Raw genomic sequence first — 144,179 nt, forward strand, 5'->3', positions numbered from 1 at the left:
TTTGCCAAATGTACACATTAAATGGATTGGACAGAGAGGGTTAAAGTGGCACCAAATGATGCCATTGGTTGAATCCTTTTAGCATCTCCAACAACCTGAACTCATATTTGTGCACCGTGGTGGCAATGACCTAGGCATTTTGACTGTGGTAGGTCAGGAAATGCTTATGAAGGACACCTTTAGAGAATTGATGTCACTTTCCCCCAAACTGCCTTTGTCTATTCTAACGTATGCCAAAGGCAGAAATGGAACTGGTCCAATCACTTTGTACAAAGATTGAGAAAGCTGGGAAACATGTCAATAAATGTGTTTCTGCTTTGCTCCGAGATTATAGTATGGGGTCCATTTACCACAACAATCTGTGTTTCACTATGGATGGCATCTATAAGAGAGATGGTGTACATTTTACAGATGAGGGTAACAGAGCCTTCCTCATCAACTTCAGACTCTGCATAGGTACTTTCTTGTAGGTACCAAAATCTCTCAATAAATACAGCGGCTCGTTTTAGAGCCACCCAAGATCTTAACACATACGCCGAATGTATATCTGAAAAATTTAACTTTTTTTTGCTTGGAGTCGCGACTCAACTCAGTAGGAGTCGTGCACCCAACGTATAGAAGTCGTGCACCCAACGCGCTGGAATCGCGCACCCTACACGTTAGGAGCTGTGCATCCAATGCGTGCATACCAGGGGGCTGCGTTGAGCGCTGCACTGGGTGCGCGACTCCTAATTTTACCGTAAAAAAAAATAGCACCTATCACTAATTTCTATTCTCCCCAGGGACCCCATCCCCCGGGCTTATATACAATGTTGTGGACCATGGGAGGAGCCCCAATGCCCCCATGGTCCCAGCCGGCTCCCCGCGTCCTTCATTGCTTTTCAACATGGGGAGCTGCTAACATGCAGCTCCCCGTGTGGAAAAGCAATATGGTTTGGATTTTGAAAGAGAGAGCAGGTTTCCCTGCTCTCTCTTTCAAAATCCAAACCAAGTTTGCTATGGGAGAGCGAGAGCCGCAAGACTCCCGCCCTCTAATAGCAAACATTACATAGAAGGGTTACCCCAATGGTACTGGGACCTGGGTATTCAATGTTACAAGGAAAAGGGTCCCAGTAAGTGCGCTTCGTAATGAACACAGAAATACTTGAAACTATTCTATGTAAAACTAATTACACGATTTTCATGAGTGATGTTATTTATTCACATCCTCATCCACATACAATTTGTGTATAAGCATATTCAATATAGATAGACAATGTGCCCAAAGAGAGGTGTGGGAAGAGGTAGGGTGGGTAAGTGGTTTGTGAGGATTGGGGTTATGTGAAAAAGTTTCAAAGGTCAAATGTGGTCACAAAAATGAACAGTTGACATCACATACACATGTTGTTAGAGCCACATATATAACATTTGTAGTCCTATCCCATATGATAAAACACAGTAACAATAATCTGTTGTTCATGGGTAGGTGTCGAAGTAAAAGTCGACGTTTCGACGTGGGGTGGGGAGGGGCACCTCTCCGTTAGTAGGAGCCCACTGGCCCAACCCTCCATTATTGATTCTGCCCCACACTTAAGGTGGCTTCCTGGTGCCCCTCCCCATCCCACTTCACGCTCTAGTCCTGAAGAAGACCCCATAGTAAGGTGGAACTCAACCTACGCCAACCAGGGGTCGAGAGGTCAACTTTTACTTCCACACATACCCACAGATAAACAGATTTACACGATTTAAGCAAAAGGCACGACTCTGAACCAAGGTCTGCCTCTTTGCCAAATTTGGTGCAATTCTGTTCAGCAGTTCGGCTAAAGGTTCATATGGGAAATTGCATGGGGAAAACAAGTTTGGGACCCCACTTTTTCCTCGGCCCCCACTTGATGAATCTCCCCAAGACTTTCAGGATAGGAGAGGACTAGAGCGCCCCACCAGTTTTGAAAATTTTGCGAAGATTCATCAACCAGCGCCAAAGTTATTCCAAATAGAATGTTGTGGATTTCCTATGGGAACTAGGTCCTAACTATAACTACCTACTGCCGACTGCCAGTAGGTAATATATATATCTATATCTATATATATCTATATCTATATATATATATATTTATGCCGGAAGAAAACCGTGAGAAGAGTTAATAAATCATCCTGAAATACTTATTTGCTGCCTGGTGGTTCGTCATTCTGTGGTCCGAGAATGCCGTTTTTCAGAATGTGCTAAGATATATATATAGATATATATAGATATAGATATATATACTCTTCAAAGTGCTGCTCGAGCAGTCCCCTGCCTGCAACGTTGATGCCACAGCAGCCACCTCGTTACAGGACGCTTTCCCCTGCTTCAAACCAATTCACTGGAATCGAAGGACAGCACACAAGGAAACGACACAAAAAACTTTATTGCGCACTAGTTAACAAGGACGATGCGTTTCGGCATTTGCCTTTATCAAGGCAAACGCCAAAACGAGTCGTCCTTAAACATGACATGTTGCACCCATCTTCACAGTACTTTAGAAGTGGGGGCAATTTTTCCTCATTTTGTGCAAAACAGACAGATTTTCTAATTGGAGTGCAGAAGTCATCCACACATTCAGGAGGTATAAAAAATAATGGAGTTCGTTTTTTCAGCTCATATTGCAGTTTACTATCTGAAATATAATCCTCAGCTAAAGATGTTTTTAGATTTTTTTAGACGATTTACCTGGAAATTGTTTTAAAATCCAGAAGTTGAAGTGTTTGGATACATTTTAAACATTGAATCATTTGCAATTCAAGGTCAATTATTATTTTCGTAGGAATTCTATTCACTGTTTTAGATTTTACATCTGATATAATTTCATTGAAGTTTGAGAATTGTTTGTCAGTAAGTAAACCGTAAACTGATGGGATGATAGTGTTGTTAATGTTTGCATGAATACTATTACTTTGGGTGAATGGATTGAGAGTTTATTTAAAAGTTCCATCCATCATCCAAATGGTATAATTCTCCAAGGTTACTCTGTTAAGTACTGTACCAATGATTAGTATTCGATTTAGAGGGTTCTCATTATCAATCAATGTAATTGTCACAGTTCTCCTGAGGAGATATTCTTTGAGGCTACTCGCCTGTTTTTGAAATTGAAACCTTCTTAAATTTAAGATTTTAAGCATACTACTGGCAAATATACATAAGGATGTTCTCAGCTACCTGCCTCAAAACAAAGCCACAGGTTTCATTAGAGGTGGGTGCAAGTGTCTTTATTTGCTGAATAATTTTCCTAACGTCTACCTGCATTCCAGAAGCAGAGTGTTTATGCTCAGTAGTTTTTTTTCCACGGCCACTGTGTCACCTAGAGTAAACGATCTGCCTTTGAAACGGGATGAAAAATATTCAACACACCTCCAGTGACTCATCAGCTCAGCTAATCCCTCCATACAATAAATATAGCCACCATATTTTAACAGTCTATTACCACATTTCAATGTAATGCAACTGGGTTGTCTTGTGTTCTCCATTAATAAATGATCTGCAAATAAAACTGAGAAAAAAAATAGATGAGTATGATGTTATAATGTTGAGTATTATTTTCTTCTTTATGATTGGTCCTGCTGAGAAATATAACAATTGCAAGGTTAACTCATGGTGCCTATTGAGAAAAAAATATTAATTTGCACTGTTGGAACTGAGGCAATTAAATCTATGTTAGTTTGATGCTTAAAAAGAATGTGGTTATCACTGTACATTTATATTTTATGAAAAATACTTTACCTGATGATGTGTTCTTTTGCTGTTAGGGTTGTTTAGATGGTGTTATTTGATTGTTAAATGTTATTAGGTATTTTGTAATCTTTGCTCCTTTGTACTGTAGCTAAGGCTAAAAAGAAGTTCCAACATTATTTTCTGCTTTTTAAGCATTTCTGACATGTATGTGTTTACTTTGAACTTTTAAAGTGTTTACCTTTCTTTTGGTGCTTTTTGTTTGGGATGGAGCGATGATTTTAGGGCCCTTTTTGGTTCTCTCTCTTAAGTTTTGTTGTTTGGTTTTATTGTTATTTTGTTATTGTTATTTTTGATTTGTAGCGCGCTCAATCACCTACAGGCCTCTAAGTGCTCGGGAATCGATGGTAAACAACAACTTTGACAGTACAGAGGGCATCCACTAGCCTACGTGGCTCACAGGGCTCTCCTGAACAACAGCGTTTTCAGCCCCTTTCTGAAACGTAGGAGGTTTCCTTCCTTTCGTAGTGGCTCAGGTAGTGTGTTCCATAAATGCGGAACCAGCACCGAAAAGGCTCTACCGCCCTTGGTGGCAAGTTTGTACCGAGGGCAGACTAATAGCTGAGAGTCTGAGGACCTAAGAGCTCTCTTTGGGCTATACATTGCCAGGCGATCTTTGATGTAAGCAGGTGCCATGCCATAGATGGCTTTATGGGCGATGCACAGATTTTTAAATTCCACTCGCTCCTTAATAGGGAGCCAGTGGAGGCTTTGTAGCAGGGGGGATGCTTTAGTGTGTCTTGGCTGTCTAAAGAAAAGACGAGCGGCATCATTCATCACCACCTGTAGCCTGTTTATCAAGGTTTTTGGTAGGCCAAGGTAGAGGGCATTTCCATAATCTATGCGTGAAATCACAGTAGCTGCGACGATGGAACGTAGCATAGATTGGGAAATGATAGGCACTAATTTCCGTAGCTGTCGGATGATATTAGTACAGCTGCCCACCACTGAAGAGATTTGGCTGACCATAGAGAGGTCACAATCCAGTTTGATCCCCAGGCTCTTCACGTTCAAACTGGGTTTTGGGGCTGGACCTAACTCTGCGGGCCAGTAGAGGTCACACCATGGTGAGGTGGTAGATGAAATAACCAAGACCTCAGTCTTGTCTGGATTGATTTTTAGGAGGTTTCCTGTCATCCACTGGACCGTGTGTCTCAAGATATTCTGAGTGTGGAGTTGGGCGGTGTTTGTATTGTCAACACTCAGCAGCAGCTGCGTGTCGTCTGCGTAGTTATATACTGTGCAGCCCATACTCGCCAGGGAGGCAATCAGAGGCTGCAGATATAGGTTAAACAGCAGTGGGGATAGGGCCGAGCCCTGAGGTACCCCACATTCTATTTCTCCCACTGCGGAGATTTCTTCTCCGAGTTGTATTCTTTGTGTCCTTCCTGACAGAAAGGACTGCAACCACTCGAAAGCCCGGCCTTTGATGCCAAAGTCACTCAGCCTTTCCAGTAGCAGCGCATGACTGACGGTATCGAACGCCGCTGAAAGGTCTAATAAAATCAGGGCGCTCGGTTTTTTACCGTCAGCCAAGCCTCTCAATTCATCCAGCACCGAGAGCATCACCAACTCGGTGCTGTGGTGTGCTCGGAACCCTGCTTGTCGTTCGTGAAGCAGGGAGTGGGACTCCAAGTACATGGACAAAGATTTTAATACATGTTGCTCCAGTACTTTAGAGAGGAATGGTAGCTGAGAGATCGGCCTATAGTTTTTTAGTATTGCGGGGTCTGCGCCAGGTTTTTTCAACAGCGGTCTTACCCGCGCTTCCTTAAGTGCTGCTGGTAGTTGTCCTAATTCCAGGGATCTATTTAGGAGATGGATGACTTGCTCCTCCAATAGTGGACGGGCTGCCTGGAAAACTTTAGGTGGACAAGGGTCCCCTGGAGATCCAGATTTGATTCTGGCCATCAACTGCTGCAGGCTCAAGATGTCAATCTCTGGAAACAGTGTGATAGCACAGTCAGTTTGATTTTGGGGGATTATAGGTGTAGCCATTCCATTAAGCGGCCCATTTTTTATGTCCTGGATGATGGTTCTTATGTTCTTAAAAGAAAACAGGCCTCAAATATGCACCCTTGTAACTGCCCAGCACCTTCCCTGAGGTAACACCTGGTGGAATGTGAATAGAAAATCTGCACCGTCACATTTCAGCACCTTCCCTGAAGTAACACTTGATTGAGTTAGAATAGTAAATCGCCCCATCCCACTGTCAAGCACCTTCCTGGAGGTAATACTTGGTAGAGTTAGAATAGTAAATATGTCTCATAGACACTGTCGGGTTCCATCCCTAAGATAATACTTGGTGGAGTTAGAATAGTATCTGAATAGAATAGAATCTGTCCCCAGCCCTTGTCCAGTACTTTCTCTGAGTTAACATTTGGCAGAATTAGAATAGTAAATCTTTCCCCAGCTCCCTGAGGTAACAATTGACAGAGTTAGAAAAGTAATTTTCCCCCCTGCCACTGTCCAGCACCTCCATGAGGTAACACTTGGCAGAGTTAGAATACTAAATTCGCCATCTTCCCTGAGGTAACACTTGGTAAAGTTACCATAAAATTCTGATCAATGCCACTGTCCAGCACATTTCCTGAGGTAACTCTTGGCAGAGTTAGAATATTAAATCTGCCCCCAGCCACTGACCAGTAACGTTCCCTGAGGTAACACTTGGTGGAGTTAGAATAGTACATTTGTACCCCAGCCACTGTCTAGCAACTTCCCTGAAGTAACAGTTGGCAGAGTAAGATAGTGAATCTTCCCCCTAGCCACTATTCAGCACCTTCCCTGCAGTAACACTTGGTGGGGTTGGATTAGGAAATCTGCCCTCCAGCCACTCTCCTGTACCTTCTCTGAAAATAGTGCAATTCTTTAATATTTAAAAAAAGTTTCTAACATTGTCAGTGTCGGGGAAATATTGTCATTTATTTTTGTATTTTAACTTACATAATTGTCTATTTTGAAAAGGTCACATCCAGTGTGTGGTTTTAAGAATCCCCTGAATTAATGTCTCTTAATGTAAAAAAATAATTAATTTCTATTCATATGATATACCTTGGGATTAATTCACAAAAAAGTGTAAAATTATACTTTCATAATAGATGGCAGTATCTGTCACTCCTCTACATTCTGGTGCATGTAGTCACGTCAGAAGACAGTATACCACCGACTACAAAATGGTGGATACCTCTTTTTATATGTGTTTTAAGGGTAAACCATCATTTACATTACAAATAAGTGTTGTAAGCTTCATTGTTTTCTAAATCAAATCGTCACTAAAGTTATAATTATTTTTTGCTGTAATTTATTCTTTTCCAATTCTTGGGGAGAAATTGGACCTCGTTCTACCATATACTGATGCAACGTTTCTTCAATGCAATTACTTAATATGTGTTCTTTCATTAAAAAAAATATAAAGACAATCATAATCTTGCACTTTACTTCCAGTCAACCAGCCACCTAGTGTTTTCATTGAGTAGTCTACAAAGTACACCCAGGGCTGACTCTGTGTTTTCTGAGCCCCCCTGAATCTAATTCTATACTCCTCCTTAGTGAGTCTGAATCCCTCAATTAGTGTGCCCTTCATGAGTTCATAAGACTCTGCTTCTGCCCCACCAAGGGTCAGAAGTCTGTCTCTGCACTTACCAGACAACAGTTCCCAAAGGAGTGACCCCCAATGAGTTTTCTTCACCTTTCTGGCTTCACAAGCCCTCTCAAAGGCTGTGAACCACTTGATGATATCATCGCCATCCTCAAATTTAGGAACAATCCCTTTGTGGATTTTGGGATCATAAGATTGCTCTCTGACCCTATTTATTAAGTTGCAGCCACCATTGAGGTGTGCTAGGCCTATCTCTGCTCTTTCTTTTTCTAGAGCCAGGAGTCTGGTTTCTAGGTCCTTACTAAAAGGTTAGCCTTTTCACCGAGGCTGTGCTCAATGGTCTCAGAAGAACCACCTGTATGGGATCTATGTGCTGTGAGTTGTATTCTTAGAGTCAGTGGTACAGGGACCATGTTCTCCCTAAGAAGTGAGGGGGGTTGGAAGTTATCCTCATCCCCTCCTCCTTCTTCCCCCTCTGATAGGTCTTTACATTGGTCAGAGGTGTGGTCCTTAGCATACCCTGCCAACAGCTCCTGGGGCTTTTGTTTGGAGGGATGCGACCCCATGCTTATGTTTTAAAGTTTACATAGAGACCTTAACTCCCTAAATTGTAAGTGGAGATAAGGTGTGAGGTCGAGCTCCTCAACCATATTCTCTATTTCATTAGTTATATCTTCACTAATTGTTGGGATCTTGTTAAGAGACATCCTAAAAATTCTAACCCCTCTTATCCCTAACTATAGTGAGTTTTTATTTTTCTAACATTTTAAAGGGACCTAACCAAGGCCCTAACATGAAACAAGACGTTTAGTAATATGGAAAAAAAATTAAATAAAAAAATTCTGAATTTCTAAAGACAACTTAGGAGTTCTGTTATGTGATCATGTTGACCAATTCAGTCCAAAAAATGCAAAGTTGTATAACACAGTTGATAGCACCTTACTCTCTATTTGTGGTAGTGTGGGGGAGCAGTAAGGCTTTATCAGAGGGTAGTGTTAAGCATTTGTTGTACACATGCAGGCAGCAAAAGATGTCCCACACTCAAAGACTGAACTCAGACCAATGCTTTTGTATCAAAAATATTATTAAGTTGTTTTATTTCTAGACCCAAGCCAAGCCAAGTGCAGGTATGTGAAATAATACTTTGCAAAATCTTATGCAGTGTTTTACAATTAAATGCAGGTTCAAATGCAGTTGGTTGAATTACAGGTAAGTCAATATTTCAAATTTATGATTTAGTTACTCTGCAGATTACCATGCATGTTACTTTTTAGATTACTTTTTTAGTTACTTTTTCTACCTAGTGTGATATGCCTAGACATCACACTGGAGCATTTCCTAGAGAAAAGGTAAATAAATCAGTTTTTGTACATTTGCAGTTTTTCAGGGTTTCATACAAACTAACTCTACACTTAAAACAATTTTCAAGGAACAAAACTGTAAATGTATTCCTAGGGAGAAAAATTAAGTCAACGGTTTGCAGGTGAGTACTGATTTGTGGGAGTTGGTATTCTTGGGATAGAACCAGGTTTCTCCCAGGGTCAAGGATGTACTCTTGAAACACCCTCAGCGGCCCTAGGGTAGCTGGGTGCAGAGTGCTGAGGCCCAATGTTATCCAATTGGAGATAGAGGGTCTCCGGTTAGTGGCTGCCACCTGTAGGCCGCAAGGCTCTGGGACCCAAGCTCCTGGCCTTTAGGCTCAGGACAAAGAGGGATCCGAGTTAGCACACAAAGTGCACCGCAGCGACGCAGGGGCGGCTGGGTGCAGGATGCTGCTTTGGAGTCGGGTGTCCTGTTGTTCTCAATGGGAGTTCACGGTTTTGGGTTTTGGTTGCAGGCTCGGTCCAGGAAAACTTCCAGGAGGAACCTACAGCTGAGCCGGTTAGTTGGAGGACTTGGGGACGAAGGTGTACCTCAGGACTCTACTCCAGGGTGCAGGACGGCTGGATGCTGGGGTGTCTTTTGAGGTCGGGTTTCACCTTACTGGGCCACGCACCGTTGGAGGGGTCTCCATGTAGAGGCTGCAGGTGACGTCCCGGAGTCCTGAAGGGGTCAGACCACAGTGGACTCAGACTCCGGAGTGCTGGGAGACCTCGCTGGCACCAGTGGGCCACTCGCACTCGGGCCGTAGGCTTCGGTGCAGTGGTGGTTCCAGGCGTTGGGTTTCTTTGTCCTCAGCAGGCTCGGAGTCTTTCTTGGCTGTTTCTTTTTAACAGAGCTGCTGTTCACAGGAGATCCAGTCAATGTTTAAGGCAGTCAGTCCTCACAGGTGTTCTAGAGGTCGCTGGCTGCAGGACAAGAGGGCTTTTGGTGCAGGATCTCTGGAAACAGCAGAGGGGCCGGTAGGGCTAGGGCCAAGTCAGTACTTCTCTGCAGTCTCTTCTGCTGGGTGTGTTCTTTCATCCTTCTTCTTCATAGGTTGCGGGAATCTGTCTTCTTGGATCAGGGCTTCCTCTCCAATTACTGTATTTAGGGGGTGTTTTAGGGGTCTCGAGGTCAGTAGCCAAAGGGCTACCGACCTTAGGGTGACTACACCCTTGGTGTGCTCACCCCATGTGGGGAAGTGAACACAATCCCTAATCCTGATTAGAGAGTGCCTGCCATCTGCAAGATGGCGAGCATTGAAGAGTGGGCTTCACATCAACTTCCCCACCTGAGGGGCAGGTTGGCAGAGGTGGTACACCTGTTGGGCTGTGCTAATTTTTCCAGCCTGTATTCCTTCCAAAAAGGAGGGGAGAAAGGAAGGGGGCCTAGCCCCTAATAGCAGGAGAGGTTGGGGGGTCGCATTACAATGGTGGCAAGGCCTTTGAAGCTCCCCTGCCACAGCTGTCTCTCCCTGACCTGAGGGAGGTGTGACTACCTCTGCCGAGGAATAGCTTTGTTTCTGGGCTTAAAGAGGAATGGCTCCCACCTCAGGGGTCCAGAAGCATGTCTTGTGGTGGCAGGCTTGTGTGTACCAGTCAGGGAACCCACTATAGGCCTATTGTTTTTCAGAGGACATCTCTAGGGTGCCCTCTGAGTGCATTTTTCATTAAATCCCAAATTGTGTGGGTTTAATGTGCTGAGAGGTTTGATACCAAACTTCCCAGTTTTCAGTGAAGCCATTATGGTGCTGCGGAGTTCGTAGTGTCAAACTCCCAGCACCATATACTCTTAATGGCATTACTGCACTGACAATGTCTAAGAATGAGTCTAGACACTGTAGGGGTACAGGGCTCATGCAGCTGTACCCTAACCACTGGTACAGTGCACCCAGCTAGGGGACTGGCTGACTTATGCCAGGGCAATGGGTTGTAGGCATGGCACACAGGAATGTGTGCTATGTTGACTCTTTTCTTTGTTCTGCAACATAATACGCAGCCTGCAATGGCAGTGTGTTTGTGTGTGTAAAGGTACATGGCCTCTAAGGGTGGCACAATTAGTGATGCAGCCCATAGAGGCCTTCCCTGGCCACAGTGCCCTTGGTCCCAATGGTACCTTTTACAAGGGACTGACATGTGGCCAGAGAGTTGCCACTTGGGGGAAAAAGGTACAGTTTTGTGAAAGAACACAGGTCCTGGGAAACTGATTGGCAGGGACCCAGGGCACATCAAATCAAAGTGCATCAGTAGCTCGGCAAAAAAGTGGGGGGTTACTGCAACAGAAACCCAGCTTCTTACACTGTCTCAAAGTCTCCAAAATGTCAGTTATTGATGTCTTTTTTGATTGATTTATTTATTTTGGGAGTTTCATATAGTACGAACTTGATCCAAAGGTTTCAGAGCAGTTTACATGAGCACCAGTTAGGCACAGGGATCTTAAGTGATTTGCCGAGACTCACAGGATGTTGAGCATCCTTGCCGAAACAGGAACCCAGCTTCGAGTTTGTCTGCTGTAGGGTTAGGCTGCATCCTCTCGGAGGCAACAAATGTATAAATTGTCAATCATTCTCATGCATGCAATGGGTAGATCTTGGTGTGATCCTTCGGACTGGCTCAATTTCTGATAATGTGTCTGCTTGTCCATGTACAGCAAATGCTTGTCTTCCCCGCTTGAAAACTTCCTACCAGATCTTTCCGTCCTTATTAATGGTGTATGAGCTCATAGTATGATGTTCTGTCCCACAGGAAACATTCTCAACCTTGATCAACTAACTAGGGAAACACCAACAATATTTATAACTTGCTCTGTAAATTCTTGGGAACATATATGTTAGCAAAGGCTACACATTTAAGCCATTCTCAGAAAATACAGCCCTTCACATTTGCACACGCACATCGATTAAGCTAAATTAACACTTGTGTGACATTGAGATTCTTGCATTGACTAAACTCTGTATATTACAGCGACTGAACCAGTGGAGAACAGCAGCTCTAGAAGATACCAGAGATCCTGCCTTTTTAGATTAGAGGTGATGGGACATGGAAAGATCTTGCACCACAAAGTGCAGGGGCATCCTGTGATATTATATTGTTATCTTTTGTTATCTGTATTTCTAAAGTGCCAATGCATTTAGGTTTCTTGATGCTGTAGGAATAACACAACCTAGTGACAACACCTGGAGGTTATAAAAGCTTATCGATAAAAAAGCAGGGTTTTCAAGTTTTTTCTAAGATGTAGAAAACAGCGGCTATGGAAAACGCTTTTTCATAGCAGGAGACTAGTTTTGATATCGGGACAGAGAGGAAGACATTGTACAGGGCCCCAAGGGCTAGATTATTGGTCAATGGAGTCCTGACAGACCCGATAGAAATAACCAGAGGCACCAGACAGGGCTGTCCGCTTTCCCCTCCCCTATTTAACTTGTACATCGAGGTGTTTGCTCAAGGGTTGAGAGAGGAAGCTGACATCCCTCCTTTTGTATTCGGAGAGTGGGAGAAGCGGATAGCGCTCTATGCGGATGACATTTTGATCTACACATCTGATCCGGATAGAGCTTTTCCAACTGTAATAAAGAAGGCAGAGGAGTTTGGTCGAATTTCTGGATACGATATTAATGCCAGTAAAACTGAGATTATGAGCTGGAATGTCAATGATTCCCAATTAAAAGTGGTATCATCTATGGGATACTTGGGAATAAGAATAACTCAAGATGTAGGTATTTTTGCACAGACCAATCTGGACCGAGTTGCCAGTGAGTGTAGGAAACTGTTGAAAGCTTGGACGTTTCTTCCACTATCCATTCTTGGGAGAATAAACCTAGTCAAAATGTCCATCCTTCCAAAGTTTACCATTATTTTTAATACCTTCCCCTTGTCGTTCAATGGTAAAAAATTGGAAAAAAGTCAGCGCGAGATAAATTTGTTCCTATGGAATTATAAAACTGCCAGGCTTGCCTGGAAAAAGTTAAGAAGGAGGATGGAGAAGGGAGGGCTGGCATTGCCGGATCTGACATATTATGCTTGGGCATTTCAGTTGACTTATTCAAGGATGCTGCTTAAAACTCCAGTAAGTTCAGCCTTGGGGATTATGTACAGGGCTATGCCAACGGGATTGGATATTACATCGGACGGATTTCTATTTAAATTTGGAGATATGAAATACTTCAAGAAAGTAAGATTGAAGACTTTGTAGTCTGCCATAATAAATTGGGCGCAGATGAAAAAGAAAATCGGGTTACACTATTACTCTAACTTTGCCCCGGTATGGGATTCTCCAGGGCAGCCACTATGCATGTAGGACAGCCTGGCAATCCCGTTAAAAGTGGCTGGGATAACCAGATGGGGAGAGCTATTGGTTGATGGAAGGGTAAAGGACTGGGTGGTCTTAAGGGACAGGGTTGGGCCGGTGTTATCCAGGTTTAAATTTATACAGATGGATAGCTGGGCCCGAGCAGTAAGTAGGAGGGGTCCCCAACTCGGGAAACATAGCTATTTGGAACAACAACTGGTCGAAAGGCGAGGGGGGGGGTAAGGAGGTAGCATTCTGGTATTGGAATATAGTGGAGGAGGTGGATGGGGAATTAACCTTACCAGATGAGTTATGGGGGAAGGAATTGGCCCTTCAGTGCGAGGATTTATGGACGAGATCTTTTTCTCTATTGTATAGAATTGTGGAGCCAGTATGACTGAGGCATAATCATCTGTTTACCCTGCACCGAGCCTATTTTTCGCCCCTCAGGCTAGCAAAATTTATCCCGGGAAAGAAATGAAATAAGTGTGGTCTGGAGGCAGCTTCGGATATACATATGTTCAGGGACTGCCCCGCTTTTAGTCGGTTTTGGGAAGAAGTAGAGGCTACCCTGGAGTCAATCCTAAAAAACCTTTGAATATCACTCTCTCCTTAATAATTTTTGGATTGGAGGAAAGTGTAACCGGTCAGGCAAAGAACTTCCTTTTTTAATTCCATTATTCTGGCAAGAAAATAAATATGCAAACATTGGGTGGACTCTAACGCTCCACTGCACGCAGCCTGGCTAATGACGTTGTATGAAATTTCCAAGTTAGATCTAACCAGAGTGTATAGTAAAAGGAATCTGTCCTTTTGGGAATTGTTATTCAATTGGAGATAGGATTTCCGTGGTTCATTTATTTTTTATTTTTGTTTGTTTTCATTTTTATTTTTTTTATTTTTTTTCCCCCGGGTCCTATGATTATGCCGAGTATGCTCTAGGGACTTTGGGAAGTGGCCCCCACTTGAACAATACCCAAGTCCGTCAGGTTGAACCCCGTTGGCTGGAGCAATAAGGGCTACGCCCTCCCCTCTCCGCTCCCACCTTGATATACACGAGATTTGGTCTCCCGCCAATCTATTATTAAATCGTGCCTAAGCTGGGACATGAGGGATGAAAGTCCCTTATGCGCCTCATGGTGGACACATATGGTGGCTGGCTTTTTCTGGTGGATGGAGGTCATGGCAAATGAGGAACAAAAAAAAGATGTAGAAAACAGCAGCTATGGAGAACGCTTTTTCATAGCAGGAGACTAGTTTTGATATGGGGACAGAGAAGAGGAATACATTTTCTGAACACAAGTTTCTAGTGACATTGTGCAATGGAAATCCTAAATCAAAAAAACATTGTATAACTTTTGAGAATTAACTCATGCAAACGGGTCTTTGATGTGAAAGTAATTCTGTGATGTACAAGTGAAAGGATCTTAACATGAGTATAATATGGCCCCACCTGGTGCAGCCAGCCAGAAGGCAAGCTGCTGCATTTTGCACAAGCTGGAGATGTGGAATCAGATTGTTAGAATTTAGAAGGAGATAAGTAGACTGAAGTAGCTTAGTCCAGTCTTGACTAGATAAATGCATTAAATACTAGTATATAGTAGTCGGTTTCCAGAAAAAAAGGATTTTGTATAGAACTTTAGGCTGAAGGAAGCAGCTATACCCTAAGTGATGTGATGTTTCAGTTACAATTAAGTGTCAAGGTGAAACCCTAAATTCCTTTGGCATTTACAGGGTCAGGTTGGGGGCCTATTGTCATAGGAAAGGAGGTCTTGCTCCACTGATCAAAACTGTAGGAGGAGTCATCAGGACCTTTGTTTTTAGATGATTCACCTTCAGAAAACTGGAGGATGTCCACCATCGAATGAATGCTAGGCAACGATTAGGGTTGTCGTGAATAAAGTTTAATGCCTTCATTTTTTGAGATAGAAGAATACCAAGCCCCATTGGTGGCACTTTAAAGAAATACATGCCTGCCTCTTGGCAAGCCCTGGTCTTGTTTGCACTAGTGAGCCGAGATTACCAAGGGAAAAAGTAGTTATACACACTCCTCTACATTCTTACTTATACCGTAGCAATTAATTGGCTGGTGCATCAGCAACACGCCACACAGTATGAATGCGAGTTCCAACACTCAATGGCTGTCATGTATTAATCCAAAACGTGAATTACACTTTCAACAAGTAATAGCTGGGGGGTGGGGGCTGGATCATCGCCCCTCTCTGTAAATTATGCATTTAATGGATACGCACTAACTTTAGCCAGAACTGTCTCTAGCCAGGCCTAAAAACGTCAAACATATACAGTAAGCTAAACATTTGTAAAAATAATGGTTTGAATAAAAACAAATTGCATACGCTAGCATGATTATGCAGCTACAACACGTAAATCGTACTTTATTTGCTTGCTGCAGTAATAAACTACAAAGTTAAAAGAAGTGGTAAAATGAAGATGTAATCATAAAATACAGCTATTACTTCATGACAAATATAAGAGAAAAGTAGGAGATTTTATTTTTAAAAACAATCCTCCACTTTAGCTTCCTAGGTCAAGAGACACATTGTTTCAGAATCAGCAGTTTGTTCTAAATCATCCACATAGCCAGGGTGCGGATTAAAATGTCCAATAGTCCAATAGGTAATAAAGTGCTTAATCCTCATCCTCTAGCATTTTGATTCTGTTGGCACCAGGTGTCAGACAGTGAGAATCACACCTAGCTAAATACATAATAAACGCCTCTGTCTATGTTAATCATAAATAATTTTCACATATTTTATTAGTTCTTTACAAGAAGAAGAAACATTTTATCTGCTGAACATACCAAAATGTCACCTCCTTATTATGTGCTAGCAAATGAAAGAACAAAATACAATAATAATTTCTGTTTTCCTTTCAGAAACTCAACTGCTGATTCCACATGGGAATGTATTATTTACATATGGCAGGTATGCAAGTGACATGGGGCCAAATGTCCCCGGGCCAGTTCCCCAGTTGCCTAGAGAATGCTCGCCAATGCAGTGTGGGCTACCCCGGGCCCACACTGCACTTTCCATCCACCATCTTCTCTCCTTGTACCCCATATGCTCGTTCCCTCCCACCCTTCCTTTGATGCCAGAGGGCTTTGGAATGCGGATTATGGCCATTGCATGTGCCTCACCATTTGCTTGCGCTCCCCATCAGACTTGAAAGGCTGCCGCTCCATCTCCCGCATCAGACTTGAAAGGAATACACTCCCCGCTATCTTGTTCTTTTAGCCCTACCATCGCCATGCATTAGCTAAAGCTCACCAGTGGGCCTTTTGCCCCTCACTAAAAGCTCCTCTCCTCACGTCTCTTTCTCGCACTCGCATCCACGCTCTTTCTGTTTCTCCTTGCTCTCTTTATCTCCATTCCTCCCCTGTAGTTCTCTCTCATTCTTACGCTCTCCCTCACTCTCCCCGTAACATCCCTCTTGCTAACCTACTTTCCCTTTCAATGCTGAATATAAAAAATATAAGCTGTCGCCAGGCGTTTTTAACTCATTTTCTTCACTTTCTACGTGCGCACCACTCGTGTGTTATATTTTTTTCTCCTCCTACCCCTCTCTCTATGTCTCTTTCTCGCTCTCGCACCCACGGTCTTTCTGTTACTCCTTGCTCTCCCTCCAACTCCACCCTCCAACTCCAACTCCACCCTCCAACTCCAACTCCACCCTCCAACTCCACCCTCCAACTCCAGCTCCACCCTCCAACTCCACCCTCCAACTCCACCCTTCAACCCCAACTCCACCCTCCAACTCTATCTCCGCCCTCCAACAACGCCATCAAACTCCACTCTCCAACTCTAACTACACCCTCCAACTCCATCCCCCAACTCCAACTCCACCCTCCAACTCCACACTCCAAATCCACCCCCCAACTCCAACTCCACCCTACAGTTCCACCATCCAACTCCAACTCCACCCTCCAACTCCAACTCCACCTTCCAACTCCACCCTCCAACTCCAACTCCACCTTCCAACTCCACCCTCCAACTCCACCCTCCAACCTCCAACTCCAACTCCACCCTCCAACTCCACCCTCCAACTCCACCTCCACCCTCCAACTCCACCCTCCAAATCCAACTTCACCCTCCAACTCCAACTCCACCCTCTAACTCCAACTCCACCCTCCAACTCCAACTCGACCCTCCAACTCCAAATCCACCCTCCAACTCCAAATCCACCCTTCAACTCCAACTCCACCTCTGCCCTCCAACTCTGCCCTCCAACTCCACCCTCCAACTCCACCCTCCAACTCCACCCTCCAACTCCACCCTCCAACTCCACCCTCCAACTCCACCCTCCAACTCCACCTCCACCCTCCAACTCCAATTCCACCCTCCAACTCCACACTCCAAATCCACCCTCCAACTCCAACTCCAGGCTCCAAATCCACCATCCAACTCCAACTCCACCCTCCAACTCCAACTCCACACTCCAACTCCACCCTCCAACTCCACCATCCAACTCCACCATCCAACTCCACCATCCAACTCCACCATCCAACTCCAACATCCAACTCCAACTCCACCCTCCAACTCCACCCTCCAACTCCACCCACCAACTCCACCCACCAACTCCACCCTCCAACTCCACCCTCCAACTCCACCCTCCAACTCCACCCTCCAACTCCACCCACCAACTCCACCCACCAACTCCAACTCCAACCTCCAGCTTCACCCTCCAACTCCACCCACCCTCCAACTCCAAGTCAACCCTCCAACTCCAACCTCCAACTCCAAATCCACCCTCCAACTCCACCCTCCAACTCAACCCTCCAACTCAACCCTCCAACTCCAATTCCACCCTCCAACTCCTCCCTACAACTCCACCCTCCAACTCCACCCTCCAACTCCACCCACCAACTCCACCCTCCAACTCCACCCACCAACTCCAACTCCACCCTCTAAATTCACCCTCAAACTCCACCCTTCAACTCCAACCCCACCCGCCAACTCCAACCTCCAACTCCACCCTCCAACTCCACCCTCCAACTCCACCCTCCTACCCCACCGTCCAACTCCACCCTCCAACTCCACCCTCCAACTACAACTCTACCCTCCAACTCCACCCTTTAACTCCAACTCCACCCTCCAACTACAACTCCATCCTCTAACCTCACCCTCCAACTCCACCCTCCAAGTCCACACTCCAACTCCAACTCCAACTTCCATCTCCACCCTCCAATTCCACCCTCCAACTCCAACTCCACCCTCCAACTCCAAACTCCAACTCCACCCTTCAACTCCAACTCCATGCTCAAACTCCACCCTCCAACTCCAACTCCGCCCTCCAACTCGAAATCCACCCTCCAACTCCAACTTCACCCTCCAACTCCAACTGAACCCTTCAACTCCAACTCAACCCTCCAACTCCAACTCCACCCTCCAACTCCACCGTCCAACTCCAAACACACCCTCCAAATTCACCCTCCAACTCCACCCTCCAACTCCAACTCCAACTCCAACCTCCAACTCTACCCTCCAACTCCAACTCCACCCTCCAACTCCACCCTCCAACTGCAAGTCCAGCCTCCAACTCCACCCTTCAACTCCAACTCCACCCTCCAACTCCAACTCCACCCTCCAACTCCACCCTCAAAGTCCACCCTCAAAGTCCACCCTCCAAGTCCAACTCCACCCTCCATCTCCAACTCCACCTTCCAACTCCACCCTCCAAGACCACCCTCCAACTCCACCCTCTTACTCCACCCTCCAACTCCACCCTCATATTCCAACTCCACCCTCCAACTCCACCCTCCAACTCCAACTCCACCCTTTAACTCCACCCTCCAACTCCACCCTCCAACTTCACCCTCCAACTCTAACTCCACCCTCCAACTCTAACTCCACCCTCCAACTCCACCCTCTCCAACTCCACCCTCCAACTCCACCCTCCAACTCCACCCTCCAACTCCACCCTCCAACTCCACCCTCCAACTCCAACTCCACCCTACAACTCCACCCTACAACTCTACCCTCCAACGCCATCCTCCAACTCCACCCTCAATTTCCAACTCCACCGTCCAACTCCACCCTACAACTCCACCCTCCAACTCCACCCTCCAACTCCACCCTCCACCCACCAACTCCACCTTCCAACTCCACTGTCCAACTCCACCCTCTACCCTCCAACTCCACCCTCCAACTCCAACTCCACCCTCCAACTCCACCCTCCAACTCCACCCTCCAACTCCAACTCCACCCTCCAACTCCACCCTCCATCTCCCCCTCTAAATAAACACTCCAACTCCACCCTCCAACTCCACCCTCCACACTCCAACTCCACCCTCCACCTCCAACTCCACTCTCCACCTCCAACTCCACCCTCCGACTCCAACTCCACCCTCCAACTCCAACTCCACCCTCCAACTCCAAATCCACCCTCCAACTCCAGCCTCCAACTCCAGCCTCCAACTCCACCCTCCAACTCCACCCTCCAACTCCACCCTCCAACTCCACCCTATATCTCCACCCTCCAACTAGACCGTGCAACTTGACCCTGCAAATCCACCCTTCAACTCCACCCTCCACCCTCCAACTCCACCCACCAACTCCACCCTCCAACCCCAACTCCACCCTCCAACTCCACCCTCCAACTCCACCCTCCAACTCCATCTCCACCCTCCAACTCCAAATCCACCCTTCAACTCCAACTCCACCTCTGCCCTCCAACTCAGCCCTCCAACTCCACCCTCCAACTCCACCCTCCAACTCCAACTCCACCCTCCAACTCCACCCTCCGACTCCAACTCCACCCTCCAACTCCAACTCCACCCTCCAACTCCACCATCCAACTCCACCCTCCAACTCCAACCTCCAACTCCAACTCCACCCTCCAACTCCAACTCCAACTCCACCCTCCAACTCCACCCTCCAACTCCCCCCTCCAACTCCACCCTCCAACTCTACCCTCCAACTCCACCCACCAACTCCACCCACCAACTCCACCCTCCACCCACCAACTCCAACTCCACCCTCCAAATACACCCTCCAACTCCACCCTTCAACTCCAACCCCACCCTCAAACTCCACCCTCCAACTCCACCCTCCAACTCCACCCTCCAACTCCACCCTCCAACTCCACCCTCCAACTCCACCCTCCAACTCCACCCTCCAATCCACCCTCAAACTACAACTCTACCCTCCAACTCCACCCTTTAACTCCAACTACACCATCCTCTAACCCCACCCTCCAAGTCCACCCTCCAAGTCCAACTCCACCCTCCAACTCCACCCTCCAAGTCCACACTCCAACTCCAACTCCACCTTCCAACTCCACCCTCCAATTCCACCCTCCAACTCCACCCTGAAACTCCAACTCCACCCTCCAACTCCAAACTCCAACTCCACCCTTCAACTCCAACTCCACACTCAAACTCCACCCTCCAACTCCAACTCCGCCCTCCAACTCCAAATCCACCCTCCAACTCCAACTTCACCCTCCAACTCCAAAACCACCCTCCAACTCCGACTCCACCCTCCAACTCCGACTCCACCCTCCAACTTCACCCTCCAATCCAACTCAACCCTCCAACTCCAACTCAACCCTCCAACTCCAACTCCACCCTCCAACTCCAACCTCCAACTCCACCCTCCAACTCCACCCTCCAACTCCACCCTCCAACCCCACCCTCCAACTCCACCCTCCAACTCCACCCTCCAACTACAACTCTACCCTCCAACTCCACCCTTTAACTCCAACTCCACCCTCCAACTACAACTCCATCCTCTAACCTCACCCTCCATGTCCACCCTCCAAGTCCAACTCCACCCTCCAACTCCAACCTCCAAGTCCACACTCCAACTCCAACTCCACCTTCCAACTCCACCCTCCAAGTCCACCCTCCAACTCCACCCTCAAACTCCAACTCCACCCTCCGACTCCACCCTCCAACTCCTACCTCCGACTCCACCCTCCAACTCCACCCTCCAACTCCACCCTCCAACTCCACCCTCCAACTCCAACTCCACCCTCCAACTACAACTCCATCCTCTAACCCCACCCTCCAAGTCCACCCTCCAAGTCCAACTCCACCCTCCAACTCCACCCTCCAAGTCCACACTCCAAATCCAACTCCACCTTCCAACTCCACCCCCCAAGTCAACCCTCCGAATCTACCCTCAAACTCCAACTCCACCCTCCAACTCCAACTCCACCCTCCAACTCCAAACTCCAACTCCACCCTTCAACTCCAACTCCATGCTCAAACTCCACCCTCCAACTCCAACTCCGCCCTCCAACTCGAAATCCACCCTCCAACTCCAACTTCACCCTCCAACTCCAACTGAACCCTTCAACTCCAACTCAACCCTCCAACTCCAACTCCACCCTCCAACTCCACCGTCCAACTCCAAACACACCCTCCAAATTCACCCTCCAACTCCACCCTCCAACTCCAACTCCAACTCCAACCTCCAACTCTACCCTCCAACTCCACCCTCCAACTCCACCCTCCAACTGCAAGTCCAGCCTCCAACTCCACCCTTCAACTCCAACTCCACCCTCCAACTCCAACTCCACCCTCCAACTCCACCCTCAAAGTCCACCCTCAAAGTCCACCCTCCAAGTCCAACTCCACCCTCCAACTCCAACTCCACCTTCCAACTCCACCCTCCAAGACCACCCTCCAACTCCACCCTCTTACTCCACCCTCCAACTCCACCCTCATATTCCAACTCCACCCTCCAACTCCAACTCCACCCTTTAACTCCACCCTCCAACTCCCCCCTCCAACTCCACCCTCCAACTCTCACCTCCAACTCCACCCACCAACTCCACCCACCAACTCTACCCTCCACCCACCAACTCCAACTCCACCCTCCAAATACACCCTCCAACTCCACCCTTCAACTCCACCCTCCAACTCCAACTCCACCCTCCAACTCCAAACTCCAACTCCACCCTTCAACTCCAACTCCATGCTCAAACTCCACCCTCCAACTCCACCCTCCAATCCACCCTCAAACTACAACTCTACCCTCCAACTCCACCCTTTAACTCCAACTACACCATCCTCTAACCCCACCCTCCAAGTCCACCCTCCAAGTCCAACTCCACCCTCCAACTCCACCCTCCAAGTCCACACTCCAACTCCAACTCCACCTTCCAACTCCACCCTCCAAGTCCACCCTCCAACTCCACCCTGAAACTCCAACTCCACCCTCCAACTCCAAACTCCAACTCCACCCTTCAACTCCAACTCCACACTCAAACTCCACCCTCCAACTCCAACTCCGCCCTCCAACTCCAAATCCACCCTCCAACTCCAACTTCACCCTCCAACTCCAAAACCACCCTCCAACTCCGACTCCACCCTCCAACTCCGACTCCACCCTCCAACTTCACCCTCCAATCCAACTCAACCCTCCAACTCCAACTCAACCCTCCAACTCCAACTCCACCCTCCAACTCCAACCTCCAACTCCACCCTCCAACTCCACCCTCCAACTCCACCCTCCAACCCCACCCTCCAACTCCACCCTCCAACTCCACCCTCCAACTACAACTCTACCCTCCAACTCCACCCTTTAACTCCAACTCCACCCTCCAACTACAACTCCATCCTCTAACCTCACCCTCCAAGTCCACCCTCCAAGTCCAACTCCACCCTCCAACTCCAACCTCCAAGTCCACACTCCAACTCCAACTCCACCTTCCAACTCCACCCTCCAAGTCCACTCTCCAACTCCACCCTCAAACTCCAACTCCACCCTCCGACTCCACCCTCCAACTCCTACCTCCGACTCCACCCTCCAACTCCACCCTCCAACTCCAACTCCACCCTCCAACTACAACTCCATCCTCTAACCCCACCCTCCAAGTCCACCCTCCAAGTCCAACTCCACCCTCCAACTCCACCCTCCAAGTCCACACTCCAAATCCAACTCCACCTTCCAACTCCACCCCCCAAGTCAACCCTCCGAATCTACCCTCAAACTCCAACTCCACCCTCCAACTCCAACTCCACCCTCCAACTCCAAACTCCAACTCCACCCTTCAACTCCAACTCCATGCTCAAACTCCACCCTCCAACTCCACCCTCCAATCCACCCTCAAACTACAACTCTACCCTCCAACTCCACCCTTTAACTCCAACTACACCATCCTCTAACCCCACCCTCCAAGTCCACCCTCCAAGTCCAACTCCACCCTCCAACTCCACCCTCCAAGTCCACACTCCAACTCCAACTCCACCTTCCAACTCCACCCTCCAAGTCCACCCTCCAACTCCACCCTGAAACTCCAACTCCACCCTCCAACTACAACTCCATCCTCTAACCTCACCCTCCAAGTCCACCCTCCAACTCCACCCTCCAAGTCCACACTCCAAATCCAACTCCACCTTCCAACTCCACCCCCCAAGTCAACCCTCCGAATCTACCCTCAAACTCCAACTCCACCCTCCAACTCCAACTCCACCCTCCAACTCCAAACTCCAACTCCACCCTTCAACTCCAACTCCATGCTCAAACTCCACCCTCCAACTCCACCCTCCAATCCACCCTCAAACTACAACTCTACCCTCCAACTCCACCCTTTAACTCCAACTACACCATCCTCTAACCCCACCCTCCAAGTCCACCCTCCAAGTCCAACTCCACCCTCCAACTCCACCCTCCAAGTCCAAACTCCAACTCCAACTCCACCTTCCAACTCCACCCTCCAAGTCCACCCTCCAACTCCACCCTGAAACTCCAACTCCACCCTCCAACTCCAACTCTACCCTCCAACTCCACCCTTTAACTCCAACTCCACCCTCCAACTACAACTCCATCCTCTAACCTCACCCTCCAAGTCCACCCTCCAAGTCCAACTCCACCCTCCAACTCCAACCTCCAAGTCCACCCTCCAAGTCCACCCTCCAAGTCCACACTCCAAATCCAACTCCACCTTCCAACTCCACCCCCCAAGTAAACCCTCCGAATCTACCCTCAAACTCCAACTCCACCCTCCAACTCCAACTCCACCCTCCAACTCCAAACTCCAACTCCACCCTTCAACTCCAACTCCATGCTCAAACTCCACCCTCCAACTCCACCCTCCAACTCCACCCTCAAACTCCAACTCCACCCTCCGACTCCACCCTCCAACTCCTACCTCCGACTCCACCCTCCAACTCCACCCTCCAACTCCACCCTCCAACTCCAACTCCACCCTCCAACTACAACTCCATCCTCTAACCCCACCCTCCAAGTCCACCCTCCAAGTCCAACTCCACCCTCCAACTCCACCCTCCAAGTCCACACTCCAAATCCAACTCCACCTTCCAACTCCACCCCCCAAGTCAACCCTCCGAATCTACCCTCAAACTCCAACTCCACCCTCCAACTCCAAATCCACCCTCCAACTCCAACTTCACCCTCCAACTCCAAATCCACCCTCCAACTCCGACTCCACCCTCCAACTCCGACTCCACCCTCCAACTCCAACTCAACCCTCCAACTCCAACTCAACCCTCCAACTCCAACTCCACCCTCCAACTCCTACCTCCAACTCCACCCTCCAACTCCACCCTCCAACTCCACCCTCCAACTCCACCCTCCAACTCCAACTCCACCCTCCAACTACAACTCCATCCTCTAACCCCACCCTCCAAGTCCACCCTCCAAGTCCAACTCCACTCTCCAACTCCACCCTCCAAGTCCACCCTCCAAGTCCAACTCCACCCTCCAACTCCACCCTCCAAGTCCACACTCCAACTCCAACTCCACCTTCCAACTCCACCCTCCAAGTCCACCCTCCAACTCTACCCTCAAACTCCAACTCCACCCTCCAACTCCAAACTCCAACCCCACCCTTCAACTCCCACTCCACGCTCAAACTCCACCCTCCAACTCCAACACCGCCCTCCAACTCCAAATCCACCCTCCAACTCCAACTTCACCCTCCAACTCCAAATCCACCCTCCAACTCCGACTCCACCCTCCAACTCTGACTCCACCCTCCAACTTCACCTTCCAACCCCAACTCAGCCCTCCAACTCCAACTCAACCCACCAACTCCAACTCTACCCTCCAACTCCACCGTCCAACTCCAACCACACCCTCGAAATTCGCCCTCTAACTCCACCCACCAACTCCAACTCCAACTCCAACCTCCAACTCCACCCTCCAACACCACCCTCCACCCACCAACTCCACCTTCCAACTCCACCGTCCAACTCCACCCTCTACCCTCCAACTCCACCCTCCAACTCCAACTCCACCCTCCAACTCCACCCTCCAACTCCACCCTCCAACTCCAACTCCACCCTCCAACTCCACCCTCCATCTCCCCCTCTAAATAAACACTCCAACTCCACCCTCCAACTCCACCCTCCACACTCCAACTCCACCCTCCACCTCCAACTCCACTCTCCACCTCCAACTCCACCCTCCAACTCCAACTCCACCCTCCAACTCCAACTCCACCCTCCAACTCCAAATCCACCCTCCAACTCCAGCCTCCAAGTCCACCCTCCAACTACAACTCCATCCTCTAACCCCACCCTCCAAGTCCACCCTCCAAGTCCAACTCCACTCTCCAACTCCACCCTCCAAGTCCACCCTCCAAGTCCAACTCCACCCTCCAACTCCACTCTCCAACTCCACCCTCCAAGTCCACCCTCCAAGTCCAACTCCACCCTCCAACTCCACCCTCCAAGTCCACACTCCAACTCCAACTCCACCTTCCAACTCCACCCTCCAAGTCCACCCTCCAACTCTACCCTCAAACTCCAACTCCACCCTCCAACTCCAAACTCCAACCCCACCCTTCAACTCCCACTCCACGCTCAAACTCCACCCTCCAACTCCAACACCGCCCTCCAACTCCAAATCCACCCTCCAACTCCAACTTCACCCTCCAACTCCAAATCCACCCTCCAACTCCGACTCCACCCTCCAACTCTGACTCCACCCTCCAACTTCACCTTCCAACCCCAACTCAGCCCTCCAACTCCAACTCAACCCACCAACTCCAACTCTACCCTCCAACTCCACCGTCCAACTCCAACCACACCCTCGAAATACGCCCTCCAACTCCACCCACCAACTCCAACTCCAACTCCAACCTCCAACTCCACCCTCCAACACCAACTCCACCGTCCAACTCCACCCTCCAACTAGAAGTCCAGCCTCCAACTCCACCCTTCAACTCCAACTCCACCCTCCAACTCCACCCTCCAACTCCACCTTCCAACTCCACCTTCCAACTCCACCCTCCAACTCCACCCTCTAACTCCACCCTCCAACTCCACCCTCCTACTCCAACTCCACCCTCCAACTCCACCCTCCAACTCCACCCTCCAACTCCACCCTTCAACTCCACCCTTCAACTCCACCCTCCAACTCCACCCTCCAACTCCACCCTCCAACTCCACCCTCCAACTCCACCCTCCAACTCCACCCTTCAACTCCACCCTTCAACTCCACCCTCCAACTCCACCCTCCAACTCCACCCTCCAACTCCAACTTTACCCTCCCACTCCACCCTCTCCAACTCCACCCTCCAACTCCACACTCCAACTCCACCCTCCAACTCCACCCTCCAACTCCACCCTCCAACTCCACCCTCCAACTCCACCCTCCATCTCCAACTCCACCCTCCAACTCCACCCACCAACTCCACCCACCAACTCCACCCTCCAACTCCACCCTCCAACTCCAACTCTACCCTCCAACTCCACCCTCCAACTCCACCCTCCAACTTCAACTCCACCCTCCAACTTCACCCTCCAACTCCACCCTCCAACTCCACCCTCCAACTCCCCCCTCTAAATAAACCCTCCAACCCCCCCCTCCAACTCCATCCTCCACACTCCAACTCCTTCCTCCACCTCCAACTCCACCCTCCAACTCCAACTCCACCCTCCAACTCCACCCTCCAACTCCAACTCCAGCCTCCAACTCCAGCCTCCAACCCCACCCTCCAACTCCACCCTCCAACTCCACCCTCCAACTCCAACTAGACCCTGCAACTCAACCCTGCAAATCCACCCTTCAACTCCACCCTCCACCCTCCAACTCCACACTCCAACTCCACCCTCCAACTCCAACTCCACCCTCCAACTCCAACTCCAACCTCCAACCCCACCCTCCAACTCCAATTCCACCCTCCAACTTGGAGAACCGGGCCTTATTGGCCTGGCGCCGCAGGGCACGCCTTAAATCCCCAAGTTCACCTGCCTCGTCGAACAGAGACACAAGACACTCTGTTGGGCGTAGAAAACCAGGTTTATTAGCTGCAGCTAAGCACAATTGTCCCAGAAGTACAGAGTATATTCTGTGGAGACTGCCACTTTAGTCCGTGGCGCACAGTCTTTTATAGCACACATATTTACAACGTATACTCCCAGTACAAACAAAGCAAGCCAATAAGAAAAGTTGGAAAACAAGCTATCAGGTGTCCCAAATTCGCCCCTCTTTAAAACCCTTTGTGTCACTCCTCCCCACAAATTAATCAGTGCTAGTACCGGCAATCCAATTTGCAGGTGACAGGACGTATTTGTGTGCCTCAAAGGATAGTTGTGTAACAAGAGAATACAAGGAGAGAATAGCGAAGGCCAGTCGGATAAAATAATGTAAGGAAAGAATAGAAGAAGCCAAATAGTCAGTCGAAACAAGGATCAATCAACCCAGACATGGATTAGTGAACTCGGCCAGACACTGACATCGGTTTCGTAAACAAGGGCAGGGGGTTACTTTTCAACAGAAGAGACACCTAGCAGCTGGAAAAGGCAAAAACACTCCGTTCGCCGTGCTGCCTGAGTGAGGGCAACACAAAATGGCGACGAGACACAAAATGGCGGCTTAATACGGGACGAAGTCGGAAACCGAAGAACCTCAGACCCTCCTTTTGCAATTACTCAGGCAAAACACAAAGGACTCAAGTTAATCTGAGTCGATGTCAATGGCCATGAGGTCGTCGAGCTGTTGCTGCAACATCAATTTAATGTTCTCTGTTTTCTGTGACACAGGCCTTGGGACACACATGGTGGCACAAAAACCGCACATGACAGGGCCACACTGTAAACAGAGACAACAAGAGAAAAATATGGCCAAAACCATTCCAAGGAAGGTTAGTATCTTCCATCCCCAAGTGGACAGTAGTCCCCAAACCCATCCTATCACAGTCCAATCTCCTGTGTCCTGATGTATAGACTCGGAAATTACATGCAACTTAGAGATGGCTTGGTATACCGTAGGGGCATTATCAGGAATATAAATGCAGCAACTAGACCCGATCAATTTACAGACTCCTCCACGATCTGCAAGGACAATGTCTAGAACCATCCGGTTCTGCAAAGTCATAAGGCGATCCGCCTGAAGTTCTGCTGTCAGATTACTCAAGGCTTCAGAAGTTACATTTATGGTAGCCTCAACAACGCAAACTAACTGTCTGATGTCTCTGCTGTTTGCCACTGGGCCCCAGAAAGGAAGCAACCCTTTGATAAAGTCACCTCCTTCTTGTCTTGCTGTGTTCTTAGAATCAGTAACCCCTCTGCCATGTCTTTTTCTATGATAACCTGAAGGAGCAGTATATGTTGGAGGGAAAAGAAAAGCCACATAACAAGTGCCTGAAAAGTAGGTAGGAAGCCACGTATAGGCTCTGTCATGACAGACAAAATATGTGCCTTGTAATGGTACTAACGGTGAAGAAATCTGAGGTGAATAGATATACGTATGGGAACAAACACTCTTTTCCTGTTGGTTTTTAACATTTTGGCCATTTATCTGCAGACAGAAATTACCTTGATGGGGTACAGTCCAAATTGGTGGGGATCTCCTTCGTCTAGCCTTATCTATAAGGCTAGTAACATAACGAGTCCCGTTCCAGCCATCATATGCTCGTTTCTCATCAACGGGAATCCTACCAATTTCAGCAATTCTAGCCATGGCCACTATTCCCTTTATCAAGGAACTGTGACTAAAATCTTCTCTACCACCATATGGACTACCAGGAGGATATCGAAGTTGATTCTTATATACATTAGAAGACATGGCCAAATAGGCCCAAGCGGAGCCTTCGTAGGCAAATGGAAGGACTAAAGATGGCATCCCTCTCTCTGTGTTATGGGGCATGAGCCCACAAACCCAACAGTCAGTAGTATTGACTACTAGTTGATGCTGATGCAACAACTGGATACATTAATTGTTGAAGTATTCTGTTCTCCTAATTTGCTCATGTTCTGGGAGTGTATGGAACTGATGTGGCGAGGCAGTAGTAGGAAAAAACAAGGAAGCAGAAGTTGGGACAGGTGCTTGTTGCATAGTGTGAACAACCCAACTCACACAAGCCAATAAAATACATGAACATATTAAAATACATAAGGTTATGCCACATGGACTAACCAACAATTTTTTATATTTACTTTTAATTTCTTGATTCTTATCACTCTTTTCCACTTTAATATCCATTCTCTCCGGTGTTGCTCACGGCAATCTTCCTAGATCACTTAGCTGTGATTATTAGCCGTCCTATGACACTGCAAGTCCTGCAGACCTACTGTCACTACTCAGGTCACAGCCTAAGACTCCTACCGTGACCCTGCAACTTGATGGATAGTGGAAAAGAAATGTCTCTCAAAAAGTGTGATCAGAAAAAGAAAAAGGAAAAAGAAAGTTCAATTGTCTTTCAATGATCTGGATCTTAAGTTGTACCGAGTCTTATTAGGTATCGTTTGTTCTTGATTTACTGTGTTCAATCGTAGATGTGATGGTACAGCTTCTTGCAACGCGTCGTCGTCTTCTTTCTCAGAGTTCGTTCGATCCAGGCGTGCACTACTGAAAGGTACAAATCGAGGGACCCTTTCGCCTTCGCTGTCACTCATACCCTTACGAATCCACTGATCAAAAGGTAAAGGCAAAGGTACCCTCTTACAGTACACGCCATGGACCCAATTCTTCTTCCCAACGACCTTTACTGCTGTACGTGTTGCTAGCAGAACTTGCCGAGGCAGGCCCGAACGAGCTTCCAGATTCTTTTTCCGCTGAAAATTCTTCAGGCAGACCCAGTCACCGGGTTGGATGGAGTGACCTGGAACTGCAGAGGCCTCAGGCAAAGCTTTTTGAACCTGTTGGTGAAGAACCCGCAATTTAGTGGTGAGGTCATGCAAATAGTCAATCAACATTGTATACGGGATGTCAGAGTACTTTTTAGGTCGAGGGACTCCCTAGACGTTGGCTGGGTGCCCAAAAAACGACCTCCTATGGGCTGAGTCCTAAACGAGAATGTACAGTAGTTCTCGTGGATAAAAGTGCAAAAGGTAATGCGTCAGGCCAAGCAAGACCCGTGCTGGCCTGAATCTTCGCCAGTTTAAGCTTGAGAGTGCCATTATAGCACTCTACCAAACCTGCTGACTGAGGGTGCTTTGCTGCATGGAATTTCTGCCTAATACCAAGACCCGCACATACCTTCTGCATAATCTGGCCTACAAATTCACTGCCATTGTCACTCCAGACAATTCGCTGCAAACCAAACCTCAGGAAGAATTCCTTCAAGAGGACTTTGGCAGTGGACAAAGCAGTATTGTCCTTTAGGGGGTAGGCCTCTATCCATCTGAAAAAGGCACACACCACCACCAGAACCTACTTGAGGTTATTGCAACGTTCCATATGAATATAATCAATTTGTAATACCTCAAAAGGGTACGTAGGGGGAGCAAAATGACCTGCTGCAGTTGGGGTTCCCTTTCCTGGATTATGCATTAAACAAATGATACAATGTTTCACCACATTCTCCGCACATTTAGGAATTCCTTCATTCTGCCATACTGGAGCCAGAAGTTTGCATATTCCTTTTACACTGATATGGGCTGGACCATGCGCCATAGTAACTACAGGCAGTACATAGGCGTCTGGTAACAGCCAACGCTGATGTTCTGACAATTCCGTCCAACACCCTGTTGCGTCCAACATTCCCGTACTTTCACTCCACTTACTCAATTCCTTTTCAGTAGCCTCTTCTTGAATCGTTCTCACACTTTCTATTGTGTCCTCACACATTCCTCCCTCTCTGACCCATCTTGCAGGGCCTGCAACATACATGCGACTCGTAGCATCTCTCGCTGTTTCTTTTGCTACCTCGTCTGCAAAAGCATTCCCGCGACCCACATCATCAATGATCTTCTTATGAGCACTACACTTTACTATCGCTATTTGGGTAGGCAAAGCAAGTGATTCGAGAAGGTCAGTTACCAACTGACCATGCTGTATCTTAGTCCCATGGGAAGTAAAGAATCCTCTTTTCTTCCACAAACGACCGACACTATGAGCCATGGCAAAGGCTTATTGGCTATCCGTGTAAACATTCACTCTCTTTCCCTTAGCCAACACACACGCTCTCGTCAGGGCAATCAGCTCAGCTGCTTGGGCTATGCGTGCTGTCTCCACTACCGTATACAAGGTGGTAACAGCACAGGCCGCAGTCCTCTCGCCATTTGGGAGTTTGAAACAAGACCCATCCACCCATAGGATCCCATTCGGGTCCACGAGTGGTGTGTCTTTTAAGTCTATTCTGCCTTTTTATTCCTCCTCTGTTCGGAGAAAACAATCATGCTGTTCTTGAGTGTCTTTCTCTTCTGGAATGAGTAACAACGTTGCTGGGTTCAAAGTATTACACCGTTTGATGTGTATATGACTAGCCAAAAGCGTCAGCTCGTACCCAGACAAGCGGGCACTCGTGAGATGTTGTGTTTTCGTTCTGTTCAAAAGAGTATCCACTACATGTGGTACCATAACAACAAGAGTGTTGTCTAGTACCAATCCAGCAGATTGATGAATAGAAATCGCTGCTGCTGCTGTAGCTCTGAGACAACTAGGCAATGCCTTGGCTACTGGATCCAATGTAGCCGAAAAATAGGCACATGGCCGTTATTTGTCTCCAAATTGTTGTGCTGAAACTGACAACGAGCAACCTTCTCTTTTATGAACGTAAAGTGTGAAAGGCTTACTGTAATCTGGAGTACCTAATACAGGGGCAGAACACAAGGCAGTACGTAAGTCAGAAATACTCTTCTGACATTCATCAGCCCAAGGAAGAGGTTGGGGTGTATCTTTCAGAGTAAGTGCCAGCAGAGGTTTAGCCAACAAAGAAAAATTTGGAATCCACTGTCTACAATAATAGGTAATACCCAGAAAGGCACGCACCTCCCTTTGTGTCGATCGTACAGACATTTGCGCGATTGCTTGAATACGTTCTGGGGTCAATCGTATTCCCTCCTTCGACAAGAGATGACCTAAATAGGTAACCTCTTGGCGGCAATATTGCAACTTAGAGGGTGACACCTTGTGATGCAGGTCAGACAAGTGACGCAACAATGAAACAGTCACATCCTTACAAACATCCTCTGAATCAGCAGCAACTAACAAATTGTCCACATACTGAATAAGAGTAGCACCTGGGGGCAAAGTAAAAGCATCGAGCTGAGATTTCAAAGCCTGACTATAAATAGAGGGACTCTCACAATAGCCTTGAGGTGCACATTTGAATCAAAAACTTCGGCCTCCGAGAGAGAAGCCAAAAATATCCCTACTTTCCTCAAAAATAGGAATGCTGAAGAAAGCATTTTTGAGATCAATAACCAAGAACCATGCCGCTGAAGCGGGTATCATAGTGAGCAAGGCAGTGATATCTGGAACAACAGGAAACTGGGGGACAACAATTTTGTTGACCTCCCGAAGATCGATCACAAAGCGATATACAGGAGGCTGAGAAGGATCAGTGCGTTTAAGGACAGGTAGAACAGGACTGTTACAAACATTGCCTCGTTTCTTCAACCACACCCTTCTGAACCAGATCATAGATATTAGCCAACAAAGCTCGTTCACCATCATTGGAAATTTTATACTGAGGAATGCGTGGTAATTTAACATTAGGCTTAATAGTAACCACGTAGGGCGGAATCTGGAGCAGACTAACATCATTCGGACCCATAGCCCAGAGCGTAGCAGGAAGAGAATGCAATTCAGGTGGGAATTGGTCCTTAGATAAATACATAGGAGAAACCAATTTCTCACCTAAGGTGAGATGCACATCAGAGGGGGAACAACACAATGTTGCATGAAGACGTTTCAACAAGTCCAAACCCAGCAAATTCTCGCTGCAACCAGTCGTCAAAATAAGCAGAGCCTCCAAATTGTAAGGACCGATCGAAAGAGGCAAAGGACAAGAAACCGAGTTACTAACTGGGGCGCCAGAGAATCCTACAGAAACATTTGTTAAGCCAGACAAAGGTGCCCCGGGGAGTTTGGAGTGAATGATAGAACTTCTAATTGCACCAGTATCCAAAAGAAATGGCTCTGAAACACCCAATGCAACAACTTCAACATAAGGCCCATTCTGATCCACTGGAACCGATACGACTCACTTACTTTGTCCATGGCTGTCCTAACTAGTGTGAAAATCCTGAGCCTCACCCTCAACACAATAATCATCATTGTAATATTGCGCAGACTGAGTATTCTGCTGATCAAAATAATTCAAAGAATTCTGAAGGGGAAAGGTACGTTGTCCTTGAGACAACGCACCTCGCCCTCTACCTCTGAGTGTTGATTGAAAACCACAATGGCCTCGCGGCCCTGGGAATCCGCCATTACGATGCAATAAAACCGGGCAGCTATTCTTAAAATGACCTTCCTCTTTACAATAGGCACATTGATTAGGACCTAGCAAAGGTCGCGAAACAAAAGGTTCAGATTTTTGTAACAACCGCTGAAGCTGGGGAGACTGTTGAAACTGCCGCTGAGCAGAACGAGGGGGATACGCCTGTTGCAAAAGAACCTTCGTTTTTAATTCCTCAGTCTTCTTCTCGATCTTATCTTTTTCCTCCTTATCCCTATTCTCGTAATATTGAGCAGTAGCTAATATCTGTGCAGATGAAGAAACAGCCCACAAACTTTCTGAATCTTTCAGCTTATGTGATTATTCTGGAAGTAAATTAAATACGAATTTATCCACAAATAATCGCTGTCCACCTTCAGTACTCGTATCTTGACTACTGTGATCGATAAACGTCTCCTCAAAATGAGTAAAGAAATGTTATGTTATGTTATGTTATGCGTTTTTATTAGGCGCACAGATGCTCCAGCCAAGGAGCGTCCTGGCGGCCGACAAGGCAGCTGCACAACACAACGAAACAATAAATCAGACAAATTTAAAACTAAGGGAATAAAAAGGTTTTCACCGCACGGCGGAAGGAGAGCAGATCCCTGAGGGCACGGATCGCCGGGGGCAGGGAGTTCCAAAGCACCGCCGCCCGAACTCGAAAGGAGCGCCCACCGGCCCTACTCCGCTTAAAGCGTGGGACCACAGCCAGTTCTAAGTCAGCCGATCTTAAAGCCCGGGCTGGAATGTAATGGGCCAGAAGAGCAGCAAGGATCATAGCTGGGGACCCCTTCAGAATCTTATAGGCGACACAAAGGACCTTAAACTGAATCCGTTGGGCTACCGGGAGCCAATGCAATGAGCGCAAAGTGCTAGAAGTGGGGCACGATCTAGGTAGGCCTACCACCGATCTTGCTGCGGCATTCTGGATCCGTTGTAAACGCCCAATCTCTGCCTGGTTCAGGCCGACCAATAGGGAGCTCGCATAATCCAGCCTAGAGATGACAGTGGCTTGGATCATAAGTTGCCTAGTGGGGGCATCAAAAAACTTGAGCACTGGACGGAGCCCGCGCAGGATACCAAAGCAACAAGCCGCCGTACGTTTGGTATGACAAGCAAACGTAAGGGAAGGGTCCAACCATACCCTGAGGTTCTTAAGCTCGGCAACTGGGATGGGAACAGGACCCAAGTCCCCTGGCCACCATCTCTCTCCCCAAAGTTCCGGTTGTTTGCCAAAAATCATGACCTCGGTCTTACTAGCGTTCAGCTGGAGACAGTTGGACGTCATCCAGCCGGCGACCACACGCAGTCCTTGTTGGAACCTGGGGGCATCGACTTCGGCATCCCCGCTGATCGTAACCGCTAGCTGGGTGTCATCGGCGTATGACACCATTGTCATACCCCATTGCCTGACAACCTCAGCTAGCGGCCTTACGTATAGATTGAACAACGTAGGACTCAGCGAGGAGCCTTGGGGGACCCCCAGGCCCAGCGGATGGAATTTGAACTGGTGAGGTGGGACGGTCACGCTAAAGGCCCGATTGGCTAAAAAGGACCGGAACCATTGGAGAGCAATGCCGGTGACACCAACCTCCTCTAAGCGACGCAGAAGGATCGGGTGCGAGACGGTGTCAAAGGCGGCGCTCAGGTCTAATAGCACCAGCGCCGCCGTTTGCCCTGCGTCAAGCACGGAGTGAAGATGCTCCACCATATACAGCAGAGCCGTCTCCGTGCTATGACCGGCCCTAAACCCATTCTGCGTCACATCGAGGACGTTTGCGTGAAGTAGATGTTCCGAGAGGACCGCGTTGACATGCGCCTCAGTCACCTTAGCCGGCCACGGTAGAAGTGAGATTGGCCGATAACTCTCAGGCTTGCTACCGTCCAAGTTAGGTTTCTTGAGAATAGGACGAACCATGGCGACGTATTGATCAGAGAACATAACGGTGAGATATCGTGTACCGCTAAGTCTTTGAACACAGCTGGGCAAAGCGGATCCGCAGGGGACCCCGACTTCACTTGGCGAGCCAATTTGTCGAGGCTTTCAGGTGTTAAGATAGGAAAGGAATGCAACCCCTCAGATGTTAGCGGCTTGAGAGGTGGATTAGCCAGAGGGGTGGCCGACGGAAAGGCCCGATAAATGGCATTGACCTTTTCCAGAAAGAAATCCGCCAATTTTTCACAGTGCTCAACAGAGCTCTGGTGTGTCGTAGTTACCTTTTTTGCAGTGAGATCTTTCAACACCTTGAAAATAGCCTTAGACGGGTTCGAACTAGTCCTAAATTGTGCAGTATAGAAGGCAGCGCGAGTTCTGCACACTGCCCGGTGGTACAATTTCACCGTAGACAGGTACAAGACTTTCTTCACGCTATTATAAGATTTGCGCCAGGCCCGCTCTGCACGCCTACAAGAAACCTTCAGTGCCCGCAACGAGTCATCGTACCAAGGGCTGGATTTTCCGGTCCCGGTTTTACAGCATACAATGGGGATGAGGGTGTCCAAAGCCCTGGTTACCCAGTTACAAAACCTATCATAGACCTGATCCGCCGACCCAGCATTGTCAAATGAGTCGGTTGATAAGAGATGGAAAAACTCGTCCAGCTTAAGTCTATTCCAACGCCGTCTTGGAATAGAACACACCACTGGCTTAGGTTGTATAGCCGGTGTAGGGCAGTGGATCTGTATCAAGTAATGATCAGTCCATGCCAGAGGTGTGTAGCTGGAAATGCAGGCTTCCGTAAGATTGGTAAAAAACGGATCGAGGGTATGGCCCCCTGAATGGGTGGGCTGTGACACCAACTGAATCAGCTGGAGCGCCTCGAGATCTGCCATGAAACTGGACACCGTAGGGCTGGCTATGTTATCAAAGTGCAGATTTAAGTCCCCAATGATGGAGAAGTTGGAGCACCCTGCAACCAGTTCACTAATGGCGTCAGGTAGCGCCGCTCTAAAAGCCACTTCACTCCCTGGGGGCCGATAGATCAGTAGCCCCGACAGGGTGAAATTAGGCGTAATGGCTACCTTAAACATAGCACTTTCGCAACCCGAGATTTTTTGACCCTGCCAAGTGCATGAATAACAGGACTTAACAGCAAGGGCTATCCCTCCGCCTCTAGAAGCTCGGTTGAGAGTGAATACCGAGTATTCCGGCGGGAAGGCCAAGTTAACAACGGCCGTATCGGCATCCTGCAGCCAGGTCTCCGTCAGGAAAAATAAATCAGGAGACTCATTGCCTAGCAGGTCATAAATGTCTAGATGATGCTTGACCAGCGACCTAGCGTTTAGATTCCAGATGCTGATAAAAGGCTGTGGGCTGACGGCCACCGTGATGTCGTCCCCACAGCTCCTACTTACGGGGGCTGAAAGAGTGAAACATCCGCAACCACACGTAAAAGGGCCGCATAAGGGATCCACCCGAGGCGTGCCACAGGTCACCCGTGATCGGTTGATGGCAACAAGACTGTCGCTTGTATAACACAGCATGATGGAATGAAGGACAGCCAGGAGCGGAGTCAGAGTCCAGCCACGTCCAGCGCGTCCTGTCGCGGACGGGCGCAGACGGGCAGGACTCTGGCACGACTCCGGCCACGCGAGGACGCGCCCGCTACGCGATCCCGCTACGCTGGGGGGGAGCATTAAGTAGGCGCCCCCTCGCAGGCTCCTGCGCAGTCAAGCGCTGGCGGAAGAAAGCTACTCTGCCCCTCTCAAAGATGGCACCCACCCCAGGAACCAAGCCCGCCAAGCGGCGGTGAGGGACACAATTTACTGTGCAGGTAAGGGGGGCGTTCAATAACAACCGCGAAAGCCTTCTGGAGCCATCGGTACCCAAAACACAAGAACCCCGGATTACCTGTGTCAACACGTTTGGCACTCGCTCCAATCAGATTCAGAAAATCATAAAGAAGCACTGGGGTATCCTCAATACGGGCAATGACAGCTTGCCTCCCCCGCTGTTTGCCTTCAAAAGGGGCAGAAATCTAAAGGACCAATTGGTCCACACTAGACCTAGATCAGTGACCCCTAGAGCAGTAGGAACACTCTGGGATATGCCAGCCGTGACAGGGCACCATCCGTGTGGGAGTTGTGCTGCATGCCCGCTGACTGCCAAATCAAGAACTATTGAAATTGGGGGTGGGCGTCTGTGGGAACAAAGGCGCTTCACTAATTGCAATAGTCTAAATGTCATCTACCTGATAGTCTGCCCCTGTGAGTACAAATACGTGGGGATGACGACCAGAAAAGTCAAGACACGCATTTCCGAACATAAAAGCACCATCAGGTGTCGGAAACAGTCCACCAAAATGACCAATCATTTTCTGGAGGTGGGACACGGCCCAAATGATTTTCGTTGGACTGTGCTAGAACAACCACTGATACCAAACCACGTGACAGACATAAACAAGTTTTTGTTCAAGAAAGAACAAAAATGGGTATATACCCTTAATTCAGACAAGGACGGGTTGAACGATGACATCCCGTGGATGTCACTCTGATAATCATTCCCCTGTAACAGTGTGAGGGTAGACTTAAGATATACAAAACCAATCAGGGTTTTGGCATTAGTTCTGACCAGATAAAAGGCTACGTTTGCCCTCTCCTGGTGATGATATCTACACATATTAACATCACCCTCAGACCATCCACCAATTGGTTATGTACCTTTACAGATGGATCCCATCTAGTAGTGTGGATCCTACTATGAACAGATTGCCATTTACACGCTATTCAGTATGGCACTACATATCCCACAACACCCCAGTTGTGTATATCAACCTGCCAGCGAGGCCTGCTAGCATTCTTAAATCCAATGATTTATTAGACGTCTAATCAGACCGGAGTGCCGCCTTGTACATATGCTTGCGCATCTGACTATGAAAATATAATGTAAGCGTTACAGATTACGCAAACAATACGTGTAGAATCAGGTATTTTGTTTTCTGAACTACATGTCCCACAATCCTCTAGGGTCAGGGGATGTAATGGGACACGCCCACTCAAGGAAGTAAAACTGTTGCTCCTAGCTACGTGCGTCACCTCCCCTTACAGCCAGAGGGACGCTGGAAGTACCGACGGACAGGTAAGAGACAACCTCTCCATGCCTGTCTGCCAGCGATCGCTGAAGTATGCTGCCACTGAATGCGCGCGTTCTCCTCAGATCTGCACAGAGCAGGGAGAGCTCGACAGCGCTGAGCGCGAGAGCTTGTATCTGGTTATGCTGCCTTCCGCTCGAAGTGTATCTCGCTGACGCTCACAAGGTGGGAGTATATTTGTTTTTCCATTAACCCACTGCGGCGGAATACAGTATTGTCATAGCCACTGATTTGCGCTGAAGGCTTGGGGCATTGATTAATCGCGTGTTAGTCCAAACGCGAACGAACATTGATTGAGACACACTAATAGACGCTGGGACTTTCTCCGTGGCTCATTCAGAATACTCAAGGGGACTGTTGGTTACACAGAGTCATGGCCGCTTGATTACATGATCTTTAACAATGTAAGTTAACAGCGACATCTATTAACCATGAGTTACTGCAAGGCGGTGATCTGGGCTAACACAGATGCCGTTTAAGCTCCTATTTATGAGTGAATATTATCGTTCTTCTTTTAAGAACAGCCGACAAAAGACATCCTTTCCTGTAAACGGAGGTCTTGCCTTTGCCATGGTATTAAATTCTGCCGAGGCCCTAAACAGGGCATTTTGGACTATTGACCCGCAAACACGCCAGAATAAGTTGTGATTAAGTGTGAAGTCAGCGGCTGCTGACGTGTCTTTGTATGTCTTTCTTTTTACTTTAGAGCGGTGCTTCAATTACCTGCGCTGTGAGCCAGGTGAGGTGAGGCAGTACTCTCCTGCACAATATGGTAAGTGGGAGTCCTACTACATATCATCTCGAGGTATTGTGGTTATATGTAGGAATAAAAGTACTACGAAGAGGATTGCATTATAGGTTCTCTTTACAGATATGATATACCATAAAGTGTTTTGGATATCGTAGATATACTAATTGTATGTTTTTCTCTGTTTTCGACTATGTTTGTTTTACACCGGACTTCTCAGCTGGGAGAATGATTCTTCACTAGTACCCAGGTGAAATATTTCCTTTTTATATATTTTTTCTTAACACATCACTAGCAGTAGCGATACAGGTCCTGAGGAATGCAGTGGATACCTCTGTGATCCGAAAATCTGCTGAAACATGTCGACCAACCTGTTGGTAGCTATTAGGTGAAACTACCAATTTCGCTCTTTTTAATTCTTAGAAACATTGAGGTCTTTAATAAATAATTTTTCCTCATAGTTATCTAATTTTATATATCACTATCCTGCACTTTTTGCACTTTAACACACCCCCTCGCACTGCTTTTCAGGAGCTCCCTGTGACCCAGTTATACCATCACTGGTCCTTATGCTGTCGATATTGACCATACTAAAATACCATCCTTCATGGTTAGAAGGAACCCACATGATGAAAAGGGCGCCAAGGAAGAGCTACTGATGGGTATTTTTTAACAACCACGAATGATGTACCCTGATTAGTGGACTATTGTCACTGGTTCTCACACATAGTCGTTTTTTTAGAAATTCGTTCCTTTGACCCTCCACTATTATTTGTATTTTGGGATTTTAAAAAGCCCAGCAGTCAGCCAACCGCTAACACACAGATCAAACACAAAATGCAAATTTTAAAAAAGCGGCAAACACGCCAAGCGCTCCTGCTTCAAAGCGCTCCGCTACCTTGTCTGAAGGACAGAGCCGGGACTCGCCTTAAGTAGGCGTCCCCTCGCAGGCTCCTGCGCAGTCAAGCGCTGGCGGAAGGAAGCTACTCTGCCCCTCTCAAAGATGGCGCCCACCCCAGGAACCAAGCCCGCCAAGCGGCGGTGAGGGACACAATTTACTGTGCAGGTAAGGGGGGATTTTAAAAAGCCCAGCAGTCAGCCAACCGCTAACACACAGATCAAACACAAAATGCAATTTTTAAAAAGCGTCAAACACGCCAAGCGCTCCTGCTTCAAAGCGCTCCGCTACCTTTTCGGAGACACTCTCATCTTTCTTCTGCTTACACGCAGCTAACTTATCCCAGTTAACACGTAAGGCAGGCATCATCATTTTCATTAAAGTGATGATCCTACCAGGCAATTGTGTAATCAAATTATCTGGCTTAGCACCACCCACCTGTGCTGCATCTGCGGCAGTTATAGCAGCCCAATTACCACCTAAAGCTTGGTCGTGGTCCTCCCTACGAATCCGAGCCCACAACGCTTGTGGAACTACATTCCCCATCAGCATGTCAATATCAGCCAAATTCATAATACACACATCAACAGTCTGGGACAGCTCTTTGTAATATCCAGCAGGATTTTTACGAGGGGCCGGTAAAGACTGTTTGAGCGCCAAAACTTCAGATCGTTTCCAGGGGACATGTACCCATATACGCTGGAAATGAGCAGGGACACGCGGAATATTGCCTGCCTCCATACTGGAGGAACTTCCCTCATAGGATAATGTTTCATTTTCTCTCAAACTGCAGGATCAGGTTCAAGGATAGACTGAGAAGAAAATAAAGACCTGAAAGCGACAAGTCCCCTAACAGCATCTTCAACTTCAGAATCCACAATAAGACCCTTATCAAACTTAGCCTGCACGTCCAACAGACCCTGAGGAGCTAGACCCAACTCCATATTCACCCATCCTTTGACAAGATTGTCACACATAACATTAAAAACATATCTTTGTGTGGGCGCATTTCACTGCATAAAGGTACTCAGTATATCGGGCACACTATACTGTGAACCACTCATGATCCATTTGTGAGCAAGAGAATCCAACGCAATTCGCTCGTCGGAACCTGGGATTTGACTACGGGACTGCCTTTGAGATAGAGCAGGAGTCAAAGAAAAAGACCCAAAGAAAGGGGAGAGAAGGCCAGAAACAGTATCAACCAACCGTTTATGAGCTGGGGGAGAATCTGACAGTAAAACTGGTGACAAGGTATTAAGCAAAGGAGGAGAAGGACTAATCAGTACAAGAGGAACCGAGGGTAAAGGAGACTGAGGTACAGAAGTTGGTGGCAAAGGAGGCGGTGGTGGCAATGCAGGAAGGGGCAATTGTGGAAGAGACGGATCAAATGGCTGAACAACAGGTTGCTGGACAGGTAGCAACAATAGGGGTGCATTAGCACCTGGTACATAAGGCGGAGGCAATCTCAACAAATGGGACATTAAGGGATCTTCGTCAAGATTCTTACTCTGTGGAGAAGTAGGCAACACAGGGAAGCATCTATCTATTGCCATACGATGCTGTCTGTCTGAAACTTCAATCGCTCAATCAATCTCATTTTCTTTGAACTGCTGGACAGCCTGTATAATCGTCATATCTTTCGCCTTTCTATCTCTTTTTGCCTGCTTAATGTCTCTCTGCTTGGCTTCTTTACGCCAAAGGCGGAAAGAGTCAAAGGGCTTTTCTTTTGAACAAAATTGCTTCTAAATTGTCTAATATATCAGGCTCAAAGCTACCATTTTGTGGCCACTGCAAAACACCATATTTCTTTGTGTATCGGATCCACGCCTCGTTGAAGGCAATGGGGCCAACACCATGTTTAGAATAGAGCTCATAAGTGGGAGTTCCAACCGGAGACAAGAGTCCTCTAGCCGGGATCCCTATTACAACCAAAACAACAAAACTTCCTAAATTTGCTAAAACCAGGCATCTTTAATTCACTGGTCTGTTTACCAACTTCAAGGGGTTAAAGCAAATAACACAGCACAAACGTACTCACCCCTTGGCTTCGGCTATTGCAATGGTCGAATAACAAAACCCACAAATAAAACAAAGAAGTGGGCGCTACCCACGAATACTTAACTAAGTGGTATCTCTCACGCCAACAGAGGTCCATCTAACGTCTCGCGATACCAGTCATCAGCAAAGGGACCAAGGCAGGGCGGCAGTCAGGGCAGCAGTCGTCAGCAGCCATTGGAAAGGAGTAGCCGCGCTGCAAAAGACCTTCGGTCCACTTCGACATACAGGGGTCGCTTGACGTGGTTCGCGAATCCTCCGGAATTTTCTTGCGAGGCTTCTCACGACCCTCGGCTGAACTGCTACCACTGAAGCCGATCCACGTTGGGCGCCAGTTGGAGAACCAGGCCTTATGGGCCTGGTGGCGCAGGGCACGCCTTAAATCCCCGAGTTCACCTACCTTGTCGAAGAGAGACACGAGACACTCTGTTGGGGGTAGAAAACCAGGTTTATTAGCTGCAGCTAAGCACAGTTGTCCCAGAAGTACAGAGTAAATTCTGAGGAGACTGCCACTTTAGTCCTTGGCGCACAATCTTTTATAGCACACATATTTACAACGTATACTCCCAGTACATACAAAGCAAGCCAATAGAAAAGTTGGAAAAAAAGCTATCAGGTGTCCTAAATATGTCCCTCTTTCAAACCCTGTGTGTCACCCCTCCCCACAAATTAATCAGTGCTAGTACCGACAATCCAATTTGCAGGTGGCAGGACGTATTTGTGTGCCTCAAAGGATAGTTGTGTAACAAGAGAATACAAGGAGAGAATAGCGAAGGCCAGTCAGATAAGATAATGTAAGGAAAGAATAGAAGAAGCCAAATAGTCAGTCGAAACAAGTTTAATCAACCCAGACATGGATTAGTAAACTCGGCCAGACCCTGACATCGGTTTCGTAAACAAGGGCAGGGGGTTACTTTTCAACAGAAGAGACACGTAGCAGCTGGAAAAGTCAAAAACACTCCGTTCGCCGTGCTGCCTGAGTGAGGGCAACACAAAATGGCGATGAGACACAAAATGGCGGCTAAATACGGGACGAAGTCGGAAACCGAAGAACCTCAAACTCCACCCTCCGACTCCAAACTCCAACTCCACCTTCCACCCTCCAACTCCAACTCCAACCCTCCAACTCCAACTCCAACTCCACCCTCCAAGTCCACCCTCCAAGTCCACCTTCCAAATACAACTCCACCCTCCAACTCCACCCTCCAACTCCAACTCCACCCTCCAACTTCAAACTCCAACTCCACCCTCCAACTCCACCCTCCAACTCCACCCTCCAACTCCACCCTCCAACTCCACCCTCCAACTCCAACCTCCAACTCCAACCTCCAACTCCACCCTCCACCCTCCACCCTCCAACTGCAAGGGGCACCACCACATCACTCAGGGACACCACCACATCACTCGGGGACACCTCCACATCACTCGGGGACACCACCACATCACTCGGGAACACCACCACATTACTCGGGGACACCACCACATCACTCGGGGACACCTCCACATCACTCAGGGACAGCACCACATTACTCAGGGACATACCACATCACTCGGGGACACCACCACATCACTCGGGGACACCACCACATCACTCGGGGACACCACCACATCACTCGGGGATACCACCACATTACTCGGGACACCACCACATCACTCTGGGACACCACCACATCACTCTAATACACCACCACATCACTCAGCCCAACCACATCATCACTCAGCACCACAACAGCACTGTCCTTTCTTGCTACCAACAACCATAGCCATAGCCGATACGACTCGCATTAGGAAAGTGTAAGCTATTGGCTTTGTGAATAACAATGGTATTAATTTATATATTTTCAAAGCCAATACATATAAAAAATGTGTAATTTATTATACCAATAGCTCACACTTTCCTAATGCGAGACCTATTGCATTGCATATTTTTGTTTTAATCACGCTGTAACACGACTTTACCATCGTTAATCTAGCTGTACACCGTGTTTTATTCCTCTGTCATTTTCACTGTAACCCTTTTGTTATCCTCAGTTAATCTCATTGTAAAGTCTATTTTCTGCCACTGTTAATCTCGCTATAACCCTCGTTTTAATTCCACTGTCATTTTCATTGTAACCCTTTTTCTCCCATTGATAATCTTGCGGTAACATTTCTTTCTCCCAGTGTTATTTCCACTGTATCGATTGTTTTGTCCACTGTTAATCTCATTGTAACTCCTCTCGTGTCGTCCGCTAGCTCACTGTAAACGCTGATTTTTCTCACTGCAACCCTTCTTTTGTGACTGATTTGCTTTTGTAATCATAACCCTAACATTATTTTAGCCTCTGATTACGTTTTACCACTGTCGTTGTTATCCTTGCTGTTGGACTGTTTTAAACTCAGCATATTTTTTCCCGCTCGTTTTTCCTGCCTGGCTGCTGCTTTTTTCTCCCGTCTCTTGCTAAAGCTACCCTGCACCCCTGCCCCTACCAGGACCACTTTAATGGAGGTCGCATCGTAGCCACACAGCTGGCGCTCCCAGCACGCCAAAGGTAAGGCCGTCTGCTCCTGGACTGCACCCAGTGCCAATAACCCTGGTTCACCTGCAATCCACAGATACACAAGAGCCAAGATCATCACCCCAATCTCCGCAACAACAACTGCTGCCATGCCTCTCCACACTGAACGGCTGGACCCTTATCCTGCCACCTCTGTCTCTTCTTTTGTGACTCCAGAGCACCTGAACATGAATCACCAAGCCTACCACACAAGGGCCGGGACAACTCCACTGCCTCCAGCTCAACGCCCGATCACTGTGTAAACACGCCACCCAGATCTGGGACATCATCACCTCCCTCATCCCGATGTAGTCTCCTCATTGAGACCTAGCTCAAACCTGCATCTGCGCCACCAGCGCCCCAGCCATGCCCAATGGCTACAAGATAGCACACCAGGACTGTATCAACAGACACAGAGGTGGAATTGCAATCACACACAACTTAACTTACCACCGCATGCTGCCGCAGATGACACCACTCCAATCATGCATCACTTCAACTTCCAACTCAAAACAGAAGGTAAAACCACCATCAGAGACATCTTCGCTTACAGACCTCCACAACCACGCCCCAGCTTCTGTGATGCCATCCCCAAATTCATTGCTCCTCTCAGGCCATTGACAAACTAAAAACATCATCTTCCTCAGACACCTCAATTTTTACCTCAAGAACCCTAACGACGCCAACCCAACCAACCTACTCAAAAGCATAAACAACATTGGCCTCACCCAATTGATGACCGACCACCCCACATACATCACCAGGCACATGCAAGACCCTATTTCCACAGCTAGCAGCAGAGTCAAGTACAGCTATATCACGAGCTCACCTGGACGGACCACTGAATCGTCCACTTCACCATCACAGCAGCCCCCAAAACTGCCACCAAGCTGCCCAGCACAGCTCACTGTAGCTGGATCAAAATAACCAAAAGCCAATAAACCGATGCCCTCAACATCACTACCAGCCTTTAACAGGCTGTCAAGAACTTCACCATCTCGATCACCGACTGTGCTGACGGAGTCTCCTCAAGCAAAATGACAAAATTCAAGAGACACGCCAAACATGTAAGTTGGTACACCTCAACTGAGAGCCACTAAACGCAAATGCAAGTGACTTGATAGGAAATGGCGCAACAGCAAGGAGACCACAGACCGGACCACAGTCAAGACAGTGCTCAACCACTACCACCAACTTCTGAAAGAGACAAAATAAATGCCCGAGCCAACTGCATTGAAGCCAGCTCTAACCAATGAGAAGAACTGTTCAGCATTGTCATGGAGCCCCACCCTCCAACCCATCAGCAACCCAAAACATCATCATCCCCTCCCAAGATCTCTGCAACACCCTGGCATACTTTTTCCGTGACAATTTCTCCACCATCTACAAAGATTTCAATCCCCAACCCTCCACGACCGACAACCTCAGCTTCATCGACCCCGCCAACGCAAACTCCAACCACCGGATCACTGCTTGATACAAGCTAAGCTCGCAGAGCACCACGACATCATGCACTCTGTCCACTCAGGAGCACCCACAGACCCCTGTCCCCACCATGTGTTCAACCTCAAAAACAAGACTTACAGCAACAAACTCACCGCCATCTTTAACACATCCAACACCTTGGCCACCATTCCCAGGAAAAATAGAAACATGCTGAAGTCAAGACCCTCCTCAGGAACATGTCTGCCAATTCAAACGAGCTCAAGAACTACCGGCCCATCTCTCTGCTCCCCTTTCCTGCCAAGGCACTCGAAAAGGCCATCCACCGCCAAATCACAGAGTACCTGGAGGAAACGAACCTCTGGACCCATCTCTCTGCTCCCCTTTCCTGCCAAGGCACTCGAAAAGGCCATCAAACGCCAAATCACAGAGTACCTGGAGGAAACGAACCTCTGGACCTTTCCCAAACTAGATTCCACACGAACCACAGCACCGAAACCTACCTGATGGATGCCACTGATAACATCAGAACCCTTCTAGTCCAGGGAGAAACGGCCACCCTGATCCTCCCCGAACTCTCAGCAGCCTTCAACACCGTGTGTGACTGCACCCTGATCAAGAGGCTCCATCAGATTAAGATCCAAAAAGATGACCTCAAATAGATTTCATTTTTGCTCAGCAGAAGAACCCAGAGGGTTCGTCTTCCACCCTTCACCTCAGATCCCAAGAAAATCATCTGCGGCGTACACCTAGGGTAATCCCTCAGCCCTTCTCTGTTCAATGCCTACATGACACCCCGGCCAACCTCGTCAGAACCCATGGACTGAACATCATATCCTATGCAGACGACACACAGCTCATTCTCTCCATCTGAAGACTCTTCTATCATAAGGGCCAACTTCTGCTTCTTCAGAACTGGGTGACCCACTGGATGCAAAACAATTGCCTTAAACTTAACACAGACAAAACAAAAGAACTGATCTTTTGGAACAACTCCTCTCTGTGGAATGACTCTTGGTGGCCTACTGAACTAGGATCCTCACCCACTCCTACAGACCACGCCCAGAACCTCTGTATCATCCTGGACAGCAAACTCACCATGAAAAACCAGATCAAGCAGTCTGTTCAGCCTGCTTCCTCACAATATGCATGCTCCAAAAGATCTTTAAGTGGCTCCCAGTCATCACAAGATGCACAGTCACCCAAGCCCTCACCAGCCGGCTGGACTACGGCATCACACTCTATGCAGGAATCATCACACACCTCATGTGTGTGGCCAGCCTAGTCCTCAACCGCAGAAAGACCCACATCACCCCACACCTCAAGAAACTCCACTGGCTCCCCGTCCACAAAAGATGTCAATTCAAGATGCTGGCCCATGCCTACAAAGAACCAGCATACATCAACCAACGCCTGAGCTTCCACCAACCCTCCCGTTGCCTGCGTTCTGCCTCCCTCTCCCTCGCTAGCACCCCCACCCGCTAAAGCAAGAGTGGAGGACACTCCTTCTCCTACCTCACCACGAAGGCCTGAAACAGACTCCCCCTCCATCTCTAGACCTCACCCACCTTTCAGTAATTCAGAGAGACTTAAGACCTGGCTGTTCAACTGCTTCCACCTGAGCAGCCTACCTCTCAGCACCTGGATACCCTCATGAGTAAATAGCAGCACTTTATAAATGCTGATTGATCAATTGAAATGTACAAAGCATTTTCCTGGTCACAAATGGCTAGCTTCGCAGATTCGGCCACTTGTGAGAAGGCATGCATACAACTCAAAACACTCTATCTCACCTTCCAATGCTCAACAAGCGTTAAATATTCCAGATGAAAAATGACCATTATGGAAAGCACAAATGACTTACTAATGCCTCCCTTTGCTTTAGGTCGATCAAGGATCATGGCATTTGACCAGTGGTACACCCACTGAGGAATTTTGCTGCTGTTCTGAAGTGCCATTCTGTACAGGAGCTACTATTGATTCTCATAACTACTGGGGCCATTTATATATTTTACTGCTGGAGCAATTGCAACTCGTTGCAATTAGTGTCTGTTTGGTTGTGCTTGAATGGCAGAATTTTTTCGCACTACCTAAACAGTTTTTTATTCTTTGCTTTTATGGCTTTTGATTATTGAAAGCCACTTCAATGAAAGTGAGAAGTGGATGAATGTGTGCATGCATTTACAACTTAAATACACTGCATGGCAGGGAAACATGTGTTTGCTCTGTGGGAAAGCCTATTTTTATACATTTATAAGTGACTCGTGACTTGTGTTGGCAGTCCAAAGGGTACGATGATTCATATACAAAAATAGGGACAATACTAAAAATTGTTGTTAGTTTGCCCTCAAAGTGAAATAAAACCCCCAAACTATTTCACTTTGTAGGTCTGGCCTGCCCCTTTTACTCTTAGGCCTAGGCTGGAGTCAAATCTTTATTTTCCACCTCTGTTTAGGAAAGGGCCAGAAAACAGTTATTTTCTCCTTACTTTTAGAATCTGATTTTGGTAACTTAAGAAGAATAGTAACTTTGTAAAGTACTTAAGCTGCCTGAGAAAGAACTGTATTAAAACCAGCCTGCCACTCAGCGCACATCCTGGGCTGGGAGAGTAAACAGCGCTACGCTCAGAAAACAATTGCCTCCCTTCAAGCCCAAGAAAGGCCAATAAGTATTAACTGCTGATAATTTAGAAGTAATGAGCTAAATGGGAGTGGACAGAAGCATTTGACAGAACAAAAGGCATTTTTAGCACTACATATTCTGACTAGAAGATACCAAAGAGGGCTTCCCCTATTCATCCCTAGAGGTCTCTTAGACAGTTGGGCAATAGCCACAACAGAAGGGAAAACCAGTTTTGACCCTGTAAGGTAGGGGAGTGGTCAGGAAGCTGAAGACAAGCCTGGCATCTGCATCCTGTTATTTTGAAACAGGGGGTTCGGGGCAAATTAATAGTAAGGCAAAGAGAAAGTACTACAAAAGGAGGTGGTATTACTGTGGGAGAATTGTTAGAATTGGTCTGCAAACTTTATCTATTTACTAGCTAGTATGTATGATAAAGCAGGCACCTCCACCAGCACCTGGAATATTCCTGGACCTGGGAAGACTGCATCTGAAGAAGAAGGCCTTTATGGAAGAAATATGATGAATTTTGACTGTTGCTGGAACAAGATGACTCACACAAGGACTCCTGAATCGTGCTGGCACCCAGGGACTAGAACTGCTCTCCAAGGGTTAAGTGGTTGGCCTCTTGGTTTCCTGCTTCAGGCACACAAAAATACAAAGGACCCCTGATTCCAAGAGGGTTCAGCTGACTAAGGGAAATGAAAACCTGCAGGAAACCGAGCTGGAGAAATGCCTGGTGCACAGAAGCAACCATGAGGAGCTGGGGTTTGCAGGACTGACCAGAAGAAGCTTTCCCTGCAGTTGGAGAGTAACTATGAAGGCAAACCCTTAGACTGGGACAACCCTCATGGTGAATGCATCCTCTTCTTCATCGTGGTCAGCCTGAAATTATGCTTAGGTCCCAGTACACAGTGAACTGTTGCTGTTCCATGATAATGATCCATATTTGGAGAAGTGTGGCTCAGGGGTTAGAGGCGGCAGACCCGGAAGCTGAGATCGGCCGTGGACCAGGGTTCGATTCCCCGCCTCGGCGGGTCTCGGGCTAAAAAAATTCCACGGAGTCGACAATTCTCGCTCTGGTGCCTACTCGACTCACGGGATCACACTCTGCGACTTTGGGCAATAGCTTGCTTAATCTCCACTACGGCCCCTCGCGGCGGGATGCCTGGCTTTCACCTTGTGGACACCCGGCCGGGTTATCTCACAGGGGAATACCAGGACGGGTTCCCTAAGCAAGCGCCTAGAGACCCCTGGGTTATAGTGCGCTATATAAATCGAAACACATTTACATTTACATTTAGATTTGTAAAGCATGAACACATCACCCTTTCCGGGGCCGTCGGGGAGATTAGGTGAGCTATTGCCCAGAGTCACATAATGCTGAGCTGTGCTGCCGCCGGTGATCTAACCGTGATCTGTGTGCTTGAGAGTTAGCCACTCTGGCTGCTGCACCACACCTCTCCCCATAGTGCTTTACTTCTTCTAGGTGATGTTTCCCTTAAAAAAAAAAAAGACTAATTTTCCCAGCTTCCCTTAGCCTATTTTGATGAACTTATTGCTTTTTCCCTCATTAAATATATTCTATTTTTTTAATTGGTTGGTATGTGAATTAGTGCTAATATCTACTCTTTTGCAGGTGCTAGCTGAAATGGTTGTCCCAAAGTACCAACTGGATGTAAAAACTAGATTGCATTTTAGCAACTATGCACAAGTTAGATGCGACCAAAGGGGCAAATTGTCTGATCCATTCTCTGTCAGTAGCCACCTGGAACAATGTGAGAATAATGCAACAAGGTTGGCAAATAGTAGGGTCCCTTCTGTTTACAGATTATATGTTCCTGCTTTCTAAATCATCTATGGGTTGCAGGAACTACTATTTCGATTTGAGTGCTTCTGCAAGCAGCGGGGTCTGAAGATTAATGTAGGAACAAATATATAGTCTTCAATCCTTGTCACTCTACTAGATCCAGCCCTATTTTAAAAGGACTGTCACTAGAGTGGGTGCATACCTTTGGCTATCTAGGGATTACACTACCCGAGCCAAGCAGTTTGATTGGCACACCCATATAGCCCATCCTAGGCTTAACATGGAGCAACTGACTGGGGAAATAAAAACAAGGTATATCCTGAGCTTGTAGCAATAATCAATAAAGTTCTTTTATAAGTCACGGTCAAGACGGTCTTCTTATCTTCATTTATTGTATTGTAGTTCTTCATAACAAATCTAGCCGCCAACACGTGTTTCGTCTTTAGGGGTATAAGCCACAGACTTCTTCAGGGCTAGAACATCATAATACATATAATCAGAAGTGATAGGAACAACAATGCTAGTTCAACAAGAGACATCTCATAAAACCAGTACGCTTATTTCATCAAGTTGGAGTAAGCACAAAAATGGTTGAGAAACCTCTTAAGAAGGGTCAACGTCTTATATCAAACAGGCCAGGGCCAAACAGTAAAAACCAAAAGAACCCACCATTGGGTGTCAGATGATAAATTGAAAATTGTTAATAGAATATGTGTAATCAAAAACACAGATATTGTGAAAATACCAGGTTATCCATCACCAATCACCACCTTGCATAGTGCATAAGATAAAAGGTAAATTTTCGTGTAAATTGCCATTTGTTTCATAAAGCACGAATGCAATACACCTTAGTATAAGTTTGAGAGAAAGGGTAGAATAAACAAACAAATATCAGATATTTATAATTTACTACATAGATATTTTAAGCATTTCTGTCTCAATAAAGAAACGTTACATTAGCAATAGGTTAGTGTTTGTCCGTGATATTTGTTTGTTTTTTCTCCCCTTTCTTTCAAACCTATACTAAGGTGTATCACGTTCGTGCTTTATGAAACAAGTGGCAATTTACACGAGAAATTTACCTTTTTAAGTTTCAAAGAAATGGTATTAAGCATAAAAAAATGCAACAAGAAAAACATGGTATAATATCAAAAATGAAATGTAATGCATTGCATAATGTGATAATACAATGAAATATGGGAGAAAAATAGAAAAGAAAGAAAAAAGGGGGGAAAAGAAAAAGGGGAGAATCAGCAAGTAATTATATTACAGTCTCTATAAATAAAACGTATCAAGCAAAAAATATTCAAATCTTTCAAGGAGAAAATGTATAGTAGAACTAGAAATAAAGAATTACATATAGTAAATAATACAATAATAACAATTTATATCAACATCAAGGAGGTTTGGGTACTTCTTCCAAACGGGGAGAATGCAGCGGGGGATTTTGGGCTGATATATCTAAAAAAGTGGTAATGGGCAACCATAACAAATCCCGTTTAATAGCAAGCGAAACAGGATAGACATAAGCCCTATCTAGTCTATGGTTAAAGAAAACGCCATACCACCAAGCCTGAAATGAGACATTTGATGTGTTTTTCCAAAATTTAGTAATTTGTTGAAATGCCACTGCTAAAAGAAGGTCAATAATGGAGGTATTAGAAGGAACAGAATACCACATGTCAGAGAGACTTCCTAGAAACATATGAGGAAGGGGAAATGGGAATTGAGTGGAAAAGATTTTATTAATTTGTTGCCATACCTTTGACCACAAAATCTGAATCAGAGGACATGTAAAAAGCATATGTTTGAGATCTGCTTGTGTATCTGAGCAGGACCAACATGTGGAAGGAATGGAGGGATCTAGTTTATGTAATTTGGAGGGAGTGATCTAAAGTCTGTTATAAATAAAAAATAGGGTTTGAGTAGTATTTGCTGCTCTAGAAGATTTCCTTATTTTGTTCCATATTTGTTGCCATACTGGGATAGAGAGCGATTCACCTAAATCTAGTTCCCAGGCTTGTTCAATTTTTGATTTTTCTCTAGTGATAGAGGTGTCTTGTAATTTTTTTGTATATTTGTGGAGCCGAAGAAGAAGATATTAGGAAGGGGATATTAAGAGCAGAAAGAGCAGAGACTTTGGTCTGAGAAACGGAGGTAGAAAGGGAATCATAACTAGTTTGAATAACCATGCGTAATAGATTATATTTAGGAAGGAAAGATGGAGGGAGAGAGAAAGTAGATTGGAGAGAGAAAAAAGGAACGCAAATACCATCTTGAAACTATTGATGAGTCCAAGTAAGTCCACATTCATGCCATTCCTTCCAGAAAAAAGTCATATTGTTAATTTTAATAAGAGGTTTGTACCAAATAGGAGATTGTAAAAATCTAGCACGGTCATCAAGGCCATCTAGGAACAGGGGAGAGAATAGTTTCTTAGATGATTTGAGAAAATGAAGAGACATTTTCTGAAGAATACGTGAAAGAGAAATAAATTCCTTAAAAGTAAAAGGGTGAAAAAAGGAGGATTCAACCTCAGCCCACAACGGAGAAGAAACAGTATCCGAAGTGTATTCCAATAATAAAGAAACTGAATGGGAAAGAAAAAATGAGGTATAATGAGAAGAAAAATGTGGGAAATTGGCTCCACCTAAATGTTTAGGTTGTTTAAGTTTTTATTTTGCCAAAGAAATCGAGGTAAAATGGAATAAATGGATTTATAACAGGATTGAGGAATATTAACTGGGAGGCTGGATAAGAAAAATAGGATTATAGGGACTACCATCATTTTAATAGAGTCCAACCTACCCCACCAAGAGAAAAATAAAGGGTGCCATCTCTTGGTAGAATCTGATAAAGCGGCATGCAAATGTTTAATGTTGAGTTCCACCGTATCCTTAATAGAAGAAGTGAACCATAAGCCTAAGTACTTTATTTTAGAGGGACTCCAATGAAAGGAAGAGGCCAAGAAATCAGCATGAAAACAAAATGTATTAAGAGGAAGAATTTCGACATTGAGCTTATAGCATGATACCTTTGCAAAATGCGAAATTTCAGAAAGAAAAGCTGGGATAGAAGTCTGAGGATTGGAAGTAAATAAAAGAATGTCATCTGCATGAGCAGATAGTTTTAGATGATTATTGCCATAAGGAAAACCAGTGATATCATTGTACAAACGGATCTTTGTCAGAAAAGGCTCTAATGCAAGAATGAAAAGAAGCGGAGAAAGAGGACATCTTTGACGAACACCTCAAAATAGAGGAAAAGAAGAAGACACAAGACCTTTAGCAAAAATAAAGGACCTGGGAAAAGAATATAGTAACGAGACATAGGAAAGAAATTTAGAGCCAAAACCAAACCATGTAAGGGTAGAAAAAATAAATGTCCAATTAACTCGATCAAAGGCTTTTTCAGCGTCTAATGCAATAGCAGCTGATTGATTGTAGGTTTGAGATTTACTTAGAACATTAAAGAAAAGACGGGTATTATCCGAAAGATGACGCCCCTTAATGAAACCACATTGTTCTTTACCAATTAGTTGGGGGAGAATTTTGCCTAAACTTAAAGCTAAAATTTTTGCAAATATTTTATAATCGAGATTAATCAAAGAAATAGGTCTATAATTTTTACATAAGGTATGATCTTTGTTATCTTTGGGAAGACGGCATATCAGAGCTTTCTGAAAAGAACCCTCAGACTTCTGAGAGGCAATAAAAAATGAAAATAACTGATGAAGTTTGGGAACAAGTAAGTTGGAGAAATGCGAATAAAATTCTATCGAGAACCCATCTGGGCCAGGAGCTTTACCCTTTTTAAGAACATGAATGGCTTCCAAGATATCCTTAGAACAAATATCTTTGTCTAAAGAGGAAAAGTCTACATCAGGCAACGAGGGAGAGGGAATGGAGGATAAATATCGATCAATGTCGGTGAATAAAGGAGGTGATTCCGGAGTATAAAGGGTTTGACAGAAATTGGTAAATTCGGCCAAAATATCCTCATCTTTGTGAAGAGTAGTGTTAGAGGAAGAGACTATCGATTCAATCTTCATTAGTTCCTTTTTAACTTTAAGGTAATTAGCGAGTACGTTTCCAGCTTTATTTTGTGTGGAGTAATATTTGGCACTAGACTTAAGCAAAAATATGTTGGCAGAGTTCGTGGATAGTTTAGCATTTATGAGCTGAGAAAGAGGAGGTTAATGACGAAAAGGATTGATTAGCTAGACGTCTTTTCTTAGCAACATATGAAATAATAAAATCTCTAGAAGCAGCTTTAAAAGTGTCCCAAATTAATTGAGGAGACGATTGAGGAGATTCATTATCAATAATAAAGTGAGATGCAAAATCATGGAAAACAGTTGTAAATGTTTTGTCTAAGAGAAGGAAATTATTGAACCTCCATCTCCTAGTGCCCTTAATAGGGGGAAGTAGGTCAAGATGTAGGGAAACTGGAGCATGATCAGAGATCAAAATCGAACCAATGTCTGAGTGAGTAATGTGTTGGGATAAAGCCTTGTAGCAGGGTTTCCGTTCTCCCACAGAACTGTGCATAGAGATCTAGAACCTCAGTGAGTTAGGATGATCCAAAACTCGCCTCAGTATCAGAAATCCCCTTACCTAGCTAGCTACAGTGTCTCATGGATCATTATGAAATGATTCATGTCTTAGACAAACCAGAACATGATCTTTAGAATACCTCAGGAATCGTGGAACACATGAACACTCTTTCGTTATATAATCATTTCAAACCAAAACTGAGAGTCAAAGAATACACGTGCAAGTTTGAAATATTTATTATTCAATGCAAGGTTCTCAAACGCAGTATCTTGTATAATACCAAAATGCATATTATAAAAATCAGAGTTAGCAGCATAGTCACTAATCCATAGTAAGCAAAAGGTGATAGCATGTTACAATGCAAAATCTATAGAAATCTATATCACCTATATTTCGCGCACCCTATTTAGCATATTATTTTATATCTAAGAAGGTCTCATTCGGGTTTTAGCAGGGCGGACCCATACCTCTAAATGTCAGTAGGAGTAGATCACATCAACAGCTACCAGCTCTCTTCATGCGCAGCACCAAGTGTCTACGTTCATTCCCTGTAACTCTATCTTTAACCCGCGTAGAGCCCAAAATGTTGGCATCAACATTATTTGTGTTATGTCTAATGTGGTGCGAGGATCAGGCCTCCCAGCAACCTTGTGTTAGGTTATTCTTAGAGTGTGCAGCTCTCAGTGTGCAGACAGTTGTACCAAGTGTACCAAGCAAAGCTGATAGCATAGTAATAACATATTATTCTCAAATAAATCACATCACCGCTTCTAGGGTGAAAGCGACAACAACAAGTAGGTGTCGTGTGCAAAACTGAAGCCGAAGGAAAAATGGCTGTTTAAACATGTAATACACTCATGCTAACTTAACGCAATATATGTAACGAAGTATCCATATGACACCCCCCCAATGATCCGAGCACCGTCAAACATAAGGGAAAGGCAATACTAAATCAGATACATAAAATGAAAGCAAAGTTCAATAATCTTGAGCTAAAATAAGCTAAAAAAAAATATGTATGAATGAATATGTATGAATGCCTACAGTGGCCTCAAATATAAAAAGAAAAACAAAACTTTCGAACCAAAAGTTATCCGCCAGGTCTCCAAAATATGAAATGTAGGACCAGGTCACATTAATTCAAATGTCTGTAAGAAAAAAAAAAAAAACAAGGCACTTATCCGATATCCAAAGTCATGTGCCACATTAACGTTATTCTCAGCGACATCACATGATTGAACTCTCCATCATCTGAACACAGTTCATCCCTCCAATTCAGCAAGGGGAAAGTCATATTCCATAACAAAGCAATCCCCCCAGGCATCTCACGATTGGACAGTATATGCAAAGTAAGTTGCAACAGCCTCCAGTATGAAATCACTGCCATCATCCGAAAATAGTTCAGCAATCCAATTCAGCAATGGGAAAGAACATACGTGCTCCTCCAGCATCGGATCCTCCTGCAACGTCAGAGGACAACTCGGTGGGTTCACCAGAACGCTGTGTGTCAGAAAGGCATGCGCCGCTGCAGAGATCTCCCATTGACCCAGTACTCCATTTATCGCTGCCAAGGCCATAACTCTTTCGCCAGAACAAATCAGCTCGTGAGCCACTACGGGACGCATTAGCTGATCAAAATCGACGTCAGGAGCAGTCCTCAAGCATAGACACAAATCAATGGCCCAATCGAACTCGCAGCTCAGGCAGTGAAACACAGGTTGGACACACGTGAAGTCAGTGAACCGAAATGACAATCTATAAGCCGTGCTTAATGCTGCAAGCGGCAATGTTCCATAGTAATTGAGCATCCGATTACGGCACAGTGTCAGGAGGCGTTGAACGGCTTCTTGCGCAGGATGGGCATCCATGTTTTATAAAGAAAAACAATAACAAAAAGCCCGCAGCCACAGCCAGTAAAACAGGTAGTCCACCAAACAAACTTGAAAAAATAGAATGGAAAAACGTGGGAATGATACCAAAGATTTTCTCAAATGTAGTCACGAGGCCACTGCTAACCAATTTAAAAAAATGTGCGAGCCCAGTCGTGGAAGATGCATTAAAGATCTGTTGCACCAGCTCACAGAAATGAAACGGCAAGTCAGTATTTAAAAGCGCCTGCACCTCTGTGCGTGTGTTAGCTATGTGAAGGACATAATTTTCCCGGGCCGAACTCAGGGTCACTTGTTTTTGAGACAAAAGGGCCCTTAATCTGCTTAAACCATTCAACTTCGCCTTCAAGGTTGGTATCCGTGGCCAGATGGAGACATCTGAAGACCCATGCGTGGGTGGGTATAGAACGTTTTTGCAACACACCACACGCTCTGATACAGTTACCACATAAGCCACACCAATTAATAACCTACAACATACTTCGTTGTTTAAAAGCAAATAACTACCATTAGTCAATAATGTAAATGTGGGAACCACAGCTGGAACTGGCGTGCCTTTTAAAACACATGCTAAATTTGGCCGGTCCTGATTACAAGAACCGTGTAACTGAATGTGTTTGCATATTAATGAATGGTCAGGTGACTGTGTGCATTCCTCACCATTAAGATTTACTTCTTTTCCATCCTTCAGACATCTGTATGTGTATGGTAACGACCATGCCTCATGGAGGAATGCATTGCCTAGTGGTTCATATCGTCCTATAGCAATATACCCCATACAATTAGTAAATTTGTATAAGGGAAATGGTAATGTAATTAATCCATGAATAAGCCACGTGGCAGTAGTGGTTTCAGCAACAGAGAATGGCAAGGATTCTAGCTTCTCAATATGTAACATAGAAAATGAAGCATCACGCATTGAAAGCATGCGTTGCTTTTCAGTAAGATTAAAAGGGGCGAAAAGGGACGAAATGTTCAATGAGTTCCAGGGAACTCGACCAGACTTAAGTGTCTGTAGGGTCCATGCAAACTGCATTACAGAGCGTAATTGATTTCGACCATGGTATAACATGGACACTTCATCATGCACAATATCAACAACAGAAGAAACAATATTATCCAACGTGTAAATCCTGGAAGAAAGCATGTTAATACTGTTATCGACCACCGCAAGCACTTTTTCCAAATTTGCTTGATCAATAGCTCTCAGGCGTTTAGCTGCCTCAATCTGTGAAAATTTCCAAATTTCATTGTAAACAGCATAAAGCCAGCGCTTAGACCTACCCTTAGCCGGGCCTTTTATAAAATCATTCAGCTCTATATTCTCATTCAACTGGGACAGATGTAGTTTAACTGCAGTCAAAGTGGAATGTTGTAACCAGTTCTGACACAATTTACCTACTGAATAAGTAGTAACAGTGTGACCTGTCTCAAAACGGGGATCTGGCCTGATGTGTGTAAAACCTCCAGACAAACCCAAAAAACGACGTTGGCAAGAATCAGAGCTTCTTTGCCACAAAAGCCACCCCTCCGGATCAAAACTGGAAATATTAAAGGAGGAATTGTGCAAGAGTGCTTGTATCCCACTGATGGACAATGTAGTGAAATTATTCCAACCTGAATATTCTTCCAAATCAGGGATAGTAGGTGTATTCAATTTTTTAGATGTAGCCAATCCAAAGCATGTTGTTTGGGAAATGGTAGAATTTAAAAACAACATGTGATTCGGGATGAGACATGCACGATGCAAAGCCTCAGTGCCTTGTACCTGCCAATCTTTGGTACCCCAAACCGATTTAAGGTCAATAACCTCCTTCCATAACTCATAGCCATCTATAGCTAACCTGTCTAGAAAGGACTTCGAATACAATAATTTTGTATCGGTAAGTCTAACTTTGGACATGAATTTCTGTGTCACTTTAAAATAAAACGACTCAGGATGTGATTGATTAAAGTCTGTAAAATAAGAGTATTTACCCAGAAATGTACTAGAGCTCCCTTGTAAAGGAGCAGGGCAATGTTCCCACTGTGTGTAATTCACAGGAACCCTCCTGGAACTTGTTTTATGTAAGAAATGATTCCCATAATGTTGAAAACAAAACAAATCACCATAATTGACAGAATCTAAGTACAAATCCTCAGCATCAAAGGCCGCATAATATTTTAAATCAGAGAACAACGCTTCCACGGCCTGAAGATCGCAATCATCAGAACGAATATTTTGTTTAATCACATCTCCCATGTTTACTCTAAGCACATTAGGAACATTAATAACTTCTGTGGGGCCATGAATCTGAAACCTACCCGCATCCCACACAATCCCATCAAGGACAGGCCAAGCAGTAATCTCTACTGTATTTAAGTCTCTTTTTAGTCTGTATGCTGAATGTGAGGAGGAAAGAGGGGCCAATGTTCCATTAAGGTACCGAATTCCTGTTCTTTCTTTCACATAATGGCCATCGATCAGGCGGAAAAAATAAAACACAAAACCAATTGACATAAAAAGATAAAATGAAAATAGTATCAGCCAAACATATGTCCAAGGTGGAATTAAAAAATGTTTTTTAAATAACGTGGTATATTTTGCAATAGTCGATGGTTTCTTTGAAAGTTCCGAATCAGAGTCAAAAGAGAATCTGGACTGGTTAGCCAAACGAGCTTGTAAATCAGACATAGATAAATCAGCAGGATCTGCATAGGTCAGCTCATCAATGTTAGTAACAGGAATAGTATTTAATAAAGGACTGGATATAGCAGGCATCTCGAGCGACACCTCCTGTTCTGCACCAGATGTAATAGCCAGCACAGAGTGCCTCGCCATGGAAGGACAGGATACAGCCGGTGTCATGCTATGAAGAATCGGCCACCCTGTGTGCCTTGACATTGTCAATAGAAATAAATCTGTTTTCTTTACGACCTGGAAGTGGTGGTAATATGACTGTTCTTGTGCCCTTCACTCCAAGAACTCGAACCGGTGCTCGATATGAGGGACCAAACTCTTTCTTGTTCTCTATCTTCTCTCGAACCAGTTCTCCAACTTGGGGTAGCCAGCCAACTACCGGGATCTGCAACGCATCATCCGACGTGGAGGGCAAGTGTTCCTTAGCAAGACTGTCTCTGGTCTTTTGTAGATCCTGTAAAACATTGCAATGTTCATCTACGTCAAAGGCCGCGGCCTGGGCCTGGCAGTCTAAACCATCGAGGTCAGGGACGTACATCTTGATACCAAAGAGCATTTCGTATGGGGTCCGCCCACCCAGAGACCTTCTGGGGAGATTATTAAGCGCACGCTGCACGTCATTGAGGTGGGCCAGCCAGTTTCTACCAGTGCCTATAACTCGGGCTGTCAAAGATTGCTTTAAGTCGCGGTTCATTCGTTCTACTACACTATTGCCCTCGGGCCTGTAGGGACTTGAAAACTTGACTTGGACTCCCAACGAAACCATAGCATCCTTATACGCCTTAGAGGCGAAAGCCGGACCCTGGTCCGAATGGAAAGTACCACAGGCAAAAATTCCCACAAAGACACGCAAATCCTTAATGACAGTCCGCGAATCAGCGCTTCGATGTGGCCATACCCATACAAAGCGTGTGCATGAGTCAACTGCTACTAAGATGTATTTAAACGCAGTATCAGAAGAAAAGGGACCGCAATGATCCAAATAAACGCAACCAAGCGGTTTATTAGAGATGTACAACCGTGTCTGAGGCGGACGCGCAGCAGTAGAAGGCTTAATCTGCTGGCAAATGTCACACATAAGGACATAATCGCGCGTCTGTTTGTACAGTCCCCGCCACCAGAACCTTTGTTGTAGCTGAGTTACAGTGGCTGAGACGCCCGCATGCGCAGACGCCACACCTTCATGAGCCGCTGTAATCAGAGAAGCCCTGCGATCCGAGTTGGGAACTAGACGTTCGCCAACTTCAGGAATTTTCACATAAGGAACCTTATCGGGACTTAAGTGGTATGTGTACTTCGAAGGGAACCCCGCAGGATAATTACCTCCCTTCTCCGTGGCAGCAACAGCCGCCAAGATGTCATCATCTATTTTGCTTTTGGACCTTGTGACTGCTGCAACCAAGTATTTTGATACCGCAGACTTCGCTGCCTCATCAGCAAGCGAATTTCCAACAGCGTGGACCCCCACGCACTGATGGCCGAGAGTATGAATCACAAACACGAGCGGCAGTTTCTCTTTAAGTTCCGCCACTCGGACCCAGATCATTTTATGTTTTATTGTGCTACCTTTGGAATCACGAAAATCATTCTGAATCCAAAAGAACAAGTTCTCATTGTAAGACTGGACACAGTAGTAAGAATCACTTACGATTAAAGTTGTCACACTAGGATCAGCGTACTCCAATGCGAGCATCAGAGCACGAAGCTCTGCTAATTGTGCGGTGCAGTCTCCTAGCGTTTGCGTGTGCACGACACTGGACTTGAACTCATCGTTCACCATGGCACCGACCACAATGGCGCAAGCGGAAACGTAGGCATGTTTAGAGCCATGCGCAACCTGCGCCGAACCATCAGTGTAAATGATACAATGGAAATCCTCCAACGGCCGCATCGCTAAAGGAGCCGGATGAACAAATTCATACTGTAAATACTCCTGCGACCGTAAAGCGGCGTCAAAAATAAACGTGACATCCTGGGATGTCAAGGATGTAGCCCACTGAATCCACCGAGGGTGCAAAGCTTTAGAATTTGGTACACTGGCTTTCGTGGCTGCCTCCAAGGCAGGACACGGGGTAACAACCAACATGCGCTTTCCCTGCAACAGGGCACGTTCCTTAAGAATTGCCATCTGCACAGCCGTTAAAACTTTCTCCACAGTGGAAAAACGCAGTTCAGCCGAAGTGTACAAGTGTGACTTGTAAGCAATAGGTACTGTATCTCCTTCATTAAAAGTCAGGTACGTGAAACCCACCGCCCCAGGGATAATTCTTATCACCAGGTTGGTCTGGTTATCACGAGTCTGTAAGTAGTCAGAAGCGAGCAAATCAGCCTGCAAGGACTGCAGAATGTGTGAATGCTCAGGCAGCCAGCATGATTTGGAAAAAGATGGTTGTATCAAGGCATACAAAGGCTTGATACGCTGGGCATATTCCGGAATGTATGTCCTCCCGAAATTTAAAAAACCCAGCAAAGACTTGTAACCCATGTCTGCAAAGTTACAAATTATGCTGTTTACTCGACACAGATGCTCCCAAAGTTCGTCATCTGTGAGATATATGTCATCCACATAAGAACAAGCAACTGGATCGAAGCTCTCCAAAAGAGAGACAATGCGGGCGGAAAACACTCCAGGACTATTCTTATAGCCCATTGGGAGTCGTTTAAACATTTTTTGTACACCGCCGCACGTAAAACTGGTCCATTGGGAACTTAGACCATCTAATCTGTGTGCATAAAAACCATTGGAAATGTCAAGCGTGGTTTTGAACCGTTTACGCTCAAGACTATTCACTAGGGCAGAGCCGTGAGTATTCTGTACTGCACAGTCACGGCAATGCGAGTTCAAATGCCGGTAATCCAAAACCAGACGATATGAGCCGTCCGGCTTGTTCACAGTAAAAAGGGGATTATTCATTGGTGACACACACGTTTCAATTACACCTTGATATTCCAATTGTTCAAGGATAGCCGCGACAGAAGCTTTAGCTTCACGCCGTATGGGATACTGAGGTTGTGGCTGCGGCTGTGACCGTAAAGGAATCTCATGGCTAGGAGATAATTTATCCCAGCCACACTGATTTCGGTACACAGCCGGCGCAAGCGCCAGAGCCCACTCTTCTGCAAAATGCAGCGCTTCCACTCTCGATACAGTGTGCGCGAAACTGGGGAGGATCACCTCCTCCCCTCGCGGAGCTGCGAGAACAAAAGGTGGGGGCCAGTCAGCCTCCGAAAGTAAAATGTCATACGTAGACGAAAGATTTTCCCAAAATACCCCTTTTACTGTTCGCTGCATGTCACCTTCGATTAACAGGACAATTTCAAAAAGTCGTTCAGGGGGAGCAACACGTGTATCAGCCGTTTCAATCACAACATAAGTGTCAGTCGCTGTCACCTTCAACAGTGGACGGAGGGCCTCTCTCACTATGGTAATCTCCACCGCGCTGTCCAGCAAGGTCAGAGCCCACGTCAGATTCCGAAGCCGCGTTCTCACTATCTGGGGCATATCGATGCGCCGTTAAGGCTGCGACCTTCTTCTTGGCAAACTGCGGTCTCTTGGGCGTAGAGTCGTCCCGCTGATCCCCTTCACTTCGCGGGCGGGGCTGACCACGTCCTTGCTGGCCACCCCTGCCGCCCCCTCCACCACCGGTTGACGGAGCCGATGAGTCCTGAAAGGAACGAGGAGAGCGTTGGTCAGAAGCCTGAAATCTTTCAGGCGATTTAATCGTCGCGCGATCGCGCAAATCATAAACTCTATCCGACTGCGCAGGCAGCGAAGGCGCAGGACTAGAAACCTGTGTCTGCTGTTGTTGTTGTTGCTGCTTACCCTGATTCTGCTTTTTCGGCCAATTTTGTTTTTTGGACTTGGGTTGTCCACCCGTTTCCGAAGACTGTCCCTGGGGCTGTTTCTTCTCCTTTTCAGAAAAAGCCTTTACACCCTTAGAAGTGCGGCCAGCCATTTTATAAGCCGCCACAATAATCCTCGCTAACTGACGGGGTTTATCGGCATCGGGAACTAACGCCAGAGCATTGGCCACCTGAAAGTTCACTGCATACCCCTTGACATTCGCAAGGATGAGTTCGCAAACCACATCAAAGGACCCACTCAGACGCATACCCAATTCAACCGCCGACTCCGGTCCGTGATCATCTTGAACACGTTTAAGGACCGCAGACAGGTTGGACACAGTCGGGGTGCCATAGCACCTCGAATAAACCGCTGCAAAAGTCTTACCCCATGTCTCACAGTCAACAAGCTCAGGGGCTAAATCTTTCGGTAAACTGAGCGTAAGAATCCGGTGTTTCTCACCAGGAGTCGTATTAGGAAACACAGCCTCCAGCTGGTCGAATTTCTCGGCAAGCCAGAAAGGAAAATCATCCTTATCCTGGGGCTTCTTGCCCATAACAGAATTCACCATGACAGGACTGATTTTCAAACCAGACTGTTCCGCTCGAAGCTGCGCACCTGCGGGGGCTGCGCCGTGAACATTACGACCAATGTAATGAACAAGCGCCCTAATCACTCCAACCGCGACTTCATGAAGACGCTGCAGGTCAGCCACATTACAAGTAGCGCGATTAGGGTGAGGAGTAAATCCACCCAAAGCGGGCCAATTTGTGCCCGGAATGGACAAAGGACCTAACCTCGGAGTGGTTAAAGAATGGGGTAAGGCGCCACCAAACCAAACTCCGTGCTGCCAAACATCTATAGGTACTTCCAGTGCCCTGTACGGAGCATAAGCCACCGGCACAGCCGAGGCAGTGTATGAATGGAACACACCAGAATTAGCGTCCACTGCCGGAAATGTCACCCATGAATAAAACAATTCGTACGGGTACGCATGTTCCGCACTCACCACTAGAACCACAGCCAAGCCATCCACAGGGACATTATATGCCCGCAAGTGGTCACGAACCGCAATGCGGCTATGCTGTGGGATGTCCACGGCCATGGCAGCACAGGAAGTGAAAAAAGACAAAGAACACTTTGTAGCACAACTGGGTAGTAAGTCAAAGAAACCGTTTTTAGAAGAATTCAAGCTTGAAAAAACCTATTTTAAAAATAGGTAGGTTTTTCCGACACCACCGTTTTCCGGAAACGGGAATGAAGGTGTTAAGGTTTGAATGATATACTACTCGAGTGTCATGATATAAGGCCAACAACGTATGGGCGCCATGTAGCAGGGTTTCCGTTCTCCCACAGAACTGTGCATAGAGATCTAGAACCTCAGTGAGTTAGGATGATCCAAAACTCGCCTCAGTATCAGAAATCCCCTTACCTAGCTAGCTACAGTGTCTCATGGATCATTATGAAATGATCCATGTCTTAGACAAACCAGAACATGATCTTTAGAATACCTCAGGAATCGTGGAACACATGAACACTCTTTCGTTATATAATCATTTCAAACCAAAACTGAGAGTCAAAGAACACACGTGCAAGTTTGAAATATTTATTATTCAATGCAAGGTTCTCAAACGCAGTATCTTGTATAATACCAAAATGCATATTATAAAAATCAGAGTTAGCAGCATAGTCACTAATCCATAGTAAGCAAAAGGTGATAGCATGTTACAATGCAAAATCTATAGAAATCTATATCACCTATATTTCGCGCACCCTATTTAGCATATTATTTTATATCTAAGAAGGTCTCATTCGGGTTTTAGCAGGGCGGACCCATACCTCTAAATGTCAGTAGGAGTAGATCACATCAACAGCTACCAGCTCTCTTCATGCGCAGCACCAAGTGTCTACGTTCATTCCCTGTAACTCTATCTTTAACCCGCGTAGAGCCCAAAATGTTGGCATCAACATTATTTGTGTTATGTCTAATGTGGTGCGAGGATCAGGCCTCCCAGCAACCTTGTGTTAGGTTATTCTTAGAGTGTGCAGCTCTCAGTGTGCAGACAGTTGTACCAAGTGTACCAAGCAAAGCTGATAGCATAGTAATAACATATTATTCTCAAATAAATCACATCACCGCTTCTAGGGTGAAAGCGACAACAACAAGTAGGTGTCGTGTGCAAAACTGAAGCCGAAGGAAAAATGGCTGTTTAAACATGTAATACACTCATGCTAACTTAACGCAATATATGTAACGAAGTATCCATATGACAGCCTTAGAAATAAAAATGTAGTCTAAACGAGATTGGGAGTAGTGGACAGGTGAAAAATATTTATATTCTTGTAAAGTAGGGTTGCAAAGTCTCCAAGAATCAACAAGAGACCTTTGAGATATAGCGGAGGTGAATTGAGAATGGACTTGAGAAGGAGAAAAACGAGATTTAGATTTCCTATCTAGAAATGGGTCCATAATCATATTACAATCCCCACCTAAAATAAAATAGTTGTCAGTATATTGCATCATGGAAGAAAGAATTTGAGACCAAAACAATTTATCAGGTACAGTGGGAGCATATAAATTAAAAATAGTTAAAGGAATTTGTTAACCAACAACGATAGCACAATCCACCTACCCTCAGTGTCAGTATCTTGATTGATAAGTTGAATGTTCAATTGTTTATGACAAAGAATTGCCACACCATTACGTTTGCCCAAACCAGGAGATGCAAAAACATGGCCTACCCAATTACGACGTAATGTGGAAACTTCAACATCTTTGATATGAGTTTCTTGTAGGAGCACAATATCCCCTTCAAATGGGCTAAATGAGAAAGAACACGTTGTCTTTTAATGGGAGACCCCAAACCTTTAATATTCCAAGAAATTATGTTAATTGACAATTAAAACTCAAGGGAACGTTTAAAAATAGGAAAATAACCAACCATAGCATGAGAAATTAGTAAAAAATTGAACTGGAACAAGTGTGAACAATATATCAAGATAATAAAAGAGAAGGAAGAAGAAGTAGAGAAGATAAAAATAGTGGAAGATAAGAAGATATGTAGAATATGATAAGAAATAACTAGAGGCTAAAACCAGGAAAGAAAAGAGATTAAAGGAATTGAGAAAAGAAAAAGAAGATAAAAGAAAATAGAGGAAAAGGAGTGAAAAAGCAGAAAAGGGACAAGCGAAAAAGAACAAAATATGAGAAAAGATCTTGAAAAAATATTGCAACAAAGGACATACTACAGAGAAACAATAAGAACAGGGGTGGTGGTGCCACATAAGGGAAATTGAACGCCAAACAGGAACCTCCAGAACGAGACCGCCAGGAGGGGAGCAGCATCCAGGAAAGACATAAGCAATAACAGACAATGAGGGACCACAAAACCAATACCTGGAAAAAAGTAGGAGAGAGGGAAAATTATAGAGCGAAACACAACATATCAAAGAAGACACATGGTACAATCATAATAATACAAAAAAGCGTCACATGATACAAATGGGGGAAGGAAAAAGAACACAACAAGAACAAACATTGTCAAAAATGAAGTATAGGAGTGAGGTGGCCAAGATGGCGGCTTAGGTGGACGTGTAATCCGGAGGCTCCCCGTCCTGAGCCCCCAGGCCCTACCTAAGCCGCTCATTACCCTGCAGCCGGACCCGGAGCGTCGATCCCGAGAGTAGGGGACAGCACACGGACGGCATATCGGCCGCCGGACGAAGGTGGAGAGCCCCGATAGACCAGGCGAGCGGCGCCGGCCCGGGAGGGACAAAGAGCGGCCCGGCTCCCGCGCAGAGACCGAGATCGGGAGGTCGGCGACGGCCCCACAGCCCCAGCGGAGGGCGTCGGAGCGGCCTTGGGTGCCCTGGGGGGCCCACCGCGACTGAGCACTGGAGCACTGGAGCACTGGATCAGCAAACCGACCTCCAGTCCCATACGCAGGATCTAGAGAACCGTTCCAGGCGGAACAACATTAGGGTTCGGAACGTGCCCTCCTCGGCGGAGGGGGGAGATGTTGCAAGCTATCTCCAGGGTTTGTTCTGGGCAGTCCTAGAGATGGGGGATGACTTCGAGATTTGCATCGATAGGGCACATCGGGTGGGCCCGGCCCGTAGATCACAAGGGCCTCCCCCTGACATCCTGGCTTTTCTGCCCGACTACGCCTTAAAGGAACGCATATTGAAGGCGGCACGCCTCAAACAGCCCTTTCACTACCAGGGCCACGCGCTGGAGCTCTTTCAGGACCTCTCAGTGATCACACTGCAAAAGAGAAGAGTCTTCAAACCCGCCACCACGTTCCTGCGTAACGAAGGGGTCCAATATTCCTGGGGCCACCCCTTTAGACTAATCTTTCGCTGGAATGGGACCCTCTATCAATTGCGTTCCTTCAAAGACACTTGCTCAGTGCTGGGAATCCCGTACGAGGAGCCTCAACTCAGCCAGGAGGGGACGGGAGGCGCAACGGGGTCCCCGGCCACTTCCTCTCAAGCAACAAGCGACGGCTGGTAGAGGGTTCGGGGCGGACGCTCATCACGGAAACCGCCCAAGCCTGACCTAAAGACTGTGGAGCAGGAGAACGCAGCGGTGATCCAAGAAGTCTCCAAAGACACGGGTGCTGGTACATGCGGTCCGGTAAGGGGGTTCTACATAGAAACCTGCAGCGCGAGGGATGGGGAGTAGGGCGGGGAATCTCGAACCGTCGAGCCGCCACTGCCCAATACCCACTACAAGTACTATTTGACTGCAGTTCTGAACTGGTGGGATGGGGTCGGGAGTTCTGGCCCGGACTTTGGACCTCCAGTTTGGGTTAGTCGTTCTGTTTCTTTGTTGGGGGGGGATGGGGGGATTGTGTGGTGAGGGGCAGCTACAAGGTGGTTCTCGGGGACTACTGATGTCTATGGAGTGGGGGATAGACAAGGGCGCATGCCGTTGCAATATTGAAAGAGTGACCTTGGAGGGCTATCCCGGCGCCTCTGCCGGCAATTGTGGGTTGTGGGGTGGGGACGCGCGGATGGTGGAGGTCTCCTGGTGGGGGGGGGGAGGGCCGGGGAGGGCAACTATGGCAGATTGGTCCGGATCTATCCCTAAATGCCTATAACGATTGGGACATGGAATGTTAAGGGCCTCAACTCCCCACAGAAGCGCCAAAAAGTGTGGAAGTATGTGCTAGACCAACACTTAGATATTGGTGCGCTGCAGGAAACACATCTCCTGAAGTCGGAGGACCATCGCCTCAAACACAAGAAATACCCTCTTATATATAAAGCCTCTGCGGCCACTAAGCAGAAAGGGGTTGTCGTAATTGGCCCGCTTGGATTAGCGACTAGCTGAACCTACACGTTGTCCTCCTTAACTTGGCTATATACGATAAATGCCATTTTGAATGTCGCAGCGGCCATCTTAGACCATGAGCGGCCTCGTGGCCGACGTGCCCTTTAGTCCTTTGTCCGTTCCACTGACCACTCTCATCTGCCCAGCAACAGGCTATTTTTAGTACTGGTCAAGCCACACATGCGCAGTTCTCACTGACCCGTAAACCTTTAGGAATGTGCCGCTAACTGACCAGTGGGTTTGAAACTCTCCAATGAGCTGGCAGTATTCCAAAACATGACCATATATGTCTCTAAAACTGTGTCTTAACTTGTGCCGCCTAAACTTTTATTGCCCCAAAAACTGTATATAAACGGGGTCACACCGGTGTTCGGTGTGATACCTCTTGCATTACCGAAGGGTGCTGTTTGAGTGTACCACCACCCCATGGGGTTTTAATAAACTTGTTCTTTGCATTTTACAGTTTCCGTGCCAACAGTTCTTGTGTAAGTGGGTAATCTCTGGAGCGTGTAGGCCTTGGGAACCCCGAAATACTTCAATTGGCGACCACGAAGGGACTCATCGGCGACTCGGATGCCCGAAGGAGAGGTCGTGACGAAGGCTTGGAAATCCGCCATGGGCGCGCGCTGCCACGAGTGACCCGAGTCTTGGCTGCCACGGTGTTTTTTCCTTTCCTTCCGATCTGACCTTCCAGGTGGCGCCGGTCTCCGACTGAGTTTTCGAAGTGTCCGCATCACTGAGAGAGTGCCGTTTGGCTGATTTGGCTTATAAGACCTTGGCAGTTGGAACCTGGACAGTTGAGTATTTGGTAAGCTTTGTGTTCGGTAAGGTAGTCTTCGGACGCTTACTAAAGTCCTATGAATTGTGTTTGGTAAGGTAGTCTTCGGACGCTTACTGAAGTCCTACGAATTGTGTTCGGTAAGGTAGTCTTCGGACGCTTACTGAAAATCTGTGCTTTGTGATCGGTGAGGACGCTTGCCGAATTCTATGAACTTTGATTTGAGTTAGCTAACATTGTGAATTTGTGATCTTTGAACTTATATGTGTAGTGCACTTCACATAGGCAGGCATGTAGAGATGTTTCTCTAACTTTGTTTTTTTCCTTTGAGCGGCACAATCGTGAGAAGAACTGTAAGTGCCATTTGGTCCGGTGTCACGCTTTCGTGATACTCTTTGAACATGCCTGTTTTTAGCACACTCCGGGGAATGTGTTGTTTAGGAGATGGTACCTCAATTAGGTTAGCGGAATCACAGCCGGCTCCCCCAGAGGGAACACCAAACAGGGAGATGTATATTAAGTTTGGCCTCCCCCCTATTATGTACAGTAAATTATGGCATAAGTACACTAAGGCCGATCCCGAATTGCAATGGCCCCTACACGGGTCGTACGATTTGAGTAAAATCCAATTTGTAGAGCAATGTATGTTTCAACGCAGGTCTAGACAAAACATGTTTGATTGTGTGCGAATGTGGGAGAAAGCGGCGCGTGAACGAATGAAGCGTGAGGTTGCCTTGGCGGACAAAGAGCAGCGCAAGGCTGCTCGGGATAAGGCTTTACAGCTGGAGGAGAAGGAGGCTCAGGAGAAGAAAGAAAGGGAGGAACGGGAGCGTAAATTGCTAACGACTGGTCAATTTCCTATTCGCCGACCACTTTATCCTGTCCTTAATAATGAAATTGATGATTTTTCTTTGTTAGATCGGTCACCGCCTCCGTACGTTACGCCGACGGCTCCAGCTGTGGATTCTGATGATGACGGACAGGATAAGTCGAACCAAAAGGGTGTATCTGCTCTCAGGTTTACTGCGGATAGGTCCGCTCATTTACGTAGTTGGGCTCGTAAAGTGAATAAGCATTGTGTTACTCAGGAGCAGTTGTTAACAGAGAAGAAAGGGTGGTCGGATCTTGAATTAATGTATTTTCTGTCCAGTTTGGCGGATGAAGTTGTAAACGCATATCGTGAACTTTCTGATACGCTTGAGCCTAAAGTGTTGTCGGTGTATCATGAGAATTTGGCTAAAGGTGATTTTGATCTTACAGATGTTGATGACCTGTTCAAGCATTTGATCGCGCTGCGGGATGAGACAACCCATTTGCGACAGGAACGGAAACGGAGGCAAAAGGAGTCTGAGCCGGGAAATGATGAGGCGGTTAAGGAGTGTTCTCTTCGTGGTTCAGATAAGAGCTCTGCGTTGCATGTTATGCCTATGCGTGAAGCGGCGCCTTTGTATGTTCCACCAAAAGGGGAAGGTACGGATGATGATAAGTTGTCGAAGGATGCGAAAGGGTATTTTGTGTACAATTGGGTATATACGCCATGGAATAGGGCAGATGTTATGGCACTGAAAAACTCTTTACCTGATCTCCGAAAGAACCCAGCGGCATTCTATGAGGGGGTAGAGGGGGCTATATCGTCTTGTGTGATGACTCTTGTAGATATAGATTTGTTTTTTGGGTTGATATTACCCCCTGATATGTGGCGGCAGATTCGTAAAAATAATGATGAGACAATATTGGGAGGGACATGGAAAGAAATAAATGCTGCAGATTTAGACAGGGCACCAGCATGCAAGCCTTGTCAGCTAATCCTAGAACTCCCGGCAGCTATTTTGCGTAAATTAAAAACGCTTGTTCCCGCCAAAAAGATTGATTGGACTATGTTAACGTCGTGTAAGCAGAAACTCGATGAAACGGTTTCCGATTTCTTTACACGCTTCGAGGAGGCATTTCATGATTACAGTGGTCAATCTTTAACTGACGATACGGGTCGGCATTTGTTTGTAGATAAGTATGTGGCTAATCTCCTGCCAGAGATTGCAAAGCGATTGAAGTCGAGTGAGAGTTCCTGGGCCACGGCGACCCCTGCGTCCTTGTTAACTATGGCTCAGTATTATGAGCGGCAGGAGGTGGAGGCTAAAGAAAGTGTAGAGAAAAAGACGAAGGAATTGAAAACGAAGGTGATGTTGGCGCAGGTTCGGGGAACACAGGGTAGAGGGAATGAGAGAGGTAGACGAGGTGGAGGTAACGCGTCGTATGGTCGTACGGACATTGCGGAGGATCAGTGTGCTTATTGTAAGGAGTTTGGGCATTGGGCCGACGATTGTCCGGTACTTCGTGAACAGCGTAGCCAGCGTGGGCGAGGTAGTGGAAGGTCAAGAGGAGGTTATACTGGAATGAGAGGTGGAGGAGGAGATCGTAGACAGGTTGAGGAGAGGGGCCGTGGCCAGGACGAACGAAATACGTTTGATAGACGGAATCAATATCAGATTTTGGAAGGAGAGAATGTGGAACATCAGGATTATGTGCATGCATAGGATTGCGTAGGATGGGGTAAGGAATCAGTTGAAGTGCCAGTAGATCAGCAAGGTCCATATGTAACAGCAGGTATTTTGGGTTCTACTGATCAGTTTCTAGTCGACACAGGAGCTACTCGTAGCGCTCTGTCGAAAAACTTGGTTCCGAGGGCTCCCCTGTCTGGCGAAATGATTACGTGTGTAGGGTTTGATGGCACGCCCTCCCCCAGCCCATTGTCCAAGCCCCTTGCACTATGCATTGACAAGTACTTTAGTTTTGGCCAATTTTTGTTATCGCCCCATACCCCAGATAATATCTTGGGCATTGACTTGCTTAAATATTTTCGAGCAACAATACGCTGCGCTCCAGAGGGAGTGCGGGTTATTCTGAATGACAACTACCCTGACCCTGATGATTGCCCTGACCCTGACAGATTTTGTGTCATTTTAGATATTCCCGCTTTGGCCTCTCTGCCGCACACGTTGTGGGCGACATCAGATACGGATGTGGGAGAGATGCGCATTCCACCAATACACATTACTGTTAAGGAGGGGGCCCCTCTACCACGAGTACCACAGTATAAGATCTCGAAGGAAGGTGAAATTGCACTGACGCATATTGTTCAGGATTTGATTTCTGCAGGGGTGGTGGAGGAGGTCCCTTATAATGTTTGCAACAGCCCTATTCTACCGATTCTTAAGAGAGACTCAGATGGCAAGATCTATCGATTTATTATTGATTTACGTGAAATAAATAAAATTGTCATTCCCCAATATCCAGTGGTGTCTGATATCACGACTTTGCTTACTTTGGTTCCGCCGACAGCCACCACTTTTAGCGTTATTGACCTAAAGAATGCGTTCTTTTCTATCCCTGTTCACCCAGATAGCAGATATCTGTTTGGTTTTACGCTCAATAATAAATCGTATAGATTTTGTCGTGTTCCCCAAGGATATACTGAAAGCCCTAGCATCTATAGCCAGGCTTTGAAACGTCAACTAGATTCCTTTAAATTGCAGTCTGGCGTGGCGCTCATCCAGTATGTGGATGACCTTCTGCTTGCCGCCGACTCTTATGCACAATGTGAACAGAGTACGCTTGCGTTGCTTTCCTTTTTGGCACAAAACAATCACAAGGTTTCTAAGAAAAAGCTTCAATACTGTAGACCCCAGGTGACCTACCTCGGTCATCTGTTGTCTAAGGAGGGGCGGGCATTAACATCTGATCGAATTCAAGCAATTTTAGACACACCAGTCCCCCGCACGCAGAGAGATGTACGTGCTTTTATAGGGTTGACATCTTTTTGTAGACAATGGATTATGGGTTTCTCATATATCATAAAACCTCTGCTAGCATTATTGTCCAAAACTACACCGATGCCTCTTGAGTGGACAGACGAATGTCAGAAAGCCTTTGAACAGTTGAGACAGGCCCTTTGTTCTGCACCCGTGTTAGGAACACCAGACTACACGAAACTTTTCACATTGTACGTGCATGAGAATGATGGGTGCGCGTTGTCAGTGTTAGTGCAGTTACACGGGGATAAGCAGAGACCATGTGCATACTTCTCTGCCATTTTGGATCCTGTAGCACGAGGGTTGCCTGGGTGTTTTCGAGCGGTAGCGGCAACAGCAGTAGCCATACGACAGAGTGAGGGCATAGTGTTATCACACAAACTGTTGGTGTTAGTTCCTCACGCAGTAGATGCCCTGTTAAACCAAACAAAGACCCAATACCTCACGAGTGCACGACTTACAGGATATGAGCTGACACTTTTAGCGCCACACATAACATTGAAAAGATGCGCTACTTTGAACCCCGCGACTTTATTGCCCTATCCGGCCGAGGAGGGTCAGGAAGAAAAACATCATGATTGTGTTTTCCTGACTGAGGAACAGACAAAGGGTCGTGTTGACTTACAGGATGTGCCACTTCCAGATGTGGATGGGGAACTGTGGGTTGATGGATCGTGTTTGAGGCTGCCAGATGGTACGACTTCCGCAGCATATGCGATCACGACTCTTAAGACGGTGGTTGAAACAGCTAGAATACCACAAAAATCGGCTCAGGCAGCAGAGCTGATAGCTTTAACAAGAGCCTGCGAATTGAGTGCTGGCCTATGTGTGAACATATACACAGACAGCCGGTATGCCTTTGGAGTGGCCCATGACTTCGGACTTCTCTGGAGGGAACGTGGGTTTCTGACATCACACGGAGAGCACATTATGCACGGAGAGTTAGTGCGTGATCTCCTAAACGCATTGCTCTGCCCCAAGAAAGTAGCGATAGTGAAGTGCAGTGCCCATAAAAAGATCACGGATAAAGTGGGTCAAGGAAATGCCTTCGCAGACAGCATAGCAAGGCAGACGGCTATGTCCCGAACTAGCTCCCCTATGTACGTGGTACAATCACAGGCTGAGAGATGGAGTGATGCTAGAGCAGAGATACAGGATATTCAAAAATCAGCTACAGAATCTGAACTTGCGGCTTGGGCAGTAGATGGGGTACTAGATGACGAAGGTTGTTGGAGAAGCAAAGACATGGAGAAGTGGAAATTGCCTGCGGCTTATTTACAGGCGATGGTCCAGATGACTCATGGACTGGCCCATGTCGGAGCTCTTGCAATCACCCGGCTTTTAACACGAGTTTGGGAACATTCTGAGATTGCGAATACTGCAAAGAGAGTAGTGCAGACCTGCCTGGTATGCTTGCAACACAATCCTGGGAAGGGGACCCATACTCCGAAAGGAGGGTTCGTTCCACCTTCAGCACCGTTTGAAGTGCTTCAAATGGATTACATCCAACTCGAGCGCGGCAACAACCTGAAGTACGTCCTAGTGGTGGTGTGTGCTTTTAGCAAATGGGTTGAGGCCTACCCCACGAAAGACAATACAGCTTTGACAACAGCTAAGGTGTTGCTTAAGGAGTTCTTTCCTCGCTTTGGAGTTTGCAAATTTCTGTGGAGCGATAATGGGCCCCATTTTGTTGGAAAGATTGTGGAATATGTACTGAAGGGGTTAGGGATTCAGCAAAAGTTCCACGCTGTATTCCACCCTCAGTCAGCAGGTTTGGTCGAGCGGTACAATGCCACCTTGAAGCTTAAGCTGGCCAAAATCATGGCGTCTACATCGTTGAAGTGGCCAGATGCATTGCCGCTAGCACTGCTCTCTCTTAGATCAGTACCCCACTCACGAACTGGCCTTACGCCCTATGAGGTGGTGTTTGGCCGCCCCATGAATATCTGGGGGGTGCCCAAGCCGCGATTAATACATGATGTGCCTTGTGTTATGATGAATGATTATTTGGCACGATTAACAAATGATTTGCTCTCTATTCATCAACAGGTTCGAGAAGCGCTCCCTGATAACTCCATTGGAGAAGGCCACGATCTTCGTCCTGGGGACCACGTGATGATCCGCTCGTTTGAGAGAGCAAGCAGTTTGGAGCCCAGGTGGAAAGGCCCCGAGCAGGTCCTCTTGGCGACCCGCACCGCAGTACGAGTGACGAACAGGAAGCGGTGGGTGCATTCGACCCATTGTCGCCGTGTCTCTCCGGACCTGGTGACTCCTGCTGTGCTGACTGACTATAAGGAGATCCTGGAGAAAGAAAAGAGCCCAGCTGTGACGTCGGCCGAAGTGGAGGGAGTCTTCCCGGACCAATCTGCTACCGGAAGAGAGCGCTACAATCTACGCCCGCGATAAGAAGATTTTTTGTTCTTTTTTTTTATGACTGGTTGGTTACCGCTCCAGGTTTGTGAAACGGAAACCGGGAATTCCAAGGGGGGGGGGATCAGTTCTGCCAGAGTAGCGACACCCGTCTTGGCCCGGAGAAAAAAACAACGGCTACCTCGGAGTTCAGCACCGCATTTTTCTTTTTTTTTAGGTATACACGCACGTGTATCTGGGACAATTTGTGAACAATTTGTGAACAATTCGTGCTACTTCAGACTCTGTACGAACTTTCTTGAACTATGGCATCAACGGCATCCCGTGACAAGAAAATATTGGGTGCCTTTCTCTTTGTTCTAACTATTGTGGTGATAGCTGTTATAGCCTGGGTAGTCGAACTTGTGGTGCCTGTACGAGAACATTTGCTGCCGACTACCCCGGCACCGTCTGAACATTTCCATTTTACATTGCCATTCCATGAAGAACGCCATCGCCAAACGTACTTAAATAAAAGCTTCATTCAGATTCTTCACCACACGCATAATATGACCAATACCTCTAACTGCTGGGTGTGTGGAATGTTGCCTGGGCACCAGAAGAGAGGGGGCACCCCACTTATTCCACTCCCGTTTTCGCACAATGGGTCATGCAATGCCTGGTACACCCTCCTCTTTACTTTGAGATGGCCAACCAAAGGGGGGGTGCTTTTCCGTTTGAATAAAGTATGTTCCCATGACAAGGATGGGTTTCCCCGGGCTGAGGGTACACGTTTTGAGTGGGAAGAATACAGGCCTGATAATGTATCCGCTCCACGAATATATAGCAATCAGCGGAATGCGAATGTATCCAGTGCTCATGTCATAAATGTCATTGCCACAAAAGCCGATTTATGTATCCGAAACAAGGGCACGATTGCAGTGGGGAAAAGCGAATGTAATATTACTCTCACGTTTGATAGCCCGAATGGCATTTCATTTGTTGCATCTCGAAACACCTACTTTATCTGTGGAACGAAGGGGTACCATCAGCTTCCAGTGGGGTGGTTGGGCACATGTTATGTATCGTTTGTGCTACCTCCTGTATTCATTGCCCCACCGATGTACCACAACGACTATACTCTGTACCATGATTTTGTTTTGAACAGAGTTAAGCGAACTGTTGCTCTAGAGGACATTGATCAAACGGACACTGCATTACAACAGTATGTGGATTTCAATCTGGGACTATTCTCCTTTGTGGGGGCTGCATTGAACAGCCGGAAAATCAGACGGCTGACTCGCGTTGTCGAGGCTGTTGCGAATGACACTGCTATTGCCCTGGGGAATATTACCGAAGAACTGCAGATTTCCAGAATTGTCACCCTTCAAAACAGGATGGTGCTGGATGTTGTTTTGGCTGATCGTGGGGGGGCATGTAGAATCATTGGAAGCAGCTGTTGTGTTTACGTGCCTGATAATTCTCCATCTGTGTATGATGCGATTTCCAAGCTGCATAAGATAGCTGCCGAAATACACCCGGACAATGGAACTTGGACACTTTCTGGATGGTTCTGGTCCATGATTGCAACTTGGGGCTGGAAACTGTTGACAATTCTCTGCATACTTGTGGGAGTAATGTTCTTTATATGTTTGTGTATCCAATGTGGCCCTGCCTTATGTTCAATGTGTCTATCAGCTTGCTTACCATCGAGACGAGCTCTTGCCCATGACAAAATAATGCTACACAAAGAGGTGACACAAATTATGTTAATAGACATCGAGGACGAACATCCAGAGTATGTTCATTATGAGGTAGATTCAGCTAAACGCTAAAAGGGTCGTCTGTCGTAATTGGCCCGCTTGGATTAGCGACTAGCTGAACCTACACGTTGTCCTCCTTAACTTGGCTATATACGATAAATGCCATTTTGAATGTCGCAGCGGCCATCTTAGACCATGAGCGGCCTCGTGGCCGACGTGCCCTTTAGTCCTTTGTCCGTTCCACTGACCACTCTCATCTGCCCAGCAACAGGCTATTTTTAGTACTGGTCAAGCCACACATGCGCAGTTCTCACTGACCCGTAAACCTTTAGGAATGTGCCGCTAACTGACCAGTGGGTTTGAAACTCTCCAATGAGCTGGCAGTATTCCAAAACATGACCATATATGTCTCTAAAACTGTGTCTTAACTTGTGCCGCCTAAACTTTTATTGCCCCAAAAACTATATATAAACGGGGTCACACCGGTGTTCGGTGTGATACCTCTTGCATTACCGAAGGGTGCTGTTTGAGTGTACCACCACCCCATGGGGTTTTAATAAACTTGTTCTTTGCATTTTACAGTTTCCGTGCCAACAGTTCTTGTGTAAGTGGGTAATCTCTGGAGCGTGTAGGCCTTGGGAACCCCGAAATACTTCAGGGTAGCGCTGCTGTTTAGTCCGGCCGCACAGTTTGAACCGGCGTGCACCCAGAGTGACAGAGAGGGGAGGTGGATCATGGTCAAGGGCCGTCTGAAGGGTAAAGTGTGCACCCTGGTGTCAGGATTCCCCGGCCACTGGTAGATCACTGCCTGCAGTCTGAGTCCGTAATGGGGCTTGAAAACTACAATACCTATGATTCCTAGCGCGGCGGGTCGGAATGACGCTATGCGACCGGAAATGGGATATCACGGCACTCGCGGAGAGACGCGCTGCCGATTATTCCTCCCGGCGAGCAAGAGTGATTGCTCGAGTTACCAGTACTTGTCGGTGCTTGTTGCAGTGGGCTGAGGTAAGCTCACGCCGTTTGTCCGTAGGACCTTGTGGATTACTTTGGAGGGGCTTAGGAAGCGCCCGTGTTGTTGGTAGCAGTGTGCTCGCTTCCTGGAGATTCCTGTCGCCTTCACCGGTGGGACACCTAACCTTGGATTACTTTGGAGGGGCTTAGGAAGCGCCCGCAGCTTGTTGAAAGCTTCGTATCAGGTTTCCTCCGTTTGGGGAGGGTGCTTGTGTTGTGTACATTCTAACAAACTACTGTTCCTCTGCTCTGAAACCAGATTGGGGTTGGTTTCAATCCCTGCCGGACACCTAGGTTTTGGGTGCCTATCGACTTGTGAGGAAGTTTTGTCCCTGCTTTATATTGCAGAGACGTATCTGCATTGAAGCTGAGTTCTACTCCATTTGTTTTGTGCTGGGCAGCTTTTCTTTTGTTGGTTGTTAAAAGGAATGTACATTACAGACTCCATAATAAGGTGGTGTATGAAACGTGAAGGGTGTTTGACACTTATGCGCATACTGTTCTGACCCCTGACTGTGCTGATCATTAATCCACCTCGGAGGGGAAAATATTTCCGAGAACTGTATTAGTTACCTGGAGAAGAGTGATAGGTGATCATTATATTGATCCTGGGGCTTTCAGGTCTTCCTCATTCCCATTTGGGTAGGTGTGCCTACATATCCTATACTCTTGAAACACTGTCACCAGAGGTGGGAAGGAAGTTACATATTTATGTTCTTCTTTGTTTATTTAAGTAGGAAAGCCTGGGGATTGAGAAGACGCCTATTCTATTACTCTCTGCTTCAGTATACCTGTAAGATATTTCAGGTGAGGAAAATCTTAGATATTGTGTAGATAGGTTGTCAGCCTAGGGTTAAAATTCCACTTATCCCATGCTTTATATATTTTCAGGTTTCCAGTTCCAGCCGCCCAGCTGTTCCCCTCCGGACCTATCTTTTTCCCCCGCTTGATCTCCTTAATAGTTGGTGAGCCTGATAGCCAGACTTGGGATGATCTAGAGGAGGTCCCCCTTTATAGCATCAATCCAATCCCGAGGATCAACAACGAAAGACCTGACAGAATAATCAGCCCACAAGTTTTTATCCTCCTGGTTGTATTGATCAAAGGGATGGCCTCCATAGATGACGTAATGGCGGCGTTAGGCCTAGTGCAAGCGGAACTAGCCGCCTCTCGCCAGGAAACAGCCGCGCTGCAAGCTCGGGTTGACGCCTTACAGCGAAACCCTTTTGATGTAGGTGCCCCTCAACCTGCCTCAGTAGTGGTAGAAATGCCTTCCCCTGTTCCGTTGGCTCCCCCTGAACGATTTCTGGGAGATAGAAAAAAGGTGCAAGTATTCATGACCCAGGTGCTGTTACATTTCACATGTAAACCCAAATTTTTCTTAACCAACCAAGCCAGGGTTTCTTTTCTGATTTCATATTTGGGTGGAGAGGCAGCTCAGTGGGCAGTCCCTATAGTCAAGAGTAATGATGCAATCCTATATGATTGGGATCTGTTTCGAACAGAATTCGAAAAGACCTTTGACAGGAGAGCCGAAACCTTTTCCGCCGATAGGGAATTGCTTGTCCTCAAACAGGGTACTTCCGATTTAGTCACATACTTGAATCACTTTAGGAGGTTGATAGCGGAAAAAGATTGGCCTGAGGCAAAGCAAACAGTCTTGTTCTACCAGGGACTCACAGAGAATCTAAAATATGTCATAGCCCAGGTTGAACCCCAACCTACGACGTGTGCTGCTCTTATTGATTTGGCCTTGCGATTGGACCACAGATTACGCGAAAGAAAAGGAGAGCAAGGAAGAAAAGACAGACCGCTAATCTTGGGTGACAAACCAGTCAGTGGGGAAAAGCATGAGGGAAAGACAGAACCAATGGAAATCGGAGTGGTACGAGCATCCCTGGCCCCGAGTGAAAGAGAACATCGCCGCAAATTTGGGCTCTGTCTTTATTGTGGGAAAAAAGGACACTTCTTACGTGAATGCCCAGTGAAGCCTAAAGGAGGTCGCTATCGTGCAGGACAAGTAGCAGTGTCCGCAGTTGAAAAGGGGTCGGAAAACTCCAACGCTTGAGTTTAATGGAAGGGAGGAACTCGAGCACGCACTTCATCCCTTCAGTAACAGAAGAGGACTTCGCGGGAAACCATCTATTCTTTCTGGACATGGAATTGTGGATAGACCAAACCCCCAAGAACATCAGAGCCATGGTAGACTCAGGAGCCACAGGCTGTTTTATGGATTTAGCGGAAGCTCGACGATTGGGGGTGACTCCTGTCACAAAACCAGTCCCTGAGGCTGTCTTTGCTGTGGACGAACATGAATTGGAATCTGGCCCTATCAACCAACATACGCCTGAGTACGAGCTGTGGTATGGGGGTTACCATACAGAACGTCTTTCGTTCAACCTTATTCATGCTCCTAATTATGGGGTGATTCTGGGACTCCCATGGTTGAAGAAATATGAACCCACCATTAGGTGGACGGATCAGTCCTTGGATTTCCTCTCCCCTTATTGTCAAGAACAATGCCTCAGAGAGAATCCCCGACCTTCCACGGTTCTGGCAACTACACATCTCATTTCTACCGCAGCAGAAAAGGATGTAGCATTGCCATGTTGTTACCAGGAATATGGGGAGGTTTTCAGTAAAATAAAGGCCGAGGTGCTCCCCCCACATCGAGAATATGACTGCCGTATCGAGTTGACGCCGGGGTCTGTGATTCCGTGTGGCAGGATATACGCTCTATCGCAACCCGAAACTGAACATCTCCGGGATTACTTGGACAACCTCCTTAAGTTGGGATTCATCCGACCTTCCAGGTCTCCAGCGGCTTCCCCGCTTTTTTTTATCCCTAAAGCTAATGGGGAATTATGCTGTTGCATCGACTACAGGGCATTAAATGCCATAACTGTTATCCTCTCCGTCCTCAGGATCAGCTTGTGGTACAAGTAGGCCACCTCCAGATCTATCCAAGCCCCGAATGCTGTAATAGCCGTGGGCTAGAGAAGGATCAGGTGAGGGCAAAAATAATAAACAGGAAGGAAAGGAAGGGGGCTGCTGGGAGGGAGAGCTGTGAAGACAGAAACAAACAAGGAATTGGTATCTAGGTTCATGAAAGTCCTTTCGTATTCACGCTACCCCTCAGTTCTACCGTGTTATACCTGTATGTAAAAGCTGACCGCCTGAACTCAGCAGATGCCTCTCTATACTGAAGTTACGTGAATCAGCCAGTAAATGCCTTCCCCTGTAAGAACAAAACGTAACTGTAAAACATACACTAAGACCCTGAAAAATAGCAATCTTTATATGAGGGAAGAATGACACTACGTACCCTAATCTTACTACTTCAGAGCCCTGAAGAGAACGTAGACTAGGTTCCAAGGAATGCGCAGTAGTAATACAGTAACTCCCAGAAAGTAATATAGTTATGGGTTACGTCACCCAAAAACAATGGAAACAAAGGTTACCTGAATTCAAGGACTATCAGGTGAGGTACTCTCTTCGTTTCAGCAAGGTAAATAATGCAGACCCTCTGCAATAGCCGATGCAAGGAGGCTGTCCAATAGAGGGTCTAGGAACTCAAAATAATGCGAACAACAAACAACAGTTTCCTCCGCAATAGCCGTTGCAAAAAGGCTCGCCAACGGAGGAAACGGGAAGAAGCGAAAGCGTGTCTTCCGCAAGAGCCAGAGCACAGGAGGCTCGCCAACGGAGACACGCGTAACAACACCAGGAAGCACCCTTACTGTCCTCCGCAATAGCCGGTGGCAAGGCTCTCCAACGGAGGACAGGACAGAAATAATGGATAGAACCCAAGACCGTCCTCCGCAATAGCCGATGGCAAGGCTCTCCAACGGAGGACAGGACGGACGCAAAAGCGCCGGAATATACTGCAAGCTGGATGTCGAGGTTTACCAACAGCACCGAAAACCCTCACCGCAAAAGTCGACTGGAACGCCAGGAAACACGAACCGGAATATCCGACGCCGGCTCCAGGAAGTGGCGTCTATTTATGCTCCGCCTCTCGGCCGCTAAGCCCTCTGGGAAATGTAGTCTTTTCCCCGCGGAGCCCGTTAGTTCCTGGAGGCGCGATGACATCTGACAATAACTATCAAGAACCATTACCCGCTCCCCTTAATACCGGTATTATTGGAACAAGTGCGATCAGCCAACATCTACACAAAATTGGACCTTAGAGGGGCCTATCATTTAGTACGTATGCGAAGCGGCGACGAGTGGAAGACCGCCTTTAAGATGCGGTATGGGCTCTTCGAGTACCTTGTGATGCCCTTTGGGCTCTGTAACGCCCCAGCCTCTTTCCAGTTCTTCCTGAACGAGGTTTTAAGAGACTTTTTAGACATCTTTGTAGTAGTCTACATAGATGATATCCTGATCTATTCCAACGATGAACTAGAACACCAAAGACATGTATGTCAAGTGCTTCACGCCTTACAACAGAACCATCTTTACTGCAAATTAACAAAGTGCGAATTCCATGTTACCACTGTAGAATTCCTAGGAGTCATGCTCACTCCATCAGGTCAAGTGATGGCAGAACGAAAAATACAAGCAATTGTGGAGTGGCCTAGACCTAACAGCGTCAAGGACATTCAAAGACTCCTTGGATTCGCAAACTTCTATAGGAGATTCATATCACACTTCTCTGACATGGTAACTCCACTCACTAAGTTGACCAGGAAGAACACCCCATTTGTGTGGGGCATAGCCGAACAAACCGCCTTTGACAGATTGAAAACCGCGTTCACTTCCGCACCGGTCCTAACCCATGCCGATCCGAAACTCCCCTTTGTGGTGGAAGCCGACGCTTCAGAGCTGGCAGTCAAGCGGTCCTCTCTCAAAGGAACGAGAGTACAGGTCATCCCATTGCCTTCATGTCTCGCAAATTGAACATCGCGGAACGCAACTACACCATTGCGGAAAAAGAACTATTAGCAATCAAGGACGCTTTCACTGAATGGAGGCATTGGTTGATGGGCGCTTCTCAGCAAATCACGGTGTACACCGACCATCGAAACCTGCAGTTTATGCGAGCAGCCCACCATCTAACCCCCAGACAACTTCGATGGATATTGTTTTTTGCTGAATTTAATTTCATGGTTACATTTCGTCCTGGATGTGACAACCGGAAGGCGGATGCTCTCACGCGTCAGGAAAATAACCCAGTGGTAACGTTAACACCAGAGAAAAGCATCATTGAACCCAAGAAGGTGGTGGGAGTGATACACACCGTGGAGTTTCTTCACAAGGTCAAGAGGGGTATACAAACCTTTACTTGGAAAACATGGATCCGTCTACATCCGGAGTGGAGAATCCGACAAGGGTTGCCAAGAAAAGGCCCACAGTTGCTCCTTCCTACGCTAGCCTTGCGACAACAGGCTTTCAATTGGTGTCACGATCTGCCTTGTGCTGGACACGCTGGAGGAAAGAAAACCCTAGAGAAAATGCTTCGCACTTACTGGTGGCCTACTATTCGCCCTGATGTGTTTGCATGGGTACAACGGTGTACCACTTGTTCTCAGGCCAAGAGTGACCATCGCCCTGCACAAGGGCTTCTGCAAAACATGCCCACTCCTGTGAGTCCGTGGGAGAGCTTTTCTGTAGACTTCGTAGTGGGTCTCCCTAAGGATCAAGGCATGACAGCTATTGTAGTAGTAGTGGACTACTTAACTAAAATGGGACACTTCATTGCTTGTAAAGGGGTTCCAACAGCTAGCGAGCTTGCCCATTTTTTGCTCCTACATATAGTCAGGTTGCATGGACTTCCAAGGGTCATAGTTTCAGACAGGGGAGCCCAGTTCACAGCTAAGTTTTGGAAGGTCTGGTGTGACAGGTTAGGCATTGCTTCTTCCTTGTCCACTAGCTTCCATCCCCAAACGGACGGTCAAACCGAAAGGTTAAATCAAACCCTCAAAAAATACCTGAGATGTTTTGTAGATACCACTACTGAGGCATGGGTTGACTGGTTATGGACCGCTGAGGTAGCATATAACGATGCTATACATTCCTCTACTTCATACACCCCGTTTTTCTGTACCCACAGGTTTCACCATAGATTTGCCCCTTTGAGTGTCCCATGCACAGAAGTTCAGATCCCTAAGTTGCAATCTCGATTGGTGCAGTTACGAAAAACCATACTGCTAGCACGAAAGAACCTTGAGAAAGCAAAACAGAAATATAAGGCACAGGCTGATAAACATCGCAGATCTTGTCCTGAATACAGTAAAGGGGATTGGGTATGGTTGTCCACTCGAAACATCCATTTCCGCAAGTATAGTGCCTTCAACCCTAGGTTTATTGGCCCATACCAAGTGATCCGCCACATTAACCCTGTGGCTGTGAAACTGCGTCTTCCAGCTCATTTCAGGATACATCCTGTGTTCCATGTATCGCTGCTCAAACCGGCGAAGTGTTCTCGTTCTAAAACCCCTGCGCCTGTGAGAGTGCAACAAGATGTGGAGTATGAAGTAAGGTGCATCTTGGATGCACGTAGAGTGCGTGGCAAGCTCCAGAATTTGGTGTCATGGAAAGGATATGGACCGGAGGAAGACTCCTGGGAGCCTGTAGGTGCTGTTCATGCCCCTAGACTGGTGCGGAAGTTCCACCTGTCTCATCCTGGCAAACCTGGTGGCAGTCAGTGAATTTTGCAAAGGGGGGTGTCCTGTCAGGATTCCCCGGCCGCTGGTAGATCACTGCCTGCAGTCTGAGTCCGTAATGGGGCTTGAAAACTACAATACCCATGATTCCTAGCGCGGCGCGGCGGAATGACGCTATGTGACCGGAAATGGGATATCACGGCACTCGCGGAGAGACGCGCTGCCGATTATTCCTCCCGGCGAGCAAGAGTGATTGCTCGAGTTACCAGTACTTGTCGGTGCTTGTTGCAGTGGGCTGAGGTAAGCTCACGCCGTTTGTCCGTAGGACCTTGTGGATTACTTTGGAGGGGCTTAGGAAGCGCCCGTGTTGTTGGTAGCAGTGTGCTCGCTTCCTGGAGATTCCTGTCACCTTCACCGGTGGGACACCTAACCTTGGATTACTTTGGAGGGGCTTAGGAAGCGCCCGCAGCTCGTTTTGAAAGCTTCGTATCAGGTTTCCTCCGTTTGGGGAGGGTGCTTGTGTTGTGTATATTCTAGCAAACTACTGTTCCTCTGCTCTGAAACCAGATTGGGGTTAGTTTCAATCCCTGCCGGACACCTAGGTTTTGGGTGCCTATCGACTTGTGAGTAAGTTTTGTCCCTGCTTTATATTGCAGAGACGTATCTGCATTGAAGCTGAGTTCTACTCCATTTGTTTTGTGCTGGGCAGCTTTTCTTTTGTTGGTTGTTAAAAGGAACGTACATTACAGACTCCATAATAAGGTGGTGTATGAAACGTGAAGGGTGTTTGACACTTATGCGCATACTGTTCTGACCCCTGACTGTGCTGATCATTAATCCACCTCGGAGGGGAAAATATTTCCGAGAACTGTATTAGTTACCTGGAGAAGAGTGATAGGTGATCATTATATTGATCCTGGGGCTTTCAGGTCTTCCTCATTCCCATTTGGGTAGGTGTGCCTACATATCCTATACTCTTGAAACACTGTCACCAGAGGTGGGAAGGAAGTTACATATTTATGTTCTTCTTTGTTTATTTAAGTAGGAAAACCTGGGGATTGAGAAGACGCCTATTCTATTACTCTCTGCTTCAGTATACCTGTAAGATATTTCAGGTGAGGAAAAGCTTAGCATATTGTGTAGATAGGTTGTCAGCCTAGGGTTACAATTCCACTTATCCCATGCTTTATATATTTTCAGGTTTCCAGTTCCAGCCGCCCAGCTGTTCCCCTCCGGACCTATCTTTTTCCCCCGCTTGATCTCCTTAATAGTCTGTGAGCCTGATAGCCAGACTTGGGATGATCTAGAGGAGGGCCCCCTTTATAGCATCAATCCAATCCCGAGGATCAACAACGAAAGACCTGACAGAATAATGGGCCCACGAGTTTTTATCCTCCTGGTTGTATTAATCAAAGGGATGGCCTCCATAGATGACGTAATGGCGGCGTTAGGCCTAGTGCAAGCGGAACTAGCCGCCTCTCGTCAGGAAACAGCCGCGCTGCAAGCTCGGGTTGACGCCTTACAGCGAAACCCTTTTGATGTAGGTGCCCCTCAACCTGCCTCAGTAGTGGTAGAAATGCCTTCCCCTGTTCCGTTGGCTCCCCCTGAACGATTTCTGGGAGATAGAAAAAAGGTGCAAGTATTCATGACCCAGGTGCTGTTACATTTCACATGTAAACCCAAATTTTTCTTAACCAACCAAGCCAGGGTTTCTTTTCTGATTTCATATTTGGGTGGAGAGGCAGCTCAGTGGGCAGTCCCTATAGTCAAGAGTAATGACGCAATCCTATATGATTGGGATCTGTTTCGAACAGAATTCGAAAAGATCTTTGACAGGAGAGCCGAAACCTTTTCCGCCGATAAGGAATTGCTTGTCCTCAAACAGGGTACTTCCGATTTAGTCACATACTTGAATCACTTTAGGAGGTTGATAGCGGAAACAGATTGGCCTGAGGCAAAGCAAACAGTTTTGTTCTACCAGGGACTCACAGAGAATCTAAAAGATGTCATAGCCCAGGTTGAACCCCAACCTACGACGTGTGTTGCTCTTATTGATTTGGCCTTGCGATTGGACCACAGATTACGCGAAAGAAAAGGAGAGCAAGGAAGAAAAGACAGACCGCTAATCTTGGGTGACAAACCAGCCAGTGGGGAAAAGCATGAGGGAAAGACAGAACCAATGGAAATCGGAGTGGTACGAGCATCCCTGACCCCGAGTGAAAGAGAACATCGCCGCAAATTTGGGCTCTGTCTTTATTGTGGGAAAAAAGGACACTTCTTATGTGAATGCCCAGTGAAGCCTAAGGGAGGTCGCTATCGTGCAGGACAAGTAGCAGTGTCCGCAGTTGAAAAGGGGTCGGAAAACTCCAACGCTTGAGTTTAATGGAAGGGAGGAACTCGAGCACGCACTTCATCCCTTCAGTAACAGAAGAGGACTTCGCGGGAAACCATCTATTCTTTCTGGACATGGAATTGTGGATAGACCAAACCCCCAAGAACATCAGAGCCATGGTAGACTCAGGAGCCACAGGCTGTTTTATGGATTTAGCGGAAGCTCGACGATTGGGGGTGACTCCTGTCACAAAACCAGTCCCTGAGGCTGTCTTTGCTGTGGACGGACATGAATTGGAATCTGGCCCTATCAACCAACATACGCCTGAGTACGAGCTGTGGTATGGGGGTTACCATACAGAACGTCTTTCGTTCAACCTTATTCATGCTCCTAATTATGGGGTGATTCTGTGACTCCCATGGTTGAAGAAACATGAACCCACCATTAGGTGGACGGATCAGTCCTTGGATTTCCTCTCCCCTTATTGTCAAGAACAATGCCTCAGAGAGAATCCCCGACCTTCCACGGTTCTGGCAACTACACATATCATTTCTACAGCAGCAGAAAAGGATGTAGCATTGCCATGTTGTTACCAGGAATATGGGGAGGTTTTCAGTAAAATAAAGGCCGAGGTGCTCTCCCCACATCGAGAATATGACTGCCGTATGGAGTTGACGCCGGGGTCTGTGATTCCGTGTGGCAGGATATACGCTCTATCGCAACCCGAAACTGAACATCTCCGGGATTACTTGGACAACCTCCTTAAGTTGGGATTCATCCGACCTTCCAGGTCTCCAGCGGCTTCCCCGCTTTTTTTTATCCCTAAAGCTAATGGGGAATTACGCTGTTGCATCGACTACAGGGCATTAAATGCCATAACTATCAAGAACCAATACCCGCTCCCCTTGATACCGGTATTATTGGAACAAGTGCGATCAGCCAACATCTACACGAAATTGGACTTTAGAGGGGCCTATCATTTAGTACGTATGCGAAGCGGCGACGAGTGGAAGACCGCCTTTAAGACGCGGTATGGGATCATCGAGTACCTTGTGATGCCCTTTGGGCTCCGTAACGCCCCAGCCTCTTTCCATTTCTTCCTGAACAAGGTTTTAAGAGACTTTTTAGACATCTTTGTAGTAGTCTACATAGATGATATCCTGATCTATTCCAACGATGAACTAGAACACCAAAGACATGTATGTCAAGTGCTTCACGCCTTACAACAGAACCATCTTCACTGCAAATTAACAAAGTGCGAATTCCATGTTACCACTGTAGAATTCCTAGGAGTCATGCTCACTCCATCAGGTCAAGTGATGGCAGAACGAAAAATACGAGCAATTGTGGAGTGGCCTAGACCTAACAGCGTCAAGGGCATTCAAAGACTCCTTGGATTCGCAAACTTCTATAGGAGATTCATATCACACTTCTCTGACATGGTAACTGCACTCACTAAGTTGACCAGGAAATACACCCCATTTGTGTGGGGCATAGCCGAACAAACCGCCTTTGACAGATTGAAAACCGCGTTCACTTCTGCACCGGTACTAACCCATGCCGATCCGAACCCCGCCTTTGTGGTGGAAGCCGACGCTTCAGAGCTGGCAGTCAAGCGGTCGTCTCTCAAAGGAACGAGAGTACAGGTCATCTTCATCCCATTGCCTTCATGTCTCGCAAATTGAACATCGCGGAACGCAACTACACCATTGCGGAAAAAGAACTATTAGCAATCAAGGACGCTTTCATTGAATGGAGGCATTGGTTGATGGGCGCTTCTCAGCAAATCACGGTGTACACCGACCATCGAAACCTGCAGTTTATGCGAGCAGCCCGCCATCTAACCCCCAGACAACTTCGATGGATGTTGTTTTTTGCTGAATTTAATTTCATGGTTACATTTCGTCCTGGATGTGACAACCGGAAGGCGGATGCTCTCACGCGTCAGGAAAATAACCCAGTGGTAACGTTAACACCAGAGAAAAGCATAATTGAACCCAAGAAGGTGGTGGGAGTGATACACACCGTGGAGTTTCTTCACAAGGTCAAGAGGGGTATACAAACCTTTACTTGGAAAACATGGATCCGTCTACATCCGGAGTGGAGAATCCGACAAGGGTTGCCAAGAAAAGGCCCACAGTTGCTCCTTCCTGTCATGCTTCGAGATTCCCAAAAGACACTGTCCCTTTAAGACGAATGCTATTTAGAGCATCAGGAAGCTTGGAATGACGCTTCACGTTCTTGCGTCAGGCTCCCTTCGTGTTTGCTTCCGTCTTGACCTTCGTTGCCTGACTTCCGTATTTTGCTTTAGGGATTTCCTGTTTGGAGCGCTGGTCGGCAGTTCTGTCTTACCGGCCCCCGCGTTTTCGAGCATACCTCAGATTGGTATTTCGAATCAGTGGCGATTAGTTTTGCGGGCGTTCAGGCTTGACGCTTGTAATCCTAGTGTCCTGAGTTCACGTTCTTCGTGAACCTTTCCTACTTTTGCCCTTGAAGTAGTGTTCCGGCGGCAGGGGTTTTTTTTCCTGCCTTTCCGGTTGTTCTCAGTTGTGCCTGAATTGAAGGCGCTTTACCGGACAACCACCCTGGATCACTGTTGTCCCTTTTTGGACAGTACATTTTCCTTTCCCCCTTTTCCCTTAGCTAGATAGCTAGTTTATCTCCGTTCTTTTTGTGCCCCCTTCATTATTTATTCCTCCCAACCTTATTATACTTCGGATTCTCTGCCTTTGTGTTTGGAGTGATTCTTGCGTGGATCCAAGTGGGTACTTCTGCAGCTTCTCTTCTGGGAATCACGGTAACAGCGCTTTTGCGCTCTTTAAATACTTATGCTAAACTAGTTATACATATAATTTATGCATGTTGTATTGCTTTTCATCTAGAGATACCCAGCATCAGAAGAGGGGGCTAAAGGTTCTTACACATCACTCATTAGTGCCTAATACTTCACGAAATCCACCAAAACAGCTAAAGTAAGAAGTGTATTGCTTAGATCATAGAATCACTATTGAGTTTAGTGCATACTCACTAATACCTTACATTATCCTTGTCACAGAGCCAGATGATGTTCCATATCTAGACGTCGTCTATATACATGTTCTACCAAGAGTAAGGATTCCGGTACGTGTTGTTTCTATTTGTAGGAGTGCTAATGTTTTCTTTGTAGGGTACCAATAGCTAGTTGCTTACTTGCTTTTCTTTGCAGGCTGCCTGTTGCCAGTTCCCCAATTGATGTACCATGCAGATTATCCAGAAGAGTACCGACACATCATTTATTCTTCATCATCTTCCCTTGTTTTGTCTCCCTGTGTTCCCCTGGCGTGTCTCTCGTACTCTAGTGTTTGATAGAGTCGGGAGGCCGTAGGGGAGGACTGTGGATTATTCTTCGGATTCCTGACGCTCCTGTGGAACTCTCTTGCATCCTTACACTTCCTACGCTAGCCTTGCGACAACAGGCTTTCAAATGGTGTCACGATCTGCCTTGTGCTGGACACACTGGAGGAAAGAAAACCCTAGAGAAAATGCTTCGCACTTACTGGTGGCCTACTATTCGCCCTGATGTGTTTGCATGGGTACAACGGTGTACCACTTGTTCTCAGGCCAAGAGTGACCATCACCCTGCTTAAGGGCTTCTGCAAAACATGCCCACTCCTGTGAGTCCGTGGGAGAGCTTTTCTGTAGACTTCGTAGTGGGTATCCCTAAGGATCAAGGCATGACAGCTATTGTAGTAGTAGTGGACTACTTAACTAAAATGGGACACTTCATTGCTTGTAAAGGGGTTCCAACAGCTAGCCAGCTTGCCCATTTTTTGCTCCTACATATAGTCATGTTGCATGGACTTCCAAGGGTCATAGTTTCAGACAGGGGGGCCCAGTTCACAGCTAAGTTTTGAAAGGTCTGGTGTGACAGGTTAGGCATTGCTTCTTCCTTGTCCACTAGCTTCCATCCCCAAACGGACGGTCAAACCGAAAGGTTAAATCAAACCCTCAAACAATACCTGAGATGTTTTGTAGATACCACTACTGAGGCATGGGTTGACTGGTTATGGACCGCTGAGGTAGCATATAACGATGCTATACATTCCTCTACTTCATACACCCCGTTTTTCTGTACCTACGGGTTTCACCCTAGATTTGCCCCTTTGAGTGTCCCATTCACAGAAGTTCAGATCCCTAAGTTGCAATCTCGATTGGTGCAGTTACGAAAAACCATACTGCTAGCACGAAAGAACCTTGAGAAAGCAAAACAGAAATATAAGGCACAGGCTGATAAACATCGCAGATCTTGTCCTGAATACAGTAAAGGGGATTGGGTATGGTTGTCCACTCGAAACATCCATTTCCGCAAGTATAGTGTCTTCAACCCTAGGTTTATTGGCCCATACCAAGTGATCCGCCACATTAACCCTGTGGCTGTGAAACTGCGTCTTCCAGCTCATTTCAGGATACATCCTGTGTTCCATGTATCGCTGCTCAAACCGGCGAAGTGTCCTCGTTCTAAAACCCCTGCGCCTGTGAGAGTGCAACAAGATGTGGAGTATGAAGTAAGGTGCATCTTGGATGCACGTAGAGTGCGTGGCAAGCTCCAGTATTTGGTGTCATGGAAAGTATATGGACCGGAGGAAGACTCCTGGGAGCCTGTAGGTGCTGTTCATGCCCCTAGACTGGTGCGGAAGTTCCACCTGTCTCATCCTGGCAAACCTGGTGGCAGTCAGTGAATTTTGCAAAGGGGGGTGTCCTGTCAGGATTCCCCGGCCGCTGGTAGATCACTGCCTGCAGTCTGAGTCCGTAATGGGGCTTGAAAACTACAATACCCATGATTCCTAGCGCGGCGCGTCAGAATGACGCTATGCGACCGGAAATGGGATATCACGGCACTCGCGGAGAGACGCGCTGCCGATTATTCCTCCCGGCGAGCAAGAGTGATTGCTCGAGTTACCAGTACTTGTCGGTGCTTGTTGCAGTGGGCTGAGGTAAGCTCACGCCGTTTGTCCGTAGGACCTTGTGGATTACTTTGGAGGGGCTTAGGAAGCGCCCGTGTTGTTGGTAGCAGTGTGCTCGCTTCCTGGAGATTCCTGTCACCTTCACCAGTGGGACACCTAACCTTGGATTACTTTGGAGGGGCTTAGGAAGCGCCCGCAGCTCGTGTTGAAAGCTTCGTATCAGGTTTCCTCCGTTTGGGGAGGGTGTTTGTGTTGTGTACATTCTAGCAAACTACTGTTCCTCTGCTCTGAAACCAGATTGGGGTTGGTTTCAATCCCTTCTGGACACCTAGGTTTTGGGTGCCTATCGACTTGTGAGGAAGTTTTGTCCCTGCTTTATATTGCAGAGACGTATCTGCATTGAAGCTGAGTTCTACTCCATTTGTTTTGTGCTGGGCAGCTTTTCTTTTGTTGGTTGTTAAAAGGAACGTACATTACAGACTCCATAATAAGGTGGTGTATGAAACGGGAAGGGTGTTTGACACTTATGCGCATACTGTTCTGACCCCTGACTGTGCTGATCATTAATCCACCTCGGAGGGGAAAATATTTCCGAGAACTGTATTAGTTACCTGGAGAAGAGTGATAGGTGATCATTATATTGATCCTGGGGCTTTCAGGTCTTCCTCATTCCCATTTGGGTAGGTGTGCCTACATATCCTATACTCTTGAAACACTGTCACCAGAGGTGGGAAGGAAGTTACATATTTATGTTCTTCTTTGTTTATTTAAGTAGGAAAACCTGGGGATTGAGAAGACGCCTATTCTATTACTCTCTGCTTCAGTATACCTGTAAGATATTTCAGGTGAGGAAAAGCTTAGCATATTGTGTAGATAGGTTGTCAGCCTAGGGTTACAATTCCACTTATCCCATGCTTTATATATTTTCAGGTTTCCAGTTCCAGCCGCCCAGCTGTTCCCCTCCGGACCTATCTTTTTCCCCCGCTTGATCTCCTTAATAGTCTGTGAGCCTGATAGCCAGACTTGGGATGATCTAGAGGAGGGCCCCCTTTATAGCATCAATCCAATCCCGAGGATCAACAACGAAAGACCTGACAGAATAATGGGCCCACGAGTTTTTATCCTCCTGGTTGTATTAATCAAAGGGATGGCCTCCATAGATGACGTAATGGCGGCGTTAGGCCTAGTGCAAGCGGAACTAGCCGCCTCTCGTCAGGAAACAGCCGCGCTGCAAGCTCGGGTTGACGCCTTACAGCGAAACCCTTTTGATGTAGGTGCCCCTCAACCTGCCTCAGTAGTGGTAGAAATGCCTTCCCCTGTTCCGTTGGCTCCCCCTGAACGATTTCTGGGAGATAGAAAAAAGGTGCAAGTATTCATGACCCAGGTGCTGTTACATTTCACATGTAAACCCAAATTTTTCTTAACCAACCAAGCCAGGGTTTCTTTTCTGATTTCATATTTGGGTGGAGAGGCAGCTCAGTGGGCAGTCCCTATAGTCAAGAGTAATGACGCAATCCTATATGATTGGGATCTGTTTCGAACAGAATTCGAAAAGATCTTTGACAGGAGAGCCGAAACCTTTTCCGCCGATAAGGAATTGCTTGTCCTCAAACAGGGTACTTCCGATTTAGTCACATACTTGAATCACTTTAGGAGGTTGATAGCGGAAACAGATTGGCCTGAGGCAAAGCAAACAGTTTTGTTCTACCAGGGACTCACAGAGAATCTAAAAGATGTCATAGCCCAGGTTGAACCCCAACCTACGACGTGTGTTGCTCTTATTGATTTGGCCTTGCGATTGGACCACAGATTACGCGAAAGAAAAGGAGAGCAAGGAAGAAAAGACAGACCGCTAATCTTGGGTGACAAACCAGCCAGTGGGGAAAAGCATGAGGGAAAGACAGAACCAATGGAAATCGGAGTGGTACGAGCATCCCTGACCCCGAGTGAAAGAGAACATCGCCGCAAATTTGGGCTCTGTCTTTATTGTGGGAAAAAAGGACACTTCTTATGTGAATGCCCAGTGAAGCCTAAGGGAGGTCGCTATCGTGCAGGACAAGTAGCAGTGTCCGCAGTTGAAAAGGGGTCGGAAAACTCCAACGCTTGAGTTTAATGGAAGGGAGGAACTCGAGCACGCACTTCATCCCTTCAGTAACAGAAGAGGACTTCGCGGGAAACCATCTATTCTTTCTGGACATGGAATTGTGGATAGACCAAACCCCCAAGAACATCAGAGCCATGGTAGACTCAGGAGCCACAGGCTGTTTTATGGATTTAGCGGAAGCTCGACGATTGGGGGTGACTCCTGTCACAAAACCAGTCCCTGAGGCTGTCTTTGCTGTGGACGGACATGAATTGGAATCTGGCCCTATCAACCAACATACGCCTGAGTACGAGCTGTGGTATGGGGGTTACCATACAGAACGTCTTTCGTTCAACCTTATTCATGCTCCTAATTATGGGGTGATTCTGTGACTCCCATGGTTGAAGAAACATGAACCCACCATTAGGTGGACGGATCAGTCCTTGGATTTCCTCTCCCCTTATTGTCAAGAACAATGCCTCAGAGAGAATCCCCGACCTTCCACGGTTCTGGCAACTACACATATCATTTCTACAGCAGCAGAAAAGGATGTAGCATTGCCATGTTGTTACCAGGAATATGGGGAGGTTTTCAGTAAAATAAAGGCCGAGGTGCTCTCCCCACATCGAGAATATGACTGCCGTATGGAGTTGACGCCGGGGTCTGTGATTCCGTGTGGCAGGATATACGCTCTATCGCAACCCGAAACTGAACATCTCCGGGATTACTTGGACAACCTCCTTAAGTTGGGATTCATCCGACCTTCCAGGTCTCCAGCGGCTTCCCCGCTTTTTTTTATCCCTAAAGCTAATGGGGAATTACGCTGTTGCATCGACTACAGGGCATTAAATGCCATAACTATCAAGAACCAATACCCGCTCCCCTTGATACCGGTATTATTGGAACAAGTGCGATCAGCCAACATCTACACGAAATTGGACTTTAGAGGGGCCTATCATTTAGTACGTATGCGAAGCGGCGACGAGTGGAAGACCGCCTTTAAGACGCGGTATGGGATCATCGAGTACCTTGTGATGCCCTTTGGGCTCTGTAACGCCCCAGCCTCTTTCCATTTCTTCCTGAACAAGGTTTTAAGAGACTTTTTAGACATCTTTGTAGTAGTCTACATAGATGATATCCTGATCTATTCCAACGATGAACTAGAACACCAAAGACATGTATGTCAAGTGCTTCACACCTTACAACAGAACCATCTTCACTGCAAATTAACAAAGTGCGAATTCCATGTTACCACTGTAGAATTCCTAGGAGTCATGCTCACTCCATCAGGTCAAGTGATGGCAGAACGAAAAATACGAGCAATTGTGGAGTGGCCTAGACCTAACAGCGTCAAGGACATTCAAAGACTCCTTGGATTCGCAAACTTCTATAGGAGATTCATATCACACTTCTCTGACATGGTAACTGCACTCACTAAGTTGACCAGGAAATACACCCCATTTGTGTGGGGCATAGCCGAACAAACCGCCTTTGACAGATTGAAAACCGCGTTCACTTCTGCACCGGTACTAACCCATGCCGATCCGAACCCCGCCTTTGTGGTGGAAGCCGACGCTTCAGAGCTGGCAGTCAAGCGGTCGTCTCTCAAAGGAACGAGAGTACAGGTCATCTTCATCCCATTGCCTTCATGTCTCGCAAATTGAACATCGCGGAACGCAACTACACCATTGCGGAAAAAGAACTATTAGCAATCAAGGACGCTTTCACTGAATGGAGGCATTGGTTGATGGGCGCTTCTCAGCAAATCACGGTGTACACCGACCATCGAAACCTGCAGTTTATGCGAGCAGCCCGCCATCTAACCCCCAGACAACTTCGATGGATGTTGTTTTTTGCTGAATTTAATTTCATGGTTACATTTCGTCCTGGATGTGACAACCGGAAGGCGGATGCTCTCACGCGTCAGGAAAATAACCCAGTGGTAACGTTAACACCAGAGAAAAGCATAATTGAACCCAAGAAGGTGGTGGGAGTGATACACACCGTGGAGTTTCTTCACAAGGTCAAGAGGGGTATACAAACCTTTACTTGGAAAACATGGATCCGTCTACATCCGGAGTGGAGAATCCGACAAGGGTTGCCAAGAAAAGGCCCACAGTTGCTCCTTCCTACGCTAGCCTTGCGACAACAGGCTTTCAAATGGTGTCACGATCTGCCTTGTGCTGGACACACTGGAGGAAAGAAAACCCTAGAGAAAATGCTTCGCACTTACTGGTGGCCTACTATTCGCCCTGATGTGTTTGCATGGGTACAACGGTGTACCACTTGTTCTCAGGCCAAGAGTGACCATCGCCCTGCATAAGGGCTTCTGCAAAACATGCCCACTCCTGTGAGTCCGTGGGAGAGCTTTTCTGTAGACTTCGTAGTGGGTCTCCCTAAGGATCAAGGCATGACAGCTATTGTAGTAGTAGTGGACTACTTAACTAAAATGGGACACTTCATTGCTTGTAAAGGGGTTCCAACAGCTAGCCAGCTTGCCCATTTTTTGCTCCTACATATAGTCATGTTGCATGGACTTCCAAGGGTCATAGTTTCACACAGGGGAGCCCAGTTCACAGCTAAGTTTTGGAAGGTCTGGTGTGACAGGTTAGGCATTGCTTCTTCCTTGTCCACTAGCTTCCATCCCCAAACGGACGGTCAAACCGAAAGGTTAAATCAAACCCTCAAACAATACCTGAGATGTTTTGTAGATACCACTACTGAGGCATGGGTTGACTGGTTATGGACCGCTGAGGTAGCATATAACGATGCTATACATTCCTCTACTTCATACACCCAGTTTTTCTGTACCTACGGGTTTCACCCTAGATTTGCCCCTTTGAGTGTCCCATGCACAGAAGTTCAGATCCCTAAGTTGCAATCTCGATTGGTGCAGTTACGAAAAACCATACTGCTAGCACGAAAGAACCTTGAGAAAGCAAAACAGAAATATAAGGCACAGGCTGATAAACATCGCAGATCTTGTCCTGAATACAGTAAAGGGGATTGGGTATGGTTGTCCACTCGAAACATCCATTTCCGCAAGTATAGTGTCTTCAACCCTAGGTTTATTGGCCCATACCAAGTGATCCGCCACATTAACCCTGTGGCTGTGAAACTGCGTCTTCCAGCTCATTTCAGGATACATCCTGTGTTCCATGTATCGCTGCTCAAACCGGCGAAGTGTCCTCGTTCTAAAACCCCTGCGCCTGTGAGAGTGCAACAAGATGTGGAGTATGAAGTAAGGTGCATCTTGGATGCACGTAGAGTGCGTGGCAAGCTCCAGTATTTGGTGTCATGGAAAGTATATGGACCGGAGGAAGACTCCTGGGAGCCTGTAGGTGCTGTTCATGCCCCTAGACTGGTGCGGAAGTTCCACCTGTCTCATCCTGGCAAACCTGGTGGCAGTCAGTGAATTTTGCAAAGGGGGGTGTCCTGTCAGGATTCCCCGGCCGCTGGTAGATCACTGCCTGCAGTCTGAGTCCGTAATGGGGCTTGAAAACTACAATACCCATGATTCCTAGCGCGGCGCGTCGGAATGACGCTATGCGACCGGAAATGGGATATCACGGCACTCGCGGAGAGACGCGCTGCCGATTATTCCTCCCGGCGAGCAAGAGTGATTGCTCGAGTTACCAGTACTTGTCGGTGCTTGTTGCAGTGGGCTGAGGTAAGCTCACGCCGTTTGTCCGTAGGACCTTGTGGATTACTTTGGAGGGGCTTAGGAAGCGCCCGTGTTGTTGGTAGCAGTGTGCTCGCTTCCTGGAGATTCCTGTCACCTTCACCAGTGGGACACCTAACCTTGGATTACTTTGGAGGGGCTTAGGAAGCGCCCGCAGCTCGTGTTGAAAGCTTCGTATCAGGTTTCCTCCGTTTGGGGAGGGTGTTTGTGTTGTGTACATTCTAGCAAACTACTGTTCCTCTGCTCTGAAACCAGATTGGGGTTGGTTTCAATCCCTGCTGGACACCTAGGTTTTGGGTGCCTATCGACTTGTGAGGAAGTTTTGTCCCTGCTTTATATTGCAGAGACGTATCTGCATTGAAGCTGAGTTCTACTCCATTTGTTTTGTGCTGGGCAGCTTTTCTTTTGTTGGTTGTTAAAAGGAACGTACATTACAGACTCCATAATAAGGTGGTGTATGAAACGTGAAGGGTGTTTGACACTTATGCGCATACTGTTCTGACCCCTGACTGTGCTGATCATTAATCCACCTCGGAGGGGAAAATATTTCCGAGAACTGTATTAGTTACCTGGAGAAGAGTGATAGGTGATCATTATATTGATCCTGGGGCTTTCAGGTCTTCCTCATTCCCATTTGGGTAGGTGTGCCTACATATCCTATACTCTTGAAACACTGTCACCAGAGGTGGGAAGGAAGTTACATATTTATGTTCTTCTTTGTTTATTTAAGTAGGAAAACCTGGGGATTGAGAAGACGCCTATTCTATTACTCTCTGCTTCAGTATACCTGTAAGATATTTCAGGTGAGGAAAAGCTTAGCATATTGTGTAGATAGGTTGTCAGCCTAGGGTTACAATTCCACTTATCCCATGCTTTATATATTTTCAGGTTTCCAGTTCCAGCCGCCCAGCTGTTCCCCTCCGGACCTATCTTTTTCCCCCCGCTTGATCTCCTTAATAGTCTGTGAGCCTGATAGCCAGACTTGGGATGATCTAGAGGAGGGCCCCCTTTATAGCATCAATCCAATCCCGAGGATCAACAACGAAAGACCTGACAGAATAATGGGCCCACGAGTTTTTATCCTCCTGGTTGTATTAATCAAAGGGATGGCCTCCATAGATGACGTAATGGCGGCGTTAGGCCTAGTGCAAGCGGAACTAGCCGCCTCTCGTCAGGAAACAGCCGCGCTGCAAGCTCGGGTTGACGCCTTACAGCGAAACCCTTTTGATGTAGGTGCCCCTCAACCTGCCTCAGTAGTGGTAGAAATGCCTTCCCCTGTTCCGTTGGCTCCCCCTGAACGATTTCTGGGAGATAGAAAAAAGGTGCAAGTATTCATGACCCAGGTGCTGTTACATTTCACATGTAAACCCAAATTTTTCTTAACCAACCAAGCCAGGGTTTCTTTTCTGATTTCATATTTGGGTGGAGAGGCAGCTCAGTGGGCAGTCCCTATAGTCAAGAGTAATGACGCAATCCTATATGATTGGGATCTGTTTCGAACAGAATTCGAAAAGATCTTTGACAGGAGAGCCGAAACCTTTTCCGCCGATAAGGAATTGCTTGTCCTCAAACAGGGTACTTCCGATTTAGTCACATACTTGAATCACTTTAGGAGGTTGATAGCGGAAACAGATTGGCCTGAGGCAAAGCAAACAGTTTTGTTCTACCAGGGACTCACAGAGAATCTAAAAGATGTCATAGCCCAGGTTGAACCCCAACCTACGACGTGTGTTGCTCTTATTGATTTGGCCTTGCGATTGGACCACAGATTACGCGAAAGAAAAGGAGAGCAAGGAAGAAAAGACAGACCGCTAATCTTGGGTGACAAACCAGCCAGTGGGGAAAAGCATGAGGGAAAGACAGAACCAATGGAAATCGGAGTGGTACGAGCATCCCTGACCCCGAGTGAAAGAGAACATCGCCGCAAATTTGGGCTCTGTCTTTATTGTGGGAAAAAAGGACACTTCTTATGTGAATGCCCAGTGAAGCCTAAGGGAGGTCGCTATCGTGCAGGACAAGTAGCAGTGTCCGCAGTTGAAAAGGGGTCGGAAAACTCCAACGCTTGAGTTTAATGGAAGGGAGGAACTCGAGCACGCACTTCATCCCTTCAGTAACAGAAGAGGACTTCGCGGGAAACCATCTATTCTTTCTGGACATGGAATTGTGGATAGACCAAACCCCCAAGAACATCAGAGCCATGGTAGACTCAGGAGCCAGAGGCTGTTTTATGGATTTAGCGGAAGCTCGACGATTGGGGGTGACTCCTGTCACAAAACCAGTCCCTGAGGCTGTCTTTGCTGTGGACGGACATGAATTGGAATCTGGCCCTATCAACCAACATACGCCTGAGTACGAGCTGTGGTATGGGGGTTACCATACAGAACGTCTTTCGTTCAACCTTATTCATGCTCCTAATTATGGGGTGATTCTGTGACTCCCATGGTTGAAGAAACATGAACCCACCATTAGGTGGACGGATCAGTCCTTGGATTTCCTCTCCCCTTATTGTCAAGAACAATGCCTCAGAGAGAATCCCCGACCTTCCACGGTTCTGGCAACTACACATATCATTTCTACAGCAGCAGAAAAGGATGTAGCATTGCCATGTTGTTACCAGGAATATGGGGAGGTTTTCAGTAAAATAAAGGCCGAGGTGCTCTCCCCACATCGAGAATATGACTGCCGTATGGAGTTGACGCCGGGGTCTGTGATTCCGTGTGGCAGGATATACGCTCTATCGCAACCCGAAACTGAACATCTCCGGGATTACTTGGACAACCTCCTTAAGTTGGGATTCATCCGACCTTCCAGGTCTCCAGCGGCTTCCCCGCTTTTTTTTATCCCTAAAGCTAATGGGGAATTACGCTGTTGCATCGACTACAGGGCATTAAATGCCATAACTATCAAGAACCAATACCCGCTCCCCTTGATACCGGTATTATTGGAACAAGTGCGATCAGCCAACATCTACACGAAATTGGACTTTAGAGGGGCCTATCATTTAGTACGTATGCGAAGCGGCGACGAGTGGAAGACCGCCTTTAAGACGCGGTATGGGATCATCGAGTACCTTGTGATGCCCTTTGGGCTCTGTAACGCCCCAGCCTCTTTCCATTTCTTCCTGAACAAGGTTTTAAGAGACTTTTTAGACATCTTTGTAGTAGTCTACATAGATGATATCCTGATCTATTCCAACGATGAACTAGAACACCAAAGACATGTATGTCAAGTGCTTCACGCCTTACAACAGAACCATCTTCACTGCAAATTAACAAAGTGCGAATTCCATGTTACCACTGTAGAATTCCTAGGAGTCATGCTCACTCCATCAGGTCAAGTGATGGCAGAACGAAAAATACGAGCAATTGTGGAGTGGCCTAGACCTAACAGCGTCAAGGACATTCAAAGACTCCTTGGATTCGCAAACTTCTATAGGAGATTCATATCACACTTCTCTGACATGGTAACTGCACTCACTAAGTTGACCAGGAAATACACCCCATTTGTGTGGGGCATAGCCGAACAAACCGCCTTTGACAGATTGAAAACCGCGTTCACTTCTGCACCGGTACTAACCCATGCCGATCCGAACCCCGCCTTTGTGGTGGAAGCCGACGCTTCAGAGCTGGCAGTCAAGCGGTCGTCTCTCAAAGGAACGAGAGTACAGGTCATCTTCATCCCATTGCCTTCATGTCTCGCAAATTGAACATCGCGGAACGCAACTATACCATTGCGGAAAAAGAACTATTAGCAATCAAGGACGCTTTCACTGAATGGAGGCATTGGTTGATGGGCGCTTCTCAGCAAATCACGGTGTACACCGACCATCGAAACCTGCAGTTTATGCGAGCAGCCCGCCATCTAACCCCCAGACAACTTCGATGGATGTTGTTTTTTGCTGAATTTAATTTCATGGTTACATTTCGTCCTGGATGTGACAACCGGAAGGCGGATGCTCTCACGCGTCAGGAAAATAACCCAGTGGTAACGTTAACACCAGAGAAAAGCATAATTGAACCCAAGAAGGTGGTGGGAGTGATACACACCGTGGAGTTTCTTCACAAGGTCAAGAGGGGTATACAAACCTTTACTTGGAAAACATGGATCCGTCTACATCCGGAGTGGAGAATCCGACAAGGGTTGCCAAGAAAAGGCCCACAGTTGCTCCTTCCTGTCATGCTTCGAGATTCCCAAAAGACACTGTCCCTTTAAGACGAATGCTATTTAGAGCATCAGGAAGCTGGGAGAGACGCTTCACGTTCTTGCGTCAGGCTCCCTTCGTGTTTGCTTCCGTCTTGACCTTCGTTGCCTGACTTCCGTATTTTGCTTTAGGGATTTCCTGTTTGGAGCGCTGGTCGGCAGTTCTGTCTTACCGGCCCCCGCGTTTTCGAGCATACCTCAGATTGGTATTTCGAATCAGTGGCGATTAGTTTTGCGGGCGTTCAGGCTTGACGCTTGTAATCCTAGTGTCCTGAGTTCACGTTCTTCGTGAACCTTTCCTACTTTTGCCCTTGAAGTAGTGTTCCGGCGGCAGGGGTTTTTTTTCCTGCCTTTCCGGTTGTTCTCAGTTGTGCCTGAATTGAAGGCGCTTTACCGGACAACCACCCTGGATCACTGTTGTCCCTTTTTGGACAGTACATTTTCCTTTCCCCCTTTTCCCTTAGCTAGATAGCTAGTTTATCTCCGTTCTTTTTGTGCCCCCTTCATTATTTATTCCTCCCAACCTTATTATACTTCGGATTCTCTGCCTTTGTGTTTGGAGTGATTCTTGCGTGGATCCAAGTGGGTACTTCTGCAGCTTCTCTTCTGGGAATCACGGTAACAGCGCTTTTGCGCTCTTTAAATACTTATGCTAAACTAGTTATACATATAATTTATGCATGTTGTATTGCTTTTCATCTAGAGATACCCAGCATCAGAAGAGGGGGCTAAAGGTTCTTACACATCACTCATTAGTGCCTAATACTTCACGAAGTCCACCAAAACAGCTAAAGTAAGAAGTGTATTGCTTAGATCATAGAATCACTATTGAGTTTAGTGCATACTCACTAATACCTTACATTATCCTTGTCACAGAGCCAGATGATGTTCCATATCTAGACGTCGTCTATATACATGTTCTACCAAGAGTAAGGATTCCGGTACGTGTTGTTTCTATTTGTAGGAGTGCTAATGTTTTCTTTGTAGGGTACCAATAGCTAGTTGCTTACTTGCTTTTCTTTGCAGGCTGCCTGTTGCCAGTTCCCCAATTGATGTACCACGCAGATTATCCAGAAGAGTACCGACACATCATTTATTCTTCATCATCTTCCCTTGTTTTGTCTCCCTGTGTTCCCCTGGCGTGTCTCTCGTACTCTAGTGTTTGATAGAGTCGGGAGGCCGTAGGGGAGGACTGTGGATTATTCTTCGGATTCCTGACGCTCCTGTGGAACTCTCTTGCATCCTTACACTTCCTACGCTAGCCTTGCGACAACAGGCTTTCAAATGGTGTCACGATCTGCCTTGTGCTGGACACACTGGAGGAAAGAAAACCCTAGAGAAAATGCTTCGCACTTACTGGTGGCCTACTATTCGCCCTGATGTGTTTGCATGGGTACAACGGTGTACCACTTGTTCTCAGGCCAAGAGTGACCATCACCCTGCTTAAGGGCTTCTGCAAAACATGCCCACTCCTGTGAGTCCGTGGGAGAGCTTTTCTGTAGACTTCGTAGTGGGTCTCCCTAAGGATCAAGGCATGACAGCTATTGTAGTAGTAGTGGACTACTTAACTAAAATGGGACACTTCATTGCTTGTAAAGGGGTTCCAACAGCTAGCCAGCTTGCCCATTTTTTGCTCCTACATATAGTCATGTTGCATGGACTTCCAAGGGTCATAGTTTCAGACAGGGGGGCCCAGTTCACAGCTAAGTTTTGAAAGGTCTGGTGTGACAGGTTAGGCATTGCTTCTTCCTTGTCCACTAGCTTCCATCCCCAAACGGACGGTCAAACCGAAAGGTTAAATCAAACCCTCAAACAATACCTGAGATGTTTTGTAGATACCACTACTGAGGCATGGGTTGACTGGTTATGGACCGCTGAGGTAGCATATAACGATGCTATACATTCCTCTACTTCATACACCCCGTTTTTCTGTACCTACGGGTTTCACCCTAGATTTGCCCCTTTGAGTGTCCCATTCACAGAAGTTCAGATCCCTAAGTTGCAATCTCGATTGGTGCAGTTACGAAAAACCATACTGCTAGCACGAAAGAACCTTGAGAAAGCAAAACAGAAATATAAGGCACAGGCTGATAAACATCGCAGATCTTGTCCTGAATACAGTAAAGGGGATTGGGTATGGTTGTCCACTCGAAACATCCATTTCCGCAAGTATAGTGTCTTCAACCCTAGGTTTATTGGCCCATACCAAGTGATCCGCCACATTAACCCTGTGGCTGTGAAACTGCGTCTTCCAGCTCATTTCAGGATACATCCTGTGTTCCATGTATCGCTGCTCAAACCGGCGAAGTGTCCTCGTTCTAAAACCCCTGCGCCTGTGAGAGTGCAACAAGATGTGGAGTATGAAGTAAGGTGCATCTTGGATGCACGTAGAGTGCGTGGCAAGCTCCAGTATTTGGTGTCATGGAAAGTATATGGACCGGAGGAAGACTCCTGGGAGCCTGTAGGTGCTGTTCATGCCCCTAGACTGGTGCGGAAGTTCCACCTGTCTCATCCTGGCAAACCTGGTGGCAGTCAGTGAATTTTGCAAAGGGGGGTGTCCTGTCAGGATTCCCCGGCCGCTGGTAGATCACTGCCTGCAGTCTGAGTCCGTAATGGGGCTTGAAAACTACAATACCCATGATTCCTAGCGCGGCGCGTCGGAATGACGCTATGCGACCGGAAATGGGATATCACGGCACTCGCGGAGAGACGCGCTGCCGATTATTCCTCCCGGCGAGCAAGAGTGATTGCTCGAGTTACCAGTACTTGTCGGTGCTTGTTGCAGTGGGCTGAGGTAAGCTCACGCCGTTTGTCCGTAGGACCTTGTGGATTACTTTGGAGGGGCTTAGGAAGCGCCCGTGTTGTTGGTAGCAGTGTGCTCGCTTCCTGGAGATTCCTGTCACCTTCACCAGTGGGACACCTAACCTTGGATTACTTTGGAGGGGCTTAGGAAGCGCCCGCAGCTCGTGTTGAAAGCTTCGTATCAGGTTTCCTCCGTTTGGGGAGGGTGTTTGTGTTGTGTACATTCTAGCAAACTACTGTTCCTCTGCTCTGAAACCAGATTGGGGTTGGTTTCAATCCCTGCTGGACACCTAGGTTTTGGGTGCCTATCGACTTGTGAGGAAGTTTTGTCCCTGCTTTATATTGCAGAGACGTATCTGCATTGAAGCTGAGTTCTACTCCATTTGTTTTGTGCTGGGCAGCTTTTCTTTTGTTGGTTGTTAAAAGGAACGTACATTACAGACTCCATAATAAGGTGGTGTATGAAACGTGAAGGGTGTTTGACACTTATGCGCATACTGTTCTGACCCCTGACTGTGCTGATCATTAATCCACCTCGGAGGGGAAAATATTTCCGAGAACTGTATTAGTTACCTGGAGAAGAGTGATAGGTGATCATTATATTGATCCTGGGGCTTTCAGGTCTTCCTCATTCCCATTTGGGTAGGTGTGCCTACATATCCTATACTCTTGAAACACTGTCACCAGAGGTGGGAAGGAAGTTACATATTTATGTTCTTCTTTGTTTATTTAAGTAGGAAAACCTGGGGATTGAGAAGACGCCTATTCTATTACTCTCTGCTTCAGTATACCTGTAAGATATTTCAGGTGAGGAAAAGCTTAGCATATTGTGTAGATAGGTTGTCAGCCTAGGGTTACAATTCCACTTATCCCATGCTTTATATATTTTCAGGTTTCCAGTTCCAGCCGCCCAGCTGTTCCCCTCCGGACCTATCTTTTTCCCCCGCTTGATCTCCTTAATAGTCTGTGAGCCTGATAGCCAGACTTGGGATGATCTAGAGGAGGGCCCCCTTTATAGCATCAATCCAATCCCGAGGATCAACAACGAAAGACCTGACAGAATAATGGGCCCACGAGTTTTTATCCTCCTGGTTGTATTAATCAAAGGGATGGCCTCCATAGATGACGTAATGGCGGCGTTAGGCCTAGTGCAAGCGGAACTAGCCGCCTCTCGTCAGGAAACAGCCGCGCTGCAAGCTCGGGTTGACGCCTTACAGCGAAACCCTTTTGATGTAGGTGCCCCTCAACCTGCCTCAGTAGTGGTAGAAATGCCTTCCCCTGTTCCGTTGGCTCCCCCTGAACGATTTCTGGGAGATAGAAAAAAGGTGCAAGTATTCATGACCCAGGTGCTGTTACATTTCACATGTAAACCCAAATTTTTCTTAACCAACCAAGCCAGGGTTTCTTTTCTGATTTCATATTTGGGTGGAGAGGCAGCTCAGTGGGCAGTCCCTATAGTCAAGAGTAATGACGCAATCCTATATGATTGGGATCTGTTTCGAACAGAATTCGAAAAGATCTTTGACAGGAGAGCCGAAACCTTTTCCGCCGATAAGGAATTGCTTGTCCTCAAACAGGGTACTTCCGATTTAGTCACATACTTGAATCACTTTAGGAGGTTGATAGCGGAAACAGATTGGCCTGAGGCAAAGCAAACAGTTTTGTTCTACCAGGGACTCACAGAGAATCTAAAAGATGTCATAGCCCAGGTTGAACCCCAACCTACGACGTGTGTTGCTCTTATTGATTTGGCCTTGCGATTGGACCACAGATTACGCGAAAGAAAAGGAGAGCAAGGAAGAAAAGACAGACCGCTAATCTTGGGTGACAAACCAGCCAGTGGGGAAAAGCATGAGGGAAAGACAGAACCAATGGAAATCGGAGTGGTACGAGCATCCCTGACCCCGAGTGAAAGAGAACATCGCCGCAAATTTGGGCTCTGTCTTTATTGTGGGAAAAAAGGACACTTCTTATGTGAATGCCCAGTGAAGCCTAAGGGAGGTCGCTATCGTGCAGGACAAGTAGCAGTGTCCGCAGTTGAAAAGGGGTCGGAAAACTCCAACGCTTGAGTTTAATGGAAGGGAGGAACTCGAGCACGCACTTCATCCCTTCAGTAACAGAAGAGGACTTCGCGGGAAACCATCTATTCTTTCTGGACATGGAATTGTGGATAGACCAAACCCCCAAGAACATCAGAGCCATGATAGACTCAGGAGCCAGAGGCTGTTTTATGGATTTAGCGGAAGCTCGACGATTGGGGGTGACTCCTGTCACAAAACCAGTCCCTGAGGCTGTCTTTGCTGTGGACGGACATGAATTGGAATCTGGCCCTATCAACCAACATACGCCTGAGTACGAGCTGTGGTATGGGGGTTACCATACAGAACGTCTTTCGTTCAACCTTATTCATGCTCCTAATTATGGGGTGATTCTGTGACTCCCATGGTTGAAGAAACATGAACCCACCATTAGGTGGACGGATCAGTCCTTGGATTTCCTCTCCCCTTATTGTCAAGAACAATGCCTCAGAGAGAATCCCCGACCTTCCACGGTTCTGGCAACTACACATATCATTTCTACAGCAGCAGAAAAGGATGTAGCATTGCCATGTTGTTACCAGGAATATGGGGAGGTTTTCAGTAAAATAAAGGCCGAGGTGCTCTCCCCACATCGAGAATATGACTGCCGTATGGAGTTGACGCCGGGGTCTGTGATTCCGTGTGGCAGGATATACGCTCTATCGCAACCCGAAACTGAACATCTCCGGGATTACTTGGACAACCTCCTTAAGTTGGGATTCATCCGACCTTCCAGGTCTCCAGCGGCTTCCCCGCTTTTTTTTATCCCTAAAGCTAATGGGGAATTACGCTGTTGCATCGACTACAGGGCATTAAATGCCATAACTATCAAGAACCAATACCCGCTCCCCTTGATACCGGTATTATTGGAACAAGTGCGATCAGCCAACATCTACACGAAATTGGACTTTAGAGGGGCCTATCATTTAGTACGTATGCGAAGCGGCGACGAGTGGAAGACCGCCTTTAAGACGCGGTATGGGATCATCGAGTACCTTGTGATGCCCTTTGGGCTCTGTAACGCCCCAGCCTCTTTCCATTTCTTCCTGAACAAGGTTTTAAGAGACTTTTTAGACATCTTTGTAGTAGTCTACATAGATGATATCCTGATCTATTCCAACGATGAACTAGAACACCAAAGACATGTATGTCAAGTGCTTCACGCCTTACAACAGAACCATCTTCACTGCAAATTAACAAAGTGCGAATTCCATGTTACCACTGTAGAATTCCTAGGAGTCATGCTCACTCCATCAGGTCAAGTGATGGCAGAACGAAAAATACGAGCAATTGTGGAGTGGCCTAGACCTAACAGCGTCAAGGACATTCAAAGACTCCTTGGATTCGCAAACTTCTATAGGAGATTCATATCACACTTCTCTGACATGGTAACTGCACTCACTAAGTTGACCAGGAAATACACCCCATTTGTGTGGGGCATAGCCGAACAAACCGCCTTTGACAGATTGAAAACCGCGTTCACTTCTGCACCGGTACTAACCCATGCCGATCCGAACCCCGCCTTTGTGGTGGAAGCCGACGCTTCAGAGCTGGCAGTCAAGCGGTCGTCTCTCAAAGGAACGAGAGTACAGGTCATCTTCATCCCATTGCCTTCATGTCTCGCAAATTGAACATCGCGGAACGCAACTACACCATTGCGGAAAAAGAACTATTAGCAATCAAGGACGCTTTCACTGAATGGAGGCATTGGTTGATGGGCGCTTCTCAGCAAATCACGGTGTACACCGACCATCGAAACCTGCAGTTTATGCGAGCAGCCCGCCATCTAACCCCCAGACAACTTCGATGGATGTTGTTTTTTGCTGAATTTAATTTCATGGTTACATTTCGTCCTGGATGTGACAACCGGAAGGCGGATGCTCTCACGCGTCAGGAAAATAACCCAGTGGTAACGTTAACACCAGAGAAAAGCATAATTGAACCCAAGAAGGTGGTGGGAGTGATACACACCGTGGAGTTTCTTCACAAGGTCAAGAGGGGTATACAAACCTTTACTTGGAAAACATGGATCCGTCTACATCCGGAGTGGAGAATCCGACAAGGGTTGCCAAGAAAAGGCCCACAGTTGCTCCTTCCTACGCTAGCCTTGCGACAACAGGCTTTCAAATGGTGTCACGATCTGCCTTGTGCTGGACACACTGGAGGAAAGAAAACCCTAGAGAAAATGCTTCGCACTTACTGGTGGCCTACTATTCGCCCTGATGTGTTTGCATGGGTACAACGGTGTACCACTTGTTCTCAGGCCAAGAGTGACCATCGCCCTGCATAAGGGCTTCTGCAAAACATGCCCACTCCTGTGAGTCCGTGGGAGAGCTTTTCTGTAGACTTCGTAGTGGGTCTCCCTAAGGATCAAGGCATGACAGCTATTGTAGTAGTAGTGGACTACTTAACTAAAATGGGACACTTCATTGCTTGTAAAGGGGTTCCAACAGCTAGCCAGCTTGCCCATTTTTTGCTCCTACATATAGTCATGTTGCATGGACTTCCAAGGGTCATAGTTTCACACAGGGGAGCCCAGTTCACAGCTAAGTTTTGGAAGGTCTGGTGTGACAGGTTAGGCATTGCTTCTTCCTTGTCCACTAGCTTCCATCCCCAAACGGACGGTCAAACCGAAAGGTTAAATCAAACCCTCAAACAATACCTGAGATGTTTTGTAGATACCACTACTGAGGCATGGGTTGACTGGTTATGGACCGCTGAGGTAGCATATAACGATGCTATACATTCCTCTACTTCATACACCCCGTTTTTCTGTACCTACGGGTTTCACCCTAGATTTGCCCCTTTGAGTGTCCCATGCACAGAAGTTCAGATCCCTAAGTTGCAATCTCAATTGGTGCAGTTACGAAAAACCATACTGCTAGCACGAAAGAACCTTGAGAAAGCAAAACAGAAATATAAGGCACAGGCTGATAAACATCGCAGATCTTGTCCTGAATACAGTAAAGGGGATTGGGTATGGTTGTCCACTCGAAACATCCATTTCCGCAAGTATAGTGTCTTCAACCCTAGGTTTATTGGCCCATACCAAGTGATCCGCCACATTAACCCTGTGGCTGTGAAACTGCGTCTTCCAGCTCATTTCAGGATACATCCTGTGTTCCATGTATCGCTGCTCAAACCGGCGAAGTGTCCTCGTTCTACAACCCCTGCGCCTGTGAGAGTGCAACAAGATGTGGAGTATGAAGTAAGGTGCATCTTGGATGCACGTAGAGTGCGTGGCAAGCTCCAGTATTTGGTGTCATGGAAAGTATATGGACCGGAGGAAGACTCCTGGGAGCCTGTAGGTGCTGTTCATGCCCCTAGACTGGTGCGGAAGTTCCACCTGTCTCATCCTGGCAAACCTGGTGGCAGTCAGTGAATTTTGCAAAGGGGGGTGTCCTGTCAGGATTCCCCGGCCGCTGGTAGATCACTGCCTGCAGTCTGAGTCCGTAATGGGGCTTGAAAACTACAATACCCATGATTCCTAGCGCGGCGCGTCGGAATGACGCTATGCGACCGGAAATGGGATATCACGGCACTCGCGGAGAGACGCGCTGCCGATTATTCCTCCCGGCGAGCAAGAGTGATTGCTCGAGTTACCAGTACTTGTCGGTGCTTGTTGCAGTGGGCTGAGGTAAGCTTACGCCGTTTGTCCGTAGGACCTTGTGGATTACTTTGGAGGGGCTTAGGAAGCGCCCGTGTTGTTGGTAGCAGTGTGCTCGCTTCCTGGAGATTCCTGTCACCTTCACCAGTGGGACACCTAACCTTGGATTACTTTGGAGGGGCTTAGGAAGCGCCCGCAGCTCGTGTTGAAAGCTTCGTATCAGGTTTCCTCCGTTTGGGGAGGGTGTTTGTGTTGTGTACATTCTAGCAAACTACTGTTCCTCTGCTCTGAAACCAGATTGGGGTTGGTTTCAATCCCTGCTGGACACCTAGGTTTTGGGTGCCTATCGACTTGTGAGGAAGTTTTGTCCCTGCTTTATATTGCAGAGACGTATCTGCATTGAAGCTGAGTTCTACTCCATTTGTTTTGTGCTGGGCAGCTTTTCTTTTGTTGGTTGTTAAAAGGAACGTACATTACAGACTCCATAATAAGGTGGTGTATGAAACGTGAAGGGTGTTTGACACTTATGCGCATACTGTTCTGACCCCTGACTGTGCTGATCATTAATCCACCTCGGAGGGGAAAATATTTCCGAGAACTGTATTAGTTACCTGGAGAAGAGTGATAGGTGATCATTATATTGATCCTGGGGCTTTCAGGTCTTCCTCATTCCCATTTGGGTAGGTGTGCCTACATATCCTATACTCTTGAAACACTGTCACCAGAGGTGGGAAGGAAGTTACATATTTATGTTCTTCTTTGTTTATTTAAGTAGGGAAACCTGGGGATTGAGAAGACGCCTATTCTATTACTCTCTGCTTCAGTATACCTGTAAGATATTTCAGGTGAGGAAAAGCTTAGCATATTGTGTAGATAGGTTGTCAGCCTAGGGTTACAATTCCACTTATCCCATGCTTTATATATTTTCAGGTTTCCAGTTCCAGCCGCCCAGCTGTTCCCCTCCGGACCTATCTTTTTCCCCCGCTTGATCTCCTTAATAGTCTGTGAGCCTGATAGCCAGACTTGGGATGATCTAGAGGAGGGCCCCCTTTATAGCATCAATCCAATCCCGAGGATCAACAACGAAAGACCTGACAGAATAATGGGCCCACGAGTTTTTATCCTCCTGGTTGTATTAATCAAAGGGATGGCCTCCATAGATGACGTAATGGCGGCGTTAGGCCTAGTGCAAGCGGAACTAGCCGCCTCTCGTCAGGAAACAGCCGCGCTGCAAGCTCGGGTTGACGCCTTACAGCGAAACCCTTTTGATGTAGGTGCCCCTCAACCTGCCTCAGTAGTGGTAGAAATGCCTTCCCCTGTTCCGTTGGCTCCCCCTGAACGATTTCTGGGAGATAGAAAAAAGGTGCAAGTATTCATGACCCAGGTGCTGTTACATTTCACATGTAAACCCAAATTTTTCTTAACCAACCAAGCCAGGGTTTCTTTTCTGATTTCATATTTGGGTGGAGAGGCAGCTCAGTGGGCAGTCCCTATAGTCAAGAGCAATGACGCAATCCTATATGATTGGGATCTGTTTCGAACAGAATTCGAAAAGATCTTTGACAGGAGAGCCGAAACCTTTTCCGCCGATAAGGAATTGCTTGTCCTCAAACAGGGTACTTCCGATTTAGTCACATACTTGAATCACTTTAGGAGGTTGATAGCGGAAACAGATTGGCCTGAGGCAAAGCAAACAGTTTTGTTCTACCAGGGACTCACAGAGAATCTAAAAGATGTCATAGCCCAGGTTGAACCCCAACCTACGACGTGTGTTGCTCTTATTGATTTGGCCTTGCGATTGGACCACAGATTACGCGAAAGAAAAGGAGAGCAAGGAAGAAAAGACAGACCGCTAATCTTGGGTGACAAACCAGCCAGTGGGGAAAAGCATGAGGGAAAGACAGAACCAATGGAAATCGGAGTGGTACGAGCATCCCTGACCCCGAGTGAAAGAGAACATCGCCGCAAATTTGGGCTCTGTCTTTATTGTGGGAAAAAAGGACACTTCTTATGTGAATGCCCAGTGAAGCCTAAGGGAGGTCGCTATCGTGCAGGACAAGTAGCAGTGTCCGCAGTTGAAAAGGGGTCGGAAAACTCCAACGCTTGAGTTTAATGGAAGGGAGGAACTCGAGCACGCACTTCATCCCTTCAGTAACAGAAGAGGACTTCGCGGGAAACCATCTATTCTTTCTGGACATGGAATTGTGGATAGACCAAACCCCCAAGAACATCAGAGCCATGGTAGACTCAGGAGCCACAGGCTGTTTTATGGATTTAGCGGAAGCTCGACGATTGGGGGTGACTCCTGTCACAAAACCAGTCCCTGAGGCTGTCTTTGCTGTGGACGGACATGAATTGGAATCTGGCCCTATCAACCAACATACGCCTGAGTACGAGCTGTGGTATGGGGGTTACCATACAGAACGTCTTTCGTTCAACCTTATTCATGCTCCTAATTATGGGGTGATTCTGTGACTCCCATGGTTGAAGAAACATGAACCCACCATTAGGTGGACGGATCAGTCCTTGGATTTCCTCTCCCCTTATTGTCAAGAACAATGCCTCAGAGAGAATCCCCGACCTTCCACGGTTCTGGCAACTACACATATCATTTCTACAGCAGCAGAAAAGGATGTAGCATTGCCATGTTGTTACCAGGAATATGGGGAGGTTTTCAGTAAAATAAAGGCCGAGGTGCTCTCCCCACATCGAGAATATGACTGCCGTATGGAGTTGACGCCGGGGTCTGTGATTCCGTGTGGCAGGATATACGCTCTATCGCAACCCGAAACTGAACATCTCCGGGATTACTTGGACAACCTCCTTAAGTTGGGATTCATCCGACCTTCCAGGTCTCCAGCGGCTTCCCCGCTTTTTTTTATCCCTAAAGCTAATGGGGAATTACGCTGTTGCATCGACTACAGGGCATTAAATGCCATAACTATCAAGAACCAATACCCGCTCCCCTTGATACCGGTATTATTGGAACAAGTGCGATCAGCCAACATCTACACGAAATTGGACTTTAGAGGGGCCTATCATTTAGTACGTATGCGAAGCGGCGACGAGTGGAAGACCGCCTTTAAGACGCGGTATGGGATCATCGAGTACCTTGTGATGCCCTTTGGGCTCTGTAACGCCCCAGCCTCTTTCCATTTCTTCCTGAACAAGGTTTTAAGAGACTTTTTAGACATCTTTGTAGTAGTCTACATAGATGATATCCTGATCTATTCCAACGATGAACTAGAACACCAAAGACATGTATGTCAAGTGCTTCACGCCTTACAACAGAACCATCTTCACTGCAAATTAACAAAGTGCGAATTCCATGTTACCACTGTAGAATTCCTAGGAGTCATGCTCACTCCATCAGGTCAAGTGATGGCAGAACGAAAAATACGAGCAATTGTGGAGTGGCCTAGACCTAACAGCTTCAAGGACATTCAAAGACTCCTTGGATTCGCAAACTTCTATAGGAGATTCATATCACACTTCTCTGACATGGTAACTGCACTCACTAAGTTGACCAGGAAATACACCCCATTTGTGTGGGGCATAGCCGAACAAACCGCCTTTGACAGATTGAAAACCGCGTTCACTTCTGCACCGGTACTAACCCATGCCGATCCGAACCCCGCCTTTGTGGTGGAAGCCGACGCTTCAGAGCTGGCAGTCAAGCGGTCGTCTCTCAAAGGAACGAGAGTACAGGTCATCTTCATCCCATTGCCTTCATGTCTCGCAAATTGAACATCGCGGAACGCAACTACACCATTGCGGAAAAAGAACTATTAGCAATCAAGGACGCTTTCACTGAATGGAGGCATTGGTTGATGGGCGCTTCTCAGCAAATCACGGTGTACACCGACCATCGAAACCTGCAGTTTATGCGAGCAGCCCGCCATCTAACCCCCAGACAACTTCGATGGATGTTGTTTTTTGCTGAATTTAATTTCATGGTTACATTTCGTCCTGGATGTGACAACCGGAAGGCGGATGCTCTCACGCGTCAGGAAAATAACCCAGTGGTAACGTTAACACCAGAGAAAAGCATAATTGAACCCAAGAAGGTGGTGGGAGTGATACACACCGTGGAGTTTCTTCACAAGGTCAAGAGGGGTATACAAACCTTTACTTGGAAAACATGGATCCGTCTACATCCGGAGTGGAGAATCCGACAAGGGTTGCCAAGAAAAGGCCCACAGTTGCTCCTTCCTACGCTAGCCTTGCGACAACAGGCTTTCAAATGGTGTCACGATCTGCCTTGTGCTGGACACACTGGAGGAAAGAAAACCCTAGAGAAAATGCTTCGCACTTACTGGTGGCCTACTATTCGCCCTGATGTGTTTGCATGGGTACAACGGTGTACCACTTGTTCTCAGGCCAAGAGTGACCATCGCCCTGCATAAGGGCTTCTGCAAAACATGCCCACTCCTGTGAGTCCGTGGGAGAGCTTTTCTGTAGACTTCGTAGTGGGTCTCCCTAAGGATCAAGGCATGACAGCTATTGTAGTAGTAGTGGACTACTTAACTAAAATGGGACACTTCATTGCTTGTAAAGGGGTTCCAACAGCTAGCCAGCTTGCCCATTTTTTGCTCCTACATATAGTCATGTTGCATGGACTTCCAAGGGTCATAGTTTCACACAGGGGAGCCCAGTTCACAGCTAAGTTTTGGAAGGTCTGGTGTGACAGGTTAGGCATTGCTTCTTCCTTGTCCACTAGCTTCCATCCCCAAACGGACGGTCAAACCGAAAGGTTAAATCAAACCCTCAAACAATACCTGAGATGTTTTGTAGATACCACTACTGAGGCATGGGTTGACTGGTTATGGACCGCTGAGGTAGCATATAACGATGCTATACATTCCTCTACTTCATACACCCCGTTTTTCTGTACCTACGGGTTTCACCCTAGATTTGCCCCTTTGAGTGTCCCATGCACAGAAGTTCAGATCCCTAAGTTGCAATCTCGATTGGTGCAGTTACGAAAAACCATACTGCTAGCACGAAAGAACCTTGAGAAAGCAAAACAGAAATATAAGGCACAGGCTGATAAACATCGCAGATCTTGTCCTGAATACAGTAAAGGGGATTGGGTATGGTTGTCCACTCGAAACATCCATTTCCGCAAGTATAGTGTCTTCAACCCTAGGTTTATTGGCCCATACCAAGTGATCCGCCACATTAACCCTGTGGCTGTGAAACTGCGTCTTCCAGCTCATTTCAGGATACATCCTGTGTTCCATGTATCGCTGCTCAAACCGGCGAAGTGTCCTCGTTCTAAAACCCCTGCGCCTGTGAGAGTGCAACAAGATGTGGAGTATGAAGTAAGGTGCATCTTGGATGCACGTAGAGTGCGTGGCAAGCTCCAGTATTTGGTGTCATGGAAAGTATATGGACCGGAGGAAGACTCCTGGGAGCCTGTAGGTGCTGTTCATGCCCCTAGACTGGTGCGGAAGTTCCACCTGTCTCATCCTGGCAAACCTGGTGGCAGTCAGTGAATTTTGCAAAGGGGGGTGTCCTGTCAGGATTCCCCGGCCGCTGGTAGATCACTGCCTGCAGTCTGAGTCCGTAATGGGGCTTGAAAACTACAATACCCATGATTCCTAGCGCGGCGCGTCGGAATGACGCTATGCGACCGGAAATGGGATATCACGGCACTCGCGGAGAGACGCGCTGCCGATTATTCCTCCCGGCGAGCAAGAGTGATTGCTCGAGTTACCAGTACTTGTCGGTGCTTGTTGCAGTGGGCTGAGGTAAGCTCACGCCGTTTGTCCGTAGGACCTTGTGGATTACTTTGGAGGGGCTTAGGAAGCGCCCGTGTTGTTGGTAGCAGTGTGCTCGCTTCCCGGAGATTCCTGTCACCTTCACCAGTGGGACACCTAACCTTGGATTACTTTGGAGGGGCTTAGGAAGCGCCCGCAGCTCGTGTTGAAAGCTTCGTATCAGGTTTCCTCCGTTTGGGGAGGGTGTTTGTGTTGTGTACATTCTAGCAAACTACTGTTCCTCTGCTCTGAAACCAGATTGGGGTTGGTTTCAATCCCTGCTGGACACCTAGGTTTTGGGTGCCTATCGACTTGTGAGGAAGTTTTGTCCCTGCTTTATATTGCAGAGACGTATCTGCATTGAAGCTGAGTTCTACTCCATTTGTTTTGTGCTGGGCAGCTTTTCTTTTGTTGGTTGTTAAAAGGAACGTACATTACAGACTCCATAATAAGGTGGTGTATGAAACGTGAAGGGTGTTTGACACTTATGCGCATACTGTTCTGACCCCTGACTGTGCTGATCATTAATCCACCTCGGAGGGGAAAATATTTCCGAGAACTGTATTAGTTACCTGGAGAAGAGTGATAGGTGATCATTATATTGATCCTGGGGCTTTCAGGTCTTCCTCATTCCCATTTGGGTAGGTGTGCCTACATATCCTATACTCTTGAAACACTGTCACCAGAGGTGGGAAGGAAGTTACATATTTATGTTCTTCTTTGTTTATTTAAGTAGGAAAACCTGGGGATTGAGAAGACGCCTATTCTATTACTCTCTGCTTCAGTATACCTGTAAGATATTTCAGGTGAGGAAAAGCTTAGCATATTGTGTAGATAGGTTGTCAGCCTAGGGTTACAATTCCACTTATCCCATGCTTTATATATTTTCAGGTTTCCAGTTCCAGCCGCCCAGCTGTTCCCCTCCGGACCTATCTTTTTCCCCCGCTTGATCTCCTTAATAGTCTGTGAGCCTGATAGCCAGACTTGGGATGATCTAGAGGAGGGCCCCCTTTATAGCATCAATCCAATCCCGAGGATCAACAACGAAAGACCTGACAGAATAATGGGCCCACGAGTTTTTATCCTCCTGGTTGTATTAATCAAAGGGATGGCCTCCATAGATGACGTAATGGCGGCGTTAGGCCTAGTGCAAGCGGAACTAGCCGCCTCTCGTCAGGAAACAGCCGCGCTGCAAGCTCGGGTTGACGCCTTACAGCGAAACCCTTTTGATGTAGGTGCCCCTCAACCTGCCTCAGTAGTGGTAGAAATGCCTTCCCCTGTTCCGTTGGCTCCCCCTGAACGATTTCTGGGAGATAGAAAAAAGGTGCAAGTATTCATGACCCAGGTGCTGTTACATTTCACATGTAAACCCAAATTTTTCTTAACCAACCAAGCCAGGGTTTCTTTTCTGATTTCATATTTGGGTGGAGAGGCAGCTCAGTGGGCAGTCCCTATAGTCAAGAGTAATGACGCAATCCTATATGATTGGGATCTGTTTCGAACAGAATTCGAAAAGATCTTTGACAGGAGAGCCGAAACCTTTTCCGCCGATAAGGAATTGCTTGTCCTCAAACAGGGTACTTCCGATTTAGTCAGATACTTGAATCACTTTAGGAGGTTGATAGCGGAAACAGATTGGCCTGAGGCAAAGCAAACAGTTTTGTTCTACCAGGGACTCACAGAGAATCTAAAAGATGTCATAGCCCAGGTTGAACCCCAACCTACGACGTGTGTTGCTCTTATTGATTTGGCCTTGCGATTGGACCACAGATTACGCGAAAGAAAAGGAGAGCAAGGAAGAAAAGACAGACCGCTAATCTTGGGTGACAAACCAGCCAGTGGGGAAAAGCATGAGGGAAAGACAGAACCAATGGAAATCGGAGTGGTACGAGCATCCCTGACCCCGAGTGAAAGAGAACATCGCCGCAAATTTGGGCTCTGTCTTTATTGTGGGAAAAAAGGACACTTCTTATGTGAATGCCCAGTGAAGCCTAAGGGAGGTCGCTATCGTGCAGGACAAGTAGCAGTGTCCGCAGTTGAAAAGGGGTCGGAAAACTCCAACGCTTGAGTTTAATGGAAGGGAGGAACTCGAGCACGCACTTCATCCCTTCAGTAACAGAAGAGGACTTCGCGGGAAACCATCTATTCTTTCTGGACATGGAATTGTGGATAGACCAAACCCCCAAGAACATCAGAGCCATGGTAGACTCAGGAGCCAGAGGCTGTTTTATGGATTTAGCGGAAGCTCGACGATTGGGGGTGACTCCTGTCACAAAACCAGTCCCTGAGGCTGTCTTTGCTGTGGACGGACATGAATTGGAATCTGGCCCTATCAACCAACATACGCCTGAGTACGAGCTGTGGTATGGGGGTTACCATACAGAACGTCTTTCGTTCAACCTTATTCATGCTCCTAATTATGGGGTGATTCTGTGACTCCCATGGTTGAAGAAACATGAACCCACCATTAGGTGGACGGATCAGTCCTTGGATTTCCTCTCCCCTTATTGTCAAGAACAATGCCTCAGAGAGAATCCCCGACCTTCCACGGTTCTGGCAACTACACATATCATTTCTACAGCAGCAGAAAAGGATGTAGCATTGCCATGTTGTTACCAGGAATATGGGGAGGTTTTCAGTAAAATAAAGGCCGAGGTGCTCTCCCCACATCGAGAATATGACTGCCGTATGGAGTTGACGCCGGGGTCTGTGATTCCGTGTGGCAGGATATACGCTCTATCGCAACCCGAAACTGAACATCTCCGGGATTACTTGGACAACCTCCTTAAGTTGGGATTCATCCGACCTTCCAGGTCTCCAGCGGCTTCCCCGCTTTTTTTTATCCCTAAAGCTAATGGGGAATTACGCTGTTGCATCGACTACAGGGCATTAAATGCCATAACTATCAAGAACCAATACCCGCTCCCCTTGATACCGGTATTATTGGAACAAGTGCGATCAGCCAACATCTACACGAAATTGGACTTTAGAGGGGCCTATCATTTAGTACGTATGCGAAGCGGCGACGAGTGGAAGACCGCCTTTAAGACGCGGTATGGGATCATCGAGTACCTTGTGATGCCCTTTGGGCTCTGTAACGCCCCAGCCTCTTTCCATTTCTTCCTGAACAAGGTTTTAAGAGACTTTTTAGACATCTTTGTAGTAGTCTACATAGATGATATCCTGATCTATTCCAACGATGAACTAGAACACCAAAGACATGTATGTCAAGTGCTTCACGCCTTACAACAGAACCATCTTCACTGCAAATTAACAAAGTGCGAATTCCATGTTACCACTGTAGAATTCCTAGGAGTCATGCTCACTCCATCAGGTCAAGTGATGGCAGAACGAAAAATACGAGCAATTGTGGAGTGGCCTAGACCTAACAGCGTCAAGGACATTCAAAGACTCCTTGGATTCGCAAACTTCTATAGGAGATTCATATCACACTTCTCTGACATGGTAACTGCACTCACTAAGTTGACCAGGAAATACACCCCATTTGTGTGGGGCATAGCCGAACAAACCGCCTTTGACAGATTGAAAACCGCGTTCACTTCTGCACCGGTACTAACCCATGCCGATCCGAACCCCGCCTTTGTGGTGGAAGCCGACGCTTCAGAGCTGGCAGTCAAGCGGTCGTCTCTCAAAGGAACGAGAGTACAGGTCATCTTCATCCCATTGCCTTCATGTCTCGCAAATTGAACATCGCGGAACGCAACTACACCATTGCGGAAAAAGAACTATTAGCAATCAAGGACGCTTTCACTGAATGGAGGCATTGGTTGATGGGCGCTTCTCAGCAAATCACGGTGTACACCGACCATCGAAACCTGCAGTTTATGCGAGCAGCCCGCCATCTAACCCCCAGACAACTTCGATGGATGTTGTTTTTTGCTGAATTTAATTTCATGGTTACATTTCGTCCTGGATGTGACAACCGGAAGGCGGATGCTCTCACGCGTCAGGAAAATAACCCAGTGGTAACGTTAACACCAGAGAAAAGCATAATTGAACCCAAGAAGGTGGTGGGAGTGATACACACCGTGGAGTTTCTTCACAAGGTCAAGAGGGGTATACAAACCTTTACTTGGAAAACATGGATCCGTCTACATCCGGAGTGGAGAATCCGACAAGGGTTGCCAAGAAAAGGCCCACAGTTGCTCCTTCCTACGCTAGCCTTGCGACAACAGGCTTTCAAATGGTGTCACGATCTGCCTTGTGCTGGACACACTGGAGGAAAGAAAACCCTAGAGAAAATGCTTCGCACTTACTGGTGGCCTACTATTCGCCCTGATGTGTTTGCATGGGTACAACGGTGTACCACTTGTTCTCAGGCCAAGAGTGACCATCGCCCTGCATAAGGGCTTCTGCAAAACATGCCCACTCCTGTGAGTCCGTGGGAGAGCTTTTCTGTAGACTTCGTAGTGGGTCTCCCTAAGGATCAAGGCATGACAGCTATTGTAGTAGTAGTGGACTACTTAACTAAAATGGGACACTTCATTGCTTGTAAAGGGGTTCCAACAGCTAGCCAGCTTGCCCATTTTTTGCTCCTACATATAGTCATGTTGCATGGACTTCCAAGGGTCATAGTTTCACACAGGGGAGCCCAGTTCACAGCTAAGTTTTGGAAGGTCTGGTGTGACAGGTTAGGCATTGCTTCTTCCTTGTCCACTAGCTTCCATCCCCAAACGGACGGTCAAACCGAAAGGTTAAATCAAACCCTCAAACAATACCTGAGATGTTTTGTAGATACCACTACTGAGGCATGGGTTGACTGGTTATGGACCGCTGAGGTAGCATATAACGATGCTATACATTCCTCTACTTCATACACCCCGTTTTTCTGTACCTACGGGTTTCACCCTAGATTTGCCCCTTTGAGTGTCCCATGCACAGAAGTTCAGATCCCTAAGTTGCAATCTCGATTGGTGCAGTTACGAAAAACCATACTGCTAGCACGAAAGAACCTTGAGAAAGCAAAACAGAAATATAAGGCACAGGCTGATAAACATCGCAGATCTTGTCCTGAATACAGTAAAGGGGATTGGGTATGGTTGTCCACTCGAAACATCCATTTCCGCAAGTATAGTGTCTTCAACCCTAGGTTTATTGGCCCATACCAAGTGATCCGCCACATTAACCCTGTGGCTGTGAAACTGCGTCTTCCAGCTCATTTCAGGATACATCCTGTGTTCCATGTATCGCTGCTCAAACCGGCGAAGTGTCCTCGTTCTAAAACCCCTGCGCCTGTGAGAGTGCAACAAGATGTGGAGTATGAAGTAAGGTGCATCTTGGATGCACGTAGAGTGCGTGGCAAGCTCCAGTATTTGGTGTCATGGAAAGTATATGGACCGGAGGAAGACTCCTGGGAGCCTGTAGGTGCTGTTCATGCCCCTAGACTGGTGCGGAAGTTCCACCTGTCTCATCCTGGCAAACCTGGTGGCAGTCAGTGAATTTTGCAAAGGGGGGTGTCCTGTCAGGATTCCCCGGCCGCTGGTAGATCACTGCCTGCAGTCTGAGTCCGTAATGGGGCTTGAAAACTACAATACCCATGATTCCTAGCGCGGCGCGTCGGAATGACGCTATGCGACCGGAAATGGGATATCACGGCACTCGCGGAGAGACGCGCTGCCGATTATTCCTCCCGGCGAGCAAGAGTGATTGCTCGAGTTACCAGTACTTGTCGGTGCTTGTTGCAGTGGGCTGAGGTAAGCTTACGCCGTTTGTCCGTAGGACCTTGTGGATTACTTTGGAGGGGCTTAGGAAGCGCCCGTGTTGTTGGTAGCAGTGTGCTCGCTTCCTGGAGATTCCTGTCACCTTCACCAGTGGGACACCTAACCTTGGATTACTTTGGAGGGGCTTAGGAAGCGCCCGCAGCTCGTGTTGAAAGCTTCGTATCAGGTTTCCTCCGTTTGGGGAGGGTGTTTGTGTTGTGTACATTCTAGCAAACTACTGTTCCTCTGCTCTGAAACCAGATTGGGGTTGGTTTCAATCCCTGCTGGACACCTAGGTTTTGGGTGCCTATCGACTTGTGAGGAAGTTTTGTCCCTGCTTTATATTGCAGAGACGTATCTGCATTGAAGCTGAGTTCTACTCCATTTGTTTTGTGCTGGGCAGCTTTTCTTTTGTTGGTTGTTAAAAGGAACGTACATTACAGACTCCATAATAAGGTGGTGTATGAAACGTGAAGGGTGTTTGACACTTATGCGCATACTGTTCTGACCCCTGACTGTGCTGATCATTAATCCACCTCGGAGGGGAAAATATTTCCGAGAACTGTATTAGTTACCTGGAGAAGAGTGATAGGTGATCATTATATTGATCCTGGGGCTTTCAGGTCTTCCTCATTCCCATTTGGGTAGGTGTGCCTACATATCCTATACTCTTGAAACACTGTCACCAGAGGTGGGAAGGAAGTTACATATTTATGTTCTTCTTTGTTTATTTAAGTAGGAAAACCTGGGGATTGAGAAGACGCCTATTCTATTACTCTCTGCTTCAGTATACCTGTAAGATATTTCAGGTGAGGAAAAGCTTAGCATATTGTGTAGATAGGTTGTCAGCCTAGGGTTACAATTCCACTTATCCCATGCTTTATATATTTTCAGGTTTCCAGTTCCAGCCGCCCAGCTGTTCCCCTCCGGACCTATCTTTTTCCCCCGCTTGATCTCCTTAATAGTCTGTGAGCCTGATAGCCAGACTTGGGATGATCTAGAGGAGGGCCCCCTTTATAGCATCAATCCAATCCCGAGGATCAACAACGAAAGACCTGACAGAATAATGGGCCCACGAGTTTTTATCCTCCTGGTTGTATTAATCAAAGGGATGGCCTCCATAGATGACGTAATGGCGGCGTTAGGCCTAGTGCAAGCGGAACTAGCCGCCTCTCGTCAGGAAACAGCCGCGCTGCAAGCTCGGGTTGACGCCTTACAGCGAAACCCTTTTGATGTAGGTGCCCCTCAACCTGCCTCAGTAGTGGTAGAAATGCCTTCCCCTGTTCCGTTGGCTCCCCCTGAACGATTTCTGGGAGATAGAAAAAAGGTGCAAGTATTCATGACCCAGGTGCTGTTACATTTCACATGTAAACCCAAATTTTTCTTAACCAACCAAGCCAGGGTTTCTTTTCTGATTTCATATTTGGGTGGAGAGGCAGCTCAGTGGGCAGTCCCTATAGTCAAGAGTAATGACGCAATCCTATATGATTGGGATCTGTTTCGAACAGAATTCGAAAAGATCTTTGGCAGGAGAGCCGAAACCTTTTCCGCCGATAAGGAATTGCTTGTCCTCAAACAGGGTACTTCCGATTTAGTCACATACTTGAATCACTTTAGGAGGTTGATAGCGGAAACAGATTGGCCTGAGGCAAAGCAAACAGTTTTGTTCTACCAGGGACTCACAGAGAATCTAAAAGATGTCATAGCCCAGGTTGAACCCCAACCTACGACGTGTGTTGCTCTTATTGATTTGGCCTTGCGATTGGACCACAGATTACGCGAAAGAAAAGGAGAGCAAGGAAGAAAAGACAGACCGCTAATCTTGGGTGACAAACCAGCCAGTGGGGAAAAGCATGAGGGAAAGACAGAACCAATGGAAATCGGAGTGGTACGAGCATCCCTGACCCCGAGTGAAAGAGAACATCGCCGCAAATTTGGGCTCTGTCTTTATTGTGGGAAAAAAGGACACTTCTTATGTGAATGCCCAGTGAAGCCTAAGGGAGGTCGCTATCGTGCAGGACAAGTAGCAGTGTCCGCAGTTGAAAAGGGGTCGGAAAACTCCAACGCTTGAGTTTAATGGAAGGGAGGAACTCGAGCACGCACTTCATCCCTTCAGTAACAGAAGAGGACTTCGCGGGAAACCATCTATTCTTTCTGGACATGGAATTGTGGATAGACCAAACCCCCAAGAACATCAGAGCCATGGTAGACTCAGGAGCCAGAGGCTGTTTTATGGATTTAGCGGAAGCTCGACGATTGGGGGTGACTCCTGTCACAAAACCAGTCCCTGAGGCTGTCTTTGCTGTGGACGGACATGAATTGGAATCTGGCCCTATCAACCAACATACGCCTGAGTACGAGCTGTGGTATGGGGGTTACCATACAGAATGTCTTTCGTTCAACCTTATTCATGCTCCTAATTATGGGGTGATTCTGTGACTCCCATGGTTGAAGAAACATGAACCCACCATTAGGTGGACGGATCAGTCCTTGGATTTCCTCTCCCCTTATTGTCAAGAACAATGCCTCAGAGAGAATCCCCGACCTTCCACGGTTCTGGCAACTACACATATCATTTCTACAGCAGCAGAAAAGGATGTAGCATTGCCATGTTGTTACCAGGAATATGGGGAGGTTTTCAGTAAAATAAAGGCCGAGGTGCTCTCCCCACATCGAGAATATGACTGCCGTATGGAGTTGACGCCGGGGTCTGTGATTCCGTGTGGCAGGATATACGCTCTATCGCAACCCGAAACTGAACATCTCCGGGATTACTTGGACAACCTCCTTAAGTTGGGATTCATCCGACCTTCCAGGTCTCCAGCGGCTTCCCCGCTTTTTTTTATCCCTAAAGCTAATGGGGAATTACGCTGTTGCATCGACTACAGGGCATTAAATGCCATAACTATCAAGAACCAATACCCGCTCCCCTTGATACCGGTATTATTGGAACAAGTGCGATCAGCCAACATCTACACGAAATTGGACTTTAGAGGGGCCTATCATTTAGTACGTATGCGAAGCGGCGACGAGTGGAAGACCGCCTTTAAGACGCGGTATGGGATCATCGAGTACCTTGTGATGCCCTTTGGGCTCTGTAACGCCCCAGCCTCTTTCCATTTCTTCCTGAACAAGGTTTTAAGAGACTTTTTAGACATCTTTGTAGTAGTCTACATAGATGATATCCTGATCTATTCCAACGATGAACTAGAACACCAAAGACATGTATGTCAAGTGCTTCACGCCTTACAACAGAACCATCTTCACTGCAAATTAACAAAGTGCGAATTCCATGTTACCACTGTAGAATTCCTAGGAGTCATGCTCACTCCATCAGGTCAAGTGATGGCAGAACGAAAAATACGAGCAATTGTGGAGTGGCCTAGACCTAACAGCGTCAAGGACATTCAAAGACTCCTTGGATTCGCAAACTTCTATAGGAGATTCATATCACACTTCTCTGACATGGTAACTGCACTCACTAAGTTGACCAGGAAATACACCCCATTTGTGTGGGGCATAGCCGAACAAACCGCCTTTGACAGATTGAAAACCGCATTCACTTCTGCACCGGTACTAACCCATGCCGATCCGAACCCCGCCTTTGTGGTGGAAGCCGACGCTTCAGAGCTGGCAGTCAAGCGGTCGTCTCTCAAAGGAACGAGAGTACAGGTCATCTTCATCCCATTGCCTTCATGTCTCGCAAATTGAACATCGCGGAACGCAACTACACCATTGCGGAAAAAGAACTATTAGCAATCAAGGACGCTTTCACTGAATGGAGGCATTGGTTGATGGGCGCTTCTCAGCAAATCACGGTGTACACCGACCATCGAAACCTGCAGTTTATGCGAGCAGCCCGCCATCTAACCCCCAGACAACTTCGATGGATGTTGTTTTTTGCTGAATTTAATTTCATGGTTACATTTCGTCCTGGATGTGACAACCGGAAGGCGGATGCTCTCACGCGTCAGGAAAATAACCCAGTGGTAACGTTAACACCAGAGAAAAGCATAATTGAACCCAAGAAGGTGGTGGGAGTGATACACACCGTGGAGTTTCTTCACAAGGTCAAGAGGGGTATACAAACCTTTACTTGGAAAACATGGATCCGTCTACATCCGGAGTGGAGAATCCGACAAGAGTTGCCAAGAAAAGGCCCACAGTTGCTCCTTCCTACGCTAGCCTTGCGACAACAGGCTTTCAAATGGTGTCACGATCTGCCTTGTGCTGGACACACTGGAGGAAAGAAAACCCTAGAGAAAATGCTTCGCACTTACTGGTGGCCTACTATTCGCCCTGATGTGTTTGCATGGGTACAACGGTGTACCACTTGTTCTCAGGCCAAGAGTGACCATCGCCCTGCATAAGGGCTTCTGCAAAACATGCCCACTCCTGTGAGTCCGTGGGAGAGCTTTTCTGTAGACTTCGTAGTGGGTCTCCCTAAGGATCAAGGCATGACAGCTATTGTAGTAGTAGTGGACTACTTAACTAAAATGGGACACTTCATTGCTTGTAAAGGGGTTCCAACAGCTAGCCAGCTTGCCCATTTTTTGCTCCTACATATAGTCATGTTGCATGGACTTCCAAGGGTCATAGTTTCACACAGGGGAGCCCAGTTCACAGCTAAGTTTTGGAAGGTCTAGTGTGACAGGTTAGGCATTGCTTCTTCCTTGTCCACTAGCTTCCATCCCCAAACGGACGGTCAAACCGAAAGGTTAAATCAAACCCTCAAACAATACCTGAGATGTTTTGTAGATACCACTACTGAGGCATGGGTTGACTGGTTATGGACCGCTGAGGTAGCATATAACGATGCTATACATTCCTCTACTTCATACACCCCGTTTTTCTGTACCTACGGGTTTCACCCTAGATTTGCCCCTTTGAGTGTCCCATGCACAGAAGTTCAGATCCCTAAGTTGCAATCTCGATTGGTGCAGTTACGAAAAACCATACTGCTAGCACGAAAGAACCTTGAGAAAGCAAAACAGAAATATAAGGCACAGGCTGATAAACATCGCAGATCTTGTCCTGAATACAGTAAAGGGGATTGGGTATGGTTGTCCACTCGAAACATCCATTTCCGCAAGTATAGTGTCTTCAACCCTAGGTTTATTGGCCCATACCAAGTGATCCGCCACATTAACCCTGTGGCTGTGAAACTGCGTCTTCCAGCTCATTTCAGGATACATCCTGTGTTCCATGTATCGCTGCTCAAACCGGCGAAGTGTCCTCTTCTAAAACCCCTGCGCCTGTGAGAGTGCAACAAGATGTGGAGTATGAAGTAAGGTGCATCTTGGATGCACGTAGAGTGCGTGGCAAGCTCCAGTATTTGGTGTCATGGAAAGTATATGGACCGGAGGAAGACTCCTGGGAGCCTGTAGGTGCTGTTCATGCCCCTAGACTGGTGCGGAAGTTCCACCTGTCTCATCCTGGCAAACCTGGTGGCAGTCAGTGAATTTTGCAAAGGGGGGTGTCCTGTCAGGATTCCCCGGCCGCTGGTAGATCACTGCCTGCAGTCTGAGTCCGTAATGGGGCTTGAAAACTACAATACCCATGATTCCTAGCGCGGCGCGTCGGAATGACGCTATGCGACCGGAAATGGGATATCACGGCACTCGCGGAGAGACGCGCTGCCGATTATTCCTCCCGGCGAGCAAGAGTGATTGCTCGAGTTACCAGTACTTGTCGGTGCTTGTTGCAGTGGGCTGAGGTAAGCTCACGCCGTTTGTCCGTAGGACCTTGTAGATTACTTTGGAGGGGCTTAGGAAGCGCCCGTGTTGTTGGTAGCAGTGAGCTCGCTTCCTGGAGATTCCTGTCACCTTCACCAGTGGGACACCTAACCTTGGATTACTTTGGAGGGGCTTAGGAAGCGCCCGCAGCTCGTGTTGAAAGCTTCGTATCAGGTTTCCTCCGTTTGGGGAGGGTGTTTGTGTTGTGTACATTCTAGCAAACTACTGTTCCTCTGCTCTGAAACCAGATTGGGGTTGGTTTCAATCCCTGCTGGACACCTAGGTTTTGGGTGCCTATCGACTTGTGAGGAAGTTTTGTCCCTGCTTTATATTGCAGAGACGTATCTGCATTGAAGCTGAGTTCTACTCCATTTGTTTTGTGCTGGGCAGCTTTTCTTTTGTTGGTTGTTAAAAGGAACGTACATTACAGACTCCATAATAAGGTGGTGTATGAAACGTGAAGGGTGTTTGACACTTATGCGCATACTGTTCTGACCCCTGACTGTGCTGATCATTAATCCACCTCGGAGGGGAAAATATTTCCGAGAACTGTATTAGTTACCTGGAGAAGAGTGATAGGTGATCATTATATTGATCCTGGGGCTTTCAGGTCTTCCTCATTCCCATTTGGGTAGGTGTGCCTACATATCCTATACTCTTGAAACACTGTCACCAGAGGTGGGAAGGAAGTTACATATTTATGTTCTTCTTTGTTTATTTAAGTAGGAAAACCAGGGGATTGAGAAGACGCCTATTCTATTACTCTCTGCTTCAGTATACCTGTAAGATATTTCAGGTGAGGAAAAGCTTAGCATATTGTGTAGATAGGTTGTCAGCCTAGGGTTACAATTCCACTTATCCCATGCTTTATATATTTTCAGGTTTCCAGTTCCAGCCGCCCAGCTGTTCCCCTCCGGACCTATCTTTTTCCCCCGCTTGATCTCCTTAATAGTCTGTGAGCCTGATAGCCAGACTTGGGATGATCTAGAGGAGGGCCCCCTTTATAGCATCAATCCAATCCCGAGGATCAACAACGAAAGACCTGACAGAATAATGGGCCCACGAGTTTTTATCCTCCTGGTTGTATTAATCAAAGGGATGGCCTCCATAGATGACGTAATGGCGGCGTTAGGCCTAGTGCAAGCGGAACTAGCCGCCTCTCGTCAGGAAACAGCCGCGCTGCAAGCTCGGGTTGACGCCTTATAGCGAAACCCTTTTGATGTAGGTGCCCCTCAACCTGCCTCAGTAGTGGTAGAAATGCCTTCCCCTGTTCCGTTGGCTCCCCCTGAACGATTTCTGGGAGATAGAAAAAAGGTGCAAGTATTCATGACCCAGGTGCTGTTACATTTCACATGTAAACCCAAATTTTTCTTAACCAACCAAGCCAGGGTTTCTTTTCTGATTTCATATTTGGGTGGAGAGGCAGCTCAGTGGGCAGTCCCTATAGTCAAGAGTAATGACGCAATCCTATATGATTGGGATCTGTTTCGAACAGAATTCGAAAAGATCTTTGACAGGAGAGCCGAAACCTTTTCCGCCGATAAGGAATTGCTTGTCCTCAAACAGGGTACTTCCGATTTAGTCACATACTTGAATCACTTTAGGAGGTTGATAGCGGAAACAGATTGGCCTGAGGCAAAGCAAACAGTTTTGTTCTACCAGGGACTCACAGAGAATCTAAAAGATGTCATAGCCCAGGTTGAACCCCAACCTACGACGTGTGTTGCTCTTATTGATTTGGCCTTGCGATTGGACCACAGATTACGCGAAAGAAAAGGAGAGCAAGGAAGAAAAGACAGACCGCTAATCTTGGGTGACAAACCAGCCAGTGGGGAAAAGCATGAGGGAAAGACAGAACCAATGGAAATCGGAGTGGTACGAGCATCCCTGACCCCGAGTGAAAGAGAACATCGCCGCAAATTTGGGCTCTGTCTTTATTGTGGGAAAAAAGGACACTTCTTATGTGAATGCCCAGTGAAGCCTAAGGGAGGTCGCTATCGTGCAGGACAAGTAGCAGTGTCCGCAGTTGAAAAGGGGTCGGAAAACTCCAACGCTTGAGTTTAATGGAAGGGAGGAACTCGAGCACGCACTTCATCCCTTCAGTAACAGAAGAGGACTTCGCGGGAAACCATCTATTCTTTCTGGACATGGAATTGTGGATAGACCAAACCCCCAAGAACATCAGAGCCATGGTAGACTCAGGAGCCACAGGCTGTTTTATGGATTTAGCGGAAGCTCGACGATTGGGGGTGACTCCTGTCACAAAACCAGTCCCTGAGGCTGTCTTTGCTGTGGACGGACATGAATTGGAATCTGGCCCTATCAACCAACATACGCCTAAGTACGAGCTGTGGTATGGGGGTTACCATACAGAACGTCTTTCGTTCAACCTTATTCATGCTCCTAATTATGGGGTGATTCTGTGACTCCCATGGTTGAAGAAACATGAACCCACCATTAGGTGGACGGATCAGTCCTTGGATTTCCTCTCCCCTTATTGTCAAGAACAATGCCTCAGAGAGAATCCCCGACCTTCCACGGTTCTGGCAACTACACATATCATTTCTACAGCAGCAGAAAAGGATGTAGCATTGCCATGTTGTTACCAGGAATATGGGGAGGTTTTCAGTAAAATAAAGGCCGAGGTGCTCTCCCCACATCGAGAATATGACTGCCGTATGGAGTTGACGCCGGGGTCTGTGATTCCGTGTGGCAGGATATACGCTCTATCGCAACCCGAAACTGAACATCTCCGGGATTACTTGGACAACCTCCTTAAGTTGGGATTCATCCGACCTTCCAGGTCTCCAGCGGCTTCCCCGCTTTTTTTTATCCCTAAAGCTAATGGGGAATTACGCTGTTGCATCGACTACAGGGCATTAAATGCCATAACTATCAAGAACCAATACCCGCTCCCCTTGATACCGGTATTATTGGAACAAGTGCGATCAGCCAACATCTACACGAAATTGGACTTTAGAGGGGCCTATCATTTAGTACGTATGCGAAGCGGCGACGAGTGGAAGACCGCCTTTAAGACGCGGTATGGGATCATCGAGTACCTTGTGATGCCCTTTGGGCTCTGTAACGCCCCAGCCTCTTTCCATTTCTTCCTGAACAAGGTTTTAAGAGACTTTTTAGACATCTTTGTAGTAGTCTACATAGATGATATCCTGATCTATTCCAACGATGAACTAGAACACCAAAGACATGTATGTCAAGTGCTTCACGCCTTACAACAGAACCATCTTCACTGCAAATTAACAAAGTGCGAATTCCATGTTACCACTGTAGAATTCCTAGGAGTCATGCTCACTCCATCAGGTCAAGTGATGGCAGAACGAAAAATACGAGCAATTGTGGAGTGGCCTAGACCTAACAGCGTCAAGGACATTCAAAGACTCCTTGGATTCGCAAACTTCTATAGGAGATTCATATCACACTTCTCTGACATGGTAACTGCACTCACTAAGTTGACCAGGAAATACACCCCATTTGTGTGGGGCATAGCCGAACAAACCGCCTTTGACAGATTGAAAACCGCGTTCACTTCTGCACCGGTACTAACCCATGTCGATCCGAACCCCGCCTTTGTGGTGGAAGCCGACGCTTCAGAGCTGGCAGTCAAGCGGTCGTCTCTCAAAGGAACGAGAGTACAGGTCATCTTCATCCCATTGCCTTCATGTCTCGCAAATTGAACATTGCGGAACGCAACTACACCATTGCGGAAAAAGAACTATTAGCAATCAAGGACGCTTTCACTGAATGGAGGCATTGGTTGATGGGCGCTTCTCAGCAAATCACGGTGTACACCGACCATCGAAACCTGCAGTTTATGCGAGCAGCCCGCCATCTAACCCCCAGACAACTTCGATGGATGTTGTTTTTTGCTGAATTTAATTTCATGGTTACATTTCGTCCTGGATGTGACAACCGGAAGGCGGATGCTCTCACGCGTCAGGAAAATAACCCAGTGGTAACGTTAACACCAGAGAAAAGCATAATTGAACCCAAGAAGGTGGTGGGAGTGATACACACCGTGGAGTTTCTTCACAAGGTCAAGAGGGGTATACAAACCTTTACTTGGAAAACATGGATCCGTCTACATCCGGAGTGGAGAATCCGACAAGGGTTGCCAAGAAAAGGCCCACAGTTGCTCCTTCCTACGCTAGCCTTGCGACAACAGGCTTTCAAATGGTGTCACGATCTGCCTTGTGCTGGACACACTGGAGGAAAGAAAACCCTAGAGAAAATGCTTCGCACTTACTGGTGGCCTACTATTCGCCCTGATGTGTTTTCATGGGTACAACGGTGTACCACTTGTTCTCAGGCCAAGAGTGACCATCGCCCTGCATAAGGGCTTCTGCAAAACATGCCCACTCCTGTGAGTCCGTGGGAGAGCTTTTCTGTAGACTTCGTAGTGGGTCTCCCTAAGGATCAAGGCATGACAGCTATTGTAGTAGTAGTGGACTACTTAACTAAAATGGGACACTTCATTGCTTGTAAAGGGGTTCCAACAGCTAGCCAGCTTGCCCATTTTTTGCTCCTACATATAGTCATGTTGCATGGACTTCCAAGGGTCATAGTTTCACACAGGGGAGCCCAGTTCACAGCTAAGTTTTGGAAGGTCTGGTGTGACAGGTTAGGCATTGCTTCTTCCTTGTCCACTAGCTTCCATCCCCAAACGGACGGTCAAACCGAAAGGTTAAATCAAACCCTCAAACAATACCTGAGATGTTTTGTAGATACCACTACTGAGGCATGGGTTGACTGGTTATGGACCGCTGAGGTAGCATATAACGATGCTATACATTCCTCTACTTCATACACCCCGTTTTTCTGTACCTACGGGTTTCACCCTAGATTTGCCCCTTTGAGTGTCCCATGCACAGAAGTTCAGATCCCTAAGTTGCAATCTCGATTGGTGCAGTTACGAAAAACCATACTGCTAGCACGAAAGAACCTTGAGAAAGCAAAACAGAAATATAAGGCACAGGCTGATAAACATCGCAGATCTTGTCCTGAATACAGTAAAGGGGATTGGGTATGGTTGTCCACTCGAAACATCCATTTCCGCAAGTATAGTGTCTTCAACCCTAGGTTTATTGGCCCATACCAAGTGATCCGCCACATTAACCCTGTGGCTGTGAAACTGCGTCTTCCAGCTCATTTCAGGATACATCCTGTGTTCCATGTATCGCTGCTCAAACCGGCGAAGTGTCCTCGTTCTAAAACCCCTGCGCCTGTGAGAGTGCAACAAGATGTGGAGTATGAAGTAAGGTGCATCTTGGATGCACGTAGAGTGCGTGGCAAGCTCCAGTATTTGGTGTCATGGAAAGTATATGGACCGGAGGAAGACTCCTGGGAGCCTGTAGGTGCTGTTCATGCCCCTAGACTGGTGCGGAAGTTCCACCTGTCTCATCCTGGCAAACCTGGTGGCAGTCAGTGAATTTTGCAAAGGGGGGTGTCCTGTCAGGATTCCCCGGCCGCTGGTAGATCACTGCCTGCAGTCTGAGTCCGTAATGGGGCTTGAAAACTACAATACCCATGATTCCTAGCGCGGCGCGTCGGAATGACGCTATGCGACCGGAAATGGGATATCACGGCACTCGCGGAGAGACGCGCTGCCGATTATTCCTCCCGGCGAGCAAGAGTGATTGCTCGAGTTACCAGTACTTGTCGGTGCTTGTTGCAGTGGGCTGAGGTAAGCTCACGCCGTTTGTCCGTAGGACCTTGTGGATTACTTTGGAGGGGCTTAGGAAGCGCCCGTGTTGTTGGTAGCAGTGTGCTCGCTTCCTGGAGATTCCTGTCACCTTCACCAGTGGGACACCTAACCTTGGATTACTTTGGAGGGGCTTAGGAAGCGCCCGCAGCTCGTGTTGAAAGCTTCGTATCAGGTTTCCTCCGTTTGGGGAGGGTGTTTGTGTTGTGTACATTCTAGCAAACTACTGTTCCTCTGCTCTGAAACCAGATTGGGGTTGGTTTCAATCCCTGCTGGACACCTAGGTTTTGGGTGCCTATCGACTTGTGAGGAAGTTTTGTCCCTGCTTTATATTGCAGAGACGTATCTGCATTGAAGCTGAGTTCTACTCCATTTGTTTTGTGCTGGGCAGCTTTTCTTTTGTTGGTTGTTAAAAGGAACGTACATTACAGACTCCATAATAAGGTGGTGTATGAAACGTGAAGGGTGTTTGACACTTATGCGCATACTGTTCTGACCCCTGACTGTGCTGATCATTAATCCACCTCGGAGGGGAAAATATTTCCGAGAACTGTATTAGTTACCTGGAGAAGAGTGATAGGTGATCATTATATTGATCCTGGGGCTTTCAGGTCTTCCTCATTCCCATTTGGGTAGGTGTGCCTACATATCCTATACTCTTGAAACACTGTCACCAGAGGTGGGAAGGAAGTTACATATTTATGTTCTTCTTTGTTTATTTAAGTAGGAAAACCTGGGGATTGAGAAGACGCCTATTCTATTACTCTCTGCTTCAGTATACCTGTAAGATATTTCAGGTGAGGAAAAGCTTAGCATATTGTGTAGATAGGTTGTCAGCCTAGGGTTACAATTCCACTTATCCCATGCTTTATATATTTTCAGGTTTCCAGTTCCAGCCGCCCAGCTGTTCCCCTCCGGACCTATCTTTTTCCCCCGCTTGATCTCCTTAATAGTCTGTGAGCCTGATAGCCAGACTTGGGATGATCTAGAGGAGGGCCCCCTTTATAGCATCAATCCAATCCCGAGGATCAACAACGAAAGACCTGACAGAATAATGGGCCCACGAGTTTTTATCCTCCTGGTTGTATTAATCAAAGGGATGGCCTCCATAGATGACGTAATGGCGGCGTTAGGCCTAGTGCAAGCGGAACTAGCCGCCTCTCGTCAGGAAACAGCCGCGCTGCAAGCTCGGGTTGACGCCTTACAGCGAAACCCTTTTGATGTAGGTGCCCCTCAACCTGCCTCAGTAGTGGTAGAAATGCCTTCCCCTGTTCCGTTGGCTCCCCCTGAACGATTTCTGGGAGATAGAAAAAAGGTGCAAGTATTCATGACCCAGGTGCTGTTACATTTCACATGTAAACCCAAATTTTTCTTAACCAACCAAGCCAGGGTTTCTTTTCTGATTTCATATTTGGGTGGAGAGGCAGCTCAGTGGGCAGTCCCTATAGTCAAGAGTAATGACGCAATCCTATATGATTGGGATCTGTTTCGAACAGAATTCGAAAAGATCTTTGACAGGAGAGCCGAAACCTTTTCCGCCGATAAGGAATTGCTTGTCCTCAAACAGGGTACTTCCGATTTAGTCACATACTTGAATCACTTTAGGAGGTTGATAGCGGAAACAGATTGGCCTGAGGCAAAGCAAACAGTTTTGTTCTACCAGGGACTCACAGAGAATCTAAAAGATGTCATAGCCCAGGTTGAACCCCAACCTACGACGTGTGTTGCTCTTATTGATTTGGCCTTGCGATTGGACCACAGATTACGCGAAAGAAAAGGAGAGCAAGGAAGAAAAGACAGACCGCTAATCTTGGGTGACAAACCAGCCAGTGGGGAAAAGCATGAGGGAAAGACAGAACCAATGGAAATCGGAGTGGTACGAGCATCCCTGACCCCGAGTGAAAGAGAACATCGCCGCAAATTTGGGCTCTGTCTTTATTGTGGGAAAAAAGGACACTTCTTATGTGAATGCCCAGTGAAGCCTAAGGGAGGTCGCTATCGTGCAGGACAAGTAGCAGTGTCCGCAGTTGAAAAGGGGTCGGAAAACTCCAACGCTTGAGTTTAATGGAAGGGAGGAACTCGAGCACGCACTTCATCCCTTCAGTAACAGAAGAGGACTTCGCGGGAAACCATCTATTCTTTCTGGACATGGAATTGTGGATAGACCAAACCCCCAAGAACATCAGAGCCATGGTAGACTCAGGAGCCACAGGCTGTTTTATGGATTTAGCGGAAGCTCGACGATTGGGGGTGACTCCTGTCACAAAACCAGTCCCTGAGGCTGTCTTTGCTGTGGACGGACATGAATTGGAATCTGGCCCTATCAACCAACATACGCCTGAGTACGAGCTGTGGTATGGGGGTTACCATACAGAACGTCTTTCGTTCAACCTTATTCATGCTCCTAATTATGGGGTGATTCTGTGACTCCCATGGTTGAAGAAACATGAACCCACCATTAGGTGGACGGATCAGTCCTTGGATTTCCTCTCCCCTTATTGTCAAGAACAATGCCTCAGAGAGAATCCCCGACCTTCCACGGTTCTGGCAACTACACATATCATTTCTACAGCAGCAGAAAAGGATGTAGCATTGCCATGTTGTTACCAGGAATATGGGGAGGTTTTCAGTAAAATAAAGGCCGAGGTGCTCTCCCCACATCGAGAATATGACTGCCGTATGGAGTTGACGCCGGGGTCTGTGATTCCGTGTGGCAGGATATACGCTCTATCGCAACCCGAAACTGAACATCTCCGGGATTACTTGGACAACCTCCTTAAGTTGGGATTCATCCGACCTTCCAGGTCTCCAGCGGCTTCCCCGCTTTTTTTTTATCCCTAAAGCTAATGGGGAATTACGCTGTTGCATCGACTACAGGGCATTAAATGCCATAACTATCAAGAACCAATACCCGCTCCCCTTGATACCGGTATTATTGGAACAAGTGCGATCAGCCAACATCTACACGAAATTGGACTTTAGAGGGGCCTATCATTTAGTACGTATGCGAAGCGGCGACGAGTGGAAGACCGCCTTTAAGACGCGGTATGGGATCATCGAGTACCTTGTGATGCCCTTTGGGCTCTGTAACGCCCCAGACTCTTTCCATTTCTTCCTGAACAAGGTTTTAAGAGACTTTTTAGACATCTTTGTAGTAGTCTACATAGATGATATCCTGATCTATTCCAACGATGAACTAGAACACCAAAGACATGTATGTCAAGTGCTTCACGCCTTACAACAGAACCATCTTCACTGCAAATTAACAAAGTGCGAATTCCATGTTACCACTGTAGAATTCCTAGGAGTCATGCTCACTCCATCAGGTCAAGTGATGGCAGAACGAAAAATACGAGCAATTGTGGAGTGGCCTAGACCTAACAGCGTCAAGGACATTCAAAGACTCCTTGGATTCGCAAACTTCTATAGGAGATTCATATCACACTTCTCTGACATGGTAACTGCACTCACTAAGTTGACCAGGAAATACACCCCATTTGTGTGGGGCATAGCCGAACAAACCGCCTTTGACAGATTGAAAACCGCGTTCACTTCTGCACCGGTACTAACCCATGCCGATCCGAACCCCGCCTTTGTGGTGGAAGCCGACGCTTCAGAGCTGGCAGTCAAGCGGTCGTCTCTCAAAGGAACGAGAGTACAGGTCATCTTCATCCCATTGCCTTCATGTCTCGCAAATTGAACATCGCGGAACGCAACTACACCATTGCGGAAAAAGAACTATTAGCAATCAAGGACGCTTTCACTGAATGGAGGCATTGGTTGATGGGCGCTTCTCAGCAAATCACGGTGTACACCGACCATCGAAACCTGCAGTTTATGCGAGCAGCCCGCCATCTAACCCCCAGACAACTTCGATGGATGTTGTTTTTTGCTGAATTTAATTTCATGGTTACATTTCGTCCTGGATGTGACAACCGGAAGGCGGATGCTCTCACGCGTCAGGAAAATAACCCAGTGGTAACGTTAACACCAGAGAAAAGCATAATTGAACCCAAGAAGGTGGTGGGAGTGATACACACCGTGGAGTTTCTTCACAAGGTCAAGAGGGGTATACAAACCTTTACTTGGAAAACATGGATCCGTCTACATCCGGAGTGGAGAATCCGACAAGGGTTGCCAAAAAAAGGCCCACAGTTGCTCCTTCCTACGCTAGCCTTGCGACAACAGGCTTTCAAATGGTGTCACGATCTGCCTTGTGCTGGACACACTGGAGGAAAGAAAACCCTAGAGAAAATGCTTCGCACTTACTGGTGGCCTACTATTCGCCCTGATGTGTTTGCATGGGTACAACGGTGTACCACTTGTTCTCAGGCCAAGAGTGACCATCGCCCTGCATAAGGGCTTCTGCAAAACATGCCCACTCCTGTGAGTCCGTGGGAGAGCTTTTCTGTAGACTTCGTAGTGGGTCTCCCTAAGGATCAAGGCATGACAGCTATTGTAGTAGTAGTGGACTACTTAACTAAAATGGGACACTTCATTGCTTGTAAAGGGGTTCCAACAGCTAGCCAGCTTGCCCATTTTTTGCTCCTACATATAGTCATGTTGCATGGACTTCCAAGGGTCATAGTTTCACACAGGGGAGCCCAGTTCACAGCTAAGTTTTGGAAGGTCTGGTGTGACAGGTTAGGCATTGCTTCTTCCTTGTCCACTAGCTTCCATCCCCAAACGGACGGTCAAACCGAAAGGTTAAATCAAACCCTCAAACAATACCTGAGATGTTTTGTAGATACCACTACTGAGGCATGGGTTGACTGGTTATGGACCGCTGAGGTAGCATATAACGATGCTATACATTCCTCTACTTCATACACCCCGTTTTTCTGTACCTACGGGTTTCACCCTAGATTTGCCCCTTTGAGTGTCCCATGCACAGAAGTTCAGATCCCTAAGTTGCAATCTCGATTGGTGCAGTTACGAAAAACCATACTGCTAGCACGAAAGAACCTTGAGAAAGCAAAACAGAAATATAAGGCACAGGCTGATAAACATCGCAGATCTTGTCCTGAATACAGTAAAGGGGATTGGGTATGGTTGTCCACTCGAAACATCCATTTCCGCAAGTATAGTGTCTTCAACCCTAGGTTTATTGGCCCATACCAAGTGATCCGCCACATTAACCCTGTGGCTGTGAAACTGCGTCTTCCAGCTCATTTCAGGATACATCCTGTGTTCCATGTATCGCTGCTCAAACCGGCGAAGTGTCCTCGTTCTAAAACCCCTGCGCCTGTGAGAGTGCAACAAGATGTGGAGTATGAAGTAAGGTGCATCTTGGATGCACGTAGAGTGCGTGGCAAGCTCCAGTATTTGGTGTCATGGAAAGTATATGGACCGGAGGAAGACTCCTGGGAGCCTGTAGGTGCTGTTCATGCCCCTAGACTGGTGCGGAAGTTCCACCTGTCTCATCCTGGCAAACCTGGTGGCAGTCAGTGAATTTTGCAAAGGGGGGTGTCCTGTCAGGATTCCCCGGCCGCTGGTAGATCACTGCCTGCAGTCTGAGTCCGTAATGGGGCTTGAAAACTACAATACCCATGATTCCTAGCGCGGCGCGTCGGAATGACGCTATGCGACCGGAAATGGGATATCACGGCACTCGCGGAGAGACGCGCTGCCGATTATTCCTCCCGGCGAGCAAGAGTGATTGCTCGAGTTACCAGTACTTGTCGGTGCTTGTTGCAGTGGGCTGAGGTAAGCTCACGCCGTTTGTCCGTAGGACCTTGTGGATTACTTTGGAGGGGCTTAGGAAGCGCCCGTGTTGTTGGTAGCAGTGTGCTCGCTTCCTGGAGATTCCTGTCACCTTCACCAGTGGGACACCTAACCTTGGATTACTTTGGAGGGGCTTAGGAAGCGCCCGCAGCTCGTGTTGAAAGCTTCGTATCAGGTTTCCTCCGTTTGGGGAGGGTGTTTGTGTTGTGTACATTCTAGCAAACTACTGTTCCTCTGCTCTGAAACCAGATTGGGGTTGGTTTCAATCCCTGCTGGACACCTAGGTTTTGGGTGCCTATCGACTTGTGAGGAAGTTTTGTCCCTGCTTTATATTGCAGAGACGTATCTGCATTGAAGCTGAGTTCTACTCCATTTGTTTTGTGCTGGGCAGCTTTTCTTTTGTTGGTTGTTAAAAGGAACGTACATTACAGACTCCATAATAAGGTGGTGTATGAAACGTGAAGGGTGTTTGACACTTATGCGCATACTGTTCTGACCCCTGACTGTGCTGATCATTAATCCACCTCGGAGGGGAAAATATTTCCGAGAACTGTATTAGTTACCTGGAGAAGAGTGATAGGTGATCATTATATTGATCCTGGGGCTTTCAGGTCTTCCTCATTCCCATTTGGGTAGGTGTGCCTACATATCCTATACTCTTGAAACACTGTCACCAGAGGTGGGAAGGAAGTTACATATTTATGTTCTTCTTTGTTTATTTAAGTAGGAAAACCTGGGGATTGAGAAGACGCCTATTCTATTACTCTCTGCTTCAGTATACCTGTAAGATATTTCAGGTGAGGAAAAGCTTAGCATATTGTGTAGATAGGTTGTCAGCCTAGGGTTACAATTCCACTTATCCCATGCTTTATATATTTTCAGGTTTCCAGTTCCAGCCGCCCAGCTGTTCCCCTCCGGACCTATCTTTTTCCCCCGCTTGATCTCCTTAATAGTCTGTGAGCCTGATAGCCAGACTTGGGATGATCTAGAGGAGGGCCCCCTTTATAGCATCAATCCAATCCCGAGGATCAACAACGAAAGACCTGACAGAATAATGGGCCCACGAGTTTTTATCCTCCTGGTTGTATTAATCAAAGGGATGGCCTCCATAGATGACGTAATGGCGGCGTTAGGCCTAGTGCAAGCGGAACTAGCCGCCTCTCGTCAGGAAACAGCCGCGCTGCAAGCTCGGGTTGACGCCTTACAGCGAAACCCTTTTGATGTAGGTGCCCCTCAACCTGCCTCAGTAGTGGTAGAAATGCCTTCCCCTGTTCCGTTGGCTCCCCCTGAACGATTTCTGGGAGATAGAAAAAAGGTGCAAGTATTCATGACCCAGGTGCTGTTACATTTCACATGTAAACCCAAATTTTTCTTAACCAACCAAGCCAGGGTTTCTTTTCTGATTTCATATTTGGGTGGAGAGGCAGCTCAGTGGGCAGTCCCTATAGTCAAGAGTAATGACGCAATCCTATATGATTGGGATCTGTTTCGAACAGAATTCGAAAAGATCTTTGACAGGAGAGCCGAAACCTTTTCCGCCGATAAGGAATTGCTTGTCCTCAAACAGGGTACTTCCGATTTAGTCAGATACTTGAATCACTTTAGGAGGTTGATAGCGGAAACAGATTGGCCTGAGGCAAAGCAAACAGTTTTGTTCTACCAGGGACTCACAGAGAATCTAAAAGATGTCATAGCCCAGGTTGAACCCCAACCTACGACGTGTGTTGCTCTTATTGATTTGGCCTTGCGATTGGACCACAGATTACGCGAAAGAAAAGGAGAGCAAGGAAGAAAAGACAGACCGCTAATCTTGGGTGACAAACCAGCCAGTGGGGAAAAGCATGAGGGAAAGACAGAACCAATGGAAATCGGAGTGGTACGAGCATCCCTGACCCCGAGTGAAAGAGAACATCGCCGCAAATTTGGGCTCTGTCTTTATTGTGGGAAAAAAGGACACTTCTTATGTGAATGCCCAGTGAAGCCTAAGGGAGGTCGCTATCGTGCAGGACAAGTAGCAGTGTCCGCAGTTGAAAAGGGGTCGGAAAACTCCAACGCTTGAGTTTAATGGAAGGGAGGAACTCGAGCACGCACTTCATCCCTTCAGTAACAGAAGAGGACTTCGCGGGATACCATCTATTCTTTCTGGACATGGAATTGTGGATAGACCAAACCCCCAAGAACATCAGAGCCATGGTAGACTCAGGAGCCACAGGCTGTTTTATGGATTTAGCGGAAGCTCGACGATTGGGGGTGACTCCTGTCACAAAACCAGTCCCTGAGGCTGTCTTTGCTGTGGACGGACATGAATTGGAATCTGGCCCTATCAACCAACATACGCCTGAGTACGAGCTGTGGTATGGGGGTTACCATACAGAACGTCTTTCGTTCAACCTTATTCATGCTCCTAATTATGGGGTGATTCTGTGACTCCCATGGTTGAAGAAACATGAACCCACCATTAGGTGGACGGATCAGTCCTTGGATTTCCTCTCCCCTTATTGTCAAGAACAATGCCTCAGAGAGAATCCCCGACCTTCCACGGTTCTGGCAACTACACATATCATTTCTACAGCAGCAGAAAAGGATGTAGCATTGCCATGTTGTTACCAGGAATATGGGGAGGTTTTCAGTAAAATAAAGGCCGAGGTGCTCTCCCCACATCGAGAATATGACTGCCGTATGGAGTTGACGCCGGGGTCTGTGATTCCGTGTGGCAGGATATACGCTCTATCGCAACCCGAAACTGAACATCTCCGGGATTACTTGGACAACCTCCTTAAGTTGGGATTCATCCGACCTTCCAGGTCTCCAGCGGCTTCCCCGCTTTTTTTTATCCCTAAAGCTAATGGGGAATTACGCTGTTGCATCGACTACAGGGCATTAAATGCCATAACTATCAAGAACCAATACCCGCTCCCCTTGATACCGGTATTATTGGAACAAGTGCGATCAGCCAACATCTACACGAAATTGGACTTTAGAGGGGCCTATCATTTAGTACATATGCGAAGCGGCGACGAGTGGAAGACCGCCTTTAAGACGCGGTATGGGATCATCGAGTACCTTGTGATGCCCTTTGGGCTCTGTAACGCCCCAGCCTCTTTCCATTTCTTCCTGAACAAGGTTTTAAGAGACTTTTTAGACATCTTTGTAGTAGTCTACATAGATGATATCCTGATCTATTCCAACGATGAACTAGAACACCAAAGACATGTATGTCAAGTGCTTCACTCCTTACAACAGAACCATCTTCACTGCAAATTAACAAAGTGCGAATTCCATGTTACCACTGTAGAATTCCTAGGAGTCATGCTCACTCCATCAGGTCAAGTGATGGCAGAACGAAAAATACGAGCAATTGTGGAGTGGCCTAGACCTAACAGCGTCAAGGACATTCAAAGACTCCTTGGATTCGCAAACTTCTATAGGAGATTCATATCACACTTCTCTGACATGGTAACTGCACTCACTAAGTTGACCAGGAAATACACCCCATTTGTGTGGGGCATAGCCGAACAAACCGCCTTTGACAGATTGAAAACCGCGTTCACTTCTGCACCGGTACTAACCCATGCCGATCCGAACCCCGCCTTTGTGGTGGAAGCCGACGCTTCAGAGCTGGCAGTCAAGCGGTCGTCTCTCAAAGGAACGAGAGTACAGGTCATCTTCATCCCATTGCCTTCATTTCTCGCAAATTGAACTTCGCGGAACGCAACTACACCATTGCGGAAAAAGAACTATTAGCAATCAAGGACGCTTTCACTGAATGGAGGCATTGGTTGATGGGCGCTTCTCAGCAAATCACGGTGTACACCGACCATCGAAACCTGCAGTTTATGCGAGCAGCCCGCCATCTAACCCCCAGACAACTTCGATGGATGTTGTTTTTTGCTGAATTTAATTTCATGGTTACATTTCGTCCTGGATGTGACAACCGGAAGGCGGATGCTCTCACGCGTCAGGAAAATAACCCAGTGGTAACGTTAACACCAGAGAAAAGCATAATTGAACCCAAGAAGGTGGTGGGAGTGATACACACCGTGGAGTTTCTTCACAAGGTCAAGAGGGGTATACGAACCTTTACTTGGAAAACATGGATCCGTCTACATCCGGAGTGGAGAATCCGACAAGGGTTGCCAAGAAAAGGCCCACAGTTGCTCCTTCCTACGCTAGCCTTGCGACAACAGGCTTTCAAATGGTGTCACGATCTGCCTTGTGCTGGACACACTGGAGGAAAGAAAACCCTAGAGAAAATGCTTCGCACTTACTGGTGGCCTACTATTCGCCCTGATGTGTTTGCATGGGTACAACGGTGTACCACTTGTTCTCAGGCCAAGAGTGACCATCGCCCTGCATAAGGGCTTC

This window comes from Lissotriton vulgaris, chromosome 1_2 (assembly GCF_964263255.1).
Source record: "Lissotriton vulgaris chromosome 1_2, aLisVul1.2, whole genome shotgun sequence".
In the NCBI taxonomy this organism is placed as follows: Eukaryota; Metazoa; Chordata; class Amphibia; order Caudata; family Salamandridae; genus Lissotriton; species Lissotriton vulgaris.